The following is a 142446-nucleotide window of genomic DNA, read 5'->3' as shown; positions in this document are numbered from 1 at the left end:
AAATATAAGGGAAGTTTGTTTGAAATTTGAAAATCGACAAAACGCATAGAATAAGGTCACTTGTGTGTAATTGTGCATGTGATGGATGATTTTTAAAATAAAAATCAATAAAAATATATTACTAAAAATGAATACAAAAAAGGAAAAAGAAAAAGATAAAAGAAAAATACAGAGATCTGAGTGATCCCCTCGTGTTCCAATTCACTAATAGGCGGCAAACAACAAAAGCTAGAAAATAAAATAGAGCTAAAATTAAACCCAAGGCTAACAATGTCATTGAACACAATATCTTGGCAAAAATTAGTTGTTTAAGTCTCTCCAAAATGATTTCTATTGATTTTTTTTTTTCAATCGAGATGTATGGATCCACGGGTCTATGTGTTTATATATATCCTGTTTATAGATTAATGAAAATGTGTAGAAGCTCTATTTGCCTCTGTCATTTTGAGTCTCTTCTTTTTTGCATATGGCATCACTGCTCCCTTTGGCAACATCTACTAATTTAGAACTTAATTTGAAAGCCATATTTTGACCTAGAATTTTGGGATGCCCCTAATAACCAACAAATGGCAAGTGATTTTCATTGTGTGGATTCTATTTCAACATGAGTCAATCTACCTACGCGTCTTGCTTTTATCGCTATATTTGAAGTTACTCCACTTATTGCTTGATGTAAAACAGATAGTAGATTTGTTTTTGTCTTTTGTTAAATCTTTTTCATGGCTTGATGATAATTTGATAAGCTAATGATTTTTTTCATGTGTCAGAATACAGTTAACCAACATGTTAACTAATCGATTATGATAAATTAGATTTGATTTTGCAATTTTTTCTTCTACAGTACCTTGACATGACATGAGCGTGAAAGGAGTTCAAGAATTCAATTTCTTTTTATAAAGGCTAAAATAATTTATTTTGGCTTTTTGACCCTATATTGTAGGGTGGATCTTGAAAGATATGAAAAATCTCCCTCCAAGATATACATACAATTTTCATCAAATACAGCTTTTCATAGAATTTTATATGTATCTGTGAGATTGAGTATGAAATTATGTTTCCTCACTTGAAATTAAGGATTCCTTTCACTCCTTTTCTTGCTAGGATTGGAAATCATGTATTTTACATATCCATACGATTGATATGTATATCTTTCTTGGTATATTCAGATAATAGATAGGAGCATAAACTAAAACATTCTGGAGCTACAAAAATAATTATTAAATCGTTAGCACGGCATAAAAACATTTCTCCTAGAGTAGCTGTTAATGCGGATAACAAAAACTCTATTAGAGCCATTTTTGTACATTTAATGTACTTTACGGATAGAGGAATGCATAGAGTTGAACATAATAAAATAAGAAATTGAAAGATTTTGTTGAAATTGTTCATTTAGAAATTTCCTAAAAAGCTAATCATAAGTTCTTCTCTTTATCGAAACAATAAGACCGTTATGCTCATTACTAAACTTGTTGAAAAGATCAAATATAACTAAGGTATATTTTTTTGATCAAAAGTTATGCTCATTACTAAACTTGTTGAAAAGATCAAATATAACTAAGGTATATTTTTTTGATCAAAAGTTGAATCATGCGTTAAAAGAAGAATTAGGCCTAGAATTGGGATACATTTTGCAAAATAAAACTTCCATTGAAGAGAAGCAAATAAAAAGCTTTCATAAAGTTTCTCGTAGAATTGATAATGAAGTTTTCACTTTATACATGCCAAATTATGAATTAATAACTGTATTCAATTTCTAAAAAAATTTCAACTGTTTCAATTTTTTTTTAAATGGAATATTTACTGAATTCTCGTGAATAGAACTAAATCTTATTTCATAGTATTTATATAGGATTTTTCTTTCTTGTTCTTAAGTAAGTCTCAGAGGACTTAGTTGATCCATGATTTATGTTTTAGCTGATCGATGATTTATGTTTCGTCTTTCGTTTCCTTTTTATTTGTTTCCAGAGATATGTCGATCAATTCCAGAGATTTCCACCGATAAACCTTCCAGATTGTGAGCAGAAGCGAAGAATGAAAGCCAGAACAAAGCATGTCGAACCACTCCTAAAATCTCAGCAGATGAGTTCAAGTTCTCGCTACGGAAGTCCTTAATCGCTCTGAGTATTGCTTGATGATCTTCAGGTATGAAGACATACCCAGATATTCTTTGATCAATTGTTCCGATTTAGGCTTGATTCCATGATGAATAATTTGGTTTCTCATATTCCATATTAGACTTAGAAGAAGCAGAATACTGTGAACCCGATCCTCTTTCTTTTCTCGGAACATAGAGGAGAAAACCTTAACATCCAATCTTGGACTCCTATCTGTGTTTTTTCCTCAGTATTTATTCCCATAACACCAAACCAAACGTTCCTTATAAAATTACATGAAAAAAAAAATTGTTCAAGAGATTCTTCATTGTCACACCCAAAAGGACAAAGGGAATCTGACTTCAAATGATGTCTTCTTAAGGTTTCCCCAATTGGCAGTCAATCCTTGATTACTTTCCATCCTATAGGAATATATTTGAAAGGAAATTGCCAGCAATTCCTCCAGAAAGTTTGAACATCAGAACTATTCTGGTTTGTTGGATTTGTGATTAAGGAAAAGCCCTTTTTGGCTGTGTAGTTGCCATTAGAGGATCCATCCCAAATTACCTTATCATCTGAATTCAAGTAGGACAGAGGTGCTTTCAGGATCTCAATGCTTGCTTGAGGATTATAAAAAGTGTGAACTAATTCTTCATTCCATCTGACAGGGAACCAAGGGTTTTTGGTTCTAATTATAAGGTCAGAGACCTTAGTACGTTGATTTTCTCTGGTTCCCCTGTTTCTGTCCATAGAACGCCAAAGGTGATTGGGTATGTGATTGATCATGGATTTCGGATTCCTCTTATAAAAAAGGGAAATGAAAGAAATCGAAGGTTCCGTTGCCGGGAATCGAACCCGGGTCTCCTGGGTGAAAGCCAGACATCCTAACCGCTGGACGACAACGGAACTGTTAGATATTGCTTGACAAGAATAAAGTAATAATGAATTAATGACAGTTATATCTAGGCCTAGGCCCAATGAACCGGAAATTTGAATATTGGACTTCACGGTCCATCAGTTTCTGTGGTAATTATTAATTAACATTTACTCGGGATCGAAAACATATACAGACAGCAACCCAAAATGTTCCTCTCTTTTGACGAAAAATTCTTTTGCATTGAAAAAGACTATATAAAGATCTGAGGAAAAGTTACATTGTGAGAAGTTCTGGGAAAATATATCATTTAAATATTGTTGTGACATCCTATTATTAAACTTCGCATTGATCGCTTCGGATTCTGTACTGAAATCTCGGTTTATGTTCACTATAACTTGACTTTATTTGAGGATAAAATCAGCGAAGTAGAATTAGTTACTCACTTCTCAGAGGCTTCAATTGTTTTAACAGTACTCGAAAGCATCAGCCAATCATTACCTTTTCCAAGCGATTTCTTTTTTCCTTGGTACTATTTCTAAGTGTCTGTTTCGTTTTTCATTGATGATTTAACAAAAATTAATTTAATAAAAATTAATTATTGTAATGAAATTTATGTTTAGTTATATTTTTTTAAAAATAAGTTTGGTATATTAAAAGTTATTTAGATTTCATATAATTAAAAGCACTCTTGAATGCATTATTTTTAAAAAGGACATTGATTTTTATTATTTGTTATTTTCATTATATAAATGCAATATATTAGAAATGATAGAAAAAGACAGTAACAAATTTAAATAATATAAAATTTGATATGATAAATAATAAAAATATAAAATTTGATATACTAGTCAAAAATTATATAAGTAGTTCAATATATATTAATACTGAAAATTAACTTGATTAATTGTTCATTATATAATGTTGAAAATTTGATAGTATCCAATTATTATTATTTAAATGATAATTATATTTTTAGTGACTTCATAGTATTTTTTAAATAAAAGAATAACAAATTAAACTTGAAGTAACATTATTAAATAAATGTCTCGCACTCAAATTTACTTTCCAAAAGCTCCACTATTTTTACGTCCACCAAATCAACTTTTATCTACTTTGAATTGTGCTTTGGAGAAGTTGGTTTGGACAACTTTTTTTTTTTTAGGAGATGACAACAAAGTTTCAAAGGAATCATTATATCTCAATAAAGTCTCAGCAAATTTCAAAATACAAAGTAAGTCTTATAGGTCCTTAACTAGTTTTATGATATATTAGAAAATACTCAAATATCCTTAATAATTATAATAGAGTATTTTCAATATAAAAATTTATAACTTATTCTCTCAGATTTGAAACTTTATTTTCCTTGATTTCTTAATTTTATTTATAAACACAATATTTTAACAATGAATTTTGAAATTGTTTGCAACTTATTTTCTCATAGTTGCAACTCCCTATCCCAATTGTATTTGTGAACTCTTAACTCTAGCATTTACGAGCTTGATTGATCATGGTATATAGATGAATGGCTTTATAGTATGTGATTGAACTTGCATGTGTGAACATGGCTTGATGAATATGGTGTGAGCTTTGTGATGATATGGGTATGTGTCATGACTAGATGGATTCAACGTTGGTTATTTAAGCATGACTTGATGATGTGACTGGACATGAATTATAGGATATGACTATATGATTTAATGAGCATGAGAAAGATTATTAGATAAGTTGAGTATGTTTATGATTGTGATATGTCATGGTATATAAAATGGTGAACATGAATGTAATAGCATGAATATGTGTAGTATGATATGATAATGGTAATATGCTCCATTGATCGTGGCTATGGATATATTGCGTGAACATGAGTATGATCATCCTGATGGATGAGCATGATTATGATTGTAAACATGTTATTGCATGGATTTGCATAATTACGTGAGGGTGGGAGTTCACCCATAAGAGTAAGACGTTATGGAAATTCACGTGGTACTCACTAGCATTGAAAGGCTTTAGTGTTTTGATTCTTGATTATTGCTTTAGATCGGGCATTGCCCTAGATTGGCTGGAGTGACATCCCATGAGTTCAGAATGAGAGAATTAATGGTCTAAAAGTGAGCGTGGGGCATTGGCTGGGTTACCCTTCACAGTTGAATAATAGGGTTAATTCAATTACATGGGTTAGTCTTATATAATTTGATAGCTTATGAGTTTAGTCAAAAGTTATAAAGAAAGTAATAAGGTTGGCGCAAGATCATGCATGAATATCATCATTGGTTCACATGTTTTTGTGGTCATAAATATTTTATTGAGATACATGTTAAATAATTGTAAAATTTATAAATATGAATATATGCCTAACTTTTTTCATGCGCTTGGTTATTGAGATCATATAACCTCACTTTCATGATTTAATAATTTTTAGGTGACTCAATCTCAAGAAAAGGGGAAGCAAGCAAAGCTAGAGATATCTAGCTAAATGTAATGTCTTTAGTTATCATTAATGTGTAATTGAGTAGTATATTGTCAACATTAATGGTTAATTGCTTAGAATTTCATGTTGCTTGCGTTGTAGCCAAGTCTGTAGACTTAGGCATTGTTATTATTTATCTTGTCCTTTGTTGATGTTGAATATGGAGTTAAAATGCTGGTAGGTTATTAAGAAACGAATGTTTTAAGATTTGATTGGTAGTCTTGGGAGGTGAATCTCAAACGTTCTAAGATGGTTATTGCATGTTATGTGTATAGGCATGTTTAATTTATGTTTTTGAGCTTGTGGAAAGTGATTTGGTAGGTTAATTGCTGAGGTTTGAGATTTTAGTATACTAAGGGAAAACTAATTGTGTTTAAGGGTGGTTTTAGCTCGAAATGTCCAAATTTCTCATATAATATTGGACAGTAAAACTAGTTATTAGTTAGTTTGTTCTTTTATTTTTATGTGGGCATTTAGATTACTTTAATAAGAAGTCCAAATTAAAAGTTAGGCGTTTTGGAATTTGAAATCCAAAATTTGCCCATTCTATTGATGTTATGGCCTCTTAGCCACGGTGAAAGATGTAACACCTAACATTTCCAACCCAAAAACCTTAGCAAAATACCATAGTAATAAAATATTTAAAGTTAAAAATAATTATGATGGTATAAAAATTTTAAAAATAATTTTTAATTTAATCAATAACCATAATAAAAAGTTTGATCTTCGTTATCACAGTTATAAAAAGATTAAACTAGTTAAAAAAACTATCGTGATTATAAAAAGTTTGATCTTACTATTTAAAACTATAAAGAACACCCTATTATGGTATAAAAGATTCTCTCATGGCAGATAGAAAAGAAACTAAAATTAAATATTCAATTTCACAAAAGTCTAGGCTTATTAAAATTCATAGACATGCGTGTCACATCCCACTGTAAATATTCAAATATTTATTTTAATAAAAGTCTCAACATTAAAATTTTAGATTAAAACATTTACTCTCAATAAATTCATTATGTAATTTCTATGGCCCCATACTTTAACTAACAATACTTTTATCAGTCATCAATGAATAATAAATAATATTCAAAATTAACTCAAATGACAAATGAGTCTTACACTGAGAAATGATTGTTATGCAAATTGAAAGGGAACCTAAAATTTACTCAAGTAAAATCCCAAGCTTTCATAAGCTTCTCCTTTTCTCTATTAAGCTTACTTGAAATGTCAAAGAAAAGGGGTGAGCATTAAATTTCAATAATCTTATTACCATATATGTACAAATTAACAACTATACATAAATGGCACTGTATGCATACATATAATTTCATCATCATTATTCAATTATTAACATAACAATTTTTGAGCCATCATTCATAATATTTATATGCAACCTATGATTGTATTCAAGAGAGGTAATCCCATTTATTGTTTCATCCAACCTTACACCACTAATTAAAACCATATACTTATCTACAACTTGACACACATGTTGGACTGACCAAATCATATTTAGAGCTTGAGACATACCTGACTAAAAATACAGAGCTTAAATTTCAAACTATTACTCCCCTCCTTTAAACAAAACTTAATCAGGAGGTTTTATTAGCCCATGTTCTTCCTTTACAAACTTGGCCAAGTTAGTATTAAGAAACAAGACCTTGAAGTATCATTGTCATACATTTCTCCTTTGCAAACCCAACAAGGTAAGTATTAGGGAATGGAGTTTCAAAAAAGACCAATCATTGTGCATGAAGTAAAGGCAAACCATATGGTCATAATCAAGTATATATGTCAACATCCACATCATTAATATCATCTCTTCAGGCTGTCATTAGTGCATGGCATGCAACAATTATAGTGTACATAAAAACTTTAAAAAATATATATAACCTCATGTAATCATGGCAATAAGTCACAAGCATGCTTTAGACAAGATTAGAGTAACTCATTAAATTCTACAATGATCTCCTTTACAATTTCTTAACAATTTATCATATAATATTTATACATGTTATGCTCAATTAGACAAAATTATATAAAAGCATATTTGTATAAATCAACACAACAAATATAGATGGCATGTACAAGAAGAAACTGAGTTACTAGCTCTCCTTGAGCTTACAAAAAATCACACAGCAAATTCAAATAGTGAGAGCTCTTAACAAGAGTTTAGAAATCACATGCATATGAAAAAATTAATGCATAATTCAAAACAACTAAAAATTACCTTGAGGTTACCCTAAAATTATTCTAAGACTTTAGAGGTACCTTAGATAATCTAGATTTTTTTTAATCTATATCCCTTTTTATATACTAGTTTCTTTATATTTATAATTCTAATAAAATTTTTATTACTCTAGAGCCTTGATTATAACCTTCTATTCATCCCAAGTCATTACTTTAAGCCTCCATTCTTATTCTAAGAATTCTCAAATGCCATATAAAATTTATATATAGATATTAAACTTCTTAAAACCTTAAAACATATATAGATATATTATTATAGAGGTTATCTATCAGCAAAAATACCAAAAGAAAATGTCAACCAAAAAGGAAAAAAATACCCAAAAAATTAAATAGATCACAGCCTAAATTTTCTGCACTCAGAAATCTAAAAACTGAGAAAATGAATAAATAGAACCAAAAATTTAAAACACTTAGTTGGTGTTAGAAATCCTAAAGTCATATTTGAAATATTTTATTATAGGGCCTAAATATTTAATCTCTCTCGCACGCTGCATGTTGCCTCGACACCACATAGGAAAGAACGATGGTGAGTGAATATTTTAGAAATGATATATGCGTAGGTTTTGAACTTTTGATTATTTAATCACATGTGAAGTAATTGGTCATAGGGCTATTCAGAAATCTTTCAATCTTGTTCAACCCAGTCTAATTTAAGAAGATTTAGTTTTATCTAGTTCTATTAAAAACTAGTCCTTTAAGATTGAAAAGATTAAAAAAATAAGATTGTTCCTTCGAGTTGGATTGAATAGGACACTGGGTATTTGGATCACTTGGCTCAATATAGTCCTATTAAGTTTATTTAATATAATTATACTTAATTTACTAATTATTCATAATAATAAGTTAAAACTGTTAATAATTTAATAAGTTTGGTTCCTGACACAATTACACTAATAATTTAATAATTTAAACCACTTGGATTGTAACTGAAATATTTTTTTCTTGTTGTTAGAAATTTTTATGAATTTATTATGATTATTGTGTTTTTATTATTTTAATTGTAACATATTGATTTAAAAAAATGATAATAATAGGAATTTATATTATTTGAGATTATTCATAAATAATAATATGGTTAGAAATTTAATTATGAATTAAAAACTTAGATTTAAAATTATATAAGAAATATTTTATTAAGATATAATTTTAAGATTTAAAATAAAAAAATTATGTGTGTGTGTGAGTTAAAAAAAATGGTTGAAGTAAAAAAAAAAGAGAGGCACTGTTGAAGTCCCACATCGATTAGATGTGGGAAGGTGAGGTGCCTCCTCACATATAAAAGGAGGAGACACAGGCGAGGAGGAGCAGAAGGAAGAAAAAGAAAAGTTTATACAATTGTGAAAATTGCAACTAAAGGTCCAAAATGTAATTTAGAGAAAATTGCAAGCAATGACCCAAAGGTTTGAATAATTAAATTTAAATCTATAGTTTTTTTAATATAATTTTGGGACCCACGATCCCATTTTTATATTATTTTTCTCTCTTCCTCTCACGTTGCTCGGCATCTTCTTGCAAGGGGGATTATTTTCTTTTTCTTCGGGTATGTTCTAACTTTCCTGTTTAGATTAGTATTTAAAAATTTATTTAATTATAAAATTAATTTTATAGTTATTTTCTAAATAATATTAGCTTTCTAGTGATATGATTATTTTGTAGGATAGAGTAAATATTCTGATTAAGATTTTTCTATAGAATAGTTAATCTGATGATATGATAGATTAAAAATATAGGTTAAAGCTCTCTGGGATATAATAAATATTATAGAATATTTTTTTTAAGGTTAAAACTCATGTTTAAGAATTTTTGAATTAAAATTTAGATCTATATGGTTGAATTTATATAGAATCTGAGATGTAGGGATAAACCTATAATTATTAAATATTTATTTAAGTATGAATAGGTATTTTTAAGGTTATAAAAAGGTGATTTGAGGCTTTAGGATAATTCTAAAATTTTTAATTTATTTTTGAACGAATTTTTAGAATATAGAAGGACGAAATTGTGATACTAGAAGTGATTTGAGGCTTAAAAATAGTTTATTAGGGTACGAAAATTTTAAAAAAGAATTTGAAAAGTTAAATGAGGCATAAATCTTAAATTAGTGTTAATATGGATTATAAATCTAAGACTTTCTAACTCTTTAAATTAGAGTTATTTATTAATTTTAATGTAAAATTAATATATAGTATTATAAAATAATTATGTAGATTATATTGATAAAGATAGTGGTAAAAAAGGAATTGTGAAGGGAAACTTGTTATTCAAGACACAAGGTAACCATTATTAATGTGTTGTGATAGTTGTGTTTGTGAATGGTTATATGTTGTTTTATTGTTTAGAAAAATTATGAATTGTTAAAAATAAATACTGTATATATTTGTTTGAAATTATTGCCAAGTGGGTTAAAAAAATTTATTTTTGTTTATCATGATGAGATATTATTGTTCGGATATATTTCTATTTGGATATTTGAATGATGCATGACTTGTCAGGGTATTTTAATGTATGGTGTTGATGGAAATTTTTGTTCGGTTAATTATTACCACGTGGTAAACCCTCATTGGACCCAATGAGTGGCGTGTCACTTGGTCTAACTCACCTTTGGTCGGGTGATTTGGCGTCCGAGCATGGCGAAAGGAGGATATAAGGTGTAGTCATGCAAATTAAATACTTATTTGGTTTGTTTGAAAATATTGTTCAGTTAAATGTTTTGTGTGCCCACTTAGTAATCGCATGATTAGTTACAATCACATGTATCATTACATATTAATTTTTGGTTATTGGGACTTTTAAGTCTCATTCCCCGTGGTCAATATTTTTACAGGAGCGAGTCCGGCCGAGAAAACACTAGAGGTGTAACTATAGTGTATGAGACACCATCTTTTACGTTGCCTCTTATTTTGGATTATATAATGTATCTTGTGCCAACTTATGACATATATTCTTTGTGAAGCATGTAAACTCTAATCCTTTTTATTAAAAGTATTTATATGACCAGGAGGATTATGTCTGTCCCTCTTGATGTATGATCCGATTTGAATATCATGCCATGAGGATTATGTCTGTCACTCATGGTTTTAATTGTCTTTTTGAATATTTTAAGACTTGTGTTATGTCTTAGATGTATCATGGTAAGAAAATTTTCTACCATGATAATGGTTTTAATAATTATCAAAAAATCAGTTTGTATTTTTTAGGGTGTTACATTAATTGAGTCTATTAAGTTGAAATGAATTATAATCTCTCATGGAAGAAAAAGAAAAAAAAAGTTGAGTAAGTATTGGACTAACAAGACTAGTCTAACAGTCTTATAGATCAAATTTAATCTTGTTAATCTTTAGGTTATCACTGGATCAGATCAGACTAGGAGCTGTCTAACCCAGTTTTTTTATGAAAGAGATCAGACTTCAAATTTAGTTGAAATTCAATTCTATTCAGTCATTTGTGCAACCCTATTTGGCCATGGCCCACGTTTTTCTCCCTTCTTTTTCCCTTTTTTAATATAACTATAATGTATCTATGTATGTTAATCATTTATCCTTTCTCTTTTGTATTAATAATAATAATAATAATATTATTATTATTATTATATTAAATAAAATTAATCATTTAGTCCATGCATATAGTTTTGATCTATTTGTAACTTAATTCTTAAATTTTGATTCATTGTAGCTCATTTCTTATAATTTTAACATTATTGCAACTCAGTTTTTGAACTTTTATTCTTGCAATCCAATTTTTATAGTTTTAACCATTTAAAATATTGATCTCTGTATTTAAAAAAGTAAAATTATAAAGATTAAAAATATTTTAATATTTTAATCTAAAGATTAAAAGTATTATAAAGGGTTTAGTAATTTAAAATATTATTTATAAATTTTAATGTAATTTTAATCTTCATAATGTTATTTTTTAAAATATAGGGATCAAATTTTAAAAAGTTAAACTACAAAAAAAAAATGAGTGACAAAAGTCACCAGTAACTAGATTATAATTGAGTCAAAACTATAAAGATTGTGTTACAATAAGTTAAAATTCAAGAATTGAATTATAATTGAATGAAAACTACAATAGTCAAATAATTAATTTTGTTTTATTATTATTTTGGTCCATAATTAAATTCTTATAATTTATTTACTTTGGATAAATTTTCTCTGTTTTCTATTTTTAACTTCTAATCCTCCATAAATACTTAATAATTTTGTATACATCAAACTGTGATTTCAATGCCTCAAAGTTGTTTATAATTAATTTATTATCTAGTGATTGAAATCTATGATGATACAGAATACGCAGTTGGCTGCGGCAAACGAAGTGTTCAACTGCAATGAGTGGTCTTTATACCACGAGTTATGGTGGATGGTGGAAAATTTGCTTAATCAACCTCTTTGACTCTATTTGACTTGTTTTTAATATTCACTTCATTTCTATACTTCGTGAACTGTTTCTACCCTTATTTTATATGTTTAAAAAGGGCCTTAATTTTTTTTAATTTAATCTATTTCTGGGATCTCATTTTATACTAAGGTCGTTTAATTGAATTTTGAAGGTCTTAACAAGCCACGGTGGATCCTTATATTCTTATTCTAACTTATAGATTAATAAAATGGGTTTCAATCACTGCAATTATCTTTAAGTATATGTTATTGTGCGGATAATGTTGGAGGACATTGCATTCGGAATCGTTGCCGCCACAAGTGATGCAAGTCCCGATCATCTTGGTTATGTGGTGGAAATGGTGATGGAGGAGTTGGTACTATTTTAGTTTTTACTGTCGGAGTTGAGATATATGTTCATAAATAAAATTAAGATAAGGAGTTACAATTATGATTAGATGGAGTAGTAAATTTAAGAAAATAAGTTGTAAACAATTTCAAAATTCAATATTAAAATATTATGTTTATAAATAAAATTAGGAAAATAAGTTGAAAATCAAGATAAATGAAGTTGTAAATTTAGAAGGATAAGTTGCTGGTGACTTTTATTCTTAAATTGTATAAAAAAATGAATTGACCCATATTATAATTTTAAAGGTATTTGGGTCTTTTTAATATATTATAATATCTACTAAAGATCTGCAATAGTACTTACTTTGCATTTTGAAATTTGTTAAAATTTTATTGGGATAAAATAATTAGCATCTACCACCAGTCGAAGAATTGAAATCCTTCGCAATGACGGTATTCAACAGTTCGGACAAAATTTTAAACGCAAATAACTTTTTATCAAACCGATGGTAGGAAAGCTATAATTTTAATATTCGTTGGATAATAATTCAAGTCAAACTAAAACGGATATCGTGGCCCATTTGTTATGGGATCGTTTTCAGTACTCATTAGGGTGGTAAAATATGAATTATTCAGGTTTTAATATGTATGGGTCATTTAAAATATTTATTATATATATATATATATTTATTTATTTTTATGTTTATTAAAACAAAAGTTTATAAAAGTTATACAAAAAATTGTAATAGATTTGTTTACCATCAATTTTTTATCTAGATTTAATTTGGGGGATCCAAAGTTAATATTAAAACTTTTATAAATTAGCTATGCAAATTTACTTTGACCAGATTAGATTTAGAATTTTTAATTTATAACTTTATTAAATTTTTTAAAATGTTAGTTAAACGATTATTTTAATTTTTAATATCTTATTTATCAAAATAAAAAATATAAAACATATAAAAAATTTTAATATTAAATCTGAATTATTCAAAATATATTTGGATAATTAATATATACAAATTATAAAAATTTTAACATTAAATTATACCTTTCAAATTCAATCTAGACTATATTTGTGATAGACAAATTTATTAAAAAATATATATAATAAATCCTTTTAACTTGAAGATCTCATTAGCATGATAAACTCATTGCATTAAGAGTCTGTTTGGTTCGAGAGGAGGGAAGGAAAGAGAAGGGGAGGTGAGGGTAGAGGAGGGAAGGGAGGAGAGGGGAGCTCTTCCTCAATTTGGAGGGGAGGCTTTGGAGGGGAGGGGAGAGGAAATTTTAAAAATTTTCCCTCCCCTCCTCCTAGCCAAATGAGTTCCCCCCCAACCAAACAGGGTTTAAAGGGAAGCCAGTTTTGATGAGAATAAAATTACCTTTAAGTGATTTACTTCCATTTTTGCTTGTTGAAAGGACCGCAATTATTTTCTAATGCTCTATTGGGTATTTCACTTGTTCTTGTCCTTCTTTTCGGGTTCCTTGTTAATTTAATTATACCAGTCATTACCCTCTCCCTCTCCTTGTTAATTATAAAAAAATTAATTATTTAATTCTTATAATTTTAATTTAATTATAACTCAATTTATAAATTTTAACTCATTATAATTCAATTTTTATAATTTTAATTTAATTATAATTTAATTTTTAATTTTAACACTTACAATTCAATCCTTATGGCTTTAATTATTTAAATGTTAATCTCTATGTATTTAAAAATAAAATTATAAATATTAAAATTAAAAATATTTTAAAATTTTAATTTTTAGAATCAAATATAATAATTAAATAAATTTAGTTATTTAAAATATTAATCTTAAATTTTAATATAATTTTAATATTTATAATTTTATTTTTTAAATTATTTTTTAGATCAATCTTTTAAATAATTAAAATTATAAGAAGTGAATTGCGAGATTTAAAGCTTAAATGTTAAATTATAATAAAATTAAAATTATAAAAATTTAAAATTTTAAAATTGAATTATAATTAAATTAAAATTTAAAATATTAAATAATTATTATTTTTTGATTATAATTATAACTTCTCTTCTTCCCTTTCGTGCCTTGCGAGATAGATGGCGTCTCGAAGCTGTCCTCCTCAGGCTGACAATGACACATGTACAAGTTTCAGTATTATCCACCCTGAGCGCCGGCCTGCTCAAGTCACATCATAATAAAATGAGATAGGAATAGATACGGGAATCTTACCATGGTCCACTTGGAGCACACAAATCCAAATGGCTTGGAATAGCGCGCATTTTATGCACTCATCTTCTCTTCGGATTCTAATCGGCTAAGTCAGTCTCAAAGTCAGAGAGCACTTGAATGAAAGCCCCATTTGCTGTCTTAGAAAGAATCCAGCAATGGCGGAAAGCAAAGCCGACACAACTCGCCAGCACACTATGATTGTTTCAGAGGCCGGCGTTTCCGACGAGAAGCCTCCTAAGCCAAAGCGTGTTGCCTCGCTCGATATCTTCCGCGGTTTTACTGTCGCGGTGCTGCTTCTATCTCACATCCTTTTCATAAGTATTTACATTCTTAAATTATGGAAACGAGAACCGGGGTTGGTGGCTGAGCTGATCAGCTGAAAACCCACTATCGTTCTTTACAAAGTATAAAGCGAATAAATATCCTCCAAAATGCTAAAAAAACATCATAAGGCAGTCAAACCATCAAACCAATTGCTTAATTACGGAAAATTAACTTAATTTTCTCGTCAAGTTCCGAAGAATCATGATTTGCTGGAAAAACTGCTGTCACCTGAATTTATGTACATAAATCGACATGTCAACTGACAATTCTCATGACATTTTTAAGGTCACTCTACTTTATGAATGTATTTTCCACAAGTTTCCTCTTTGTAAACCTCATAAGTTACAAACTTGTGCTCTAACGTGTTATCAGTTATGGTAATATGTGATGTAGCTAATGATCTTGGTTGATGACGCGGGCGGCCACTGGCCTGTGATTGGTCATGCGCCATGGAATGGGTGCAACCTTGCTGATTTTGTGATGCCCTTCTTTTTGTTCATTGTGGGGATGGCCATTCCACTGGCTCTCAAGGTTAGTTTTACTGTAAATGAGAAAAAGGTATTGGCCCCGACTTTTTTTTTTTTTAAATTTTCAAGTTTCCTCTAATTCTTGTTACTTCTATTTTTATTTTTCAGAGAATACCAAATAGACTTCTTGCTGTGAGAAAAGTGATTATAAGGACACTCAAACTCCTCTTCTGGGGTCTGCTCCTACAAGGTTAGGCTTTCTTCTTTAAAGGGGAAAAAGTAACACCAATAAATATTACCTTATGAGTCGTGAACAATTTAAAGCCTTGAAGAGTCATAATTATTGATAGTTCATTTTTAATATCTAAAATTCTTAAAAACGACCATGTCTGTTGTCTGAGAGGGGATGAAGATAATGAACTATCAAATCAGTGTTTGCACGAGTTTCGTTAATTATCACTGTCTTTCAACAATTAGATGATCAAGTGGAAGTCATCCTGAATTGAAATATGATGTAGCAGTTGAAGCTGGTATTAATGATGAATTTCTCAATAGCACATATTGTGCTAGATTTTGAAGTTAACCTTGAGCTCCATGTCCGATGAAGGTGGTTTCTCGCATGCTCCGGACCATCTATCATATGGAGTTGACATGACATATATAAGGTGGTGTGGCATTCTTCAGGTGATTTTAGTCATTCTTCACTTCTTGCTATAGTTCTGAAAATCTTAGGCAAAGGAAATGAACATAACTGAAGTGAACTTGGGGATCTACGCCGTGTAGAGAATTGCCCTATCATATTTGATCCTAGCGCTGGTGGAAATATATTCAAAGAGAGAACAAGCTGAATATCAGACAACCACCCAACTTTCAATATTCAAATCATACTATTGGCACTGGTTAGTGTGATATTATGGTTTTGGATTGACTGGGAACATGATTTTCCTTTTAACATTTTATCTTCCTTTAAAATTTCAGGTTGGTCGGGGCATGCATTCTTATTGTGTACATGGCCTTACTTTATGGAATATATGTCGCCGAATGGAAATTCATTGTCCAAAACCCTGACAGCATTTATCATGGCAAAACTTTAACCGTAAGCTTTCAGCTGTCCGCTGTTGAAGTGCTGATTCTTCTAACTATAATCTTTCACATTACACTTGCCTATCATGTTTCTTAGTTAAAATCTACTCCTTCCAATCCTAAATATAAGAGCTAGTTGATAAGGCTTCAATCTCTTTTGTCCCCCATATTATTTTTATTTGTTATTTTCCAAACTATCCTTATTGATTGATTGTATATTATGGGTAGTTTCCAATATAAATGATTAAAACTAGGGTCTTTTTGGGAGACCAGCATACAATTTTATTTTATTTTTTACAAATAACTAAATTAATATCATAATATGTGTGAATTAGTTGTTAGTTGTCTAACTTCTACGTTTAGGACCAGAGGGAGTAACAAGGAATGATTTTGCGATCAAAACTTTACAAGCAAATTCGTTAATTATTTGGATATTTGTCCACAGAAATTATGTTTCATCTTATTATTAAAAGATGATATACTTGTTATATTTTGATTAGGTAATCAAACAACAAAGATTTAAGAAACTGCATATAATATTTTTTTTTCTAATCTTTAATGCCTCAGGGGCAATGTCTTTTGACTGCATTTGGTTTTCATTCCTTGCTTACTAATTGTGGTTGACTTCAGTCTTCGTTGTGGTGTGAAGGTCATGATATGTGAAGTTTATTTTTACTCTTGGGTATTTCTGAAAAGCTTATTCCTAGTAGCTTTAATGTATTTTGTAGTTGAAAGTATGCAGGAAGCAACAGGTATGGTTGAAATGCTTCTAATTTTGCCCTTTTTCCAACCATCCCCCACCTCTAATATGTTTTCTCTGTAATTTTAGGTAGTCTGTGGCGTTAGAGGAAAACTAGATCCCCCCTGCAACGCTGTGGGATATATTGACAGAAAAGTACTCGGAATTAATCACATGTACAAGCGTCCAGCTTGGAGGAGGTCTGAAGTGTGTAGCCGTTTTCACCCAGAAACTTTTTTTCTGCCATTCCTTTGTAACACTTATTTATGATCAGTATCAATTTGCCAATTTATTGATTTACTATCTTTTCTTAAAAATGCTACAGGCTTGCAATGAGAATCCCCCATATGAAGGGCCTTTCAAACAAGGTGCTCCTTCCTGGTGTTATGCTCCTTTTGAGCCAGAAGGAATTTTAAGGTCTGCATATGATCCTTATATCTTTGACGACTACACTATGCCTAGATTTGAACCAGTTCATAACTACGTTTACGCAAATGCTATCGCATATCATAAATGTAATAAAATTTGAGAAAATGGTGCATTTTCGCAAAGGAAATAATCTGAGGTCTCCCATTCTTTTTACTTCTGCTTATTATTTGAAATGTCTGGCCTCTGTTAACGAGGATGCTCTGTAATATTGGACAACTTGTTCTACTGATCCTTGAAGAAATATCATATGCAAATGCAGCTCAATTTCTGCTGTTCTGTCCACAGTTATCGGATTGCATTTTGGACACGTACTAGTACACTTGCAGGTCAAGCCTCTGGAGCACCAAAAGATCAATGCTTCATAACAAGTGATCACTGCTTGACATAAGTTTTTCTTCCTTCATTTTAGGACCATTCTTCTAGGCTGAAGCACTGGCTTCTTATGGGCTTAGCTCTCCTTATTTCTGGAGTCATTCTTCACTTTACTCATGGTGTGAGCTGTTAACTCTGTCATGCTTCAGCCTGCAGCTGATTGTGCTGATATCTAACTCATTTCTGATCACATCTCTTTTCATCTTTTCTTTCTACCGCAGCCATTCCTGTGAATAAACAGTTGTACACAACCAGTTATGTCTTTGTAACATCTGGAGCTGCAGCATTAGTTTTCTCTGCCTTCTATATTATGGTATGTGTTTCCTTTATAGAGACTGGTACTTATTCCGGTCTTTCAGATTTTGTCTTTTAGCTTGCTTCTGCTGACCCATGTGGTTCTTGTTATTGGTTTCCCACACTTGTTGGTTTGACAGAAATGTGTTAATCCGTCTGGCCAGGTCGATATTTGGGTTTTGAAATCCTTATTCTTGCCTTTCAAATGGATTGGTATGAACGCCATGCTTGTCTATGTTATGGCGGCTGAAGGAATCTTTGCGGCATTTGTTAATGGGTGGTATTATGATAATCCTCATAATACACTGGTAAATTTATCTCATCTAATTCTCTATTCACCCTGGTCCTCTTGTACTATATAATTCATTGGCTTGTCAATAAAATGGCTTCCCATATTGAAATTTTGGGTTTTATTGAAATATCAAGGTATTGATATCCATGACCTAAATTACATGCCGCTATCTTTACTTTTAAAGGTCCCGGTACCCTTGATGGACAGGTGTTGCATTAGTCTTATAGTAAACAGCAAAATTATGGATCTAGCTAGGAGATCTTCCCCTGCAACGCTCCTGGGGAAACTTGTCTAAATTACGTACCTTTGATTTACCATGTAACTGCAGATAATACGCATAAATTTATTAACTTAACTAATATCAGTACATTTTTTTGGGCCAAATATTAGTACTTTAAGTATTCCTCTAAATGTGTGACTCAATCAGTCTTCTTTATGGACGTTGTGATTTGTTCATGAGCAGATATATTGGATCCAAAAGCACGTCTTCATTAAAGTATGGCATTCTGTGAGAGTAGGCATACTGCTTTATGTTATCTTTGCAGAGATCCTATTCTGGGCTGTCGTTGCCGGCATCTTGCACCGACTGGGCGTTTATTGGAAGCTTTGAATTCTCATGGTGGTGTGATTTAATTTTTGCTCAGAATGCTGCGCTTGTGTATTCAATGGTTCCATGAATCCCTTCAGTGTAATTATTATTATTTATTCAAATAACAAAAGTTAAAATGTTTTGAGTTGGAAATGCATTTTGTACTGGTAAACATATGTACTGGCCCTTATAATTTGCTTCAATATTTAATGAAGCACTTATGGACTTACAGTTCTGCAGTGTTTATTGGAATTGGGTTCTTGTACTTTTATTCGTTAAGCCCGTTAGTCCTTCTGGTCATTAAGTCCGCTAAAATGGTTTAACATTGTTAGTGGATGCTGATGTCATTACCAAGTTGGATTAAATGTGACAAGTTGTATGGTGAGGTGGACTGAAATTGCTGCCAGATAATATTAAATAGATTGTTATTTTCCTCAAATTCTACTTTCCTCCCCTGTGCACTATGGCTGCCATTACAGCATCAAGTTGCCTGCTGTGTTTCTGAACTCAAGTTGCTGTAACAAGAAAAACAAGAAATTTTTTTTTTATGGCCGCTGCTTGTTCAGCAGGATCCTCACGTTGGAACAGCGCCTAGAAAAATTAATCAATGGGAGCAAAATTTACATTTAAAATGAATATTAATATTAATAATTCTTTAATATATAATATTTTTAATGTTTATTAAATTAAATTAAAGACAAAATTTATAATAATGGAAAAATAATAATGTCTTTATAAAACCAAACTTTTTATAGATATTGGAAAATAATACTGTTTTGAATTTTATTATTTATTAAATAAAATTTATCTACTTTCTTTTGTATAGCATAAAAAGTTTTTGAGATAAATTTTTTATTTATGCAATTAGAGAAAGTTATTTTTTTAATTATTGTTTTCACCATTCTAAAACTATTGTTATTTAGGGAGAATGGTATTAGGGGCCTCAGAAGGGGGCTGTGAGGGCCGTGATTAATTAAAGATTTATTTATACACAAGTTAATTAAGGAACCTAAATAAATAAACTTTTGATTATTCAACATCTTCACCGTTTTTTTTATCTTCTAGAGACTCTCATTGGCATTCTCCTTTTATTTAAATTTATTATATATAGATAAGCTTTTGAATTAGATAAATTTTAGGAAGAAGAGTGTAAAATTTTAAGGAGGTGTGATTTTCTCAAAGTGGAGGCAATTAAAAATTTTAGGGGGGCTAATTGAAAATTTTTTAAGGTATAATTTTTAATTTTTCCCATATCTAGTGGGGGCAAATGAGCTGATGCATGTAGGTTCATCCTTGTGTCTGAAGCCAGTAGGAGTATCCGAACGTTCTCGCTAACAGGAGAATCCACTAAGCATGAAGGAAAATGTTGTTCGATATGCTTCTCGGTTTACGAAGCAGTCTTCTTCCTCAATCACAAGCCCTAATGACAATTGCGGTGCACGGGGGAGGAAATTGGGGGTATGTTTGTTTTCTATTTTTTAAAACTATTTTTTGTTTTTAAAAATTTATTTGGATAAATGTTTTTCATTTAGTTGTTTTCAAAACTATTTTCATTTTTTATTTAATGTTTTTCTTGTTTTTAAAATATACTACATTTAATTATTAAAAATTATAGTTACTTTGACTAATTTTTATTATTAATCACCACTATTAACTACCTATAACCATCACCACTAGTTCATTTTTTAATTTTAAAACTATTTTTAAATTACATAACCAAATAAATTTTTATTTTATTTTTATTTTAAAAATAATTTTGAAACCTGTATAATAAATTTGCTTTTAAAAATTAAAAATGACAACAGAAACCAAACACGTCCTAGAGTTTGTGGAAAATGAAAATCTATTTAATATTACCTGGCTAATGACGGGAAGAACTAATTGGCTAAACAAGTGAAAGTATAAGAGCCCAATTCCATTAAACAAAATTGCAGATTTGAAGCGAACTAGAAAGGCTTGCAGACTTGTTCCCCTTTTTATTTGGCAAATTATCAACTTATATGCCTTTTTAAATGAATGCTATTTTAATGTTGGTCAAAAAAATGAATGTTATTTTAATTAATTAAACTAAAATCTGAAAACCAATCAAGAAGTACCTCCAAATTTATTAGTCATATTAGTCTTGACTGCTTCTATAACACAATTATGCCTCTTGGGAACGGATTTCTTGCAATGAAAAACCATACAATGTTTGGGAAGTGAGTAATACTTGCCTTGCATTTTATCTTATAGTTAGAAAGAGAGATGTATGATAAAGCTTATCATATGCAAAGCAACAATCATTTTATTAAAATAATTTATAAAAATTATATACATTTTAAATTTTTTTAATGAGTATGTTAATTACTGGTTTGAACAGTACAAATTTATTTTTGAATATTCCAATTTATTGTTACTTTTTAAAAAAATTTTATAAATTAACTATTCATATGTACTTTGAATAATCCAATTTTATTATAATTTTATAAATTTTATTTTAATAAATAAAATATAAAAATAAAGATAATATTCTAATTGATACTTTTCAAAAAATATTTTGTAAACAAATTATAAGTTAAAAATTTTAAATCTAAACTATTCAAAGTAAATTTAAATATTTGATTTAAAAAATAAAAAAATTAATATTAAATTTAAATTATTCACGTTAAATCTGAATTATTCACATTAGTGATAAAGCGGATTTATTAAAAAAATGTAAATTTTTATAAGTCATAGTAGACAAAAACATAATTGAGTGCTTTACATATAATAAGCCTTACTATGCGCCCCTCTCCCTCTAAACATAGAGATAAAATGTAGGGTGATGATTTCTCACTGCCAAATGCTGCACAGTTTTCCACGGCAAGAAATCCGTCCTTATGTGACTTTGGCGTGCGAATAAGCAAATTTCTCCAATCCGGAGGACAACTTAAAGATATAACGACGATATTTCTAGAGTTTATTCCCCGTACATTTACATTGTTTTTACTCAAATAAAAATATATTTTCTTGCAACAACAGAAATAATTTTTAAATCATCAGACTCAATTTCATTAAAACTGGTTTTCATCTTCAGAAAATTTGTTCATCAACTCAACAAGTTTGAAAAGCAATGCTGAATCAAAATTTTAATAATATTATTATTAATTAATAAAAAACATAATTTTAAATCTCTATACTTTACTCACATTTTGTTAGACCTAAAACACAGAAAAATAATGTAGGAATCTATAATAAATTGTGAGCAGAGTGCAGAAATTTAAAATTTTATTTTTTTCTTAATTAATTATTGAAATAGATTATCAATATGAAGATTACAGGGGTATTAACGAATGAAGAGAACCTGAATGTCTACATCTATTAATGCTACTTTCCTTCTACATCTAACAGATCTTGACTCTTGGTTTAAAATAAAAAAATGCTGAAAAGAATTTCAAATTAATATTATCAAGTGTTATTTGATGTTTACGAAAAAATCTAATTCATGCTCTTAAAAGCACCGTCAAACCCATGGAAATCTTTACCCAAGTCATCTTTCTCATTGTCTTTGTTTTCCCGCCCGAGCTCCTCTCTGCGACTTGCATAGCGCAAAAGCAATTGTGCCGCAAAAGAAGATGAATTTTTAGCATATATCTGCCATGGAATTTAAAATTCCTTGAAGTTGAGATTTGTAAATTTGTCCTTTTAAGAAAGAAGGAGAAATTTTTATATTTTATAAAAAATAATAAAATGAAAAAATATTAAAAAAGGAAAACTTCACATAAATTTATGTTTATCAACTTCAAAGGATTTAAATCTATCTTCCATGATTTTTATTATATTCAATGGTTATGATATGCAGAATATAACCACCTCGTTCTAGTAAATAAACTAATCTTTACCATCTCATAAAGTATTCGTCCAAGTGTAATGTCCCAAAATTTAATCTAAGAGTTAAATTAGTTAATTGAAAAGTTTAATTAATTAATTGATGTGATTGATATTATTTGAGGAACTCGGGTGGCCATTTGGGTCAAATGGACCCTATATGAGGTTTATGATAGGGTTTATAAAACTTTCAGATTGCCTTATGCCCAAAATATTAGGCTTAAGTGAAGTTGTTTGTTTTAAATAGTTCACCACGACGGATGCAACAATGTTTTAAATCTAAAGTTTGTAATTTGAAAAGCACAAACAAAGAGAGATTTTGAGAGAAAGGCTAGGAGAAGGACAAGTGCTTTATTGGGGTTTCATCTTGGTTGCCATTAGGTGTGGTTTGAAGCTTCTTAATCACCATATAAGCTTCATTTTTCCTTCTCTCACTCCTCCATGCATCTCTTTTCTAGTTGTTGAGTTTGGGGAATTAATGTTTGAAGCTGGGAATATTGTTCAAACACTCTAATGACTTCAATGAGGTCCAAGGAGAGTTACTCCCTCCGGCCCTTTTTATTAGTTATATTCTATAAGGTTTTCTTAGTCATTTATATAAGTCACTTTCTCTTTATTTTGATAACCTTTAATGTATAATTCCAAAATTACCTCGAACAAGTTCTAAAAAGAAGCACAATGTTTTAATTTACTAGAAAACTCTTTCCACATATCAAGTCATTATTGTTTAAATTTAGGGGCAAAGTTGGAAAGTGATTTATTTTTAAGACAATTTTACCATGCTAACTAACTCACGTTAGTTTTGATGAGTGAGTTAGAAATAACTTATAAAAAATATTGAAGAGAGTATTTAAGTTCCTTATCACTAGTTTAAGTTGTTAGAAGTATTTAATGCATTGATAAGGGGCTTAAAATTAACTTTAATGCTGAGTAATTAAATGTAAGCTAATAAGGTTAGTTAATAGTACTCGTTAAGCTTAATGAAGGTTGAATAAGCTAATAGAGGTGAGTTTTGTGTTTAGTTTTGATTAATCGTGCTTAATGAGTGATTAGGGTTTTAATTGTGATTAAGGTTAATTAATGACAATTACTCATTGACTAATTGTTGACCACTATTGTAGACTAATTGTTATTAAAGCTTGCATTTGTAGGAAGCTCCCTTGAAAATCTAAATTATACTGTTGAGGTGGTATCCCAAAAGTGAAGATAACTGGGAATTTAATTTTAATATATAATTGTGTTTGTAAGTTGTGATTTTATATATATGCTTTAATAGCGTGACTTATGTGATTGAACCATGAGTTTGATTAATTGCCTTAATAGAGTGATATCTTGAGTTGTGAGACTCGATCCTATTGTGTTGAAGTTGATATTAGAGGGAGTATGTGTCATGTGATTATATAAACATGAACCAATGAGTTTGAATTAAGTGTGATTTGAATGTATGTTCAATTTTTTTGGCCTAAAAATATGTAATGATTAATGTATGGAAATTCATGAATAATTGAATTAATTATATATGTATATGAGTATGCTCATGCATATTTACATTGAACTTGCATGATCATAAATGGATGAGAGTTCATTCAAGAGATGATAAAAGGGTATTATTGAAAATTCATATCGCATAGCCTTTACTAAATTTGCATATAGTGGTTGGTATTATTATTAAATACATGTTTTTAGTATCCTAATGACTTATGAGTATGGCATGGGTTGGACACAATACTCAGTATCATCATTTCCTGTAGAGGGTGGTGTAGGTCGAGCAATTATGACCCCACATAATTCCAAAAGGGAGAATCAATAGTCAGAGTGTGAGAACATTTGGCTAAGAAATCCCTCACAATTGAAAGGTAGGGCTAGCTTAGTTACACGAATTGATCCTATATGAATTAGTAGCCTACAAATTCGGTCAGATGATATAATAAGAGGAATAAGGTGGTTACATTTAATCATGTGGAATGCACATCTTAATGATGCATTGTGTTGTCCCTTGAAATGCTGAACTGTGGTTTTATGCTTCGCTTGCTGTTACATGCCACACTACAACATACTTTTATTAAACTGTTTGGTTACTGAGATTGAAAAATTTCACTCTCATTTACTATTACTTTTCGAAGGGATGATAATGCTAAAAGAAAAGGGAAAGCTTTAGAGGCAAGGAACTAGAGCTTGTTTTTGCAAAGTTTCTAATTACTTTACTGTGTAATTAAACACTTACCTTACCAGCATTAAGGATTTATTATATATGTTGACCATATTTCATTTGTATGTGCCTAGCATTGACTTAGACTTAATTTTTGGTAATGGCCTTCATATGTTTTATTTTTAATGGAGCTTAGCATGCAAATATTTGATTTTTGGATTGGTTAAATGTTATGGCATGATTTGTAGCTATGCATGTATGGGGACTATGCATGTGGAGTGTGAAATGTTAGTGGTTTGTTAGAGTTAGGGAAAACACTTGGTTGATGTGTTGTTTATGTGACAAATATATTCTAGCCCTAAGTGCCTAGGATCCTTGTTTGGTATCAGATTGAGATGTAGTTGAAGCTACTAGTTAGAGTAATTAATTGTTTGCAAGTGGATATTTGAATCACCTTAATAAAAAAATTTCAATTGAAAACTATGTAACTCAAAGGTTAGGTTTTCATTATTGTCAATTTTATGTTGTTATTGAGTATAAGCCATGGCAAGGTGCATTGTTGACCGTAATTGAAGGTTGTGGTAAGTGGCTTCAGTGCCACAAGCCACAGCAGATTGGTTCAGTTTTGATAAAATGACATTTTTATCTTTGTTTGACCTACGTTTAATGCTCAAGCTATTTTTTTATTTTTTTGCGATCTTCCTAACTTTGATTTGGTTTAATTTCATGATTCTCAATTTATAGTTTTCAACTTAAAATTTATTTTGGGATCCCATTTATTTAAAAATATTTTATAAAAATACTACTGGCCAAGCTTAATCCTATATTTAAATTAATTGACATTGATGGTTAGGTTTATATGTGGGTCATTACACTAGGTTTGTTAGATACATTTTATTAAAACCTGGACTAGACCTATCAGTCAAACTAGTGAATTAGTCATTTAGCCAATCCAGGTAAGTGACTAAATTGGAAACTGGTTGATCTAATTCAACCTGGCTAGCTTAGGATTAACCCAGTGTTGGGTTGGATGGGTCACACGGGTGAACTTTTTTCCCCTTTTATGTAAGACAAAATGTGATAACAACATTCTTGATAACCAGACCAAACGTAAGGAAGAGAAGAAAAATAAGAAGATAAAGAAAATTTGACATGGCGTAGAAAGCAAGTAACAAAAAGCAAAGAAAAACTTAAGGATATGCTTAATGAAAATTAACAAAACGATGTGAGTTTCCAAATACATTCCACACAAAGAAGAAAACACAAGCAACCTGAGTATAAAGGTCTCGTTTGGTACGGCTGAATAGTTTTTGATGGAATCGAAATTGAAATCAGCATTGAAATCGAAATCAGAATTAAATTTTTAAAATATATTTGGTATGTTAGAAAAAATAAATGGAATCCTTGTATTATTTTTGTTTGGTATGTAAGATAGGAAATGGAATTATACTTAAAAGACAAAAATACTCCTAAAAATTAAAATCAAAATTAAAATGTATTAATATTGTAATTTAATTTCTCATATACTATTTAATATACAAATGAAATATTATATATATGATGGATATTAAAAATAAGTAAAATCTTTTTTAAAAGAAATATTATAAATATTTAAATTATATATAAACACACACACACACACATTATAATTTATATATATAAAAATTTGAATTGTTTGAGTTGGGCATTTTGAATTGGGTATATATATATATAAATGAAAGCATGAGATGAGCATTTTCAATTGTTCACTGTGCGACTGTCTGCATGCTCAATCTTTTTTACTTAAATCAGGATTCTTGAGAATTTAAATTCATATATACCAAACATCATTATTTTATGATTTCAGCTTCAATTTCTTTTCCATGTTTGTGATTTCACCCTATCAAAAATAGCTAAAGAGTGAAAGAATACCAGAAAACAAAGAAGAGTAGAAGACAGATGAGGAACCGCAATTATGAGAAGGAATCGCAATGATGGAGAAGAACCGAGGTAATGTAGATTTTAAAAGACAATAAATTGTGATGAAGATAGATGTGAAAATCCCTGCGTTTTGATTTGCAACACGCAAGGTTAATTTTCGCCTTGAGAAGCATGAAGGAATTGCTTTGCCTGTTTATTCAAATTTAAAAAAACATGTTCCCCCCTCATTTTACTATTTTTTAACATAAATACTTTTTGAGATATAAATATTTTAAAAACATTACTATTATCTAGTTACAATATTTAACAATTTATTAGACAACTTTTAATACGTATAATAAATAATATCATTTTTCAACATCATATTAAATTTTTTAATTTATAATAATTTTTAATTTTACTAATAAAAAATTTCTTGCTTTTATATCTACTAGGAGGCCTAATATTATATAAATATATAATTATTTTCAACGTTGTTACATTTTATTATTGTTAGAATTTTTGTGTAAGATATTAAAACTTGAATATGAATGAATGTTTTAAAAATTAATGTCTCGTTGTCTGGTTATATTATATTATTTTAATAAAAATTGATCTAACCTCAGTTTTATTTTTGAGATTGAACCACTAAGTTTTGAATTAGTATTTTAATTTATTCAATGATTAATTTAATTTTCTTTTTTTTTCTAGTAAAAATTAATTTGATTTTTAGTATCTTGTTTATATATATAGAGAGAGTACATGAAAAAGATGCAAACACTCAAAGCCCCCTTAGAAAAATCAGAGGTCAGCCCATACCTGAAAAGGGTTAAAAAAAGAAGAAGAAGAAGAAGAAGAATAGAATTTATTATAAGTTATTGATTTTAATCCCCTAAAATTAATATTTGTGAAGTTTGTTTTTAATATTTTAATCATTTTATTATTTAGTATAAAGAATAAAATATTCTCCTAGAGGAAAAAAATTAGGAAAATTTATATTTAGTAGTCACGAAAGAAAATTTATTATTAAAAAATATCATAAAATTTATAAAATATTTTAAAATCTTAAATCTTTTACATTTATAGTTTGAATAAGAATATTTATAATTGAGGAATGAACATTTACCACTTGTAAGCAAATCTTGGGCATTTACAACAGTCATTTACAAATTTTGAGTATCATGTAAATAGTTGTTACACAATTATAAATATTCTTAATTAAATTGTAAAGTGCGAAACTTAAAATTTGTAAGCATTTTATAAATTTTACGTAAGATTTGATAATAAAATCTCTTCATTGGACCTGGGTGTAATTTTTCCAAAAATCTACTAAACAAAAACCAGTGACTCGCTTCTCCTCTCCGTCATTCTCGCCCTTCTCTCCTCTTATTCATCGGTCGAATCCCTTTAGTTTGATTGTACCCCGATTGCTTTTGTAGAATTGAAGTTTGGTAGTTAATGGCGACCGCCACGGTTGAGGATACCAACTTTGAAGATGATCAGTTGGCTTCCATGACAACCGACGACATCTTCAGAGCCTCTCGTCTTCTCGACAACGAGATTCGTGTCCTCAAGGCTTGACCTCCATTTCTGAGTCTATTATTTTTTACTGTAGTTTTGGCTTGTGCATTGAACTTTATCTAGCTAGTTTTGCTGCTTCGATCTAGTCAATTAGGGTTTGCTTAGGGTTGATTGTGTTGATCTCGTCTCCCGGTTTTTAGTGGAATAAAATCTGTTCCTTTCGCAGATGTTTTTATTTTGAGTATTTGTCTATTTTCTTAGAGTTTGTATTTTCTGAGAGGAGAGGATTTCTTTGCTGTCACTTTTGGTTTTTACCATTTGTAATGAAATTTGGTTTGTTTTATGGCGTTGAAGGAAGAGTTACAAAGAACTAATCTAGAATGGGAATCTTACAAGGAGAAGATAAAAGAGAATCAGGAGAAGATTAAGCTCAATAAGCAACTGCCTTACCTAGTAGGCAACATTGTGGAGGTAATTTACAGGTTTTTTTTGTTTGCTTTTGCTTCTTAAAAATTTTTAAACCGCGCTTCTGTCTTAGTTTTGTTGAATATGAATACAGATCAGTCAGGGTCATACATTTTCAACGGCTGTTTCTAAGAAATTAAAATTGATAGAGCTGTGAATGGTAGACACTAGACTAGAGAATCATAAAAAATCAATACTTTAGCCTCCTACGTTTGAGTGATGGAAAATGCATCTTCACTTGAGGATCAAGAGATTTTGAATGCAAAATAAATATCCAAAAATCCTCATAAGATTTTGCACAAGGCATATCTTCTTTAATAGGATAGAGACAAGAGCACATTGCCTTACAATATGATTCATTTCTTCCTAAAGTATTCTTAAAGTGATTTTTTAAAGTTTCCCAGCATGTCTTATATATTTACTTGTTCCCTACCATTTCTTATGTAAATCAGGACTTCAACTATTCAAGAACGAGGTTCATAATGATATCTATTGTAATGTTTATCGTTTTTAGTCCAAGCTTGAGCTGCTTGGCTGCTCTATGCACTAATATGTAGAAGGATAATGAATGCCTTACTTCCAAACTCAACATAATTTGCTGATGACAGGAGCAGTTTCTTGGTGGAGATTCAATTAGGTTTCTTGTAATATGGCACTGTCCTTTTAAATTCTAACGTGATGTGTTTCTGCTTTAGATATTGGAAATGAACCCAGAAGATGAAGCTGAAGAAGATGGTGCCAATATCGATCTTGATTCACAAAGGAAGGGAAAATGTGTTGTGCTAAAGACATCTACTCGACAGGTGACTCTGCTGATTATTTCATATTTTTTGTTGAGGAAGGATTATGTGTGTCTGTATATATATTTCAACTTCAGGGTCTTATATGATATCTTTATTGCTTCATTTTCATAGAGTTTTTTTTTTTTACCTTGGCGCACTCCCTCTGGACCTATTTATTAGTCACATTCTTGAGGGTTTTCTCAGTCTTTTGTATAAGTTACTTTTCCTTGTTTTTCGTAACTTTTGATGCACAATTTTGAAGATACCCTCTAGCAAATTCTAAAAATAAGTGCAATATTCCAAATCCCGATAAAAATTTTCCCACATATCAAATCACTCTTTTTTAAATTTAGGGGAAAAATTGGAAAATGAATTATTTTTAAGACAATCATTTTATTCTAACTAACTCACCTTGGTTTTTGTGAGTTAGTTAGAAGTGACTTAGAGGATTGGACAGAGTATTTAGGATCAGTTATGGAAAAAGAGCCCTTAATGCTTGTCAGAGCAACCTGGAACTGATCGATATTTCTTTTGGCTGCAGACAATTTTTCTACCTGTTGTTGGGCTTGTTGACCCTGATAAGCTAAAACCTGGTGATCTGGTTGGTGTTAACAAGGACAGCTATTTAATCTTGGATACCTTGCCTTCTGAGTATGATTCTCGAGTAAAGGCTATGGAAGTTGATGAGAAGCCTACTGAGGACTACAATGATATTGGTGGGTTAGAGAAGCAGGTGAGATTAATTATTGGAATGGTTTGTGAAACAGACAATTTTTTTAGTTATGGTAAAGTAATAGAAGTTCTTTGTTGTATTTGACAGATCCAAGAGTTAGTGGAAGCCATTGTTTTGCCAATGACCCACAAAGAGCGTTTCCAAAAGTTAGGAATTCGTCCACCAAAGGGAGTGCTCTTGTATGGTCCTCCTGGGACAGGGAAAACATTAATGGCCCGTGCCTGCGCAGCACAAACAAATGCCACTTTTCTGAAGCTGGCAGGCCCTCAGCTGGTCCAGGCATGACAATTCCTGACTTTTTTTTTCCCAGTTTAAATTTGTTGGTTGGGCTGATATTATGTATTTCCATTATTACTTGTTGGTTCCAGTTGTAAGTTTGGACAAGTTAGTAATTCGAATCCTCTTGATTTCAATACACCTGAGCAAGAAAGTATCATGCCAATCTCCGTTTCCTTTTTGATGATTGTAATTTGAGTTGACATTTGTCTCTTAGAGATTGTATCAAGATGGCTTCTTATATGGCCTTTACATATTTCTGATGTCAATGTTTGGATTTGTTTCCTATTTCTCCAATCCATACTTGATAGAAATCCGCATTTCTCTATCAAAAAGTACAGTGCATGGAGCTTGTATGTGCATAAGTTCCTTTAGTGTTAGTAATTATGTCTCTATGATGGGTTTGCAGTTCAAAATGGGTTATCTAATCTGGAATTTTTTTCCCCAGATGTTTATAGGAGATGGGGCAAAACTTGTCCGTGATGCCTTTCAACTGGCAAAAGAGAAGTCTCCATGCATTATATTTATAGATGAAATTGATGCCATTGGTACAAAGCGTTTTGATAGGTATAAAGAGTCAGGAATTTACATCTTTATTTTTTGGACGAACAGCAGGATTTTAGATTTACTCTTGTGTAGATTTTCCTGTTATTTTTTATGGGCTGAGAGATTTGCCATTGAATTCTTTACAGCAGCTTGGCAATTTTATGACATAATATTTTGTGCCTTACTGCAGTGAAGTAAGTGGAGATAGGGAGGTACAGCGAACAATGTTAGAATTACTCAATCAGCTTGACGGTTTTAGTAGTGATGACCGTATTAAGGTTTGTCTTTGTTTCCTCTTGTCCTGCCTTCCTCTGTATCTGATTGAGGCAATTAAAAGAACTCTAATGATATTTGCTGCTGTTGGATTAAGCCCCTTAATATTTTTATATACTTGTGTGTTGTTAGAGTTCTGAATTGTAGAATCTACTAGAAGTTGGCCGCTTAAGCCCATTTTAGTTTTCAGTTTTGATTTCCAAGCCTGAATAGCCATTTTCATTTATCTTGTAAATTGTAGGTGATAGCAGCAACAAATCGCGCAGATATCCTGGACCCTGCTCTGATGCGTTCTGGTCGATTAGATCGTAAAATTGAGTTCCCTCATCCAACTGAAGAAGCAAGGGCTCGGATTTTGCAGGTTCGATTTCTGGCAACTTTATATGCAAACTTTTATCTTGTGAAACATGTGCTGATTGGCTTCTAAGTGATATTCTTTAGATCCACTCTCGTAAGATGAATGTTCATCCAGATGTCAACTTTGAAGAATTAGCCCGATCAACAGATGATTTTAACGGAGCCCAACTAAAAGCTGTTTGTGTTGAGGCAGGCATGCTGGCTCTTCGTCGAGATGCTACAGAGGTTTGTTCTTTGTCTTTGATACAATGTAGGCAATAAAAATGATAATCTTGATTAATCATGCGATCATGACTACTAGGTACACATTGCCTTTTGATGTTTTTCATTACTTTTTCATAACTCCTTAGCTTTGAGTGAACTAGAATATTTATCGAGAAAATTGTAGCGAATTGCTTTGTAGTTTGTTGGATGTACGCAATTTTAAAGCTTGCAACCAGATGAATATGTTGTTAAACCTGTCGGTTGTAATCCACGAAGCACAATAAAGGGACAAAAAACTTTCGGTTGTGGTCTTCATGGTTATCTAAGTGTTTTCTGTCTAATTGCAGGTGAATCACGAGGATTTTAATGAAGGTATAATTCAAGTCCAAGCAAAGAAGAAAGCTAGCTTGAATTATTACGCATAAGAATGACAACCACCCCCCCCCCCCAAAAAAAAAAAGGAGAGGAAAAAACGGGACATGTGCTGCAAGCGCTCAAGCCTAAGATAACACTGACGATCAATATTTCTAGTGACGTGTGATTATGTACTGCCAACATTGTATCTTCATTAAAGAGAGACGCAATTTGTTGTCGTTTGAGTTATAAGAGTATGATACGCTTGTAATGCCAGGACTTGCGTACTGATTTAGTTGATCTGATATGTACGGGGTTTCCGCCTTGGGTGAGAGCTAATCTGCATGAGTTGCAGAACCAAATTGTTAGAGAATAGGGTAGAACCGTAGAAGACATTGTTCCCTACACGAAATTATCATCCCGAAAGAGGGATGTTCGAGTTAACTATAGTTCCTAGAAGGCGAGCTGTTGGCATGCATTGACACGTGATATAATTTTCGAAACTCTTTGCTTTAGGGAGAATGCCCTCGGCTATAGTTAGTCGATTCAAAATAAAACGAGGCTAAAAGCCTAAAACCCAGCTAGGTCATGATCCTGTAACTTGAGCAACGGCATGCTTTTATTTATTAGATGCCTTTCCAGATTAGCGAGGTCATCTAATCATCAGTCTTCAGTCTCAACTAATATTCATTCTGCTCATGCGTGCGTAAGTCTAAAATTTTAAAATGAATGATTTGTTTTACAAGGCACCTTGAATAAAACTACTAATAAATAAATAAACTACTGGCCCAAAAAAAACTACTAATGACTTGTTTTTCACAATTTTCTATAAGTGAGAAGTTACATACTTGACAGAAAATATTTTAAAAATTATACATTTGATAAAAAGTAAATTGAAAAATCATTTTTTTAAACAATATGTCAATATCAATAACTCCATTTGATGAGATGGTTAAAACTTAAAAACCTCGGTATTTAGGACTGCCCCCGCCGGGGGGGGGGGGAGAAGAATTTTGAGAAAGCCCAAAGATGTTCCAATAGATTATAGATAATCCAGTCCAAATAAAAAGGGGGAAAACTACTGACGACAATAAATATAGGTTCTCAGTCCCTCTTAACCTCTAGATGTAACTAGAGGTTCGCGGCTCAAATACAATAACTGCTGGAAGTTACCATCTAACACTTGATTTCCTTCAATCCATAGGCAAGGTAGATAAAAGTTGGATCGGTGGCACCTTCCTTGTAGTATGCAAACACGATGGTGCTGTCATCGTGCATACTCTCTCCCACAAAACTGCCACATTTGTGATTAATCAGTCAGTGTAATTAATCAAATATAATCACCAAAGGACACCGTAAAATCAGGTAGTGGACTCATGAGACGGTGAAACTTCCAATTGGAGATCACTGAGCTTCGAGAGGAGATACTTGGTTGCTCCCTCAATGTGCTTCTTAAACAACTCTTGCTTCTCCGGATCTAATTTCGGCGTCAGCGACTTAATGTATTTCTTCATGTAACTAACAAATTGCTTCTTATCAAACGCGGGTTGCTCCTGAAAAGGCAAATTTCCAATAACACACATGACACTGACTACTCCTGCCTGGCTAAACAGGATAAGAAATCTTCCTTACCTGAAGCCTGAAAGTGTCAACAATATCGACCACTTTAACAGCTTGATCATCTACACCTTCATCTTCACCGCCTTCTGCTGAAGGATTAGCGCCTATATCCACATTGATTGCCCCTTTAACAACCCACTGCCAGAAACAACATTTACTTGGTGAGCCATGTAAACCAATATCCTCGGACATAAGAAAGTTAAAGCAGGCAGCGGAACCGAGGACCCAACTTATGCAAATAAAGCTAAATAATTCCCAACCTTTCCCTCCACCTCCCACAGCATTCCATTCTCAATCTCCTTGTATGGGAATGAGTCCGAGAGAAGCTCATCACCTGAAAATTCATCACATGAGTGCAAACATCTAGAGACTATTATAGAATCAGTATTATTTACCTAATCCGTCCGGCGATAATATCCACCTGTCGAAAAAAATCATACGGCACCAACCAAGTTCTTTCATCCATCCCTTATAGTTATCACGTCACGTGGATTATATTATGTCTAAAGAAAAGGGATTCCATGAACTTTTACGAAATCAAGATATAAACGTGAAGACGAACACATGTTGAAGACTGCTTCAGGCAACGGCTTATTATTTACGCGAACATTAAATTCAGAGTAACTAGATTCCAAAGTAGAAAAACAAGTCCTGAATCAAGCAAAAAAGGCGATCGAAGATTAAAGATTTACCAGTAAGAATATCCTGATAAACAAGCATAGTTTCAAATCTCCCTGCTCTTCTTCTTCTAGTCTGTATTAGAAAACGAAGAAGCGAGCTAATATCGCGGAGAGCTTCGGGTGGGATGAGGCGGTGAGCTTTTATACAGAGGTGAGTTGGCAGGTGGACGGTGAAAACCCAGATATATAATGTATTTACTTTGATAGGCCTCGCTTTTCTCCGAATTCCATTGCTACTCAAATTCATAATGGAATATCCCCGTGGTTTTCACTTATCACTTTATTAATATTAATATTAATTAATGTTAATACTAAATCATATTTTTAAATTTTTCCGAACAAGCTATACAGGAAAGAGATGTTGAGTTATTTCTGTCGGTGAAATACAGGCAGTTATATTTGTTATTTAAGGGTGATATTCAGATTTGAGGATAATATATTCAAATATTCTTTTATATGAAATGGAACGCAATGCAGTGCCTTGAGACCCAGGCCCGATGGGGGACAATGAAATTTGGATTTGAGGATAGTATATTCAATCATTTAAATTTTTGCAATGTTTTATAATAAAAATTGTCAAAAAATCTGATGCATTTGTGGTTGGCTAATTTCGTCCCCTTGGTCATGCTAAAGAACGTCCATTGCTAGTCCATTTTTAAATATAAGAGAAATTACCCTGTATTTTTTAGTTTTTATTATAAATAAAATTATAAATTTCAAGAAATATTAATTATTTTTTTCTCAAATTATTCATCATAAATGGATAGCATCATTAAATTAGGTGAAAAAATAAATATTAATTACAAGAGCATTTCAATCCAAAGATTTTAATTTTAGATATAATGATTATAATTAATTAATTAATCTTTGTGAATTGTGTAAGGTGGTTGAAATTCTCCTATATTAAAAAACAAATGGAGAATATAAGTTGAAGAAATTTTTGATTTGGGATTCCAGGCAGAATATGCTTTAAGACATTCTTTTTAAAAATGGCAACGTAAATCAACTTGCTCTCCATTTTCTTAGCATCATTTTTTCCCACTTTTCAATTATTATTGTTGATGTCACTGCATTAAGTAAATTTGTTTTGGTCATATATTTGATGTATAATTATAATTAGGAAAGTGGATTGAAAAGAATGATAAAAAAAATTGAAAGGTTCTAGATTAGGCTTGTGCTAGTTGCCAAAATTAAGAATACAATGAAGGAATTCTTGGACACAAGGTTGACCAACTTTTTTGGGGGGAGTAACTTATAAGTTTTTTTTTTTTTATCAAAAACAATTCTATTTGAAGCACTATGAAACTTTGAATGTGAGCATCTCTTCTACAGGAGTCAAACTTTTGTTTATCGTGTTATAAAATATTAGTTTTTTTTACTGGATCCAACTTTTATTGCTATAGGATTGACCAACAGTTTGTAATTTGTTATCACATTTTATTTATCGAGAACAATAAATTATTAAAAGTATCAGAGATATTGAGTCTCAATTGATAATAAAGGATTCTCAGGCTCCTTTATCAAAATTTTATTTGAATGTAAAAGATACATAATAATTGAAATAACAAGTGTTTGATTAATACTAAAGGATTACAAAATACTAAAGATTACAAGACTAAAAATGAAAGTGAAGTTACATGTAAAAGCTATATAATGAATTTAAGAACTACAATTGTAAAAATGTCAGTATTTAAATAAGCGTTGTTGTTCCTTGTCTTGTGATGTAATCTTCCTTTTATAATGACTATGCTGTGGTGGTTGCTCTCATGAAATTTGGAACATACTTGTGAAATATCAAGGATTTGCTATGCACATTCTGTGAAATTCATCGCACGGTCTATTAGGAATGCGTTCTGTTATTTAATAGCCAGCCTATGTCTCTAACATACTCATGAATAATGGTCATATCTTTGTGAGATTCGAGGCCCGTTGAGGTTATGATTTTATATACCAACAGTCTAAACAGTGGCTCCGAGACTTAGGGGATGTAAGAACCCATGTTTATCTGACTAAGTTATTCTCTTGAGATTTGGACTGGCCCTTTTGTTTAGCTTACTTATTGTGCTTGACTCTTCAATTACTTAGCCTACTTTAAATTCTAGCCTTCTATAAGTGACGTTTTAATTTTAGCCCAAACACATTTTAACTATTTCTCAATAAAACTAATATTTTTTAAAAAGAAAGTATTAATTAATTTTTAGTTGTTGGATAGCTTTTTTTTTTTTTTTGCAATGAGCAGCCTGCAATTTGTGTTTTGTTCTAATCATTTTTCATAAAAACAAGTCATTTCTAAAAAAAAAATGATAACTAATTTTAGTTGTCGAACTTCATATATAAATTTTATAACATGGACAAATATGTTACTTCACATAAAAATATCTGACCTGTCAGAAACTAAAAAATAATCATTACATCTTAAAATATCTAATTATTTTTTGTATATTTCAAGATATTTTTTGTTGTAAACATAAATTATTTTATTGAAGTTAATTTTACTTGAAACATAATAAAAACTAAATAAAATTACTTTTATTAATAAAATTTAAATTTAAATTTATTATATTATGAAAGGCTAACTCTTTTTGTTAGATTTAACTTTCATTTCGTAGTATTTTTCGGTCATTTTCCTTCAAATGATCCAGGTAAAAAATGCTATTAAATTAAAATATTATTATTTATAAATATAAAAGAAAAATAACAATAACTGACAAAAAGCCGACCAGATCATTGCCAGCCGTAGATGAGTTCAGGTTCGACAGCGTTTACTATCTTCTTACCTAGATGATCCAACGGTAACAAATGAAGACGCCGAGATAACGCGATCAATTGAGGAAGACGGAGCAGATTTTTCCTGTTTCCAATCAGATTGCATTTCCTCACCAAAGCGATCTTCATCCTCCTCCTCGGCTGGAACAATTTAGATCTCAGCTTCAGCTGTCGACTTTCTCGTTTTCCTGGCATATTGCGTGTTTTCGGTCTACATCCCTACCGAGACGGAGGGAAGGCAAATATTAAACCGTGTTATTTCCGTTTGCAAAATTAGGGTTTTGAAGCTTCCGTTTTGTGATGGGTCTTGGAATCGATGATGATGCGGTGGTTGATGACGGCGACGGGGATGCTGGCGCTGGAGGCAAGTCCTTTGGTTCAGTGTCTTGTTCAATATGCCTCGAGGCTGTTGCCGATAATGGAGATAGATCGTGGGCCAAGCTTCAATGCGGGCACCAATTTCATCTGGGTAAGTAAATTTTTGGCGGAGCTGGGAATTATTTTATTTCACTCTCCGGATTCATGGAATTTGAGCTTGCAATACGTATGCAATGGGCTTACAATTTGTCTTTTTTTTTTTTTTTTGGTTGTTCAACAAGAATGGCATCATAGTAAAATTAAGGAACTATCACTGTGCCAATCGGAATTATTTGGACTGGAGTTGTTGAAATCTAATTTGAGTTTTTATCATGGATGGAGAGATCAGAAACAAAAATGTCAGCTAAGCATGGCAGTTGTTCGCTGTTCTGCTCAATGGCTCTCTTCCTTGTTGGATTTAGGACGCCTACATAACATTGGGCTATTGTATTTTTTTTTGGTATCTCAGGCAAGCATGACATTTGTACGACATTGTCATTCTGTTTGTTGTACATGTCATTTGATGTCATGATGGATTGTCTCTTCGTGTTAAAGCTAACTTCAGAATAGATTATAAACATCCATGTTGGGTTTCAAGGTTTGAACTTCAATCCTGGCAGCATATCATCTATGGGCATGTTAGCTGGAAATAATCTGGGTCTTGTTAGTTGTTAGACTTAGTTGCTTAGATTTTGAAATTTGAATGTTGTAATAAGTTGCTAAATTCATTTATTTTCTTCACCAACATATGCAATTGACTTCTGTTTAGATTTTAGAAGTATATACAGACTTGTGCTTATCGAACTTGACAAGATTGGGGAACATGTGTTCATGAGTAAACAGTGTGTAGGTAACCTAAGAAGAGAATTTCTGGGATAAAAAAGATTAGAAATGATATCCCATTATTGACATGAGATGTAGTCTATAACAGAGCAGCAGAAACCAAGGTACAAGATAATCTCAATCAAATACTGTAAACTATAAGGTATGACAAATGAGAAATTCCAGGGCTATTTCTAGAGCTGTAGATGGAAATAATAAAATAATGATAATTCAAACTAATTTAAAATCAAAGGAGACGATATAAAGCCTAATTCAAAATAAACTTTAGAAAACCCAACAATAAAATTAATGAATGGAATGAATTCAAGAAAACCTAGCAATAATGGTGCTGCTTGTTGATGGACTAGAGTCGGAAAAGTGCAAGAAAAGTCTAAATAAATGAAAGCCTTGGGGTTGGAGCATGTAGGCACATGTGGCTTGTGAAAGCCACCTATAGGGAGCTCTTTTGGCGTGTGTTGTGTGCAGGTGGTGCCAATAACAGAACTTTTGGGTCTGGCCATTCTTGTTGGTGTTGTCTGTTGGTTGATTTGATGGCTGGAACCTGGAACTATGGGATATGGTATGACAGACTTGAATTCTAAGTTTCCAGTGAGGTTTTTTGGTGAATTTCCAGGGATGGAAACGTGCAAGTAGCATGAGGGACTAAGCTCTAATGCCAAATTAATGTAAGCCAAATGGGGAGAACAGGGGGAGCGAGAAAGAGAGAGAATAAGGGTCTGTTTGCTATGCTGGAATGTTTTTTGATGGAATGGCAACAGAAAAGGTAATGGGAAAGAGAACAGACTAGAGAATGGAACGAGATTTTAAAAGTATGTTTGCTATGGCAGAAAAAATCAATGGAATGCTGAGATGGTTTTTGTTTGGTTTGCAAAAAAATGGTTTTTATTTGAATAATGGAATGGAAGTTTTAAAATGCAATAAGACATTACTACTTTAATCTTTCTCTCTTCCCCATTCTTCTTCCTGATGATGCTCTGCAACTTTATCATTAATCATCTATATCCCCGTTCTGCTTCTGCTTACTCATTCTTCTTTCTCACTATTTTTTCTCCATTTCACAATTTAAAAAAAATTAAAAGAAAAAAAGATCTGGTTATTGTTGCCAGGGACGCCATTGCTACCCTCTTTGCGACAAAATGAACCAATTGGGCATGGACCAATGATTCCTAATTTCCTTTTTATTAGAGAACACATGGTTTATCAAATATATTCACATAGAGAAGCTTCTTAACCAAAGTACAATCCAAAAAAAAAAAAAATGCAACCTTCCTCTTTACACCAAGATCTGACCTATGAACAATACCTTCATAACCAAAATTGAATCATTAGTGATGCATTGACTGCTCATGCTGATCTTTGCAACATTCCTGCTTGCACTATCGCTAACATTTGGTGTTCAACCAGCATCAGCCAACCAACCTCCAATAGTTCACAAATCTGATGGGTTTTGAACCTGCAATCCTTCATCGAAGCACTGCAATATAAAAGGAATCATTTCTTAGAATTAAAGAAGTGCAATATAACTGTTAGAATTTGGAAAGCATCAAAGCACTGTTATATTACAAGATCACGTGTAATTTCTTAGAATTGAATTTCTGACGTGATAATACCTGCATCATATTCTTCTGCTAATGATGATATGCTTTGAACCTTTCAGATTGCATTGGTTCAGCGTTCAATATTAAAGGGGCAATGCAATGTCCGAACTGTCGGAAGATTGAGAAAGGCCAGTGGCTTTATGCTAATGGCTCTAGGTCATATCCAGAATTAAGCATGGATGATTGGGCACATGATGAGGACCTTTATGATCTTAGCTACTCCGAAATGGTAGTGGTCTCTATCTTCTTCATCATTGGTTCTTAATAGTGTTATTGGTGCTCTTATTTTCCTGTGTTGTATTTTATTGCTTGCAAAGAAACTTCACATTATTTTTTCTTCAAGTTCCATTTCTTGGTTAATCATGCTAGTGGCATGTGTTTTCTATGTGTTGTTATGAAAATAGCATTACATATACGAATTTATTTTTCTTTTTGTGTTCTTCGTTTTGTATATTGTATTTTTTTCCCTCGATATGCCTACTCTTCCAGAAGTTGATGAAAACACTGCCTTCCTAATTGGTAGCAATGTGTCTCTCTTTAACAACTTATGTTTGTTTTGTTCTTTCTCATCTGTGTCTATAAACGCATCTCTGTTTGTCTTATAACGACCTCACCATTTTTTTTGCTATTGAAACTGAAAAAACTAATAAAAGAGACTCTCAAATGACTAAATATAAATACTGGCATGTGCCCTAGCAATGCTAATGATTGTTCATGTAATTTGAAATGGAGTACATAGAAATATTTTCTATGTAACAACAACAACAACAACAAGCCTTTATCTCACTAGGTGGGGTTGGCTACATGGATTGCAAAACGTCATTGTGCTCTATCATTTATCAAGCTTTTAGGAATATTATTAATTAAGAGATTGCGTTCAACAACTTCCAAGGGTATTCTCTTAGGCCTTCTTCTACCTCTCTTAATCGGACTCAAAGTTATATGTTCCACTCTTCTCACTGGTGCCTCCTTTGGTCTTCTTTGTACATGCCTAAACCATCTCAACCGATTTTCTACCATTTTTTCCTTAATAAGTGCCACCCTCACTTTTTCGCATACGTGCTCATTTCGAATTTTATCTTTACGTGTATGTCCGCACATCCATCGTAACATTCTCATATCTGCTACTCCAACTTTATGCTCTTGTTGTCCCGTTAGAGCCCAGCATTCACTACTATATAACATTGCCGGTCTGATAGCAGTGTGATAAAACTTTCCTTTAAGTTTATTAGGCACCTTACGGTCGTAAATAACTCCTTTAGCTTTTCTCCAATTAAACCACCCAGCTTGAATTCTATGTGAAATATCTCCACTGATTTCGCCATCATTTTGAATAATGGCTCCCAAATATCTAAACTTTTCCACTTGAGGTATAATTTGATCTCCCAATTTCACTTCCAAATTATTGTCGAATAGTCCTTTACCAAATTTACAATATAAATATTCCGTTTTACTTCTACGCAGACAAAAACCTTTCGACTCTAATGTCATCCTCCATAACTCAAGTTTGCAATTAACCTCTTCTCTTGTCTCTGCTATAAGAACTATATCATCCGCGAAGAGTATACATTTCGAAATTTTCCCTTGAACATGTTCTTTCAAAACATTTAAGATCAAGTTGAACAAATAAGGACTCAGAGATGATCCTTGATGTAGTCCAATCTTTATAGAAAAATCCTTTGTTTGACCACTAGGCGTTCTTATACTAGTTTTTACCCCCTCATACATATCTTGTATGGCTTTAATATAAGCAATCCGTACTCCCTTTTTTTCCAACGCTTTCCAAAGCACTTCTCTTGGTATATGGTCATAAGTTTTTTTCAAATCAATAAAAACCATGTATAGATCTTTATCTTTACAACGATACTTTTCCATTAATCCCCTTAGTAGATAAATCGCTTCTGTAGTTGATCTACCTTGTATAAAACCAAACTGATTCTCAGAAATATTTTCTATGTAAGACGTAAGGTAAAATAGCTCCATCTAGGAACTTCTAATTGAAATAAGAATACACTAGGTTGCACAAAGAGATTGTTTCACTTCAATTCAAAGTGCAGAAAAGGTTTTATAAGATTCAAATCAGGATTCACTTCTAGATCAGATTACATCTTGACTGCCCCTAATTTGCAAACTGATTTGAAGTTCTTTCAAAAATTGTGTTTTCGTAAAGAAAACGACAGAACGTACATATGTTCTTTTGGCACTGTCAAAAAGTTACATCATGTTTCTTTTCCTTTTCCTTTTTTGTTTAAAACATGAGTACATGATTGTCGAAATGATAGGGTTTACTTGTATGTGTGTGGAATATCTTCTACTTATCATTTTGACTTCTATTGTTTTTTTTTTGGGCAGTCTTTTGGAGTTCATTGGTGTCCGTTTGGTAGCTTGGCCCGACTTCCTCCATCTTTTGAGTAGCCTAATATCATGCCATAATATGATCGTAAACAAATATCTATTAAGTTTGTAGACTAAGATCTGTGTTTGAGATTTATTTATTTATTTATTTTTTTTTTGGGTAGTTGCCAGGGCTGCCTTTTTCTTTAGTATGATTTTGAATCGTGATTTTGAAGCCAGTAGCATTGATAGAAATAGAAAAGGCGTTTCCTTAGAAGCTACATAAAGTATTGCTGTCTTGAGATTTTAATGGAGAAAAAAGTTTAACTTAAACTCTCTTCCTTTCAAAGACCCCTAAATTACACGGCTCATTGATATGGAAGAATCAGTTCTGGTTATATTTGGCAGTGTTTTATAGTAGTTTTGCAATTATTAGATTTAGATATACATTCTATGATGATGTATGAAAAATAAGATGACCTTTTGCATTGTCCAGTTGTTTTTTCTATCTGTGTTTATTGCTTTCAATTTACAGATACTCTACGTTGCCTGCCTTCGAAAGAAAAAAAAAAAAAAAAGCCCCGGGGGGGGGGGGGAATTTAAAATACAGAACTAGAATCCATGTTTCTAGGGGATTATTAGCTACTTGTCAAGTCTCTTTAATATTGTGCTCCTTTTTCCAGGGAAGGGGAATTTTCATCATCTGCATGTAAGATCCTTTTTCCTCTGTATCGGCATCTCCTTTTAGTTGTAGTTGAAGCTTGCATTTGACTGAATATGCTATCTTGACTGGAATGGTGGGATGCAGATCATGATATAGTGGGACAACATGCCATATTCGCCGAACATACAGCATCTGCTAGTCATCCCTGTCCATATATTGCGTACATTGGACCAATACATCCGTCTTCGTCCAACTCTGCAGGAACGGTTTCAGATGCTTCTTCTAGCTTTACCAACCCCTGGAATGGCCCATCTTTGCCCAATGACATGCCAGCTTCCTACACTTTTCCTGCTGTGGATCTCCATTATCACAGTTGGGAACACCATTCATCGCCTTTCTCTACAGCCAGCAGTGGTCCGGGTACTGCTGATCAGCCATCCATATCACCTGCCAGTCAAAGGCCAGCCAGGGGTGGTTTGGATACTCCAAGATCAGGATCTTTTATGCATCCTTTTCTTGTTGGGCACAGGTACCTCATTCGTGATTAGAAATAAAAGATATGCTCAAATGTGACTTGATATGCTCATGTTCAGTTTTGTAGCCTCTCGTAAGTAATTGGTACACGCACAAAACAAATTCTGGGCCCATAGACATCTGATGCGTGTAAATTTCTGCAGTTCTGCTGCTAGAGCTGGGAGCTCAGCTGCTGCTTCGTCAATGATCCCCCCTTATCCAGGAAGCAATGCTCGGGCACGTGACAGGGTCCAGGCTCTTCAGGCGTACTATCAACAGCACCAACCTGGTAATTCAGTCATGCGGACGCCTATTGCCTCGGGAACCCGACGATCTAGCAGTCATAGAGGATCAGCACAGCTAGGACCGGTGGCCTCATCACCAGACCAAGGAGGCGGCTTCTTTCTCGTTCCCCCAGGTTCAACAGGACGCAGTTTTCAAGAAGAAAACCATCTACCAAGTCGCTTCCGTGCATGGGAAAGAGATCCCTTGACTTCCTTGTCGTCAAACCATGTTGATAGAGAGTCCGGTTGGGCAGCGTACCACAGCCTCATGGCGGGTCAGACCCAAGTGTGAGATCATTAGGATTTCGATTAAGACACGGGTCAGAGCGAATGCCTTCGCAAAATCGGTGACATGCGTATTTCCCTGCGAAGAAAACTTCCACTACGAGGGAATATCAAAATTTTATGTATGCTTGAGAAATGTTTAAGTAATGCTTTGGCCTTCAGGTCTGTCATGTCATGGCAGACTACAAACTCCGGGTGGCCCTGGAATTCACCTGGCTGACAGGTGGCAGTGTGATTGAGGGACATTATCTTGCTCTAGTTTCGTCTCCTCCAGGGGCATAAAATAAGATGATGTCTTGTTGGAGAAATCAGGCGTTGGGACGGCACGTTACGTCAAGTGGACGAGGCAGCTGTCGCTGGTAATGACTGACGTTCGTGCTAATGCTCTTTGTATTGAGAATTCAAATACTGGATCTTTGCATATCGTGGTGAGGGTGATTGTTGGCAGTTGTGCAAGAGCTGGCCCAGTGCATGGAAATTGCACGAGAGCTTGATTTCGCTTGCATGATGATGTTCGAATTCTAAGCTTGGTTAAGAGAATTTAATCCTCGGATATTTTGGTGTGACGTACAGTCCATGACAAATAAGACTTACCGTGATTATCATACCTGGGAATCTTATTATAATGATTATTCAATTAAAATGGGTAAGTAACAGTTATAACGGAGGAGAGCTCGAGTGTGATTAGAATCTTTAGGAAAATGCTCCTTTGCTGAAGCTGCACTTAAGTCTCTACTTTCTCTTTGGTCCCGCATCTTCTATCAATGCCTTAAAATTTAATTCCGGACTTCATTTTGACAACCTTTTATTTCTTAAAAAAAAAAATACAAACTTTCTTGTGGTGATGATTTTATTTTTTATATAATAGTAGAAAAAATATCTAAATAATTTGTCTTGGCATTATAACTTAATTTTTTTCTTATGAATTTTATTGTAATATTAAATCATAAAAAGCATTCGTTTTGACATTATACTTTATTCAGATGTGTTGTTTAATGATAATTCATAATCTTAAAAAAATGAATTTTATTGCCATATTTCATCGTCAGTGGAACAATAATAAAAATAAATTCAGACGCGTGCCTTTATTGTAATATTTAATCATAAAAAGCATTCATTTGATATTATTGAAAATTTAGTGATAAAGAATCAAATTATACCAAAATACTTTTCATTGTCTCAGGAGACGGTGGCATAATATGACAATTGCACAAGAAACAAACCACGTTCTTAAATTTTTTTCGGAACAAGATATTTTCATGCCATAAATAAAGGAATGACATGTTGAGTTATTTTTGTCGGTGAAATATAAACAGTTATTTTTTCATGGGTGATATTTAGATTTGAGGATAATATATTCAAATATTCTTTTATATGGAATGCAATGTTTTTTTTTTTTAATACAAGGCCACGGGAAACTCGTGCCGGAGAAGAGTACAAATTAAATTCCAAGTGGGATCTGCATCCCAGCAGCAGATGATTAAAAATGATGAGGTCTAAATTATCTTGAGAGGTTTGGTGAGTAAGAAAGTTGACGTAACTATTCACTTTCCTAAACGTGTGGTTGAAAGTAATGATTCAATCTCTCATGACAAATTCTTTGATTTTATTGATAGTTTTAGAGAGAGGATGATTGTCAGAAAGATTATGCTAAATGAGTGAAAGGGCTTTCATAGAGTCAAAATATATGTTGATATTAGAAACCTACATATTCCAACAAAGCTGAAGTCCTTCAAGGATGGCTAAAAGTTCAACTGTGGTGGTGGAGTGATAGCTAAGGTATTCAGAGAAATCCTTGATCTAGTTACCTTTGTCATCACGCATGATTCTGTCATAGGATGCAGCTCCATTGGAACTGATAGCTCCATCAACATTAAGGCGAATCCAACCTGGATCAGGAGGTCTCCAACGTGCTTTAAATCTTTTTCCATCACGGTTAAAAATGTTAAATTTTGATTGAAGTCTCATGTCATTAACAACTTGCTGGGTACTAGAGAAGATAATATCAATGTCCTAAATAGTATCCTTAGAAAAAATCTTTTTTCAGCGTGTCTTCCAGATAGCTTCTGTTAAGGGATCCTTCTTGTAATTAGGTTTCCCACCTTGACTTTCACATTCCAAGACATCCAGTCCTCTACAGAAAGGGAGAAGAAGGTATTAAGTTTTGAAAGTTTCACAAGTTTAATCCAAATATTGTGAGCTTCAATGCAATCTCTCAAAATGTGAATAAAAGAGTTTGGAGAGTTACAACCAAAGGTGTAGATGCGTTGAGAATGGGCATTCCATTCGATATAATTGGAGTTGAATAGGATTCTATCCCAAGTAGCTTTCTGTAGGAAGTACTTAATTTTTTTCATTAGTAGGCCACTTCTAAATCTTAGACCAAATGTTGTCATTAGTTTAATCCTTTTGAGAGACCATGGCTTTGTAAGCAGATTTGATAGAGAAATTTTCATCTGAAAAAGGTCTCCAAACAAGTACATCACCACCACCACTAGGATTAGGTGGTTAAACCAGCGCAATTTGTCTTATCACCTCAGGATAGAGATGACAATTTAGAAGGTTAAAATTCCATCCTCCTGTGGGGTTGTGAAGATCATAAACTCTTTCATGGAGTGCTTAGCACTAGGAAAAGCATACTTAACAAGAGGTTTTGAAAGAGGGGACCACTTACTGTATCAAAATGAAATTTGGTCACCCTTACCAACTTTCCAACCAACGTGCACCATGAATTGATCCCAAACTTTACATATGCTATTCCAAGTGAATGAGGAGAAGCTAGGTTTATACACCATAAGAGTAGTGGCATTAAGACATTTATATTTGTCACGGAGGATCCTGACCCAAAGGTGATTAGGTTGAGTGATGAGACCCCAGTAAAGTTTTATGATAAAAGCAATATTTTGAAATTTAAGCTTTTTGATGCCAAGACTCTCATTAGATATCTTTAGGGTAACACAATTCCAAGAAAGAGGATGGGTTTTTTGTGTCCGTCATAAGAGTCCCAAAGAAAATTTCTAGAGTTTCTCTCAAGTTCAACCAAGACATTATTACGCAACAGCATGGTCTGCATAAATGGCCGAAAGGATAGAATTAATAAGGATGGCTTTGCCAGCAATGTTGCGGAAACGACTTCTCCAATTAAAAAGGTGAGAGAACGCTTTGTCAAGTAAAGGGGCAAAGGTAAGCTTGGATGTCCTTTCATGGATAAGAGGGATACCAAGGTATTTGCCAAGGTTTCCCGTGAAGGGAGTGCCTAATTCAGAACTGATCTAAGTAGCTCTATTGATATTAACATTTCTAGAACAATAGAGCTTCGACTTCTCGATGTTAACTTTTTGGTCCGAAGCATCACAAAAGTTAGAGAGGCATTGGTTGATAATCATGGCTTGGTTAATGGAAGCCTCTGTAAAGAAGAACAAATTACCAGCAAAAAATAAATGAGAAATAGAAGGCCTATTAGTAGTAAGTCTAATTGGCTTTTACTCATTTTTATCACTGAGAATGTAGTGATTAAGACGTTCAATACAAAGGATAAATAAATAAGAAAAAAGAGGGTCTCCTTGTCTAATATCACGAGAGGAAGTAAATTCTTCTGTAGGTTCGCCATTCCAAAGAACTCTCATATATGAAGTAGAAATGGTGACTTTGATTAATTTCCTAAGATGGTTATTCAGCTCAATGGAATAGAGTGTCATTGATGAAATCCAATGAAAGTCTATCAAAGACTTTTTCAAGATTAACCTTAAGATTTGTGAAACCTTTATTCCTGATTTTGTTCCTCATGGAGTGAATAATTTCTTGAGCAATAATGATATTATTATTGCTTTGCTGACCATGGATGAAATTGCATTGGGAATCTCCAATAAGATTGTTAGTATACTGACGTAAGCGATTGGAGAGGATCTTGGTGATAATTTTATGGGGAATGCAATGTTTCGAGACATACTAACAAGAAATAATGATACTCAAGGCGGGCAGCCTTAAACCTCTTCAAAATTTTATTTATAAATTTTATTATTGTTGTTAGTTTTATCTTAATCATTGATATTATTAATCTTAATTATATATTTATGTTAAAAATTATTGTCAACCCATATCAACGTTAATATTTACATATTACTGTCATATATAAGATGGAACGAGAGAACTTTGCTAACAACAATTCTCATTTCTGAGTCGAATTAAATTTGCTTTTTATTAAAAATTATTATATTACAAAACTTTAATAGTATATGATTTTGTAGTTCAAAAGGTTAGAAAAATGACATAAAATATATGATTTTTTTTTAAAGGAGCCATTACTATGCATAGGTTTAGTTAATAATTCTGCTTTATGCCTCAAAACTTCTTCATACGTCCCTGATTTGAAGATAATATATTCAAATACTTAAATTTTTGCAATGTTGTAAATAAAAGTTCTCCCAAAATCTGATGCATTCGTGATGGGCTAATTTCGTCCCCTCGAGAGACGATGGAGAAACGACGTAGTGGATGATTATTACAAGTCGAAGCTGTTTCTGGTTTGGAATCCGGTGGTTGAGAGATTCTTTTCAAAGATGGCTTGCTGTGGAATACCCATATAATTAAGAACATGAATAAAGTGAATGAATCCCTGCACATAGGGCTGGCCACCTTAAGCACAAATCCTTCATTGAAACAAAGTGTTGTTTACATTATAGCATCATTTAATTGTTCTTTCAGCGTAGCAAAAGAAAAATCTTACTCCAGCCACCAAAATCCAGCACCGCCATGCATCTAAGCTGCTCAATCTTCTCTTGTATTCTGCTGATAAAATGTACTCTTGTTTTGTCCCCTTATTTAATTTCTTCATCGATTGTTCACTCAAGACCTTGGTCGCAAGTCACAACTCGGTATCGGGTTGCTACGAGCATGGCGTTTTTGTACTGTCGCTATTCCTCATGCGCATCTGTAACCAGTGGAGGATGATAATGAGGAACAAAATGAACAATTGTCCCGCGAGTTTCATCTCTATGTCCATGCATAGCTTGAAGTTCATAAAAAATGACACGCTATTTATAACATCATGAATATGAATATTAAGATTCATCTCCGACTTTTGATACGACACGTGATCTCATCGTTTTACAACGGAAAGCAAGGGGGGCTTGGTCGCGACCAAAGAGGCTATCGTTGTTCACACCAGCTCACAATTTCAATAATCCATTCTCTGTTCATAATAATTGTCGTTCTGCCAACTGATACCCTCTTCGATGATCAATCCAATAATTGTCATAAAACGATGCCGTTACTTTTTAATGTGTCCCTGGGACGAAATTTGGAATTTTTTTTAATGAAATTAGGTAATTACTATGTTTTTCCATTTTATCTTTTTTTTATTTATTGTCACTTGGATTTATAAACAATGATTTATTACTGTCATTAATTACCAAAAAAGGTAAAATTAAAACTTATAATTCTTTTATAATTTCAAAATTGCAACTAATATTTTTTAATAAACATGAAATTTATTGATTCCATTTATCTTATATTAAAGAATAGAGCAAGGTTATTAAACTCGCAAGTTTAAGTAAACTTGTAATAGAAAAGTAAACTCACATACTAAATTTGTAAGAGTTTACCTTTAGTAACAAATAATAATTTAAAATATAATTGCATTTTAATTTAAATATATTAAAAATATAAATTATTAAAATTAAATCCATCTACATTGATAAAGTATCATATACAAAATATAAAAATTTTTAAATAGGGTAACTTATTTTAGGTATTTTGTTTTCTTTTTTATTAATATTAGTTTTTCCATTTTAAGTTTTTTTTCATTGAATCAAGTTCTATAATTTTTATAAACTGAATTTTTTATAGTATATACTTAACTCACTTGACTAAAAAAAATTAATGAGCTTAACAAGTTTAATCAAACTTATATTTAATATGAGTTTATGAATTATTTAACATAATTTTATAAGTTAGAAATATAAAAAACATAAACTCAAAGGTAAAATTACGAGTTAAATGAAATTGATATCTAATTCAAGTTTATGAATAAGTTGATACCACTTTATAAGTTAAAAATTAGTTTCTATTCTTATTTTTTGTTTTTAAAAACTGTTTTGTAATATATTTTTAAAATTTATTTTCAAAACAAAATAACATGAAAAGTTTTTTGATTATGTTAATTAAAAAATAATTTTAAAATTAAAAATGAACTGATAATGATGAATATAAACAGATAATAGTGGTAATTAATAATAAAAATTGATCAAGATAATTATATTTTTCAATAATCAAATGTAGTATATTTTAAAAATAAAAAAAAGATAAAATAAAAAACAACTTGCAATTGCTTCTATTTTTTATTTTTAAAAATAAAAAATAAAAACAGTTTTATAAACAATTAAATGAAAAATACGCATCTAAACAAATTTTAAATTTTTTCTGTTTTTAAAAACAAAAAATAATTTTTAAAAATTTAACAACTATGGAAAAAAGTATTTGTTTCTTTATTTTTTCCTGAATATAATACCTATAAATAATTACCGAACTCGGGAGACCGTCTTAAATTCCGTACATATATATAAGCATCATCGTCTAATGTTTTCAAATAGTACGTCTGTTTAAAAAACATTTGTTCAAAATTTATCATTTTGTGTCATATAATTCTTGATATAATTGTTCAGGTGAAAAATATTCTCAATAAATATAAAAAACTTAATGAATATATAATCTTTTTTTTTTTGCCAACGCAATAAATATAGATCTAAAAAAACTCTAATCATCTCAATAAATGTAGAATCCATGATTAATTTTTTAATTTTATGGCAATTTATTTGTTGCATTAAAATTTTAACGAAGAACGTGTTTAAAACGTGAGCTTTCATTTAGTGGAAAAAATAGGATTTGGAACGCTATTAAATTGTACAGGTAAAAAAAAAAATTAATTGAATTGAATGAAAATATTATTATTTTTTAAAGATATAAAAGAAAAATAACAATAATGAGAACGCGTGAAACGCTGACAAAGAATGCCAACCAGATCAATGCCAGCCGTAGATGAGTTCGGTTGAACAGCGTTTTTTATCTTCTTACCCAGATACTGCGTGATCGAACGGTAAGAAATGAAAACGCCGAGATAAATTTGATAGAGCCGGAGCGGATTTTTCATTCTTCCAATCATATCACATATCCCCCCACCCAGAACGATTTTCGTCCTCCTCCTCCAACCCTGCAACAATTTAGATCCCAGCTTCAACTATCCACTTTCTCGTTTTTCTGGCATATTTACGTGTTGGCGGTTGACATCCTTACCGAGACGGAGAAAAGGCATATGTTAAACCGTGTTATCCTGTTTGCAAAATTAGGGTTTTGAGACTTCCGTTTTGTCATGGGTTTTGGAATCGATGACGATGTTGTGGTTGATGACGGTGACGGGGATGCCGGCGCTGGAGGCAAGTCCTTTGGTTCAGTGTCTTGTTCAATCTGCCTCGAGGTTGTTGCCGATAATGGAGATAGATCGTGGGCCAAGCTTCAATGCGGGCATCAATTTCATCTGGGTAAGTGAATTTATGATGGAGTTGGGAATTATTTTATTTCACTTTGTTTGGATTCATGGAATTTGAGCCGTCAATAAGTATGCAATAGGATTAGGAATTGTCTTTTTTACTTGTTCAATAAGAATGGCATCATAGGACAAATGGGGAACTATCAATGTGCCAATCGGAAATATTTGGACTGGAGTTTTTGAAATCTAGTTTCAGTTTTTATCATGGATGAAGGGATAAAAAATAAAAATATCAGCTAAGCATGACAGTTGTTGTTTGCTGATATGCTCACTGGCCCTTGTTGGATTTAGGATTTCTCATTAAATAAAAAGGCCTACATGACATTTGTTTTTTTTTTTAATTTTTGGTACCTCTTAGCCAAGCATAACATTTGTATGACATTGTTATGCTATTTGTTGTACATGTCACTTGATGTCATGATGGATTGTCTCTTCATGTCAAAGTCAACTTTAGAATGGATTATACACATCCATGTCGGATTTCAAGGTTTAAACTTCAATGCTGTCAGCATGAATTCATATATGGGCATGTTATTTGGAAATAATCTGGGTCTTGTTAGATTGAGTCGATCAGATTTTAAAATTTAAATGTTGAACTGAGTTTCTAAATTCATTTATTTTCTTCACCCAACATATGCAATTGACTTCTGTTTCTAAATTCATTTATTATCCAACTTGACAAGATTGGGGAACAAGTGGTCATGAGTAAACAGTGAGTAGGAAACCTAAGGAGAATTTCTGGGATAAAAAAGATTAGGAATGATGTCCCATTATTGACATGAGATATAGTCCATAATAGAGCAGCAGAAAACAAAGTGCAAGATGCATGTTTTTCCCACTAGACCTAAGAATTATTAGTATTTTGTTGTGCGGACATTAAATAAAGAACTCAGAAAATCAATGGATCCATGATTCTATTTTTTAAAAATTGGCCCTTCTCATTCTCTATCGGTGATGGATTTCAAGTGCTGTGCCTGATAGTTCTTATGAGAATTATATTCGATGTCAAAGTGATGTTGATGTTGGGGAGAAGGGAAAAGAGGGGGAGGGAGAAGGAGAAGTAGAGAAATTGGGGAAGAGTGCGACAACAAAATACTCTCAATAAAATTCAATAAACAATAAGGCATGACAAGTGAGAAATTCTAGGGCTATTTGTGGCGCCTTAAATGGAAATAATAGAATAATAGTAATTCAAACTAATTTAAAATCAAAAGAGACGAGATAAAGCCTAATTCAAAATTAGCTTAAGAAAACCCAACAATAAAATAATTACCAATGCATGAAATGAATTCAAGAAAACCTAGCAATGATGGTGCTGCTTGTTGAATGGACTGGAGTCAGAAAAGTGCAAGAAAATTCTAAATAAAATGAAAGTCTGGGTGTTGGAGCATGTAGGCACTTGTGGTGTGTGAAAGCCACCTATAAGGAGCTCTTTTGGCATGTTGTGTGCAGGTGGTGCCAACAGCAGAACTTTTGGTTCTGGCAAAGTTTGAGGCAGCATTCTTGGTGGAGTTGGCTGTTGGTTGATTTGATGGCTGGGAAGGGAACTATGGCATATGGTCTGACAGACTTGAATTCTAATATTAAGTGAGCCAAATGGGGAGAAGAGGGGGAGGGGGGAGAGAGAATAAGGCTTGTTTAGTATGCTTGAATGTTTATTGATGGAATGGCAATAGGAAAGGTAATGGGAAAGAGAGCAGAAAAGAGAATGGAACAAGGTTTTAAATTATGCTTGCTGTGGCAGAAAAAATTAATGGAATGCTGAGATGGTTTTTGTTTGGTATGCAAAAAGAATGGTTTTTGTCTGAATAATGGAATGGAGGTTTTAAAATGCAGAAAGACATTACTATGCCAGTTTTATCTTTCTCTCTTCCCTCTTCTTCTTCCTGATGATGCTCTGCAACATTGTCATTAATCATCTACATCCCTATTCTGCTTCTGCTCAGTCATTCTTCTTTCCCACAATTTTTTCTCGATTTAATGATTTCATAATTTCAAAAAACAAAAAACAAAAAAATTAAAAGAAAAAAGATCTGGTTATTATTGCCAGGGACGCCATGTGATAAAATGAACCAGTTGGGCATAGACCAATGATTCCTTATTTCCTTTTATAAGAAAACTTATGGCTTATCAAATTTGGTCACGTAGAGAAGCTTCTCAAAATTAAAATCCAAAAGAAATGCAACGTTCCTCTTTGCACCAAAATCTGACCCATCAACAAGGCCTTCATGACCCAAAATCTGAATCATTTGTGATGCCTTGACTTTTTTGCTGATCTTCGCAACATTCCTGCTTGCACTATCACTAACGTTCAGTGTTCAACCACTGTCAGCCAACCAACCTCTAATGGTTCACGAATCTGACGGGTTTTGAACTTGCAATCCTTCATCTAAGCACTGCAATATAACTGTTAGAAAGCATCAAAGAACTGATATATAACGAGATTGCGTGTAATTTCTTATAATTGAATTTCTGACATGATAATAATACCTGCATCATATTCTTATGCTAATGATGATATGCTCTGAACCTTTCAGATTGCATTGGTTCAGCGTTCAATATTAAAGGGGCAATGCAATGTCCGAATTGTCGGAAGATTGAGAAAGGCCAGTGGCTTTATGCTAATGGCTCTCGGTCATTTCCAGAATTAAGCATGGATGATTGGGCACATGATGAGGACCTTTATGATCTTAGCTACTCTGAAATGGTAGTAGTCTCTATCTTCTTCATCATTGATTCTTATTAGTGTTATTGGTACTATTTTTTTCCCTTGTTGTATTTTATGCTTGCAAAAGAAACTTCACCAACATTATTTTTTCTTCAAGTTCCATTTCTTGGTGAATCATGCTGATGGCATTTGTTTTCCATGTGCTGTTATGAAAATAGCATTACATATATGATTTTTTTTTTCTCTGTGTTTTTTCATTTTGTGTATTTTAATTTTTCTCTCCATGTGCCTACTCTTCCAGAATTGATAAAAACACTGCCTTTCTAATTGTTGGCTAATGTTTCTCTCTTAAACAACCTATATGCGTTCTTTCTCATCTCTGTCCATTAACTTCGTTTGTCTTGTAACGACCTCACTAGTACAGATTATGCTGCTGATTTGTAAAATAATTTTAAATTCTTTCAAAAAATTTGTATTTTTGTAAAGAAAATGACAGAACGTACATATGTTCTCTTGGCACTGTCAAAAAGTTACACCATGTTTCTTTTCCGTTTTTTGTTTTGTCTTCTTAAACATGAGTACATGATTGTTGAAATGATAATGTTTACTTGTATGTGTGTGGACTATCTTCTACTTATCATTTTGACTTATATTGATTTTTTATCATTTTGACTTATATTGATTTTTTTTTTTTTTTTTGCAGTCTTTGGGATTTCATTGGTGTCCGTTTGGTAGCCTAGCCCGACTTCCTCCATCTTTTGAGTAAGCCTAGTATCATGTCATAATATGATCACAAACAAATATGTATTAAGTTTGTAGACTAAAAAATTGTAGACTAAGATCTGTGTCTTTGAATTCTTTTTTTTTTGGGTAGTTGCCCGGGCCTCCTTTTTCTTAAGTATGATTTTGAATCGTGATTTTGAAGCTAGCATCATTGATGGAAATATATGAGGCAGTTCTTTTGAAGCTGCATAAAGTATTGCTGTCTTGAGATTTTAATTGGGAAAAAAGTTTTAACTTAAACTCTCCACCTTTCAAGGATGCCTAAATTACACAGCTCCCTGATATGGAAGAATCAGTTCTGGTTATATTTGGCAGTGTTTTATGGTAGCTTTGCGATAATTAGATTTAGATATGCATTCTATGATGTTGTATAAAAATCAAGATGACCTTTTGCATTGTCCAATTTTTTTTTTTTTCTGGGTTTATTGCTTTCAGTTTTATGGATATCCTTCCTTGTGTTCCTTTAAAAAGGGTGGGGAGGGGGGATAAAATACAGCACTAAAATCCTTGTTTCTAGGAAATGATTAGCTGCTTTTCAACTCTCTTTAATATTGTGATCGTTTTTCCAGGGAAGGGGAATTTTCATCATCTGCATGTAAGATCCTTTTTCCTGTGTATCGGCATCTCCTTTTAGTTGTAGTTGTAGCTTGCATTTGACTGAATATGCTATCTTGACTGGAATGGTGGGATGCAGATCATGATATAGGGGGACAACATGCCATATTCGCCGAACATACAGCATCTGCTAGTCATCCCTGTCCATTTATTGCGTACATTGGACCAATACATCCGTCTTCGTCCAACTCTGCAGGAACGGTTTCAGATGCTTCTTCTAGCTTTACCAACCCCTGGAATGGCCCATCTTTGCCCAATGACATGCCAGCTTCCTACACTTTTCCTGCTGTGGATCTCCATTATCACAGTTGGGAACACCATTCATCGCCTTTCTCTACAGCCAGCAGTGGTCCGGGTACTGCTGATCAGCCATCCATATCGCCTGCCAGTCAAAGGCCAGCCAGGGGTGGTTTGGATACTCCAAGATCAGGATCTTTTATGCATCCTTTTCTTGTTGGGCACAGGTACCTCATTCGTGATTAGAAATAAAAGATATGCTCAAATGTGACTTGATATGCTCATGTTCAGTTTTGTAGCCTCTCGTAAGTAATTGGTACACGCACAAAACAAATTCTGGGCCCATAGACATCTGATGCGTGTAAATTTCTGCAGTTCCGCTGCTGCTTCGTCAATGATCCCCCCTTATCCAGGAAGCAATGCTCGGGCACGTGACAGGGTCCAAGCTCTTCAGGCGTACTATCAACAGCACCAACCTAGTAATTCAGTCATGCGGACGCCTATTGCCTCGGGAACCCGAAGATCTAGCAGTCATAGAGGATCAGCACAGCTAGGACCGGTGGCCTCATCACCAGACCAAGGAGGCGGCTTCTTTCTCGTTCCTTCAACAGGACGCAGTTTTCAAGAAGAAAACCATCTACCAAGTCGCTTCCGTGCATGGGAAAGAGATCCCTTGACTTCCTTGTCGTCAAACCATGTTGATAGAGAGTCCGGTTGGGTAGCGTACCACCAGCCTCATGGCGGGTCAGACCCAAGTGTGAGATCATTAGGATTTCGATTAAGACACGGGTCAGAGCGAGTGCCTTCGCAAAATCGGTGACATGCGTGTTGCCCTGCGAAGAAAACTTTCACTGCTAGGGAATATCAAAATTTTATATATGCTTGAGAAATGTTTTAAGTGATGATTCGGCCTTGCAGACTACAGACTCTGGGTGGCCTGGAATTCACCTGGCTGACAGGTGGCAGTGTGATTGAGGGACATTAACTTGCTTTGGTTTCTTATCCTCCGGGGGGATAAAATAAGATGATATCTTATTGGAGAAATCAGGCGTTGAGATGACACGTTACGTCAACTGGAGGAGGGCAGCTGCCGCTGGACTGTAATGACTGACGTTCGTGCTAATGCTCGTTGTATTGAGAATTCAAGTACTGGGTCTTTGCATCTCGTGGTGAGGCTGATTGTTGAGATTTGTGCAAGAACTGGTCCACCGTATGGAAATTGCATGACAGCTCGATTTCGCTTGCATGATGATGTTCGAGTTCTGAGCTTGGTTAAAAGAATTTATTCCTCGGATTTAGTGTGAAATATGATCGAGGATAAACAGTTCTTATCGTGATCATGATACCATGGAATCTTGTGAAAATGGTTATTCATTTAAAATGGGTAAGTAACCGTTGTAACGGAAGAGAGCTTGAACATAATTAAAATTAGAATGTCTAGGAAAAGGTCGTTCTTTGAAACTGCTCTCTACTCTAGCTTTGGGCCCCACGTCTTTCATCATTGCCTTTAAATTTAATTCGGGACTTCATTTTAGCCACTTTTTTATTTGAAAAAAAGAATTGCAATCTTTCTGGTTATTATGATTTTATTTTTATTGTAACTGTAGAAAAAATTGTCTAAACAACTCATTTTATTATAACTAGTTCAAAAATGATTCATAATCTTAAGAAAAAAAAAAGTAATTTTGATTGCCAAATGTCATCGCCAGCGGAACAATAATAAAATAAATTCAGACGTGTGCCTTTGTTGTAATATTAAATCATAAAGCATTCATTTGAGAAATTTAGCAAGAAGGAAACAAATTATACCACAAAATTTATCCTTGTCTCAGGAAATGGTGGCATAATATGACATCATGCCAAAAACTGACTAAGAAATGCTGGATTGACCATTAAGACTAACCAAAGAACACCAGGCACATGGGCACATGACAAACTAGTTAGCGAGAACCAAGAAGAGATTATTATAACCATACAGATAATTTAGTTCTGGTTCATAATGTACCATCTGCCCCTTTTATTCATAACTCAGCCAACACCATTAGGAGCTACATACGAACCTTGCACGTCCTAAAATGCCAGCAAAAAAAAGCACTCATCTCTCAATAGCGATATGCAGAGTCAACAGAGCTGCCGCGGTCAGGCCTCACCTGCCAATCAATCATCCAGAACGTCAAGGAACACAAAATACTACTTTCGAGATAAGAAATTCATAATCAACTCCAGAAATGACCTTTAAGAATAATGAACATACCGAAGGTGAACGGGATCGCAACAAGCTTTTATGGCGAGGACTGTAACTTCTATAAGGTGAAGGCTGCTTAGTGCACAAAGAACAGTACCGTACAATTATGTTATGGAATGAATCCATGTTCATATAAAATACCGTTTGTATTCAAACCCTCTTTTGGCTGGCGTGTTCCATTATCCTATTATCTACTTAGTTCTTCTATGGCAAACAAAATGCAGAGGGCAAAGATTAAGCAAATGTGAAGAGAAAATTAGACAACCACGTATTTTCGTTCCTTTTGTCCCCACCTTTAAATAATCTCAGGTACTGCAAGTTGGATAATACTTACAGATGAATTTGGAGATCTGGATCTTGAGTGGGATCTGCAAATTTATGAAGAAACAACCCAATCAAATATCCATAATGATCCATCAAAATGCTTGACTCACAAGCCCAATATCAGTTTCACACCAAAGTTGCCACAAGCCGACAACCCAAAGGAAGAAACAAATCTACCACAAGTCTAACGCAGCTGCCAAGTGGAAAATTAATAGGACTCAGTATCTCATTCGAAGTCTGAATTAAATCTATTCCTGGCTGCGTAGGATTCTTGGACAAGCTGCGGGGATGCTAAATCCAAGACATTACATCATCACAAAGTAAAATCCTAAAGGAAGTGTCCAGTTCAGCTCCAGAACTTAGAGCATATGTTATATTGAAGTAGTTTCGGGAATGTAATATTTCAGATAAGCAATAGTCAGTGCCAATTCCGCTTAGCTCAGGATAATCCAGCTTTTAGATTCCAACTCACCCATATACAGCCATCCGGTCTACAACATCAGCAGACCATGAATAACATCAATAAATCTTGTTATCAATTGTCAGAGCATTAAGTTGTTCCACAGGCGCTCATCAATAAAACTGTGTTACCTCAATCACTAAGCTGCAGGCATTTGAGCACCACATGCCATCAAGATCCTAACAGGCAGTCCAGAGGTTATGCAAAATGCCACATTTAGATAACAAAAGTCAACCTAGGGAACATTATACAATTAGCGGCAAACCAGATGAACCAGTTTACAATTCCCTCTCCACCTTCCAAAATATGAAGAATTATGCTGACAAGTATATGGAGCAGCATAAGGTTTTATGAGAACAGAGTGAATGTTGTAATAAAGTTTTTCGTATCATGCTGGAAAATCAATTTTATACTCCACTAACGCACAAACGAAATGAGAGGCCCAGTCAACTACAACTGACCAAAAAAGGTATGTAATGAATATAAAGGTGAAGGCAAATATTGAAGCACAGTCAATCTCGAAAAAGAATCCGTACGTAATATAATATAGACCGATAAAGCAGAGTTAAAGGTCTTTTCTGATAACTAAAATCATGGAAAAACATTCCTATGCTTATAACACGCGAAGATACTTAGCTATTCCAGTCGAGGTTAAAAATCATGGAAGACCCAGCTGGCAGGAATCCTAATGAATCAGGGAAAATTTGCCAAGGATTGAGAAATTTTATGGAAGTCGGACTATCTATACATGTATGATTTGCACAAGAAATCGGCTAACTCCTCTAATTTCGCATCATAACTAAACAAAAGTGAAGGGGAAACTTATCAAAGAGCTCAAACTGCAGTTCTGCCTATCAAAACACTGATAAAATTTAATTAAAAATACAGTCAAGAAAGATAACAGATTTGGCGCCAAGGGATTTTATAATAAGAACACCCATCATGTAAATGTATAATCACCTTAGAAACTTAAATTAGAAAAACAAGTGCACAGAAAAGGAGGCAGAGAAGAAACTTGCCTTGAAAGAGATATTGAACGTCTTGAAAGTTTTACCTTTGGTGACAAACTGCAACATATGAAGGCCAATTGATTCTTCAATTCGTAATTACAACAGACACAATCACACAAAATCATACTTAAACAGCGCAGCAAATTAACCTTCTGCTGCTGCCTCTATAGCAGTGATCCCGACTCAAACTGCGGCTTCGACTTCGTGACCTATAAGGACTGCGGCTATAGCTTCGAGAATAGCTTCTCCTTGAATCACGGCTGAGACTCCTAGAATAACTCCGTCGATCATATTCCCTCACCTAGATCAATAACCAACCAGAGAAACAAATGATTAAACATACAATCACACAAGTAGGAACCAGAATGAAGCTAAAATGCAAATCATTAAATACCCGTATGTATGCACGAGAAAATGCATTTCGGAATTCTGAGTCATCAAGTTTCCTGATCTGTGAAAGAAGGCAATACAAATATTACCGGTAAGTATAGATGGTGGTCATCTTAAAAATCCAGCTCAAGGGGACCAAGCAATTAAAAGATGAGACCAAAATACTCACAGCATACTTCATATCATCATAGTTAGTATAATCCACGATCCCAGTCATGCCTACATAAGCATTGAATTTAACAGAAAAAATCATGCTTTGAAAAGTTCAACAAAAAAATTATAGAATATTTCTGTGAGTTGCAGAGAATAAAATACAAGTATGTTCTCCAAAAATTACAGTGCCCTACAATAAAGTCATCTACCTACAGCCTTATATCATTAACTTATTCAAAATTAACAAAAAGTAGAACTTTCAGAAAGACACTTCACTTAGGATATATTTATTCTTTTGCTTGCTTCGCTGCTTCAGCATCAAGCAAATTCCATCCAAATATATATCTCAACTCTCAACCATTTCTCACCAAGTCCAGAATGTGATAAGGCACGTTAGGTTTTATTCTACTTACCACCACGCTCACGAAAGACTTCAGAGAAGCATACATCACCAGCTTTGCGCATGTGATCCTAGTCATTGAACACTCAGAATCAGTGTAGATTACACATTAATTATCATCCAACTCTATGACGTCGCAATAAATATCATCAACCTCTTCCATGCAATTAATGTGATACGGTCAGACAATCTTAAGAAGAATGAACCATCCATACCTTCAGGTCTTGCCATGAAGCTGATGGGGGTAATCCAGTGACCAGAACTGCAAATTGAACAAAATAAATAACGCATCAAAAGCATTTTTCACCGTTGGAAATAAATCGACAATAAAAATGAAAATAAAATTAAACTAATATATAGAACTGCAAAAGCTTATATCAAGTAAAAATTCATACCACGATAGTCTGAACGCTTAGAAACGGCACGGCTACTACCACCACTGCTATAACTACTATAATGGTCAACCGATGATGAATATCCCCGCCCGCCATGTGCAAATTCAACCTATGAGTGGCGGAGAAACAGGCGTTCAAAAGGACGTTAGATACTGTGACAAAAACCAGAAAAAGTAGAAAGTGATAAAAGTAATTGTACTAACACGCAATCGGAAACCATCAAATTTATAACCATCTCGATAGCGAATAGCATCTTCAGCATCACGACGATTCTCAAACTGCGAAATATCATGTTCAAAACAGAAAAGATGGAAAGAAAAAAGTGAGAAATGTGAGAGAAATATCCCATGTCCTTATATCATAAAATCTGGGAAATACCTTCACAAAAGCATAACCAGGAGGTCTCGGAGGGATTTTCAAATCAATGTCAACAATAGGACCATACTGAGATCAGGAAGTGAAGACAGAAGTTAGTGAACGGATACAATGCAAATCTAGATCTACAACCATAATCGAAAGAACCAAAAAAAAAAAAATTATACCAACAAGAAAACATACTAACGAATAATTATATACTTTTTTTCCAGCCTTATGGCATGGCTTATAAGCTAAGGTGACATTTTATGTGCATGGAACGAACGTTTTTTTTTTTTTTTAAATGAAAAATATATAGCAAGGCATCTTTGGGAAAAGTATGTCAGCTAGAAGTACACTGTATAAAGCAATAGTTCAAGATTATAAGTTTCAGCAAAGATCAAAATAATAAATTATAAATATTTGTACCTTGTAGAAAAGATCCTCAACTTCTCTCAATCGAATATCACCAGGAAGATTTCCAACATAAATAGTGCGACTTGACAGGCTACTCATTTTTTTTTCCCTGAAAAACAATTAAAATCATAAAATTGCATATTTCCACCCCAAACTAAGTATAATTAACAAAGAAGTTTGTCTATATAGATTCTTATGATAGTTAGATGATTATCAAAACCTCCCCACTCGCAAAAGAAAGAAGAATCCGTGACTATTTCAAAATGTGTATATGATTTCAACAAACAGACAAAAGAAAATATACCAAATAGGAGAGTACTGGAGGGCGAGATGGTTAGCAAGGGAGCGCATACCTGACCAGAAAATTTGAGATGCAGAATCGGGCTGGGTAAGGATTGATCAGATAGGTGCGGGTGTTGGTAATTGGTGCTTCAGAAGTGAAATAGGAGAGATTAGAGAATCCGGGAGCTCGTTAACTTGGAGGAGTTGGTTTTCTGCATGGGCGCTTCTGGAAGCTGGAGAACAAGGGAAAGCTCATCTGCCAGTTATAAATTGAGACGTTTGTCAAGGTTCCAATGACGTGGTTACACGTACACGCTCTTCCAGTGAGATCAAGTGTGGGCCGTCCAAACATTCCCCGGTCCAATACTGTTGCCCGCATTTACTCAAAAGAACAGTATTCTCGGCCCAAAAGCGAAACTCTACAGACTTCTTAGGATTATTACCTTCCATGCAAATATTATTATTTTGTTTTTTTTACCAGCTAATATTATTATTTTTGCTAGTAAATCTATTTTTTATGTATAAGAGGAAAAAATAAAAACTAAAATATTATCCTCAAAAAAAGAGATATTATCCTCGAGCACTTTGTACAAGCTAAAATGACGCTGTCTAAAAGAACATAGCCAAAGTATGGATTAAGATTATAATTTCCATTTTCTTTTTAATTGGAATTGATTTTTTATCTTCTATATCATTTTTTTATGAATATTAGAAGATTTTTTTATGTCCATATCTTTAGATTTTTCAATATCCTTCACTTATCATAATATCTTTAAGTTATTATTATTTTATATATTTAATTTAATTTAATTGATATATTTGTGTTTATAAATATAAGGTATCTCAATTATATTTAACACACCCAAATAAGAAAGATCTTAATTCTCTCATACTCTTATTCTTTCCTTATAATTTTATCTCCTCTCCTCCTCTCAATCTCTATTTTCATAACATGTTATTAGCACGACTTATAATTACTGTATTAGAGATTAATGTTCATGTCAATGAACATCTCTAATAGAAATGGAGGTATGATTAGTTGAATATTAAGCAAATCTTTATCTTTTGTGAACTTTTGTTATTTTATATGTTATTTATTTTTGTTGAATTATTTTCATCCTCCCTCAATTAATTATTGTGTGCATCCAGAAGTATAAGGCATGATTTAATTTTAGAACAATGAATTATGAGGTTATCAACACATAACATATGGTGGTATTTGAAATTATTCACATTTAATATAGAGTGAATCTTGAATTTATTCATATACAAAATATAACATAGATCCCGAATATGTTCACATACAATATAAGGTGGATTTCAAGATTATTTGTAAAGTAAATCCTAAGTTATTTGCATTCAAAATACCTATTGGATCCTAAAATTATTCATATAAAATATAAATATTCATAGAAGATATATATTCAATTATTTTTTTTATCTATTTGTTTGTTTATTCTACATTCAATTACTTATTTTTAATTCATTGTTTATATATATAACTTGTTTGGCTACATAAATAATTTTTAGAAAAGTGAATGTTGAAGTCATGCACAAATAACAAAAAATAAATTCTAAAGTTATCCATATAAAATATAAAATGAATCTTAAAGTTATTCATATAAAATATAAAGTACATAGTAAAAATTATGTACACATAATAAAATATAGATTTTTGTGGATATTGAAGCTATTCATATGAAATATAAAATAGGTTCAAAATTTACCTATATTTAAATTATTTATTATTTTATTTAAATTATTTTATAATTGATAATATTAACTATTCTACATGTGGACTTGTTTACTTCATTTTTTTTAGTCATATCTCAATTTTCTATTTTTAGTAATATAATAATATGTAGTTACCAATGTTAATCATATGTAGGGTTAAGGGTCATTTTTATTTCTAAACTGTATACAAAAGTTTACAAATGATCATAAATTTAACTAAAGGTCAATTTTATCCTTCAACCTTAGAATTTTTATTTCTCCATACCCCTAGCTTTAATTATCCATTATTGAGGTCCACATGAATTTTTTAAATATTTTTAATAATAAAATATAATAATGGGACTTACTTTATATCTTTCTTACCTCACCTCACTCCTCTCTCCTTCTCCCCTCTCTCCTCGTGTCCCTTTCCTTCCCCTCTCTCTCTCTCCCCCTTCCCTACTCTCTCTCTTTATAACTTATCCAAGTAAACAGCCCAAGATGGTCGTAAATGGTGTAATGTAGAACTTATCAAAGATGACTCAACTACTACCTCTATAATTTGATAAAAAGAGAAGAGAATGTTTAGAGAAGGGTGCCATGGCGAAGAGCCATTCTTAATGGTAAGAGGTCTAAAGGATGTATGTAATATCCCCCTCACTAAACACAATCACACAAACAAAGGTAATCATAGGTTAAGCTCCTTTTTAGATTACCAAGTTTAAATTTTATAAAAATGGGATCTCAAGTTTTTATAAATCAATTTCACTAAAACATCACTTAATAAATCTCACATCAGAGTAAAATAATATTTCAAAAGCATGAGATACCTCAGAGGAATGAAAAAATTTAGAAACATTTGAAAAACATTAAGTCATGAAAAACAAGGCAGTGCGTCGCAGCATGTACACAAGCACCATGATCTGCGGTGTGTTGCATGCATCAAACGGCAATTTTGTTGTCATTTGATAGCAACCTGAGGCAACTTCTGACATGCCTCATTTTCCCATCTAATATCCAAATGAGGTAATTTAAGTGTCTACAAAAAGATCTTTTCCTAACCTAGCCAATGACATAAGTTTTACTTTTAAATTATGTCACACAAAGAAGATGAATACTCAAACACATTTTTAAATTATTTTCACAACTAAAAGGTGTCTAAAACCCTATAAATATGTCAAAAACCATTCCTAACACCCAAACCATTATCAATGGACCTAAGACTACCTGTACAATACACTGCACACACATAATTCTAATCATATCAAATTTTCACTCATCAACCCTTTTAATACCAAAAATAGAGGAGGAGCTCTTAGCATTGCATTTACTCATAAATATTCATAGACATGGTCAAATTAAATTTTTCACACTTATACCAATATTTTGACCCTATAAATACTTTAACATGTTATATACAACATTTCAATGCCCAAAATACATATCTAATTCATTAACAATAGTATAAATAAAATGCATCATAATTGGCAATATATTATCTATTACACAAAACAAATCTAGGTAAAGGGTTTATAGTAAGAATCACAGGTTCCTAAGCCTCTAGAGCTTTTGTTTTCCGCACCAAAGCTAGAGCATGTAAAATATTGAAGGAGATGGGTGAGTCTAGTTACTCAATAATCAAGGTACACATATCCTATGTAGTTATATATCAATTGATTTAAACACATAAAAGGGAGTAGATTACTCAAAATATGAGATTATACATAATACAAGTTGTAATTTTACAATAGACTCATTTTTATATCTCTCATTTCAAAACACCGAGTACATTACTACAATACACTCAAACATATGACAATGACCTAACTCATCAACTCAATGCACAATGTCACAACACAGACAATAATGCGATAATGGCATATTCACTTTTATGACTTACCATAAACTTAACAGCCATATGACAAGTCGAATATATATATACATATATGCATGATCAATTCCTCTTTATACCCTCCTTATTTCCTTCGGCTAAAATTGTGGGTTATAAGCAAAATCAAGGTTTCGTTCATGTGACTGGACTACTTAAGCTCACCAATTGTGAGGTATGACCTAGCCAAATATCACAATACTCACTCTCAGACCACGACTTCCCTCAGTCTCGAATATCTAGAGTGTCATATACCCTAAGCCAATATCCTCAACAAACAGTAGGACAAGCTTGGCTTTCGTGCACTGAAAGGCAGCCATAAATACCATATAAATTTTATCTACTCCATTCTCTAGACGAGCTCCCATCAAATCATCATATTATGTTTGCATTTACTCATTTCACAATTTAATCTACTTAACATCACACGTTGGGCTTATGGTATCATGCCACCCAAGTGAGTATCAACATCATCACAATCATTATCCACTTCAATTCTTAATTTCATAAAATGCTTTAATTTCTCATTTAGCCACATATATAGTACTCACATGTCAATACAACCATATGATCATCACATCTCATGTCACACGCTTCTCATTTCAATTACATGTCATAATTTGCAAATTATTTTAAGTTTCATCTCCACATTTAAATCAAGTTAAGGATTACTACACTACCATATGGTTTACGGCATGCTTTCATATTTACAAATTCAATTGTGCATGCAAATAAACTCATTTTACATTATAATATAATTTACAAACAACTATCTAAGATAGGTTTTCCTCGATTATCTCAAACCTTTAAGAGGTTAAAGGTTTACCCCTTAATGACTTGCTTCCAAGCTTGCTTTCCCAAGCCAAATATGGTGCCCGGATGATTACTATATAATTAATCAAGTCCAAATTCATCAATATTGTTAAACACATGCTCCTGACTCTAATTTTCCAATTTCCAAAACACTTAAAGCCTTCATTTCTAACAATTAGGCTTGCCCATTAAGTATTTTAACTCTCTATCAATCCTCAACTAACCATTAAACTCTTCTTAAGTCATTAATGTCAACCAATAACCCTAAACATTCAAAATCAATGCCTTAATTTTGAACATTAATAAAGCTTACCAACCAAAAACTTATAAAATAATCAATACTAGATTTAGACACCCTAAATAACTCTCATTAATTCCATTTAAGTTAAAAGGTATAGATTCATAACTCATATGGACCAAAAATCATCTCCCATTAATAAACCCTAACCAAAAGCTTGAGAACATAAGTTTGAAAGGGAAAGAATAAGCTAGGAGGCTTACCCTTGGGGTTTAGTAGCTTAAAAAGACCTCCAATCCTTTTAAGAATGAAGCTCTAGTAGATCTCTCTTCGTCTTCTTCATTTCCTTTATCTCTTCTCTCTATTTTTCATATTAGTTCGCATCTTATTTTTGCAAAAAGTGTACCATACACTATGGCACCTATATCACACACCGCGGTATATGATGTAAAGAGGGATCTTTATATTCTAATTGGCTTATGCATAGCAGCATGTCGTGCACACACCGCAGCATGTGGCACAGAGCTATTTCTCCTTATTTTTCTCACTTTTTCATGGCTGGGTGACTTGACTTCACTCCGGACTCAATCCTAAGGCTAAACTCACAATCCAAAACATTAATTAGCTCTCTGTAACTAATTTACTTAATTACCCTGATTTTGTAACATCCTCAAATTTTAATCTGGTTATTTAAACCTGATTAGATTGATTAAGTTTATTAGAAAGGTGTGTGGCTAGAGAGGTCTAACGGGCATGTTTAATTTTATTTTCAACCTTAAATATGGATTCGAAGGAAGTCGAGTCACCTAGGAATGAAAAAAGGGAGAAAATTTGAAAGGGATGGTTCTATGCCACACGTCGGGGCTTGTGAATTTGGCCACCCCAACACATGTGTGTCAATACACTTAGAGAGATGCTCTCTGTGCCATACACTATAGTGTATTGTACATTCACTGTGATGCATGGCCATTTTTTTGCAAAATAAGAATGCAAACTGATGCAATAAAAGAGGGAAAAGAAAGAGAGGCAACGAGATATAGAAAGAGTAGTGTTAGGGCTTGCGAAAATTAACCTTTGAGAGTACTTTAGAGCTAGAAAATATTTAAAGTAAAGTTTATAAACTTAAATCTTCCTACCTTCTTTCATTTTCTTAGTGTTAGAAGTTAGGGTTTAGTTGATAATGGTGATTTTCAATCCATATAGGCTATAAATCCGAACCATCAACATAAATAGAGTTAATAAAATTTGATGAAGCTAATAAAACCTAGTATTTATGGTTTTGTGCTATCCAGAGTTGGGGAACATTTAATATCCAAAAATTCTCTATGAATATGTTATTTGGAATAATGTAGCTTTATTAATGGCTACTAAAGAGTTCAATGATGTTGATGAGGGCTAGAGAAAGTCAAGAAACCTTTTAGGTATTTTTATATGAGTGAAAACTGAATCTTGAGAGTGAAAAAATGTTGAGTTAGTAGTCGAAATTATCCAAAAATTAAATATTGATTAATTAATTTGTGACTCGTTATAGAGTGACAATCTTTCACACCATTCAAGCTTCTTAGAAGCTTTGGAAGTGAGTGTTTGAGGGTTGAAACTTTTGACGTTTCAAAAGTTTGAGGTAACTAGAGAAATTCTACCTTGTGCTTTTTGTGTGTTAATTAGTTTATGGTTTGACATTTGATAATTGAATTATATAAATTTGAATGAAATTCAAGTGTGGCATAAAATTTGTTAAAATTCGTTATGATGATTTTTGTAAAAGTTCAATGATATGTTATATGCAAAATCCTTTGAAACATGATTAATGGATTTCTTGTAATATGATTTTATGAAGTTCAATAATTATGTACTAAGTAGAGTTTCATGAATGTGAGATAGAAGGAATTTAATGAAATTGCAAATGAGATGTTCAATGGATTTGTAATTGAGGAGTCTAATGAAATTGGTAAAGTAGAGTTCAACGATTGATTGTGTATTATGTGATTGAACAAGAAATTGTATATGCAACGCACAAGAAATTAGAACAATCCAATCACATAAACCATAAACCAGTTCTCAGAACCAAGGAAATTGATACCAAGTTGAAACGTTCTCACTCCACTAAACACAATTAACAAATAAAACTCATGGTAACCTAAGGATTAACTCAAAAAGTGATTACCAAAATTTAATCAAAAATAAGGGATCCTAAGTTTTCTAAATAGAAACAAGTTAAAATCGATTAAAATCTTTTATATCAGAGTAAAAATAAGCTTTAGAAGCATGGGATACCTCAGAGGAGTGAAAGAAGTTGAAAATGGTTGAAAAACAAAACATGTGATGTGATTTAGAGCCATGCACTGCAGCTTATGCACGCTATGTCGTGATGTGTTATTCTCTATGTCACGCGCAGTGGCTCAGGCGCCATGCGCCGCGGCATGTTGCACGAAATTTCACTAGTTCTGCTATCATTTGACAGCAAAATTGAGAAAATTTTCGACTCGCCCCGATTCTTCGTCCGATGTTTGAATGACGTGATCTAGATGTCTACGAAAAGTTTTTTATATGAAATAGCTAATGGCATAAGTTTCACTTCCAAAATAAGTCACACTAGAAAGTTGGGCACTCAAACACATTTTAACCACTTTTCAACACTTTTACATAAAATGTGTGTCCAAAACCCTCAACAAGTGCCAAAAGTTTTTCCTAACACCTGAACCATGTCTAATCTAGGACTACTACTACAACATATTACAAGCACCGAAATATCAATATAACCAAAATTCACTCTTCAATCCCATTTTACCAAAATAAAGGGGGAGGTAATTTGCCATTGCATTTAACTCAAATCATTCAAAACATGCTTAAATTTTTATTTTTACACTTGTACTAGTATTTTAACCCTATAAAAATATATATATCAACATGCATAAAGGCTAAGGGCCTAAAATACAATTCTAACATTTTCAACAACCAAAATACTTCAAGTGAGGTAATATGCATCCTAAAATTGGCAAATGATATGCTATTACACAATTAAATCTAAACTAAAGGCATACAGTAGAAATATGCTAATTTTCTGCCTCTCTAGTCTTCCCCCTTTCAACACCAGAGCTAGAACTTGAAAAGTATTAAATAAGAGGGGTAAGTCTAACCACTCAGTAACCAAGGTTAAACCTACTCTAAGCAGTTATATATCAATTATAAAACAAATACATGTATAAGGAGATCAAATTTATAAAGCATGTCCACATATATCACATTTTATCACTTATCACTCTATAGCTTCTTTACTCACATAACTAGGTATATTGTCACTATATTCTCAGCTATGTGACATGACCCATACTATTATGACATGCCATTACTTAGCATGTGTGACACATCATATATTTACTTAGGTAATGATCAACTACCCTTATATCCTCCTTATTTTCTCAGACCGAAATCATGGGCTATAACATTAATTAGAGCTCTATCCGTGTGACTGGACTATCCAAGCCTACCAATTGTGAGGTGTGACCCAATCAAAGATCACAAAACTCACTCTTAGACCACGACTTTTTTCATTCTCAAATCCTTGAGGTATCTCCTACCTAGGCTATCCTTCTCATTGAACCAGTGGAAATAGCTAGGTTCTAGTCCCTCGACAAACTATGAGACAATCTCTAGACAAATAGTGGGACAAGGTTATAGCCCTCGTGCACCGAAGGGTAGCCTAAATACCATATAAATTTTCTCTACTCTCAATTTTTAGACGAACTCCTACCACTGATCATGCCATAATTATTACTCACTTGAGTTTACTTTTTCGCTTTCATATACTCACTTTTACAACAACCACGTTGGGCTCACAACCTTACACTACCTAAGTGTGTATTCTTATAATTTTCTCACATACATTTCATCACTAACACATAAATATCTCTACTCATCATTGTATTCTTTTTTTTTCAAAACATACGCATTCTCATAGTAAAATCCTCTTAACTTTGCATTTTGCATTTCAAGCTAAAATAGCATTGTGCTCAATCAAATTTTCATACACTCATTGAAAACTAATATATAGGTTTACAAAAAAAAAAATCAATCTCATGCATGTAACATTCACCATTCGCATTCAACAATCAATTAACATACAACTATTTAAAGTAGAGTTTCCCCCGGTTACCTCAAACTTTTAAAAGGTCAAAGATTTATCCCTCAATCAACTAGCTTTCAAGCTTGAAATTCTAATCAAATAGGTGTCCAAGAGCCAAAACTAAAATCAACCAAGTTGAATTCCATCAACATAACAAACTCAACAACTTGAACCCTCAATCTCTACTCTCAAATTGTCCAACCTTCACTCTATAAGAGGTGGAGCTTGAGTATTGGATTTAATAGTTATCTTTAGCCCTCAATAGCATTAATGAGCCATTAAATTTCTATTAATGGCATCACAAACTTTCAGTTACCCATAATAAATGGGATTTTCAAACATTAATGGTGCCCAGCAACCCAATATATCAAAACTCATTATACTTAAGTTTAGATACTCTAATCTATCCCCATTAACTCTGTTTGAGTCAACTAATTCAGACTCATAACTTATATGGACCGAAATCCTGCTTCTACTATCAAACCTTAACCATAAATTCATAAAAATGGAAGAAATTGGGAGATTAATGAGTATGATACTTATCTTAAGTATTTGTAGCTTTCAAAATACTCTTAAAGTCATCCTCAAGTAAATCCTAATAAAGCTTTGGCACTTCTTCTTTCTCTCTTTTCTCTTCTCTCTATTTCTGTCTCATTTCGCGTCTGATAAACTACAAAAAAAATGACCATGCGCCACGACGGATGCACAACACGTCACGGCGGATGGTACAAAGAGGTCCTCTCTCTCTCTTAGAGATGGCTGTGCGTTGTGCCTAATAATCTAAGTGCCACGGCATATGGCACAGCAACTTCAACTCTTCCTTTTCTTCTCCTTTCGATGCTCAGGTGATTCGCCTCGATACCGAACTGACAACTAGGGCTGAAATACCACCAAATATAATTATTAGACCTCTCTAATCACATACCATTTCAATTTACTTGATTACCCTAATTAGGTTAAATTAATCAGGGAATTAAAACTCAGGATGTTACAATGTTGATTTTATTTTATTTTGTTCCTTTAAAAATCTGTTCCTTCATTCACTTTAGGGTTTTCTAGATAAATCTTGGCTTTGATGTATAAATCTTTTGTTGCAAAGACTTTTGATTTGAACTTTTTCTAAAAGTATTGTTCTCTGAGGTTTTCTCCTGTTCGTTTCTTGTATTAAATCTTCTTCCACTAGATTTTACAAATAAGGGTGTCTATGGTTAAGCCACATTTCAGGTTTAACTACACATAATTACTCAAACTAGCATCAAAATTGTTCATGCAAGGTTAGTCACAATCACCTATGCTCATAGGAGATCAGTTTCGTTACTCATCATGTGATAAACACCATGGTGCTTATCACATGATGAGTAATCTGGATCGTTCAGATTTTTAATCTGAATGGTCCAAGTTTTTATATTTTATTTTTATATTTTATTTTATATTTGATAAATAAAAATTATAAATTTTAATAAATTTACTCTATCATCAATCTGGATAATACTGATTTAATCTGAATGATAAATTTAATATTAAATATTTTTATAAATTAATTATTTAAATGTACTCTACATAGTCTATATTTAAAAATTTTAAATCATAATTTTTTAATTTTTTTAAAAATCCAATTTGAAGATTATCTTTATGTTTATTTTTTAATATTATATTCACTAAAATAAAAAAATTTTAAAATAATTTTAGTTTAAATTCAGACATTTCAAAATATATCTAGATAGTCAATTTATAAAAATATTTAATATTAAATTTATCATTCAGATTAAATCTACAATTGTCCCGATTGATGATAAAATAGACTTATTAAAATTTAAAATTTTTATTTTATTAAATATAAAATAAAATATATAAATAAATAATGAAACCCGGCCCTTAAGCTTGTATCCACATTAATGCAATTTTCTCTTCGATCTAGTATCTACATGGTAATGGGAAGAGTCAAATATATACCTTTTGCTCTTTTATGCGATGCTTGCTGCTGTAGGGATAAATATTTTAAGCAGACAGGAGCCGTCAGTCGTATATTGTTTTTTTTTTTCAAAATATATATATATATATATATATTGTATTCGATAGATTGTCATACAAGATGTCCCCCAAATATAAAATTCTATTATTTTATATCTCATCTCATGTTACATGAAAAAAATCTCAAACATCTCACGTTGCACGTACTTCTAATAAGTACTAAATATATTATTTGATATTTAATTTCCAATTGTCATATGAAACAAATATGATCATCCCGAAGATAATCGAGATACCGCCGAATGTTAGGTATCAAACAATTCCATGGTAAAGAATTTTGAACTATTTGGAAACATTGCTGTCAAGTGTGGAGACTGGTCTTTCTGGCTTCTGGTTTCTCTCGACTTGTTCCTTTGGTCATTCTCCGGGAAAGGAATGATCAGAATATATCATATGCTTACGGTCACCATGTTGATTATATCAGCACATGCATGTTTATAGATGGAATCCGAGGCACGTAGTTTTTATGCGTTTTGTTGGGTATGAAAATCACAATTTTTTAGAGACTCAAAATTGGGGGAAGATCATGTTAATATAGCTACATAAAATTAGAGGGATTGGAATATAGCAGGTGATTGAAAAAAAGAATTTCATTCTTTTATTAGTTATGCTGCAAAACTGGTAATTAATTTACCCTCAGAAAATATCTATCCGCGCGTGCTGGACAGGTTTCCATGAGAAATTGTATCCCCGTTTTCTGGGTTGTGAGTGCTTGTGACTGTGCATGGGGTTATTTTCTTTCAACATGCAGGATCTATTGTAAAACTTTATTTAACCTTTTCACCCAAGGAATAATTGACCTGGTATATGGAAATTTTTTGGAGGTGCATGAATTTGAGAGTAGTAGTTTTTCAACGTCAAAGTGGATCGATTCAAGCCGCCTCATTTACATTGGCTAGCAAGCACTATGGTGGCATTAAAGTGATTGTCACAGAGGATAGGGGGCTGGATACAGAATATCCTAGAAACGAGTAATTCATCAGATGATGGAACCAGTTTGTAACGCTATGGCTTAGAAATTATGGTACGAAACAAACATTTGACAAATGGTTATGAAAGTTGTTTTGAAGCAAGAAGTAAGTAGGAGTGATTGGATTTGAGAGTCGCCCAAAATCCAAACAAAATTCTAGAAAAGTCATCCAGAATGTGATTTCCACCATCTGAAGTCTGACGTTCGTCGTCTAGCTCCTCTCGTCTCTCACACTGAGTAATCCTGGCCGCCTACATTCGCCTCGCGCCTTTATTGAAAGAAATAAGAGAGACTGAAGATAGAAAGAAGGACAAGAAAGAAAGCGATTAGTTATATTGTGGTGAGGTGAGGTGACCTGCTTGATTGTCTCGTTCCCCAAGGAGGTCCTTCAACTGAAAGGGACTGGAGATAATCATGGAGCTCCGTTCCACCCCAATTCTATTTGATTTTATATGGCTTCAATAAATGAATCATGCGATCGGACATTGGTGCAATGGTTGAGCCCTCAAAGCCTCCTGAAAACCAAGTGTCAGTGGCACCAGGTTCGTATCCTTCTCCGCCCAAGATTCATCAACGGCCACGACAGAATTATCATCAGTACCCAAGATAACCGAGTATTTCTATTTGGTTCCTCATTCCGTTCCCATCAGCGCTGCGTATTTTATTTGTTTTCCCGTTTTGTCTCCATTTTCTAAGACACCGTGCATATATTGTCAATTTGACTCAGTTTCCGTTATTTTTAGACCCCACTTTCTGCCCTTCCATTAATATATCAATCTAAAAATTAATTTATTCAATATAACTCATTTTATATACATTTTTATTCTATTTAAAACCCAAATCATACAACTGCTTGCTCTCTTCTCAAATAATTTCAATATTTTTGTAATACGCACTGAATCCGATGGTGGCATAGAACTTAAAAGAGAGAAGACTCATTTAGGAAAATGCTCAAATTCAATTCTTTGATGATGAAGTACAAGGAATGAGGCTTTATTTATACTAATTCCTAAGGCCAAAATTTCAAACAATAACATTAAACTAAATAGGATTTTATACAATTTATAAAGGTAATGAGAATTCATGATGAGTTATGTAATTAAAGAAAGAGTTATTAAAATTCATGGAGAGGCATGTAATTGAATTTTTGAAATTTCATCAGATTTTTTCGTTTTGATAAAAAGTCCTTTTAAATTTTAGATTATTTATAAAGAACCCATTAGATTTTTAAATTTAGCAAAAAAAATTCATGCTCAACTTATTTAAATACTATTTTTTTTTCTTTTGATTAAGAAGAAATTATTGTTAAATTTTGAAGACTTGAAAATTCAAAATTTTCGACCAAAAAAAAAAAGAAAATTCAAAATTGCAATACAAGCGTCAAATTAAGAAGCATGGTTCAGGCGTGTAATAATGATAAAATCGAAGGGCTTATGCATCTGATTGGGAATAAAGTACGGGCATTGTATAGAGGCCACCAACAAAAAAAAAAAGGGCATGGTGGAAATAATGACTTGTTATTGCGTGATTTTCCCAGGCCCACACGAACAAGTAATGTCACGTGTCACCCCTCATCCTGGAATCTCCTAGTCCGCGGGGCCCATGTGTAAGCCAGAACCTTATCCCCTCAGCTTTCGCCTCGCCTTTCGTCCGTCTTCGCTGCTCGGCAAGGGGCTCATCCATGAAAATAAATCTGAGCCATTCAAATTCAATCGGATGGCCCATATTTTTTAATTTTAATTTATATTTATATTTATTAAAATAAAAATTTATAATTTTTTATAAATAGATTCATCATCAATTTAAATAATATTAATTTAATTTAAATAATTAAATTTAATATTATAATTTTTTAAATTGACTATTTACATGTATTTTGGATAATTCATATTTGATATCAAATGTTTATTTTAAAGTTTAAATTTAAAATTTTTATTTTTTATTTTAATGAATACAATATTCAAAAAATAAAATATATAATATTTTAATTATAAATTTTAAAAAATATTTTTAAAAAAATTATAAATTAAAAATTTTAAATTTAAACTATACAAAATACAACTGTGAAGTCAATGTATAATAATATAAAAAATTAATATTAAATTAAATATTATAAATTAAATATAAACTAGATTAATTAAAAAATTATTTACTAAAATTTGTTTATAATTTTTATAAATTTTTATTTTTAAAAATATTAAATTATTTATTTAAATTTAGATGATGTAGATTGCATCAGATAAGCACTACAGTGCGTTGTGCTCATCATGGTTCCCTTTCGCCTCCGATCCGATCGCCACGTTGTATATCCCTACTTTGATTCCTATCGACGGTTCCCGTCTCTCCTCATCCACATGACTTGTTCGATCTTTAATTCCTCCGCCCTCCATAAATTCCCCTCGCATGCATGCCACATCTCCAATCCAGATCCAAGTTCTGACACTGATCACTCGCGTGGTCTCTTCTCTTGGCTAGATCTGCTATACTATTCAACACCATGGGCCTTCTCGATCAATTGTGGGATGATACCGTCGCCGGCCCTCGGCCGGAGAACGGTCTCGGAAAGCTCCGAAAGCACAAGACCTTCAGTTTCCGAGCTGGATCCGGCAAGGGTATGCTAAAGCTTTTTCCTATCTTCAGCCGCCTCTGGATATTTTGACACATAATTTATACGAATCAATGACATCTGAATTTGAATCATGAATCACCGACGGAATCTTTCTTATACGTAACACCCCATATGCTTTTTAATTGCAGATCAAGTTGTGTCCAGGTCATTTTTACCGTCAAGAGCACTTTGTTAGCTCACTATAATTTTTGAAATGACCTATTGATCTAAATATTATAGAAGATTGGGAGATTGAGATCATAAACATCTCAGCAATCGTTCAAAGTTATATATATTTATATATGTATGTATGTATATGGAGCTCCTAACACCCGAAAAGGTCCTCAATATTTCTGTTTTCTTATAACTTCAGAAAAATTCTAACGAAAGGATCTGCCTTGTAATCAGAATCATACGACGAGGAATCGGTGGAGGAGGCGTTAAGAGTGACGCGTCGCATCATGATCGTAAAACCTCCAGGGTACCAGAGTGGATCGCCTCCAATTTCACCTGCTGATTCTACTCCACCGGTGTCTCCATCTTCGGGTAACGTCGCTATTTCCTGATTCTAATTCTAATTATGACTAAGATGTGTTATTAGACCTTGGATTAGCGGACGCCCATTGCCCAAGATTAATTATTCTCGTGTGAGGACAGTCTGGTCATTTTGAGACACCGTCCGTCTTGAGTGGATGATGATGGAACATGCATGTTAGGTGCATGAGGATGGTTACTTTTGTCTGTATTCCAGTCACTCGACGTGAAATGGACGTGTACAATGTGGTTATTCACGTACATATACGCATCTATTAATCAGAGTCAACTAGGGTAACTTCATACTTGTCTGAGGTTAATATTATATAAAATAACCAAATGCCTGCGGTATAGGGGTAAATCTGTACATATATATGACTCATCGTTACTCAAGCTTGCGAGTGAATCCATTCCAATTAAACGTAGCTTTCCAGTGTGAATCACGATGTCGGTACTGTTGGAACTTGGAAAAACCACATGCGTTTTCTGTTACAATTGCAAGTAGCACCGAATATAGAGGAAGCTAGATAACAAGATATGTGTTAAGCACATAGAATAAAGAAGTCTGTGTGTACTCTGTGTGTGTTTGTGTGTGTGTGTGTGTTTTGATGAATATATTTCTTTTATGTTAATTTATTAGGAGCAAAAGAGTCCTTCCGGTTTCGTAGAAGGTCGACATCAGATGCATACGAGAAGCCGAGCCAGAACAGATCATCAGGCACTTCTTCTCCTTTCGATGTCTGATACATTACGTACTGAGTCTCTTTCGTAGTTTTGTACCATCTTCTCTTTCGGTGCATATATATATATATATATATATGAATGCAAAAAATGTGCGTGGGTGCATGGGGGTGTATGTAATTAAGGGCATGATTGTATGTATGATCCAAATCTTTGTACATATAGATCCTCTTCAATGTTTCTCTCCGTTTTTCTTCTCCCTTTTCTGTAAGTTTTGTGGCTTGAATAAAAACCCACTTCTTCCTGTTTCTGTGGACCCTACTCTATTGTCAATGGTCTATATATGATAATGGGGAGCAAGAGAGAGTGGCTGAGCACGGACATGTTGAGAATTATTTGTCCTCGAGGAATGCTTCTGGGCCACTTGAAAAAGATTACAAAACAATGAAAGCATAATTAATGATTCTTAATTATTCAGTAAGTATACTTCGATGACCGGAATTCAGAACTCGTGCTTTAGTGGAGTGGCCACAAACGATTGCATTGTCTCCATGCATCTTGTTTTGTGAGGAAATTGATCTCGTTATACTTTCTCTCAAAATTCTCTCTTTATTATAAATATGATTTATATTTAAGTACAAAATTATCCCCTAACGTTAAAAAAAAAAAAACAAAAATTAACGACCCCAACTGGCTAGCTCCTGAAAACAGAGTATATGTTTTTGGTGCAGTGTAAAAAGGTGATTTTTTTAGCGCAACAATCCTCGATGCTATATCTTTACAGCCACATCGCTCGCAATTCAAACTCAGGAACGAGGGCCGGGTTCGAAGAGTTACTTGCTTACACTCGTTTTTATAAAAACTTGAGCTTAAAAAAATAATATGTTTATATAAAAATTGAGCTTTAAAATTCAATCTTAATAGGTTTTAAAAAATAAACTCAAGCTCAAGTGGTCCTTTGAACTCCTTAAAAAATAAAATATTTTTAATTTTTTAATTGAATTCAAATTTTAAAATATATATTTATATTTTAAAATTAAAATTTTTATGACTTATTTTTAATTTTTAAACATTATAATTTATATTTCTGAAGAAATATAAAATATTATAATTAAAAATTTTAATTTTAAAAAAAATAAAAACTAGTTTATAAGCTGACCCAGAACCATTTGAATAAGGGTTCAGTTTCAAAAAGTATCAGCTCGCCCGTGTCCCGACTTCACTTGTGAATTCGAGTTGGGCGGATTCCAGATGAAAATAATAAAGCATACAGTCAAGGTTTCTTTTGCATCTTCTTACTAATTGCTGATCAAATCTTAATTCGTCGGATCCCATTGTTTTGGCCGTTTCAGCCAGACGAGGTGCCACCTCATTACTAACTCCTCACTGTGTTGTGTTACAAAAGCCGGACTGGACCGATACATGCAAATGCCAAAAATGTATGTGCACTGAACAGTAATACACACGATTACTCTGTCTCTTCCTTTTCTTTTACGCGCTGAAACAGGCAGTTGCATCTCTCTCTCTCTCTCTCTCTCTCTCTCTCTCTCTCAAAATGGGCGAGGCAATTGCAGTTTACCAATGTCTTAAAATTCTAGCTCGTTTGCTTACTAGAAAGAAATAAAATATAGTGAATTAAAAAAATAATAAAAAATTAATAGGTTAACAGAGAGGAATAATTTAACTTATAAGATTAAAAATCATAATATATGAAATTTTTAAAAAATATTATAATTTTTATATTTATATTATATATTAATGAATTTTAACGTACTTATTATAAAAAGAATAGTAATTTAATTTATTTTTATCTTAATTTTTTTAATCCATTTTATTCCTTAATTTTCACATGACATCCCAACTTCCCCCAGATAGGAGTAATTGCAGCTTTCATATGGTTCTCAGCTCTCGGAGATGACACAAATAGTTTTCAAACCGTCTTCAGGTCTGTGAACTGGAGAAAGCAATCGAGAAATTCAGGATGCCGCACCGCCAGAGTTGAATATTGCACTGTACAGAAGTTAACCAAGTCCTTCTTTTTGTATTTTATTAACTAAATAAATACAACTATGGTGCAGCGATGCTGGTAAATGATAAGCGCCCCGCCCCACCAACCCCGAGGACTCCACCTGCATGAACGGACCACCATACCAATAGTAGGACTGCCGAGCAGTCATTAAATTAAATGACATTGAACTTCGACTTGTCTGCAAACATGACATCTCTTTTTGCACTCACAATATCACACTCTAATTTGCCCATAAAAACCCCTAAATCTATATGTGTATAAACTGTAACGCAAATATCTCTGTTCCTGCACACAAAAGAATGCCTGGGTGGTTCGGTTTGTCAAAGTCTTAAGAGCCATCACATAATTGGCAACCTTCGACTCATAAATGTTGAAGGCTCTCCTTTCCCAAAACTCATCAAATTGGAAGATGTTTCTACTTCACACAAGTTGAGTTTGCTGCGTTTCTGCTTGAACCCGAAAGCTTTGGCCCAATGACTACACCTTTCTAGGGGGCTGTTGAAAAAGACACAATTAGATACTGATTCACCAAAAACAAAAAATGTAAAATCATATACAAATTCAATCATTAAAACTGCTGATTGATTATGATATACATGCCTTCTTAAGATTCAATTTTGAGCCACTTCCGGATGCTCTAGCCGCGGGTTTCAGTATCTCGAAGGAACATACTAGAGATTCATCAACGCTCAACAATGCACCGGCATTATCAAACTCCCCGCCGTAGTTTGGAGCAGAAAAAATTGTAACTAAACTTCGTTTAGCAAAAAACTCATATCCATCCTCCACCACCTACAATAAAGATTTGTAGAGTAAAATGAGACCTTAATCAACAGAAGATCCGTATGCACAAGGAAAGTCGGCACATAAAAAATAAAATAAACGATGACATTAGAAATTCTTAGAGCCTGATTGTTTTCTATTTTTAAAAAATTATTTTTTTGTTTTTGTAAAGAGAAAAATTTAAAAATTTATTTGGATAAAAGTTTTTAATTTGTTTTTAAAACTGTTTTCATTTTCTGTTTTTAAAAACAAAAAAAAATAGCAACTACTTCAAGTTATTTTTGTTTTATTTTTCTTACTTTTAAAATATACTACATTTAATTATTAAAAATTATAATTACCTTGACTAATTTTTATTATTAATTACCATCATTAATTGCTTATAATTATCACTATTAATCCATTTTTTTAATTCTACAATTATTTTTTAATTGACATAGCCCAACGAAGTCTCATTTTTATTTTGTTTTGAAAAACAATTTTGAAAAATGCATTACAATACAGTTTTTAAAAACAATAATGAGAATAGAAATCAAATGTGTCCTTGAAGTCTGAATTTCAACTATTTATTTTCGCTTAACATGAGGGTTGATAAACTAATCACAATGGATGTCACTGAGATGAGCATAACTCTACAAAACATGTCAGGCAGCTTCATGAAGCCAGTGATTTTGGTAGGCTGAATAAACAGTTATTTCTGGAGAGGTCAGAATGCACAAAGGCTAGGAACGTAAGCATGAAAGCATGGAGAGTGTTGAACTTCGTTCATTAAAAAAAAAAAAAAGGATAAACTACCTTCAAAACAAGAACAAATGTAAATAATAGCGTAGTGTTCCTCGTTGAGTTCGCTCGTTAGAATAAAGGGAGTGTACCTGATGACCGCGGCAAATGAGGTCAAGGTCATTCTTATCCAAAAAGTCTCTGACAGCATCAGGCCCGAAAGTACATGACACACCCCGGTCACTTTCTGCCCAGCCCTCAATAGTGGGATCAGGATCAGACCAAAGCAGATCACAGAGGAATCCACTATCAGGAATTTCAGTAGGTCTTGTAATCTGCTTTATCTGATCCAAAGTATGCAATTCTGGAGAGAGACCGCCGTGCATGCAAAGTATTTTGCTATCAATAAGTGCAGCTACCGGCAAACAGTTAAAGCAGTCAGTAAATATCTTCCACAACCTAACATTGAACCTCCTTTTACATTCATCATAGAACCCATATATCCGGTTTATCTTAGCATCTTCATGGTTTCCTCTCAGGAGATGAATTTTGTCGGGATACCTTATTTTGTAGGCCAAAAGTAAACATATTGTCTCCAAGCTTTGCTTCCCTCTGTCAACGTAGTCACCCAGAAACAAGTAGTTTGCAGCAGGAGGATAACCGCCATACTCAAATAGCCTCAGTAAGTCTTGGTACTGTCCATGTATATCACCTGCAAGAGATGAATTCCTATTTTAGAATTCAGGAACAAGGAAAGAAGGTGAGAAGGATATTGAAATGCTTCCACTGCAGATTTTCCGCATCATATTGCAATTTCATCACGTAATCAAATCAATGAGCCATAAAGTCGTATAAGATTCCTTCTATTTAAGTAGGATAACAGGAGGTTTTTCAAGAAATGTACAATTTTTTTTTTCTTTTTTTTTTAAAGTTCATGAATCGTAAAGATGACCCTAGCAATACATAATCCAACTGAACTAGCATACAATTAAAACCTGAAATTCGAAGGGCTAGTTCCAAGTAAACATTTCTCTATTTCTTACTGCATTCTTCATTGATATACACTGGCATGTTAACATGGTGTTCTTGTGGCAAATTGATAAAAATTCTAAAAAGAAAAAATTTCAATTTCTCAACCCCCCTTCGCCGCTTTGTTTTTATTTATTCATTTATTTATTTTGTGGGGGGGGGGTCCATCATGTTCTGAATATGAACTGTTCATCCTCACCTGGTTAAAAGCAAAATTGATTTTTGTTCGCAATTGGAGAACCTAATTTTGTTCAGGCAAAGTAATTGAACGGCCCAACTTCCCCATGATTCAACTACGTTAACACGGACCCAAGTCTTAAGATGGCGATGGATCAAATCTATTTTAAGAAATTCTGAAACAGAGCTGAAAAAAAAAGAAATATGTCTATTTGATGAGCACGAGGAAGGGAAACGATTTGTTCGATCGGCCAGAATTTAGAACCATCGCATGATTAATTACAGCGCCGTAAACAGGATCGGCAATTGTAGTTAGAGGAAGAGGGGTGAAGAAACTAACCACAGATGCGGATTGGAGCACGGAGGTCGAGGAGATTAGGCTGGGAGAGGAAGATCTGGCGAGCGTTGACGCAGAGTAGACGGATCTCCGACTCAGAAAGCTGGACCTGCTTTCCGCCTTTACCTTCGAGCAGCCTACGAATAACATCGTCGAGGACGCCCTCGTCCATCATTCCCTCCATGGTCATCATCATCATCTTATCGGGGAAGGAAGGAAACAAGGTCTTCTGGGCGGACAAATATTGAAGCCAGAGTTGCGAAGGGAAGAAGACAAATAAAGCAAACAGAAACGTAGGGGCGATATTGGATAGAGGGACAAGTGCGCGTGTTGATACCAGATTTCAGGGTAGATGTTGAGGATTGTAAATCTGGTAGCTTTCTGGAGCGCCTTTTTTTTTTTTTTTTTTTTTGTAATTTTGTGAGAATGGCTGCAACTGCCAAGTAGACTCATGATAATAGGATTGATCCGGTTGAAACCTTCAAAGGCGGGCAGGGGACCAGTGGCGCCTGCTAGCTGGAGATGGTCCACGTGGAAGGAGGTGGTTGGTAGGGTCAAAATTGCGTTTGACGCGAGGATTACGAAACTTTCGAGTTTGGGCTTGCGGGAGGCCAGATCCAGATGAATGAACAATTCGGTTTTAGATTTGATTTTTGGGTACTCAGAAAAATATTTACATAATGCTTACCGACAAAATCTTCGTACCAGTAAAAAGAATTTGATCGAATAATCTGAGATTGAGACGCCACACTGGCACGTCACGGCGTTAGCTTTTCTTCATTTCTTCATTTTTTTTTTTACTTCTCATCTCAATTATTAAATTTATTTTTAAATAATTGAGATTTGATATTTTATAAAATTATTATTATAAAATATTAAATTTTAATCATTTAAAAATAGATTTAATAGTTAAGATAAAAAGTAAAGAGGAAATGGAGAGAAAAGGAAATGAAGAGTAGCCAATTCTGATACGCTACAAGTGCAATTACTAGATAAATTTTGTTTAATCAGAGGGGCAAGTATTAAAGATATGAAATTACAAATAGAATTAAAGAGAAAAGCTGACAAGGCATTTTGATGAATTGTTTGTGGAAGAGAGGGGACCGGTTGAGAAAAGCGCGTCTGTTGAAAAGGTCTAGCTCCAATTCTGGCTCCCCATCGTGACTCCTTGGCCCACCTCCCACCTATCCGTTCCATGTCATGGCGTCGCTTTTACTGTTGTTTTGGCCCACTCTTCTCTCCATTACTCCAAAAAAAAGAAGTAGCGGCAAACAATATACAGAGCAAGACAGGGGAAACCTCGATCAATAACCTTCAGCTCCTGGAGAAAAGGTGAAACAATAATTCCCCTCGACCTTGTGCGGAAATCTAACAAGGCAGTCAGTCTCCGAAATATTACCCCGTAAACATGACCTGAATAAATTTGCCAGACTCTATAACGATGCAATCTAACATCCTTGACCGTAGCTCTAAATTCTAAAGGGATACTTTCGCTTTTGACAGACGTCATAATATGTTCTGCCCAAAAAAAAAAAACAACAACAACAAAGGTTTGTATGTTAAGGTAATTTAAATTTAATTCAAATAAGTTCAACCTGAATTAAGTCTCACTAAATAAGCTTAGTCTATCCAAAGTATCAGCTTTGGTGCCAGCCCATTTAACTTTTTCTTCTTTTCTTTTTGATTTTTTTTAAATTATATATAAACAATGCATGTGAAAATTACATACAGCCTATTCACATTGTAGCATGATTATCTATATTAATAAAACACAAATATCAAAATACATCACAATAAAGATATAATTATGGATAAATTGGCCTACTGGCTAAAAAAAAATATTGTACCCAAAAAATATAGACCACTTTTTTGAAAAGTTAGGAGTGTAGTCAATTCACATTAATATATAAGAGATTTATTAAATATGAATTCAGTTGAGTTGGGTTTAACTCATTATTGTATAGGTTGAGAAAATCTTAACTCAACCTAGACAATGAGAATTAATGGATTAAATAAGCCAATTGGGGGCAATAGTTTGGCCCAAATCTAAACAAGCTTGAAAGATTTTAGCATTAGGTTTGAAATTTTATAATATTTTATTTACTCTTGTTTTATTTAGGAAGTTTGGATAAATCCAAAGAAATTCGAGCTAAGCCCTCAACCCAAAATGGGCTTAATCCAAATATCTAAATTTTTTTTATTATTGATAAAATAATATAAATATAAAATGGAAGTATAACATATAAATTTTTTAAAAAATAAAAGTGACATTATGCCAAAGATAAAAAAATAAAATAATATTTAAAAATTCAGGTATTTGAGGTAGCCTGAAAGCCTGAGAGGTTATAGTCGGGTTGGCCACAGATACTTTTTTATATGTTAGGACATTTTAAACTCAATCCAAATAAATTCAACTCAAATTGAGCTCGGCCTATCCCAATTATCATATTTAGGGCCAATCTATTTAACTTATTCTTGCTTTCTTTTTGAATTTTTTCTAAAAAATTGTACATAAACAATACATGTTAATATCACATACAACCTAAAGTTCACATTATAGCATGATTATCTATGTCAATAAAACACAATTATCATGAAATAATTATCAAAATACATCACAATCAATATATAACTATGGATGAATTGGTCCACTAGCCCAAAAAAAAAACATCTTATGCCCAAAAAATATAGACCAAATTTTTAAAAATTTAAAAGTATGGCTAATTGACATTAATATATAAGGGGCTTATCATTAAAAATTTATAAATGTTTGTCATTGATATACAATGGTATGTCATTAACAATTATAATAAACTGATCCCAATACAAAATATAATAAATATTGAATTATTTGCTTAATTTTATTATATAACATAGGTTATATCTGTAAAAGCTCTCATAATTAACCTTCATAAGTTACAATATACCTACCATAATTCCAAAATAAACTTGAATTTTGTTATGCCCGTCAAAGTTCACAAGTTCAAAATGAAAAGTGTGTTAAGAGTATGAATGATATTCGAACACAAGGGAAAAGAAGAAGCTGGATGCAATTTAGTAATTTGGGCTGAGTTTTTTTTTTTTTTTTTTCTTTGTTTTTGATTAAGTGGTGTTGTGAAGTTTGGCCTTTCTTCTTTCATATTGTAATTTTTAAAAATATGGGTTAAGCAAGCCAAACCATAATCCATGACCCATTCAATTCAAGGCTTAAATGGTATGAGTTAAAAACTCATTTTTTTTATTTGGGTCAAGTTTTTTGGCAAGCCAGTTGATCTATTTAAAAGGTTACACAGGCTAACTTAGAACTAGTAATTTAGGCCAAGCCTAAATTCGTTCGAAAAGTTTAGGCCAAGCTCAAAATTTTTTTATTTTTTGGGCCTATTTGAGCTGCCAGAATAAGCCCAAGGGAATTCTGGCTTGGCTCGAATAGCCAAATAAAAAAATAATTTTTTTAAAATATATAAAATATGATAAATATTAATTAATTTTTAAGTTTATTATCATTTTATAACAGGATACTATATATTTGAGTATATTAATATAGTTATTTTAAAAAAATTAAAAAAAGCTATATTTTCATATTTTTATTATTTTTAATTAATAAAATATCTCAAAATAATATTTAAAGTATATTTTAATATTAATTTTTATATTTTAAGACCCAAATTTTTAAAAAAATTTAAGTCCTATACATCATTTGAGTATAAAAAATAATTTTATATTTTTTATAAAATAAGATAATTAATTTTAAAGTAAAAATAAAATTAAAAATAGTTTTAAAAATAAAATTTGGGCATGTATGAATGCTCAACTCTACTAATAAATAAACATAATAAATAAAATAATATTCTTAAATAATTTCTTAGTTATTGTTCATGTTAGACTTGGTTAAAAATTAAGAATAAATTAGAATAAAAATTTTTTATATGTAAGGGTTAAACAATATAAAAAGTTAAAGAAAAATGATTAATATTTTACTCATAATTAAATAATTTTATTTTATATAATATAATGATGGCTATTTTTCTTATATTCATAAAAATAAAAAGTATAATTTACCTAAAAATTATTAAAAACTATGAACTAATCGAGATAATAATTTTAAGTCAGTAGCTTAACTGTGATTGAATTAAGATTAACTTAATTATAATTAAAATATATAAAATATTTATATATGACTATGATAAGAACAATATTTAAATAATTAATACGTTAATTTACAAGTAAAGGAAACATTCATAAATAAATTAGACATAATATAACAAAACAATAACAGAGCTACTTAAATATAAAGTTAATAAGTTATTATTTTATTTTATTTTTTAAATTTAAAATAATATTTTATGCTTAATAAAATTATTTAAAAATTAAAATTATTTAAAAAAAGATTTTTAAAAAGTTTTGAATATTCGGACCAGCTCGAATAAGCTCAGAACCTAGAGGTGTTAAGGTTGGGCTTGGCTGTATGGGCTTTTAAAAAAAAAAAAGACACTTCAAGCCCAATTCGAATAATTTCAACTCGAATTGAGGCCGACTCAAAAAAGCTCATCCTGCACGAATTACTAGCTCTAAGGCCAACTTGTATAACTCAACCTATATGCCCAACTCTACATTTGGTCACAGCCCTTGGTAATCAAATTTAATTGTGTCGATACAATCGTAGTGGACTTTGTGTTATTACTACAAAGAGGAGTGGGAAAGATGGAACAGAAAGGAATGTAATAGAGTATGTTTAAGAGCATAAAATGAAATGAGAATGAATGGTCATTAATGGAGTGAAATGGAGAGAAGTGGGATAGAGCAGAATGGAATAGAACATTTTATAGTTTGAGAGTTTCATTAGAGAAATCAATGATTTTATTTAATGATTATTTTAGAATAATTATAAAATTAACATGTTTGAAGCAGATATAATTATACTCTTCAATTTCAAGGCGAGAATAAGTAAAATAGTGGAGGTAAAAAGAATGGGTTAATTTTGTAATAATCTTATTTATATCGTGACATTCTATCTTTAATCCCCCAAATTGAAAAGTTATAAAAAAATAAGTTTAAGATAGCTAAGGATAACTTGAAAGATTATTTCAAACCATGAAACCATTTCACTCTTTTTTAAAAATTCTTCTAAATAACAGTATAATTATTTCTAGCTATCCCCTCCATTCCATTATGTCTCAAAAATAAACTTCCAAACACTACCTTAGATTACTCCCATAGTCTAGATAAATATGGAAATATTTGATTAAGGGAGCCAACGCAAAAAAGCATGTATAATTATTGGTTCTTATAATTTCATCAAGTTTTATTTTTAGTCTTGATATTTTCTTCCGTGTTTTTAATATTTATAGCTTTAAAAAGATTGATTAGCCTTTGTCTTTTATGTTCCTATAGTTTCAGTTTTTTTCATTATTTTCAGTTTATTTAAGAACTAAAAACAATGAAAAAAAACCTAAGGGACTAAAAATAAAACTCGATGAAACTATAGGGACAAAAGATTATGAGCTTGTTTGAAAATCTGTTTTGAGAATATTTTTCTATTCTCTAAAATAAGAGAATAAAAAAATTTATTCGGTAATGTGTTTTTAAAAAGTATTTTAGAGAATAAAAAAATAAAATATTGTTATGAAAAATAAAAAAATAAAAAAAACTTTTAAGTGTTATGGATTATTGTTCTGAAAAATAAAGGAGAATGAAAAAAATACATATTTTTATTATTTTTTATTCTCATAATATATTCTACAAAATATCAATTCTCAAAATAATAAAATAAAAACAATTTCAAATAACCCATATGTTCTCCTTAAAAAAAATTCTCAATAGACCATGAAATAACTGGATTCCGCACTTTAAGCAGCTTCCAGTTTATACTTTAAGTTCAATTGAGAGGAGTAGAGAATATCTCACACAAGATATTGGGTATATATATTTTTATACTAAACAATAAACGTGGGATGATTTGTACCGTGCAAATTAATTTACATTGTAGGCAGGCCCTTTTGGCACTGCAAACACTGAAATACAAATGAGGTTTGGCTCAGAATTCGTATTCAGTTGTTTAATAATTTAATCAAATCAAATAATATATAAAATTTTTACTCCTAAAACTATAACATGGAGGTGGATTCCATATTTTGCATCGAGTTAAGAAACATTTAGGTAAATTAGGTGCATCATATCATTTATAGTCTGTTTAAAACAACATGATATTTATATGACATTAAATATAAATTGATTCTGATATTAATGATAATAGAGAGAGAAAAAATAAAAAATTAAATATAAATTATGTTATAAAAATAAAATCAATTTAAAAAAATGTTACACAAGATTTTATTTAGATTAATTGAAGTATTTTAATTCAACAGACCATAAATGATATGGAATACTTAATCTACTTAAGTATTTCTTGTACCGAAGCTGCCACACCAAATTTAGAATTATTATATTATATATATACATAAAATATAGAATGTAGAACTTTACAAATTAGTAATGCATGATTGATATTTTTATATTATATAAAAATAAGATAAAAGTTATATTATATTACATTCTTCTTAAAGGGAAGTCTAAATTGATTTTGTATATCCATGTCAAGATTTTTTAAAATAAAAGGGGACGAAATATGATTTTTTTTTTTTTAAATATGACCACGATATATATAATTAGACCAGTCGTCATGTGCGATCCACATCCAAAAAGAAAGATCCGGCCCATGATCGGCCTTAAAAAATAGTCGAAGCCCCAAATTTCCTTCTGAGCGTGAGCGTGAAGGGCCGAGGGACGTCGTCGGCTCGGCAACAATGGTTCGTTCTCCCGCACCCTAGCTTTCTGAGTGCTCGTCTTTCTCCTGTATGTGCCTGCCGTGAATATATTTTTCTTTTTTTCTATTTGTGCACAGGGGATCGATCTTAAAGCCGGCGGGAAGAGCAAGAAGACCAAAAGAACGGCACCCAAGTCCAGTGATATCAACCTCAAGCTCCTTGTTAAGGTTCATATCATACTCCTTATCGTTTGTATATTTTCATTTGCTCACGGAAACCATTAGTAAATTTCTTCCTGGCATAAGCAGTTGGCTCACGGTTTGATGCTTGTATTGCTGTATACTCTTCCGATGATGATAAATGTGAACCCAGCTCATTATGAGACATTCACCATTTGAAAGTCTGGGAATAGTTTTATCCACATTTATCTGAGCCTGAAGCACCTTTCTCTCTCGACAACAACTTTCGTTTTCGTTTCTTATTTACTTAGTAAGTAACAAATTTCGACCAACCATGCTAGAAACGCACTGCCATCTGTTCAAATGAAACCTTGCTAATCTTTGCAGGAGGCGTAGAAATGCATTCTATAAATCAAAATGTGAAGATGTAACAATTTTAATTCGAATCAGGGCAATCTGGTTAAATAATTTGCAGCGCTATGGTTGGGAAATCTAAATTCTTTTTCGTTAATTTGCCTTATATACTGCTCGACTCAACCATTAATGACATCAGCGTTAAATATAGGGCAGCTTCTTTCCCTTCTTGTAAGCTTTGTTTTGATTCAGTTTTATATTGAGTTTTATTGTGATGATGCCAATTTTATGCTTGCCTAGGAGAAAAGGTTCCCGATGATGTTTAAAAACCATGCTAATGCTGATAACATATGATTGATCATACTAATTTGTATCGCTGAGGGAGCCATTAATTCATCTCATTATTATGCTTCAATTCTCAATTTTAAATTTTGTAAAAAATTGGGTGTTAATTTACAGTAATGTCACGAAGAATTTCTTCGAGTAAAATTTTTTCTCTTCTGTCTGTAGCTACTCGTATGTGAAAGTGCTGTTGAAAATCCTTATATACCTTGAAATAGTCTGATTAGATGTTACATGATCAGCTTTATCGCTTTCTAGAGCGGAGAACTGAAAGCAGTTTCAATGCTGTCATACTCAAGCGTCTTTTCATGAGCAAAGTCAACAAGGCTCCCCTTTCTTTGTCGAGATTGATAAAGTTCATGAAGGGGAAGGTTTGTTCTTCTATATCTGAGTTTCGGTAATCTTTAAGATTGGTGTTTGACTATTTTTGTGTCCATTAACGCGCTTCTGAAATCTCTGTGTGTAGGCAGATAAGATGCAGTTTTGGTGGGGACTATGACTGATGATGTGCGAGTTTATGAAGCTCCCCCTTTGAAAGTTGCTGCACTCCGGTTTACAGAGACAGCACGTGCAAGGATAGAGAGAAGGCTGGCGGCGAGTGCTTGACTTTTGATCAGCTGGCTCTTGGGTCTTCTCTGGGACAGAACACGGTAGGTGTGTGGTGTGTGATGTGTATGGGATTGCTGAGGAAATAGTCTTTTGAACTGTTAACATTTTATTTTTAACTCCTTGAAATAGGTCCTTCTTAGAGGCCCCAAGAATTCTGGTGAGGCTGTGAAGCATTTTGGTCCTGCTCCTGGTGTGCCACACAGCCACAGCAAGCCTTATGTGCGATCAAAGGGAAGGAAGTTTGAGCGTGCTAGCGGAAGGAGGAACAGTAAAGGATTTAGGGTTTAAGTGCAAGTTCGATACACTAGCCCCATTTTTTTCCAGCTGTTTTAATACTTCGAGAACAAAATTTTTTTGCCAGAGCTGAAGACAATTCATAGTATTCATGTTTGGATATACTTTTATGCCTTGATATTTCTATTTTCTTTTTGCCAATTCAATAGATGTTTTTGCTGTGTTTGGGAAGGTTGCCCTTTAACTCGCCCCTAATGCAATATTGATGGTCATAGTTTTATGATTACGATAATGTGAAATCTGCTTCGAACCTCTCTTCTCCGTTTTTAGGTGGTGACAAGTGCTTTTCGAATACAGCCGAAATGATTTGATTGTGGGTGCATTGGTTGAGCACCAACCCCGGTTTACTTACTTGTATATATTTTTTTAAAAAGGACTCCCAAGTATAAAGCTATCAAATAATAACTTGTTTATCTTATAGGTAAAGTATAACGTTATATCGCCCGCGTCTTTGTTTGAGAGAAGATGTGCTACCGTTGTTATAGGTAAACGTTAAAAATTGAAATGATCGTATTAAGTGTGAAAACCCATAAATATCCACGTGGAAAGAAAGAAGCAAATACAATGTTACCATGAAACTAGCATATAGATTAGAATTGGAATGGGGATGAAACTCGAGGTTTGGACTGGGGAGCAGAACTAAAGAGAAGAGGCTATTTGACATTTGAGTGAGGGAAAAAACAAGTAGGTACAGCATTAATTAAATGTCGTGTAGTGTACGTAGGGCAAGAGTCAGTACGTACACATCAAAAAATGAAGAAAGAAAAGGAAAAAGGTAAAGAAACTAAAGAAGCACCTAGAGATTAATTAGTGAGCACCCTCCTAAAGAATAATGAAATGAACAGCAGTTCATTGAGAGGAGATCTTCTGAGGACTAAATGGAGGGGAGGACATTGTGGTGGGATTGTAAGGAATCCTGGTTTCCCTGATCCAGTAATCAGACTTGAAGTACCTTAAGGGTGTGAAATCTAGAGCATGTTGTGCCGTGAGATTCTTGATGCCGTTCCACTTGACTCGATGGCTTTTTTTGGCACCAGGCCCCGTGTTATTGAACTCGCCATACCAGCATGTCTTGTAGGATGTGGAGTTAGCGTCCCACTTGAGAAACCCTTCCGGATCAATCAAGTCATCTATGAAGGTTTCCATTATGATGGTCCTTGAGAAGTTCTTCCATGGGCGTGCTAAGTACGCCTTGTTCTCAAACCTCACTTTATAGAACTTGGGGTCCGACACTATGGACCCTCCCTGGATCACCAGCGCTGACGGTTGATGCCTCTCCTTCCTCCCTTGCGCCGTCACTATGCATTGCTGGTTCTCATTTGGCTTTCTCACCACGAACGTGCAATTTTGCATCACAACGGCGGCGTCCCCGAAGATGAAGTCTATGGTGCCGGTGATAACGCAGTCCCTATAGAATTGACGCATGGTGTGAGCATACAGCGTGTCCTGGTACCCATCCAATTGGCACCTGTAGAATATGGAAAAGTCGGCTTGAACCCTCAATGCCACCGCCTGGTGTCCGTCAGGACCGGCCGAGTTCTCGAACCCCATGTTGATGGCGATGAAGTGGTCCCCTTCTATCGACACCGTGCAGGTGTTGTAGGTGCCGATGCCATCAGCGAAGTTCTTATTGCCGGTGATGCGGGTCTTGTTGCCACCATCCCCCACGAACACCACGTACGTCATGTCCTTCTCCACCTCCACGTACTCTTTGTACACCCCTTCCTTGATGTAGATCACGAACGGCTTCTTGTTCTTCTTCGGCACGTGCTTCAACGCATCTTTGATTTTCTTGTATTTCCCACTCCCGTCTTGAGCTACTACCACGTCGGGCTTCAGCTTGCTTTTATGGTCGCTCGTCAGTAGTCTCCGGGCAGCAGGATTTTCATCAACCCACACGGGGAACTCGAAGTCACCATCGGGTCTCGCGCCGTCCTCGTTTGCACCCACCTCGCCGTGATGATCTTCGTTACCATCCTCCTGATCATTAAGCAGACGCCTTCCTTGTTTTGTGATGTGCAGATTGGACAAAGCTTCGGCCATGTCGTTGACGATGGCGAGGCCATTGCTGCTCATGTGCATGGAGGCAGTGAGTGCCTGCTTCATCTTCTGACCGGCGTTGCTCTTGGCATCCTCGAACCCTTCTATGCATGTTTCTTGGTAAGTGATAGCCCCGCTCAGCCACACTTTGAGGTTCATGAGAATCTTGTCCAGGTTGTAGAAATCAAAGGTCTCAAAGGTGTTGAGCGATTTCTTAAACTCGCCGATGGAAAGTTCCATGAGATGCTTGCAGGTCTGGAGGGCCTCTTGGGCCCGGGGATCCTTCTCTGCCTCGTGCAAGGTATCGGACTCTCGGAGGCTCTTCTCAATCTTCTTGATGGTGACGTTGAAGGCCTTCATGATGAGGTCTTTGGGGTCCGTGGAGTTGCCAGCCTCAGCCTCTAGGCTCTCTTCACATTCTCTCTTATAGTCGGTGGGGGCGCACAGGCTCTGCACTGCTTTTACTTTGTTAGACACGGTCTTGTCTGAAGCCTTGTCTTCCTCGTCAGAATCTGTCTGCTTCCACGTCACGCCAACCGTCACGGCCACCACCATGCCCACCAGTAAGATGGAAGAGATGCCGATGATGGCTATTCTCCTTTTGTTCTGTCCATCCCCGGACATTTTCGATGTATTAAGCAGCTCCTCCCAGCAGGTTTAAAGGCCACCTTCCTATAAAAATATAACAATAATAATCATGATTAGACATCAAAGAAGTATTATCTGAAAATTAACACTTGTTTAAATGGTGCGTACTATCTAGCCAGGAAAATGAGAAAAGGAGCCGCCCAAGCTGTGGAGGCGGTGGTACGTAATCGTCTGAGAACACCCTCTAAAGTGCTGGGTTTTGAGGTTTCCTCGGCTCCAAACTAGGACATATTTATAAAGCAAACAAGGGTTGAAATTTGAGTTTGGATATGGGAGGTGCGAAAATGCTGGGGGACGGATGAAAATTAAAGGCAGTGATCAGTTTCTAATCATGAATATAAGATGGAATGCTTTACCTTATTTGACGGCTATTCATCGTGTCTGTTGTCGCCACTTGTGTGTATCTCGGCTCATGCACACCACCCCATCAGGTGATATTTAGTTTCTGCCTTTCCTTTTTAAAACAACGACGCATAGATATTCAGCCCCTCAAGTTTATTTATTCAAGGGCAAGTGTCTGTGTTTTGGTTAATCAATGTAATTGAACTAAGCATCCAATGGGAGTCCGGGGTAGATGTTCCAATCCTAGAGTCTTGAAACCCTTTGAAAGCTAGCGCTTCGCATGGCCACGTGATTCATGTTTGATTAATTATTTGCTCCCGCTCTATTGTTTATGAAAACAAATCGTAAAGCTTCTATATGCTGTTGGCAGAAGATAAACCTCTTGCTCGTGATTGCTTTCATAATAAAGAAAACCAGACAAGTCAACCTAACAGTTTTTATCCAAACACATACAACACGTCTTTGCTCTGTGCTTCTAATATGTATATAGACATAGACATACATACATATATACATTGTGGTTATACAAGACAAGAACTATAGCATGTTTCTTCATGGCTAAAATGTTGTTTAGAAAATCCATAGATATAATTGAAGGGTGGCGAGCCGTGTGTAGTCTCGGAAGAGGATCAACGCTCGACAAAGTGTAGTTGACTAGTTTCCAACTAAAATTGTGCTGAGTTCTAAGTCAAGTGTAATTTTTAGCATCAGTTTCGTGCAAATTCTGGCTTGTTTTTGACTGGGAAATGAAGGTACTTAGATCTTATTACGAAAAACCAAAGTGCACGGAGTTTGCATTTTTGTCTTTTGATATAGAAAGAGGGAACTAGGCCCTGAACATCAAATAACTTGATACTTGAAGGGTATTGACATCCCATATTACTATAAATTCAAAATTCAACAGAGCCTCCAAGTGCCCTGAGGCACAACCTAGAAAAGCACATTTTGAACAAAGGCAATCCTTGGTAAGACGGTCAGCAACACGATTAACCTCTCTTGGGATATGTTTGAACTTTAAGTGCTAATTTCTCTCGAGAGCTTCTAATCTTTGTCAAAACTGAACTACCAGATTTTCCCCTATTCTTAAAATCATGAATCATGTCAGAATTTGCTTAATTTTAGCCCGATATGTACCAAACCCTATGGGCTATCGTTGGCGACTTTCTTTGCTCTATCATCAATCAAATCGCATCTTTCAGGGCCTTCCTCTACATCCCCCACCCTCAAACTCTTTCGAGATTCTATTTTTAAAAAAAGTTATATATATATATATATATAAAATAAATATGACATTGAATTACAAAAATCACATAGTCATCGAATTTTATTATAAAATTTGAATAAAATTTCAACCTAGACTTTTTTTAATATTGACATCACATCTCAAGCCACTCAAAAATAATATAAAAAGAGGGCCGATAATTCTAGAGAATCAAAGCACCATTGACTATACTAAATAGAATAATATGATCATCCTCCACTCCAATGATGTAATTATTGGACGTGGCATATATTGGCAATAAGGAGTAGGCACCAAGAATGGTAGTACTTAATTGGTCAAGCCAGCGGTGAACCTAATACCCGTGGCGGGCAACCATGAATCGCCATGAAGGAAGTGCTGAACGGTGAAATAGTTGGCGGTGGCGGCATCTTTAATAATGTGAAAACCAGGCCAGTTGGCCCTTCTGGCAAGCGACGAACCAGGTCCATAGTTCTTATACTCCCCGTACCACAGGGTGCCGAGGGCAAAGTTGCCAGCCCACTCGAGCCACCCTCTAGGTTGCACGAGCCCACTCATGTACGTGTTCATGTACACCGTCCTGGAGTACTGCTTCCACGGCCTACCTAAATAGGTGGGTTGAGTGGCGAGAATGAAGCTGTCTTGTATTATGAACCCAGTGCTTTGGTGTGGGCTTTTTCTGCCCTGAGCCGTTATCGTGACCTTCTGCAATGGGATTGGCACTCTTGTGTATAACTTGCAGTTTTGCAGCACCGCGGCTCCGTTGCCGAATATGAAGTCTATGGTGCCATAGATTTCGCACTCACGATAGAATTGCCTGAGGGAGTGCGCATACAACGTGTCTTGGTGACCTTCTATACTACACCTGTAGAACGCTGATTGGTCCGAGTCCACCCGCAGAGCCACTGCCTGATGATTTTCTGGCCCTGCCGTGTTTCGAAATGTCATGTCCCTTGCTATAAATCCCTTCCCCGATACAGCTGCCAATTTCAACATTATCGGCCAATCAGAAATTAAATCACGTACGGGACAAGTCAATAGGTTGTATATAATTACTTACCAACGGTGGCAGTTCGAAAGGTGGTCCATCCTTGCATGAAATTGCGGTTTCCTGTGACGATGGTCTTGCCGATGCCTTCTCCTACGAACATGATGTTGGTCTTCTTCCTCTTCATATCCACGTTCTCTTTATAAATGCCCTTTTTCACGTAAATAATATACCTCCGGTTGCTCTGGCTTGGAGCCGCATCAACAGCTTCTGCAATGGAACGGTAATGGCCGCTCCCATCCAGCGCCACCACAGCGTCGGCATGCACCCCTTGTGGCCTAGATTTCAGCAACTCTTGATCACCCTCTGTCATCCACTTTGGAAATTGCTCCGAGCTCTGATCACTCGCCAGCCTAGTTTTATTAGCCGGAGGCCTGAAGGGTAAGCTATGCAATTGGGTGTACAGAGCCAAAACGTTACTTATTAGCTGCGTGACTTGTGTCAAGCTTCCACTGATGTAACCCTGAAGACGCCTGTCGGTGCCTTCGAAGCCCTCGAGACAGGTGTCTTGGTTGCCGAGCGCTGCACTCAGCCAGGCTTGAAGGTCGGCATCATAGTCAACGGTTTTATCGCCTACATGAATTCTCCTCATCTCGCCTAGCGACCAGGCCAGCTCCGACACAGAGAAATCAAGGAGTTCCTTGCAATCTTCGATGGCTACTTGCTCGCGGTAGCTGATGGAGAAAGTGCTGAACTTGGAGATCTTGTCAATGGCACCCATGGCTTCGTTGAGAGTGGCTCGGAGTGCGGCAGTTACAACTGAAGACGGGGTTGGAGGCCCATGCTTGACAATGTCGTTTTGGATATTGGCGAGGCACGTGTTGTGGTCTTCAACGTCCATGCAGACCTGGGCAATCATGGCATGCAAGTCTAGCTGGTTTCTGGTGTCTGAGGGGATTTCGTCTAAGAAAGCATCAATTTTCATGAGGGAAGGTAAAAGGATGAGAATGAAAAGGAAATAATGAAGGGGCTGGGCCATGCTGGAGATGTGGCAGAAAGGCAGTGATCATATGTTCAAGGGAAGGCCTTTCCATGAGACTTTTATACACGAGGGAAGAATATGGGATTGTTTGCCGCCAAAGCAAGTTATGGTCTTTTCTTCTGGGTTTAACATTCCAGCACGTCCCTTTGGCCTTTTCACAGCCTCAAGTTATTCTAATGCTTTCCTTTTGCGGAGGGCATGCTCTGATTCTGCTCTGCCCCGGTTATGCACTCTCCTCTCCTCACTGTCCATATCAATCTCTCTCTGCTTGCTAGCTGCTCTCGATTGGCTTCGAAACCCATTCCACGTCCAGGAATTCACCAACATTAAACTATTTCTAGTTACTAGTTTAACTCCGTTAACGGTAATTTCTTGTCCTTCACAGATTTTTTTAAGGGCATCGGACACGTTATTTTGTAAAGCAAAATATTGGGGACAATATTGCCGCCAAGCGCATTTCATGCACGAGTTGGAGACAAGCAGAATATTGAACTTCTTGGAATCACAGGTGGTCCAATCCAACGACAGACAGCGTATTAAAAATGTATTTGCAAATTTAATATATATATATATATATATATACATATATTATTCCAAAAAGCTGCATGTCAGGATAAAGGTTCCTCATGGTTAAATATTCTGCTCTTTTGCGATCGGTAAATATATACACCAAAGCTTCTCACAAGAACACACATTATCACTTATCAGTGACTTGAGCGAACGCATGCCAGGCCACATGTTTGGCATTGACCTTTGGCACGGGTTAAGAATGTCCAGAGAACAAATTCAATAAGTATATATATTATATTCTCTCCGACTTATCGTTTAGGAGGCCAACACGATGCCGTTGGAAACTTAGAATTTAATAGCGTGAATCTGACAGAAACTTCACTTATACCTACCTTCCATGGACATCCTAGCTATGTACGAAAATTAGAGCCACAATATGAAGTCGTGGTCTAATTCACGTAATTTTAATCCTAAGAGGCCAAATGAGCATCCACAGGCAGTGGAGCAAATATGAATTCTGCTAAATAAAATATAGAGAATTCATATTTGCTCCCCTGCCTGAGTATGCCCAATCAGCCCTTACCTAATTACTACGTACTTTTTTCGTTTGGCATCTTTTCTCCAGTCTCTGTAAATACTCCGCATTTTTTTTTTTATATGCTTACCATTTGCAGTTTTACAAACTTTATTCCCAATTTTGATTTTAAAATCTTTTTTATTTTGTCTCTCATGTTGCAAATATATCTAATATAATTCTCTTTTTCCGTTAGTAAGTTGACGTGCAATTTACTAACAAGAGAATTATTTAAATTAGATGCATCATAAAACATGACAGACCAAAATAAATGATAAAAAATGTTTGTGAAAGGTCAGCTCGAATAAACCTGATAATAAGCTTAGGTCCAAAATAAACCATTTAAGTCCACTGAATTCATCATCAGGCCCATTTCTACTGGGGTTTAAAATTTCCAATATTGATAGACTCTCATGGGCTAGATGTCCAGACAAAGAAGAAGGAGAGAAAGAAAGAAAGAAAAAGCACTGTGTAGTCTCCTAGCGAGGGGCTATGCGTGTTTGCAGCATTTGAAGGCAAATAGCAAGGTCACGAGCTTTAGGTGAATTTGGTATACATAAACTCTTCCGTGAGGAATGTGCTGTCCTCCACCTATCGCGGCCATGCTAATGAGCCTTCAATATTATAATATCTCCAACCACGCATTTTATATTGGATTTTATAAAAAATCATGCATCTATACGTTAATTTACAACCATGATACTACGAGGAGGAGCAGTCATACTAACGTACCTTCGTATGCCCAGATAATCAATGCAACGAACGTGGTGGCTATGGTTCGTGCAATGCTCTGGAATAATTGTGTGATAATAACAATATACTGCTCTATTTGCAATATTCGTGAATTTAGTGCTCTGTTAGTGGTTCTATATATATGCACACTGAGATGAGATACGGTCCGATCATATTGATATTATGACGACATTTGTTCTTTTGAGCATGTATACCATGTCAACATGAGGCCTCCACATGACCACATCTTTGTTCCTGGGGAATCCCCTCCCACGATTTGTATTGATTTCTTAATTTTGTTCAAAAATCGATGACCTTTATTCGATCATTTTGCTGATTTTATGTTACTAACTCAGCCGTGTTAACTTTGAAATTGTTGTGTTTTAACGGCACAATGAAGAACGTATACAGTACAGAGGGGATAAAATGATGCGCTGGCACAAACGTGGATCAGAAATCCACAATTACGTTACGCATGCATCTGGGACTCATGAAGAAAATATTCTTATCCTCAATCTCAGTTTCACATAAACAAGAGAGATAAATTGAAAACCACGTGTGTGTGAGAGAGGGAGAGACAGCTTTCTCCCCATTTTATTTCGGGATCTTGGTTTAATTTCTCTATTCTGTTTTGCTCTGTTCTTTGCCTTTGTTTTCAACGAAGAGCATGCAAAGAACAGGAACGAGAGAGTTTGGTGAAATGGTTGAGGCGTTTGGTATAAATTCTTCAATCATAATAGCTGAGCTTAATATCTTCACCCCCTTATGGCTAGTCCCACTGAAGAATTCTCCCAACTTTATCTCCATCCATCCATCCTCTCTTTTGTATGGAATCTCAACCCTTTCTTCTTCATTTTGTCTCTTGTCCTTGTAAAACAAACTCTCTATCTTCTGCGTCTTCTCGTTTGTGCCAAAGTTAAGTGAATAATTTAGAAAATGAAGAAAGGCTTTATTAGATAGCTACTGATAGGCCTGATATCTTGTATTTATAATAAAATAAGATACATGATGATTAGTTATTAATCAGTTACAACAATATAACTGAACACGTGTTTCTGCAACTGAAATTAACTAATGACACATGCACTATCTCACATGGCCCCTCAAGCGAAGGGGTGTTGGAAGAATCCCAAGCTTGCTTCAAAGAGACCAAAACCTGGTATGTAACAGAGGTTTTGTCATACAGTCAACTAACTGATCATGAGAAGGAACATATCCAATAATCACTCGACCAGGTAATACAAGATCCTAAATAAAGTGAGCATTTAGCTCTATATGTTTTGTTCTGGCATGAAAGACAGGGTTGCTTGCCAAGGCCTGAGCACTGACATTATCACACTAGATTCGAGGAGTTCGATACATTGGAAATTCAACTTCTTGAAGTAAAGATTGAAGCCACATTAATTCTGATGCCAGATCAATTAAGGCACAATATTCAAACTCTGTGATGGAGCGAGAGACAACTTCCTGCTTATGAGAATACTAAGAAATTAAATAATTGCCAAAGAAGACACAATAGCCACGAATAGAATGCCTATCATCAGGACAAGAAGCCTAATCTACATCTAAATACTTAGTGAAGTGAAGATCATTTGAATTTTTAATGTGAATACCTAGAATTGCAATGCCTTTGAGATATTGAAAACACATTTGACAGCTTCCAATAAATGGTAGTAGGTTTACAAAGAAACTGACTTAGTTTATTAACTGCATATGAGATGTTAGGCCTAATATAAGTCACATATTGCAACGCACCAATTATACTTCGATAATAAGAAGGATGCTGAAGAGGATCACCATCAAAGGCTGATAAAGTTTGACCAATAGCCATAGGTATGGGACAAGGTGTACAATCAAGCATACCATGCTTCTTTAGGATATCAACAATGTACTTAGTTTGACATAAATGAAGACCAACATAATCATGTTTGGCCTCAATTCCAAGAAAATAATAAAGATCACCCATAAAGCAAACATACAATTGAGTTTTGCTATAAAAGTTTTAATTTTGGTAGGATGATTTCCAGTTACTATAATATCATCTACATAAACAAGGACAAGAATATAGTCATGTTGTTTGAACTAAAATAGAGAAGTATCACACTTTGCATTTTTAAAGCCCCATTGAAGCAATGTAGTTTGTAACTTGTCAAACCACACACTTGGTATCATGAGCCTCTCGATTTTTTCTCAATGGCTACCTCTTTGATCTTGAGTACCAACTCTTCTCCCTCCACCTCATCCTTTCCTAATCTTCCCTCTCTTTCTTCCATATCCTCTTCTACTTCCTTTAGTGTCTCTCAGTCTTCTTCGATTAAGCTAGATTGCCACAACTATTTGCACTGGAGCTCATTGATTTTTTCTCTACTTTGAGGCCAAATCTAGATGGTTTCGTGACAGGTCTCAAGACCGGTCCTACCAAATGGTTAGCTGATGATGAATTAATGATCAATCCATAATATAAAGAGTGGATTGCTACAGATCAAATGATTTTTGGTTGGCTTCTCTCTTTCATGACACCAAAAGTTAGTAGTCAGTTGGTTCATTGTCGCACTTCGTGTGATCTCTAGATCACAGTCAGGGACCTAATCGGTGTAGACAACAGATCTAAAGTTTTAATGCATAAAGCAAAGCTTCAATGCATTTGAAAAAAATACTCTTAGCATGATTGAGTGTCTTGCGTGAGTTAAGAATTTAGTAGATCAATTAAGCCTTACTGGCGCTCTTGTTCCTGATGAGGAGTTAATTACGATCACTTTATGTGGTCTTGATATGGAATATAATTCGATTGTGTGTATGTTGATGGGCAAACATGATCTTACATGGCTTTCTCTTCAGTATGAGTTGTTAACTTTTGAGTGCCATTTTGAAATGTATAAAAATATGTCGTCTCTTTCTATTTCTAATCCATCTACTAGTATTGCCAAGTCAGATAGGTCTAACAATCGCGATTGTGGTAATCCAAACAATCGAGGAGGTGGCGGCAAATCTAATCATGGCCGCTAATGTTATAGTCAAGGCTAATGACCAATATGTCAAGTATGTGGGAAAACTAGTCATATTGCTTCTGATTGCTATTTCAGATTTGATCGCAATGTTCGTCTTCACAATACAACAATGATCAAAGTTGTCGAAGCTTCCAGTACTCTGCTTCTCCTTTACAACCTGTTACATATATTGCTACAACTCAAACTATTAGGGATCTTGCTTAGCTTATGGATAGTGGAGCCACAGATCATGTTGTTCATGATCCTCGTTTGATGCAGGATCAAGTTGTGTTAGATAGTAAGCATTTTTTTAACTAGTTATAATGGCTCTTGACTTCTTATTCTATGCTTTGGATCTTCTTCATTAGCATGTGCTACCTCTCATCGGTCATTTCATCTATCTAACATGCTTTATGTCCATAGTTCTCAGTATAACTTGCTGAATATTACCAAGTTAACTATTGATAATCTTGTTTCTGTCGAATTTAATCATACTAGTTGTTATGTTAAGGACCGAATGACTAAGAAAGTCCTGTGACAAGGAATACTTAAGGGAAGCTCTTATGTAATGGTCAAGCTCAAAGAAGCACATCTAGCTGCAATGATTGCATGTTCTTAGTCCACCTCAAATACTCAATTTCAACTTTAGCACCAACATCTTAGCCATCCCTCATTCTCAGTTTTTCATAAGATTTTGTCTTCTTGTAATATGAATATCAATAAAGATGCTTCCTCTTTTTGTGACGCATGCCAATATGGCAAGTCTTACTTATTGCCTTTTGACCGGTCTAATTCATGTGCTTCTACTGTACTTGATCTTTTACATACTGATATATGGGACCCTGTGCTTGTTTCTAGTAGCTCTGATATCAAGTGAAGAATTTAGAAAATGAAGAAAGGCTTAATCAGATAGTTACTGATAGGCTTGATATCTTGTATTTATAATAAAATAAGATACAGGATGATTAGCTATCAATTAGTTACGACAATATAACTGAACAAGTGTTGCTACAACTAAAATACAACATATACAAATAATTAACTAATGGCACGTGTACTATCTCACAGGTTATGTCCCCTTCCGCTCTTCACTCTGTTTCGCACTTGAACACTCATTTTGGACACTGCAGAATCAAGCCCGTGTGTACTCCTAATAGCTTCATTATCATGTATACTTCGTACCACGTGCTTGCTGATACATTCCTTGTTCTGATTTTACCTTACATTTCCAACCAGCTCACTGTTCTAAGTATTACTACCATCAAAAATCTGCAAAATTTAACCTTTCATCAGAAATTACGTATCTGTTGCAATTAACATCACCTCAGATTTAAAGTTACCTTGATTCAGGCACTGGTATCCAGCTCCATGATAGAGGGTTGTCGCTCTAGCTTATGGATAGCTCCCTTGCGGACAGAATGTAAGATTTCCTATCAAACAACTTATCCAATATGAAACTCAACATTAAGAAGATAATGACACCAGGTTGAAAATTTATGAGTGGTGAAAATGTGGAGGGGGAAATACAGCGTCATACCTTGTTACCACCATCAATAAGAAGTGGACGAGAGAGCATATAGAAGAGGTCCTTCTTGGAAGAGAAGTAGAGGGGAATGAGGGCTCTGGACACTATGTCATGGTAATCGGAGGGCAAGAAGCTCTACCAAATAATGTCAGAATCAAAAGCAGATTGGAAGATGGAAGAGATGATGAAGCATCTAGAAGCTTCTGCAGGAGACGTGTTTGACAAAGTATCAGCAATGCTGTCTTCCAACAATGCAGTCATAGCGGAACAAGCTACAATTTTCTAGCATAGAAATTTATATTTATAAAACAGAGATTTGTTCCAGATGAGCATGAAGCTAAAGGACAAAAATTGAAAATAAGATATTCATATTTTTGTTGCATGAGTAATTGAATACGCAATATGGGTAATGCAATGCTTATTATACAGGGATTAATGCAGGGATAACTAGATGAGGATCCATCCAATAGCGACATGCATGCAATAAGAAGATGAAGAAGACTATTCTAGAAGGACTGGCCAGGTCTAGCTGTCACCTGCTTGGGGATTGGCTGCATTTGATGAAAGCTAGCGCTGAGGAATAATTTCAATTACTTTACCACAAGGCTACGTCCAATTAGTATGGCATTGGCTCTTAATGGACTCAGGACGATGCTGCATTCTTAGTCCTCACTCAATTTCTGTGATCCACTTTTTATTCAGTTTTTTAATTAGTATTTTATCTTTGAAAATATAAAATGTATATTTTTGGATATTTTATAAAATGTATATTTTGTTATTCTACTTATGTATACTTTACAATTAAGTTAGATTAATTTTCCGAATGATGTACAGGAATATTTTAATATTTGAAAAAATACAAATAAAATAAAAATATTGAAAATTTTAAAAATAATTTATTTATTTTTATAAGGTAATTTATTTAAATATACTTATAATTTAGTATCTTATGTAAATTAAAATTTAAATAAAATTTATTATATTTTAAAAATTATTTTATTCATGCATATTAAATATATAAATAATAACTTATTTTTTTATTAGAATGTGTTGTCCTATGAATGCCTACGCCTAACTGCTCTTTACACTTGTGTTTAAAATCATTTTAAAAATAAAAAAGCTTTTTTTTTGTTGCACACATAGCTCATATTATAAGATTAAATAAAAAAATAGTTCATCATTTCTTAAATTTTAAAAATAGCTTTTTTAATATTTAGTTGATATGTAATTTATAAAACTGTCATTTTAAAATTATAACACTTTGCTTTTTGTAAATGTCAGAATAGATTCAATCTGCGAGAAATCAGGTATACGAGAGGGGCAAATACAAGTTGCAATCACAACAAAAGAAGCAAATAAATCAAACTCAAAGACGGAAGAAAGCAAAGTAATGTGAATGAGCCACAATCATGATAGTGAAGGATAAATGTGAGGCGAGAGACATTAACGATACTCAACAAAATGAAGCACACCGGTGGGGAAACAGAACTATAAAATTTTTTACAGATTGTGTTTGATCTATTTTGGGTAAATGGTTATATTTTTCCATGTTACTGATATATAATGCTACATCATTGATATATGATTATAGGTCAATGATAAATAAGTTTATGTTTGATTATCTGGTTATGTTGATCTGCAAGAGTACATCAGTCTAATATATTATTGTAACGAAAGCAATATAATCATTTATTTAAAATAGATCAAACTAGGTTCGTAAAAAATTTTAGACACTTTTACTTATTACAGAAAACCAAATACTTAAAATAATAAAATAAAAAATTATGAACAATAAGAGAATAATATGCGTTTTCTGTTAGTAATTCAAACAAATTTCATAATCAATGACAATAAATAATAGATTATAAACAAATGATTTATTGATTTAGTGAAGATATTACCCAAAAAAATGAAGATGATGAAAATTCAATAATAAATAATATTCTTCAACTTCTATAAAAATAAAAACACACACACACACAGAGAGAGAGAGAGAGAGAGAGAGAGGGAGGGAGGGAGGGAGGGAGGGAGGGAGGGAGGGAGAGGGAGGGAGAGGGAAGCATTAGCATATGAGACTTTCCTCCTATGTGATGAAAGAACAATTGTGACAACACAATTCAATCAATTAAAGATTAGTTACATGAAATATATTATATTTTAATAATATATTTATTTTGAGAATAAGAAAGGAAAATCATATTTAATTGATTTTATAAATAAGTCATATTTCAAGATATTTAAAAATATCATTTATAATTTATGAGAACTGTATTTTTTAAAGACCATTGATCTAATTTACTCAAAAATAAACATTTTATTAAGTTTTATTCTTCGCAATTAATTAAAAAAAAATTCCATAATAAATATTCCTGGATCCATCAATTACTGTCTATGCAAATCAAAATTTAATCATCAATTTTTATTTTGCAACGTGTTACCTTTATGAATATTACAAATTAAAAAAATATTATTATTTTTTCAAATTTCTTACTTCCTGCAGATTAAAATATAAATATTTTATTCTCTTTTAGAATTCTTTGCTAGGCATCACCTACGAGAAGTGAGACATGTTTTCCGTTCAAAAATATTAAAATATTTTTAATTAAATTTTATTTTTTAATAAAATAATTATTATTTTTAAATTAATAACATTTTTTTATATTTACTTTTATTTAATAAAGTGTTTTACTCTAAAATAAATATAAAGTAATTTATTTATTAAGGATACTTAAAAAAAATACAATGATCACATCTTAAAATATTAAAAATTCATTATATTTTTAACATCTAACCTCTCAAAAAATGCCTTATATCTTTTAATGAAAGAAGTATTATTTTATAATTAATTATTAACTTTGTATTTTATTTTATAATTTATTATCTTACATATATACATACACACCCATTCAAGTAACAAAATATAGATCTCACATCCGTTATTTTTATTATTTTAAAACAACAAATGACATCTTCGTATTGTACATAAAAATATGGATGTTATATTTATCATATTTTTTATTAGGAATCTTATACGTTTTTCATTTGGCCCCACATGTATTTTGTGTAAATATTTTAAAAATAATTAAATAAAACACCATTTTACTATTCATATAACGGTAGATAAACAGTAAAATGATGATATATAGTAAGATAAGATGATATCATGAAAATAAAGTCATGAAATTTTATTATAGTGGTAGTTTAGTTGAGAAAATTTTAGGATGCAAAGAATATAAAAATGTACTTTTTTATTACAAAAAATTTACGTGACTTGAGTGTTCTAGGATTTACTTAAGTTAAGATAAGTCTTTAAATTTAAAAAATTATTTATAAATTTTTTATTAATAAGATCCTCACATTGAAGCAATGTTGAAATAGGATTTAATTTATGATCTTTGTGAATTATAAATTAAATTTTTATTAAAAGGACTAACTTTTATTAGTAAAAATATACAGTTTATTACAGTCTTTAAACCATGAAATGAATGCATTTGTTATTACATTAGAATCTTGACCTTTCGTTTTTAACGTAGAGTCAAATCTTCAACATACCGCTGCTCTTGCTCATGAAAGGTGCCACTGCCACCGACTTGAAGGTAGGAGGCCACGAGTATATATGTCAGGGGTTGTGGGCCCACGCCCAAACATGAGTGTTGCCTGCACCAGTCGTTTGAGATTGTTCAACTGCATGCAGGTGAGCGTGGGACCCTTCTGGCTTTCTCTTCTCTTCCCATTTTCTTCCTTCCCTGGCTACTCATCTTCTCTTCTCTAGCCCTCTGCCGACTACTCACACATCCACCTATATTTTTAAATTATTATTTTGAATTTCCTCAATGTATAAATTTACTTAAATCTAAAAATACCGAAACTCTTGGCCGTTGCATTGTCCAGACTCTATTTCCATGGCAGCTTTTTATATCTTTACGGGCTAAGCTGCGAAAGGGCGTGGAAAGTTGAGATATTTTGTATTAGTTTGTGATATCAGGCAGATGGAGCGGGCAGGTATTGTTTATATTGTGGAAATAAAACATGCGTGTCGGCGTCCCTGGAGGACCGCAGAGCCAAACGAACCCCAACTCATGGATTTCCGCCATACTTAACCATCTTCTCTTTACTTCGGTTTCTCCTCCTCTTCCTTTACTATGTTTTCCCTCCTCTTCTCTTTTTTCTCAACCAAGATTCTTTTATTATGGGTGCTTCCTTCCCTCATGTATCTCTTCAATTCCATCCCAATCTGTAAGTCCCAAAAATTTGCTGATTTATGGACTCTGATTCAGATATCTGAATTTTGTCGATGAAGCAAAAACCTGTCCATGAGTGGACTCCTGTGAATTTGTGATCTACCACCGAACTGATTGAAGCCGTTTCTTCACTTTTTTTTTTTTTAATTCCCCTTCGTCATTTGTATGAATGGCGCATTTTACTTTCCTCTTGATAGAAAGTTCTAAATGCATTGCTGGAATTCCTTGTAAGAATGAATACCCTAAAAAACTTAAATTTTTAACTTTTAAAAATCTGATTCTGATCAGTGAGTAAGGTATTTCCGTTTATCCTTGATCCTGGCTCTTAGGTAAGTGTTTTTTTTTTTTTAAAAAAAAATAGAATCGGATAAATATACCATTCTCTCAAGAATTTCTTTATCGAATACTTTTCATTATTTTCATCCCTCCCAGGCTCCGTACGGAATTGTGGCATCATGATTCTTAATTTTCATTGTACAGGTTCTATGGCATGAAGTGCGAGCTCATATAAACGGAAGAAGTACGAGAAGCATCCCGTTTTGGGACTCAGATTGGAAAATTGATGGAGCATCTATCCTCGCTGTTCAATGGACTGGTAAGGTTGATAGCAGCAAAGAAAGGAAGAAGTTCGGGGAAATGTTGTGGCAAAGAAGCAGCGGAAGCCATGGCAAAAGCAGCTAAAAGAAGGGACCTGATACTGTGTTCCTCTGGTACTGTAAAAGTGGATGGTTCAAACAACTTTGCCTCTGTTTTCTCCAGAAGAGGCCAGAAAGGAACCAACCAGGATTGCTGCTTAGTGTGGGAGGTATGCACATAAAACATGGCGAAAATTCCCCTGTATATTTCTTGCATAAACGTTTAGATCTCTGATATTAAGGGTTGATGCTAACGTAGGAATTTGGATGTCAAGAGGACTTGATGTTTTGCGGGATATTTGATGGTCATGGGCAGTGGGGTCACTTTGTGGCCAAGAGAGTGAGAGAGGCAATGCCACCATCTTTGCTTTGTAATTGGCAGGAGACACTTGCCCAAACTTCTCTGCTGGATCCTCATATTGACATCGATATGGAGGCTGAGAAAAAGCGACACATATCTGATATATGGAAGCATTCCTATTTGAAGACTTGTGTTGCCATTGACCGCGAACTGAAGCAGCATCGCAAGATCAATTCCTTCTACAGCGGAACCACTGCCCTGTCCATTGTTAAACAAGTACTTAATGATGCCCCCCCCCTCCGTGTTAAACGCTATTCACTGGAATGTAATTTTAAACTTCGGAATGGTCCTGTTATTATAAGCTTCCACGGGTTTGTAAATTGTGCTCCACATGTCGTTAAATCCTTTGCTAGAAATTGTTGGCTTAATAAAATCTGCAAACCACTAGAAATGCACCACATGACAGATTAATTAGTTTGAGGGACTTGTCAAAGAGCAGTAGATCTGGTTTGAAAGTTGAAGGAGATTCTTGCAAAGAATCCAAAGTTGATGGAGGATATTCGATTTTTTCGAGTTATTAGTTCAAAGAGGTTCCATTGCTTTAAAGCATTCAGTATCCATAAACATAAACACGTTTGGGTGATTTCTGAATCTTAATTGTCTTAAGCCTTCGCTGATCTGTGGGCAGGGTGGACTCCTAGTGATAGCAAATGTTGGGGACTCTCGTGCTGTGCTAGCCACGACATCAGAAGATGGAAGCTTGGTAGCAGTTCAGCTCACAGTTGATTTCAAGCCCAGTTTACCTCGTCAGTGTCTCACTCTTTCTCTATTCCATCTCCAACATTGCGCTGATATTCTAAACACCCCTTGAAAATATTGCGTGCAGAGGAAGCAGAGCGAATAACACGGTGTCAGGGGCGTGTGTTCTGCTTGGAGGACGAGCCAGGGGTTCACAGGGTGTGGCTGCCACACGAAGAATCACCGGGACTAGCCATGTCTAGAGCATTCGGCGACCACTGTGTCAAGGAGTACGGTCTGATTTCTGTGCCCGAGGTCACACACAGGAATCCAACCATCAGAGATCAATTCGTGGTGTTAGCAACCGATGGGGTATTAATTTCTTTCTTAGTCCATCAACGTGCTTTGTGAATTCCAATCACCCAGCACCGAGACATGAAAAATGGAATGTTTGGTTATGTGGAACAGGTGTGGGACGTAATATCCAATGAAGAAGCAGTAAATATTGTGAGCTCAACAGCAGACAGAGCCAATTCTGCTAAACGTTTGGTGGAGTGTGCAGTGCATGCATGGAAACGCAAGAGGCGAGGCATTGCCATGGATGACATTTCAGCTATCTGTCTCTTTTTTCACTCATCCCCTTAATCTCTCTGATCAGACTCGGGTAGAGGGGTAAGTTCTAGTGCTAGTTGCAGCTGTTCCGTGTAATACAGATAAGGTAAATTAACTAGCAAGTTCTTGAACTTTTATTAGCATCGGGATTACTCGCTGCAATGATCAAGAAAAACGATGGAAATTGACAGAATTTGCAGGGAAAGCAAATGAAGAATGGCACTGAGTATTGGCGTGAGTGAGTGAGGTTTTTTGATTTTGATGGCTCCATGTGTGGTGGATTCTTTTTTTCTTTTTTTTTTTTGGGACCTGCTTTTTTAACCTGGATGTGTGGTGGAATTGGAGGGAAGACTGTCGACAACGTGGAAGGGCGTTACTATTAGTCAAATTTGGGCATGTGAATGTGTTCATGGCGATTTGAAATTTTGACGTGGATGTTGACTAAAGAGGGGCCTTTTTGATTGGATTTTATCTTTAGACCGCAAGTTTTAATTGTAGGTCGGATTGGTACTCCGATATTTGGACACGCGGCGAGCTTTAAAGGTGTTTGTCTACATTCCCCCCACCCCCCCCCCAAAAAAAAAAAAAAACCGACAATCACAGCGAGCGGAGCATGTTCTGAATAAGTGCGTCGTAATAATAATAGTAATAATAATTGAGAGTGGAAAATGATGTCGTTTGTTTTGGTCCATTGGATATACAGTAAACAATACTCCTTACATCCAAAAAATATTTAATTACAGCGCACGGACAAAAAATTGAAGTTGAATGAAAGTTATATTATATTACTCTTTTTATTTAAAAATATAAAATATTTTTAATTAAATTTTACTCCTCAATAAAATAATTACTTACTTTTCAACTAACACTATCTTTTTACATTACTCCTATTAAATACCTTACAATAAATATAAAGTTATTATCAATAGGAACACTTTTGAAAAAAAAAATAATAATTACACCTCAAAATATTAAAAGTATCTTACATTTTTAAATAGTTAATTTCCTAAAAATTTTTTTACATTTTTGAATGGAGGGAGTATATTATTAAAAATGTAAATGTACTTCAATAAAAGTTCTTTAATTTTATTTATAAATAACTTTCAATTTCACCAAAATAAAGAAAATATTAAAATTTATTGATTCTGTCTATAAATTAAATAAATTATTAATTTTATCCCTATTAAATATGTATACTTTAATAATATATTTTTTCACCGATATTTAATGGAAGGTAAAAAAATTTACAATAAAAATTTAATAATGTAACATATAAATATGACAAAAAAAATAGGAGAATGACAGAGAAATTTGAAAAAGATCAATCAATTTAAGTTAGGTCTCAAGTATCAAATTTTAAGTATTTACAACTTAATCTCTTAATTTTGCAATTTTGTTATGACAAATTTGCAATTCGTATTTTAAATTTTAATAAGAAAAATAATTTTTTTTGCAACTATATTAAAATTTAAAAAATAAGTTATAAATTTATTATAATGAAAATACAAAATTAAGAGATGGATTAGCAAATTTTTAAAATTTGATATTTGAGATCTAACTTGAATTAATTTATCCTTTTAAGATCTTTTTGTCATCCTCCCAAATTTTTTTCTCTCTATTCTATAAATAGGATGAGAAAGTATATTAAATTATTAAAAATGTAAAACATCTGCATTACTTTTCAAATACAACCCTATTAACAGTCAAAATTACATTAATTATTATAAATTAATTAGTTATGATATTTAATTGCACATGAATGTAGAAAAAATTAAATTCTTTAAATATTATTTATGATAAATTACATGAAGAAAATAATCATTTTTATTATATTTTAGTCAATAATATAATCAAAATAGTTATTACTTATAATAATTTCAGAAGGCAAATTTATTATTTTATCAAAAATTAAAATGTCAGTCTCTAAAAACTAAATAATAATTATTATATTTTTAAGTATTTAATTGTAATTTTCATATTTTAGAATAATTTTTTAATCATCTTCCCCATACGATATTTTACAAAACATAACTTACATTTAAAACGGGGGGAACAGGGTTGATAAGCTTTTTGCAAGTAGGCTTATGTTTTGACCAAAAAAAATAGTTTAGGAGTTTATCCCAAACCTCTGCCATTGTCATTCAAGTGACGTGTCGCCTATCCCAATAAGCTACTTTCTCTCATATTAAGTAGGATAAATGTGCAATTTTATGTATGAACTATTTTTAAAAAAATATTCAACAGTCTATATTATCAGGTATTACGAAATAAATTATCACTTATATAAAAATGGAGAAGTTAGTACCTTCCATTAATTTGCTCCTAATTGCTATTTAAAGAGAGAGAATAATGTTGGTTCTGCAAACTCTCCATCCTTTATCTGAAAAGTTAGTACATTTCATCAATTTGCTCCTAATTGCTATTTAAAGAGGGATGTTGGTTCTGCAAACTCTCCATCCTTCATCTCCCTCGAGCTTGATCCACAGTTTTCAATATTTTCAAGTTATTCATTCTAAGAAATGGAATGATGTGGGCATCGAAGATAGATGCATAATAGTTCTGGGAAGTCAATAGTGGTGCCAGCACACTAAAATGCCACTTGATATCATCTAGGAGTTGTAGGTGCAAAAAAGTTATTCAATCAGAGCCTTCTCCATCAACGGTTACTATGGGTGATGGGAAAACTCCCACCACAATTCAAGTGCATTAGAAATGTTCAATCATTTTTCATCAAAACATTGAAACAAAAAAATAAGAAACAATAAAGCTTACATCAAAATGTCGATAAAGGGAAAACAAAAGAGAGATATCACAAATCAAGTCAAACAAACTCAATAAAATATGAGAAAATAGATAACTTGGAGAGCTTTCTCAATGAACTCTTGAACATAGTTTTTGCCAAGACCTCACAAATAGTAGAAATAGGCTTAGTCTTACTCATGACAACTAGTCAGATTTGTCGGACAATTCTACGGGACTGCTCAGGAACTTATTAAACTCATCATAAGATAGACCTTAACGATATTGCGGCAACGCCATTCATGGTAGCCAAAGCGGCCATATGTACTGATGATTTGGATTGAGCTTGTTCACTACAAGTAAGGAGAGGTCCTTTTGTTCTTCTTGGCATAGAGGCCCCGATCCTCCAAATAAAACTAAACAATACTAAGATCCTTAATGCTTCCTCCAAGCTTCTCTTTTATGCCACTCTCCTTGTCATCTCATCCTAATCTTCTTCTTCACCTTCAACTATCTTCCTCTTTCGGACAATCCTCCCCACCATTTTCACACCCACAACCTCTCTTTTATAGTGAAATTTGAGTGGTACTTGCAATCTTCCTTTGAAATGATGAGATCTAGAGTAGATGAGATTGGGAGAGAGGGAGAAGGTATAGTGAAATTTGAGTGGACCTTACAAAAAAGTTAAAGTCCGTTTGGTCAAATTTAATGGTAGGTGTTGAGCACTTCGTTTTAAATATTTAATTTATTTTGCACCATTTAATAATATAGGCTACTCAATACTTTTTTAAAAATAATTTATAACTAAATTTATATTTAACCTATTAAATATACACTATTTTTAACAATCTAATCAAAACTAAAGAAAATGTCAATAAGTATTAAATATACTAAAAATACAATGAATTTTCAAACTCACTCCTGCTTGGTGAAAAACGATGAATAAAAAATCTTGAAAAATTGTAAACAGAGAGGTGATGTTGACGCTTGCTAATCAATGCTTCATTTTTTTAATAAAACAATGCTTCGTGTTTCTAAACACGTAACTAATATATATAACTATCTGTTTGTTCTAAAAACTAATTAAAAAGTGATTAACACAGTCGCCGTGAAAGTAGTTTATTTCATGCGGTAATAGATTAGGCCAGTTTTTAAGTTTTTTTAAAATAAATAAATCATTTATTTTCTTAAAAAATATTTTATAAAATTTTATTATGTTTTTTTAATTTTTTTAAAATAATTAAGATTTTAAAAATTATATTTTTTATTATTCCAAAATCTAGTAAGATAAAATATTATAAAAATACAAAAGTATACAAAGACATTATAAAATATTAAAATAACTAAATGATAAATTATTTTGTATAAGCATAGTACATAAATATGCAAAAATATCATAAAATTTAAAAACAATTAACCAATAATAACTTTTTATTATGGCAACCAAATGTATAATAATATCTGTTTTTTTTTATAAAATAATTATAAGGCTAGGACTCATTTATTTAAGATTAAAAAATAAAAAATTTTTTATACAAAAACTTTAAACACTCAAATCTTAAATCTATTTTTTTAAAAAAAAATTATAAATTATTTAAAAATTACTTAGTCTTTTTTTGAGTAATTAGATACTAAAGATTGATCCCAAATTGCAGCTTTCTCGATTGGTGTCAACTGCCACATACTCCCTCCATTAAAAAATATAAGATATTTTTTGAGGAGTTGGATGTTAAAATATGTAAGATATTTTTAGTTTTTTAAGGTATAATTCTTGCCTTTTTTTCAAAAGTGTCTCTATTAATAATGATTTTATTTTATTATAGAGTGTTTAATAGGAATAAATATGAAAAGATAGAGTTAGTTGAAAAGTAAATAACTATTTTATTGAAAGATGAGATTCGATTAAAAATGTTTTATATTTTTAAACGGAAAGAGCAAATCATATCCTCCTCACCCAAGATATTTACACTTAATAATAATTAATTTTGTTTGAAAAATATTTATACTTATTCCTATAAAAAAGGCAAAAAGACACACACAACACCATCAACCAATAATGCTGATGACCTCCTTGATTATAGCATTAAAAAGTATTATTTTTAGAAATAAGAATATAAAGAGTTTTTGTATTTATTTGTTCTCAATTTTTTTTTTGTTTTTGGGTTTTCAGACAAGAAAGACAAGAACATTTGAAAGGAATTGTTCTTGACGTCAATTTACATACCTTGCCTCACTTATCCGTAATCACAAATTTCACCTTGACATTTCTGCCTAAAAAGGGAATTCACTGTCCGAAAAGTCTTTTTGAAGTTACTGGGCCCATTAAGGGGCCTAAATGCCCAAGTTGCTAGGCCTCAGCGTCTCACTTGCATGGGGTGGGATCAGGAAATATTAGGGTTTACTACCAAGTTGGGCCCTTATCAAACCGAAGCGGCACGGTTAGTTTTAACAGTGTTTGGGCTGCGACACAAGGTTCGTCTGCATTCCCTCCTTCTGCTGACAATGAATTCAGTGGCAGCGAGACTTGCAAAGCATCAGAGAGCCTCTGCTCCGACGTCCTCTTTTCATGGTTCTCTTTCTTTACCATTGCTTTCCTTTCGTTCGAATTCTTTTCTTTTTTTTCTCTTTGCTTTTCTATAAACTTTGTCTTGGTTTATTTCATGTATATTCTCAGCTAAGCATTTGCGTTTTGGACGATGTATATCGTTGATTGGTCAAGCACTTCTATTTTTTATTTCCCGAGTTAGGATGATGCTGTGCTTGGTTGACACACTCCCCAATGCTACCCATAGAGCTTAATTTTGTGGTTTGGTTAGATCAATGCCTAGTGTACTTTTTTTTTTTGACCAAAAATGCCAAGCGTACCATGGACTCAGCTTAAGATACTGATGGAATGTCGACAACTAAACAGAAAAAATCAACCCTAAACAGAATGATTAAAGTTCATGGCCAATGGATTCATGTATCATACATGACACTAGATTTATAAGTTTTAAAGAGTACAAATAAAATATTTATTTTAGTATTCTTAAAATAAAATATATTGCTTTCTCCTCTATTTTAAGAGTCACAAAATACAAACATATATTTTACTTTTAAATTTTTATTTTCATTCATTTAATCATTAATTGACAGTTGTTGGACTAAAGTATCATTATATATATACTGTTTTAAATTTTTATTCATATTTTAAATTTAGTAGTTATACAAACTGATTTATTAAGTATTTTTTTAAAAATTTAAATGCATACTCTCTCTTTTAAAAAATTTAAAATAGTTTTAACCGAATTTCACCTCTCAGTAAAGTAATTATTTATTTTAAACAATCTTTTCATATTTATCCTTATTTAATATGATGTTTTACTGTAGAATAATATAAATTACTCTCTTTATTTTTATATATAAGAGAAAAAAATTGTATCACATAATTTAAAAAAGTTAGTTAACCATAATAATTATATCTTAAAATAAAAAAATAAACTAAAATACCCTATATTAAGAAAAAAAGTAATGATTATATCTTTAAACACTAAAAATTTCTTATATTTTTAAGCATTCAAATTCTTAAAAAATATTTTTTATTTTCAATGAAAGGAGTAAATTTGCTTAAATAATTTCAAACACGTATGTAAAAAAAATTAATGAAATAGATAAATTAGTCAATATAATTTATATTTACGTTCAATTAAATTTTATAATTTTGTTAAAAAATTTTAAATGATTGTCATATTTAATTGTTTAAAGTTTCTTTTTTGGCAAAAAAAATTGTTTAAAGTTCTTTAAATTATAAAGCGAGATGATAGACAAATATTATAGTGGTAAATTAATAATTTAAAAATTTTCAATATAAATACAAATAATAAATTAAATATTTTATAATATTTAACATAATATTCCTAACAATGTTAAAAATGAGACTATAGTGTAAGTTTTAAAAGCAAAAAAGAAGTATTGTAATGAATCATACTACAATTTATGTCATGATATTATTTATAAATCATAATTATAATGGTTGTAAATCAAGCAAATAGTATAATCCATGTTATAATAGTACCATTTATCAATTGTATGAATGAGAATATTATATCACTTAATAAAGTATTACAAGTAATACAATGATTATTAATTAAAGATAATTAGATGTGTAGTGTAAGATGAATTCATTAACATTATATAATTAACTTGATGCCCATAATTTTTTTTTTTGCTCAAACTTGAAGCATATAACTACATCAATGCTTTTCATATATTTTCAAATCATAGTCCACTTTTACATATAAATAATAGAATAATAGATTTTATACCTTATGCATTTGAAAAATATGAATAAAAACTTGATTTATATATTCTCACACAAATTATTTTATAATTTGTTAACATGTGTTAATAATAAATATATAGTAAATTATTTGTACCCATGTCATATTATTATCCCCATATAAATTTTATTGCATATCTAATACCTATTATTTTTACTAAGAATCTTATATCTATTTTTAATTTTTACTATGGATCCTACATGATCTTTTAAAATATAAAAATTTTATTATTTTTTACACTTTGTTTAAAATTTTAATATTTACAAATGTAGGTTCCACATCTACATTTTTCAATGAAAGATCCCATATCCACTTTTTTTCCATTAGTCCTGCAACTATATATATACATATATGTACATTATTTTGTTTAACAAATTCATCAATTGACTAATGTTTTTTAAAAATTAAAAAATTTAAATTAATTATTAATTTAAATTTATTAATTAAATTATAGGTTCCACACTCATTTTTTTTATAGGTCATACTATTAGTAATTTTTTTATATATCTAACACTTATTATTTTTATTTAAAATATTATATTCATCGTCAATTTTTATTAATCCTACATGATCTTTTAAAATATAAAAATCTTGTTATTTTTGATAACTTATCTAATTTTTTGAAATTTACAAATGTTGGTCCTACACTCACTTTTTTTATTATGGGTCCCAAAACTATATATTTTTTTAAACAAAATCGTTCATCAACTAAATTAAAAAAAAAAAAAAAAGACACAGAAAACATCGTTCAAAGCATTGTAGATCCACAATATTTTGACATACTTTGCAATATATATTGATGATTGATTCAGCATTCACCATCATGCCAACAAAATGTAGCTCCTGTGAAACTAATTTCATAAGTATACACTGAAAGGAAAGCTACAAAACATAAATCAAACCACCGCGACCTGGGATTTATAAATACCCAGTCTCAAAGACTTCCTTGGCCTTCAATGTTGTAATCCTTGTTTGATTCATAACAAACGGAAAGTTCAGCTGCTCTCAACCTTTGTTCCTTCAGGGAAAATTCGGCTTACAAGGAGCGGAGAAAGCTTGAGTAAAATTAAGGCAACTCAAATTTCGCACAACTGCATCAAAAATAAAATTTTAATATGTTGTTCATAAGAAATGAACAATTGCCACGCATTGGAAGTCCACTTGAGTTAATTTGGAATGTTGCGGGGAAGACTTGATGAAAATCAGGTGAAGAAGTAAAAGTAGTGCTGAATTTTACTGCCCGGCAACAAACCGGGTGCTGCATTTATAGAATCACTGTGACTCTGAATACAAGCAAGTTTTTACAATTTCAATCGACTTGCAAATTAAAGTTTAATTAACAGATCATTCTCTAGCATAAAGGTGTCTTATTTTGGATTCGTTACAACTGTGTGGATCTTTTTGTGGATCACTTGCTGACACAGGTGGTCGAGCATTGATTTTTGGGCGGCTTACAAACCGGACAAATGGCTGAATATAATTCCTTTCATTAAAATTCAATCATCTAATGTCACGTTTTTACCTTTCCCATTAAATCTGCTACTCTTTTTATTTAAAAATATTAAATATTTTTAATTGAATCTTACCTCTTAATAAAGTGATTGCCTACTTTCAAATTAATTCTATCTTTTTAAATTTATCTATATTAAATACCCTACAATAAATATAAAGTCATTATCAATAAGGGTGCTTTTAAAAAAAAAAATAATTACACCTTGAAAGACTACAAATGCCTTATATTTTTTAACATTAAACTTTTTAAAAAATATCTTATATTTTTAAATGAAGAGAGTATAAATTAAGTGAATATCTTGAGTATTGAATAATTTACTTTGAAACTTTTCAGTCTAGTTTTAGCGACAGTGTAAAGGAGTGAATTGAAGACATATAAACTATGGGAAGTTGTGTGATATCATTGACAAGAATGTAATGATAGTGGTTGGCCTCGATTATGCATTAATAAAAGGTTTGAGTAACGTGGAATGTCCACTACTATAAGCTAACATTTGGATTGACAAATTTTAATTTGGAGTTTAAATTTAAAACTTACCATGTTAAATCTCATATTTAAAATTTTAAATTTTTTTGTTCAGGCAGCTTACAAAATTTTTCATTAAAAAAGCGAGATGAATTGAGATTTAAAATAAAATTAAAAAATTAGAAATGTTGAGTTATTTCTATTTTTAATTGATAAGAAATGATAAAAAATACGCAAATTATAAAAGTAATAATAATAAAAACGTAAAGAGAACAAGATATTTGAAGTTATTAAAATTTTAAATGATTATAGTGTATTAGTAATTTAAAATTATAAATGAATTTTTGTTTATAATTTAAAATAGATTTAGATTTGAATCAAATTCAAATTTATAAAGTTTTATTTATAAAAAAAAGAATTTGATTCAATTCCAAATCCAAATCCTCACTAATCCAAATATACCATAATGTTATGTTTGAATGAATATGGATTTGGATTTGAGCCAAATCCATTATTTGAGTAATTAAAAATGTATAGATTTAGATTTGACCAAAATTCAAGCCCAAATTTTAACTTAATTCCTTTGTAATTTTAAAATCCTTTTAAATTCCTATTATTTTAAATTTTCATGGAAGCTTCTTTCTTTGTATTCGTTCATTGACTTTGCCACATTCTCAACTTTGACATTATTGGTTCCAGTAGATTTCACTAGGACCGGATTGTCAACATTGATTGGGACTGGACTGCCAGCATCAATAGGGACCAAACATAAGGTGATGACCATGATAGGAATGCTAGTGTCAACCTGAATTGGACCATTAGCGTCAACCAGGATGAAGTGGACTGCCGAAATCAATTGTGATCAGATGGCCAACTTTGACTGAAATAAGATAGATAACATCGACTAGGACCACATCGTCAATGTTGATAGGGATTAGACAACCTACTTTGACTGAGATCAACCAACTGGCTTTGATCGGGCCTAGCCCTCCAGGGGCCTCCTAGTCTAGACCTCTGGCGCCAACCAGGACTAAACTGCCACATTGGGTTTAGGATTTAATGGCCAACATTGACAAGGATAAGATGGATGACACCGATCGAGATTAGACCTCTGACACCAACCAAGATTGGATTGCCAAAGCCTACTAGAACTGGATGGCCAACTTTAATCGAGATCGAATAGTTGGCTTTGATTGAGATTGGATGCTAATGCTAACCCAAACTTGACCACCTACAATGATTAGGACCACCCTCTTATGCCACTTTGTGCCTGTTTACTGTCATTGTCATTCGATACCAATCTAGTGTCGTAATCTAGTGTCAGTCCGCTACTATCTTTTGATGTTGGACCATTGCATCTAACCAATGTCAGTTCATCACCATTGTCTGGGATTGATTTTTGATCACCATTTTCGATTCATTTGCCTTTGTTTTCTAGCACCAAACGGTATTGTTAATAGGGAATGGTATCATCATCAATGTCTAATCCATAGCCCTTAGACTTCTATAATAGGATAATCTGAGTCAATTGAGATTAGGCTGCCACCTTTGATCTTGAATAGACTGTCAACTTTCACTAGGACTAGATCATTGATGTCATTCTAGTTGCCTTTAAACTTAAATATATAATTTAGAATTTAAAATTTTATTTAAGATCCAAACAAAAAATTTTAATATTATAATTTGAAAATTTTCATATCATCCAAACAAAGATTTTGAAATCTATAAATTTTAAATGTAAGATTTCAAATATGCCATTTCAAATTTAAATTTTTAATATAAATTCACCCATTCAAATGCAACGTAAATGAATTTATGTGAATGCCAAAATAATGTTTAATTAAGGGTTTGAGAAGGCCCATCGCCCACTTTAGAAAATCCACGTGCTTCTCCATTACTTGATGATCATTCCCATCACGATATTGAAAAGCTTAACAACTAAACCAGACCAACTAAGGAGGAAAGTGGCATTCCATAGTGGGGCAGCTGGGATGCTGTATCTTTCTAAAATAATCTAACGTGATTTTAGTTTAACATTTTTCAAGTTCTAAATCAAAGTTAGTTCTAGCCACAGGAATCGTGTGATTTTTTATATCTTCAAAGGTAAGAGCGACTTGGTCTAGTTAGCAAATTACTATTTCCTCAAGTAGGCTAAATCAGGAATCATGTGCTATTTGACATCATATATATTTCATCAACTGGAGCAATAGTAGACACTTGACTATTCAAGATTTTCATGTCTTCGTATATCTTGTTTTAAATTGTAAATGTTCAGATATGGTGGTGTAAAAGTACAGGTGTACTAACCAGAGAATAAGTCAAAACCTGGGAATGACTTTCAAGTTCTTGGTGGTCTAAGAAACAAGTTGAAGACATCCCACAGGATAACCTCTTCATTTTTAGGTACAAGCTAACTTAAAGTGAGTAGCTTTTTGGTGTATAAAAGGGGCAAGCTCATGCAATTCTCAATGCGAAACCGATAATCTCACTCTTTCCATCCCCTTGAACATGAAGATGGTTCTCATTTTAATAATTCTACTCGGTCTGCTAAACAATGCCTCAGCACTCATGAGTGCTTGTCCTGACTGTGGTGGCCTTCAAGTTCCATACCCACTGAGCACTAATGAGGAGTGTGGAGATTCTAGGTATAGAGTATACTGCAACAATGGAAGTCTAGAGTTCTTATCAGCCACGGGGGTTTACTATAAGATTCTGAGAATTGACCCAAGTGCTTGTAAGCTGGTGATTAAGCCACCGGTAATTCTGAAGGACACGTGTTGCACTTCTGATCTGCGTGAAGGGGGTCTATTGCTTGATGAGAAGTTGCCATTTAATATTTCCACTCAAAACGTTGTGATGCTGTTTAACTGCTCTGATAACATACTCCAGTCTCCTCTGAATTGTTCCTTGAACAGCATCTGTAGGGAGTTTGAGCAGAAGGTGAAGGAGGGAAGAGGATGCATGGATACACTTTGCTGTCATTACTTGAAAGATTCAGCCATGACGTCTCATAGAATTAGAGTCAGGCTTGGAGGCTGCACTGCTTACACTTCTGTGGTGGATTCTGAGCCTCATGACTCTGTTGCTTCCTGGAATTATGGCATTGAGCTTCAGTGGCTGCCTCCTAATTAACTGGCCTCCATCCTGACTTACTGTTTGTCAAAACTGTTGTTTCTTTGTTTCATTCCCATGCATGTTCCTTGGCTTTATTTTAGTCTTGGTTTTCTTATAGTTGGTGTTTGAATAAACATAAACTTTCTAGTACTTATTGTACCAGCAGTGCAACGGCTAATGTTGGAAGAATCGAATACTAAACATGGTCAAAAGGATGCCGACCTTTCTGAGTCTTTCCTATTTTTATTGCTACATTTCTTCATTCCAAATGCAGCAAAAGAGCACTGGGGAGAGCAGTAGTGGGGTGGTGATCAATATTAACAACTTGTGGGCAAATTCTTGAAATTTGCCTCATCTTTGCATGTATAAAAAGGATGAGATCCTTCACGGGTTCGGGTTTGTTTTGGTTATAAACGTACGTAAGATCTCAATATATTGTCTTCTAAATTTACAAATTACTTGGTCAGATACTATATATTATTCATCTTTTAGAACAAATTGATAGTCTTATATATTAGTCATTTTGCATAAAAAGGGTGGAGCGTTAATTATTTATTGCAACGATGATCCTCGATTACAATTTAGAAAAACTTTTTTTTTTTAAAAAATGCATGCTTTTAAATGGTGATAAATTTTAAACGTTATTTTGTTTTAATGATTTAACTACTCCTTGGGAATGTTATAAGATAGTTAGAAGTGCTAAACTGTATTAGAGTTTAACAAGGGATCATTCTCCAGTATAAGAATCTTATTCTGGGATCGAAGCCACTGAGTATGAGTCTTTTGACGCATCGCACACTGATGGGTGGGGGAACGCATATGGATTGAACAATTTATTTTGAAACTTTTGAAGTCGAGTTTCTATTTGAAGTTGGTGCAATGGAATGTACGGGAGATATAAACTATGTTGAGTTGCGTAATTAATCTTATGGAGAAATATCTTTCGTCCAAAAAAAAAAAAAACTCATGGACAAATATGTAATGATAAATGTCGGACTTGATTATGCACTAATTAACAAAGCTTTGAATAATTGGGTTAGCCACTACCGTGAGTGAATTAATGCGAATGTCAAGGTAATGTTTAATTAAAGCTTTGCAAAGCCCCATCACCCATTTTAGAAACTCTAGATAGTCCTTCCCATTAAGATATTAACAAGCTTAATTAACAGACGACCACTTGTGCAAAGCAGATTAGCAGAGCAAGCAAGGAGCAAGGTGGCACTCCATAATGGGGCTGATATGTTGTATATCTTTTTAAAATAATATAGAGCTATACAGTTTAATCATTGCTTAAAGTCTAAATCAAAGGTAGTATTTTAGCCACATGTAATGGATACAGATTTTAATGGGATGCAAGGTTGTCAAGCTTAGAGTTTAAGTAAGCTCATATCATAAACTTGGAATTACTTCTATTAATTATTAGTCATTAAAAGTCTGTAATTAAATCATTTAAATACAAAATATAATCATAATTTGATTTAAATATATTTTAAATACAGGGTTAAAATATAAGTATACTTGCGATGTTGTTTTTTCAAGGTGCATTTGGTATCTTGAAGTATTTAAAGGCACAATTTTTAAAAGTGACATTTTTTAAAATCATACAAAACCATCTTGCCATGATTGAGGCAACACTTTGACTATTAATTAAGCATTTGGACTGTCAATCTCATATCTCATTTGCAATGTTAGATCTTGTTCTTCCTCATCCCACCTCACACCACACGTCCTTTCTTCTTCATCATCTCATCTTGAATGGCAACCAACCTCCTCATCCCCCTCCTCTCTCGATCTCTCTCCATCTCAAGCAAGAGAACGACAACTTGCAGACCCTTGAGATTTTCTAGGAATGGGGGTTTCTTGCTTGAGCTTGTGATGATGCAGTAAGTGGGTTTCCTCCACATCTTCATCGTACCATTGATGGAACTTAGTGACCATTGAGTTAACTACATCCTCGTGGGCATAAATCGATTGCTTTCTTGGGTTTCGATTTTAATTTCATATTCTTGGGTCCCCGCAATATAACAATATAATTCTTAGGTTTTAGATTGTTTTCTTAGATTTTTGACTTTGACTTTGACTTTAATTTTGACTTTCTTTTTCGAGTAAGGGTCCCTTCTTCAATTTCTTCAAGTAATGGTTTTATTGTTAATTGGAATTAACATTAGAACAGTGCTACTCTCTTGATTGGATCAATACAAAATCTTATTGTGCTTGTCGAGACAGTGCTCTCTCTCTCTCTCTTCATATTTTTTTGCGAAGTAGAAAGCATTTGGCGGTCTTTTTTTTTTGGCATTAGTTTCAGTCTCTTGCTTCTTCAAATGCCATTACAAGAAGGAGAAGGTACTGGTCCTTGCTCGTTCTACTACTCCGTCTCTGCTTCTCTTCTATTTGACTAGATTTGATCTAATGTCTTCAAGTGCTCCGCCTCTACTTCTTGTGGGTTTCATTGTTGATTGGGATTAAATTGCTCATTTTTTAGTCTTTAGATATCATCTAAACATTTAGAAGTAGGATTTGGATGTTCGTGAATGATGGGAGAGATGACGACGATCCAGTTCTTGTTTCTAACTAGTTGAGCTTTGAGTGCTTGTTTGGATGTTTTTTTTCTTGACTAGAAAGTTATGGAATCTCTCTAATTTATGCTTCTCTAGGTCCTTTTTTATGTATTTCCAGAATTATTTTCCCTTTTTAAAGATCTACATCATATTGAGCTTATCTACTCTTATCTGATTCTCCATTTATTTGTTGTTTATTTACTGTGTAAGTTTAGGAAATTATGCTAAAATTCAAAGATATCAGAGGTGCAAACACTATTGAGTTCTCATGCTTCGATTGGCATGATGGAGAAAGGAGAAGATCTGAAATAGCAAGTGATGTGGCAACCAAATATGAGATTGATGGTCAAAACATTTTACTTAATGGTCCAAGTGCTTTACTTAATGGTCAAAGTAACTCCTTAGTCATGGCAGGACATATTTGTACAATTTCAAAAAACGTCAAGATAAAATTGTATCTTTAAATACTTTAGGATATCAAGCGCACCTTAAAAAAAACATCAAGGGTATATTTATACTTTTACCCTTAAATATAAGGCGTTGGAATTAAAATTCATCCACATTTATAGATTATCATACTTAATATAGGAAATTCAAAATAGGGCAACTTATTATTTGTATTTTTTTGGGTTAAAATTAGTTTTAACTTTTTTTAGTTTTATTTTTCTTTAACTGAGTCTCACCACTTTTATAAATCAAGTTCTACATACTATATACTAAACTCGCTTGACTCAATAAAATATCAATGAGTTTTGTTAGTTTGATTGAGTTTGTATTTAGTTCAAGTTTATAAGCTAGTTGATATAATTAATTTTATAGTTCAAAATATAAAAATGAAAAACTTGAGAAGTTAACTTACGAGTTTGACAACAATAATGGGATGGGTCAGGAATTAGGTCAAGGCTTTTTGATGGAGGAGGAGAGGAACACAAGTTAATATTATGCATGTGAGAATGCTTAAAACTTTGCTCTTCTTCCAGTGACATTCTTCCTCTTTATGCTCTGATATTGTTCCCTACTTCCTTCTGCACTTCTTATTTTTTGTATTTCCCTTCACTTTTATGAATTGAGACTGGAGCTGGAGTGGTTTTTATCTTAACAATCTCTTGGCATCTGATGGATCGTGACACAGCCTTAAGACCTCAACATTTGTCCACTAAAGATTCAGTGAATGTGCTTTAGATTACTTGATCTAGTTGCAAAATACTATTTCCTGAAGCAGGCTAAATCAGTAATCATGTGTTATTTGATTTCATATTTCATCAATTGAATATACAAGACACAAGACACTTGACTATTCAAGATTTTCGTATATTGTTTTATTTAAACTATATCATGTACGAGACATTAAAAATTAATAGAAGTTAAATATTAAATAAACACTTATTGAAATATTTGTAAATATTATGCTAAGATGTATTTTAACATACTTGAATTGTTTAGACTAAAAAAAAAAATACATATCTTCAAAATTAAAAGGACATAGAATAATGATGAACTTTGAAAACTTTGATTATATTATAAATATAGATAAACATAACATGGTTGATGAGTTCTTTACTTCTCGTATTTATAACTTACTGACTGAGACATGACGCTATCATTAATCACAACATATTGTTTACATGTGTACAAGATTATAATTACATCGCATTTAAATTTCTTCATTCGAAATGCTAACAGAGCGCACTAAAGAGAGGATTGGAGGGATAGCGAATCTAAACAATTTGTTGGGGGCAAATTCATAATTTTTGCCTCATCCATTTATAAAGTAAAAGACTAAAATTATACACAAAGTATTGATGCATATGACCAAACTTTACCAGGTCTTGTCTTTGTCTTAATAGGGCTAGACTGTTTTTTCGATGAACTTGCAGTGTCTTCCCTCATTGATGGCAAAGGAAGCAATGACGAGATCACACTCCTGTTTACATTTATAATATTTAACAACTGAGATGGGAAAAGTGTCAGTCTATGCAGCAGCACTAATGAAAAAAATTCAACAATGATTCACGAGAAGGATTACCTGGTTTTAGGGTTCTTTATCGGTATCGGTTGAGTTAATTTCTTTGCTTTAGGCCCTCATGCATTGGAAATGCCGGTTGCTTTTGACACATCAACCAGACAATTCAAGTCTGATTCTGAAGAATCGCTCGTTACAACCACTAGCTCATCGCAATCATCTGTTCCGGTCAACTCATTCAGGTTCTTTTGTAAATCATCATATTCCTGCCTATCCTCTATTGCAATGTGGCTTCAGTGGAATGCTGCAGGCATAATTTTGAAGGTTCGAACGTTTGAGAAAATGGTCTGCTTTCTGCTTCCCATTGTCCCACGAGGTTATCACCACTGCTTAAGCTGTCTTGCCTCTTCAACATGAGGCTATCATAGCAATCCCCACAAATTGATACCTTATCTTCCTCCTTCCAGTTCACCCTATGACCACCAACAACAATCGGCCATGCATTTAAATTCATATTCATTTATTGGAGATCGAGGCTTCGTCTTTTTAGCTTTGGTGTAGTCTTCTTCTGGCCCTATAATCATCCCACATATCAACAAATTTTTGGCTTTGAAAATTTTCAGAATAGTAACATGTTTTCATTTCAAATATCATTGGACTAAATATTGCTGATGGAACTAGGACCAATGTATGGCTCACCTCCAGGCTACATGAATCATCTCTTGGTTTCGTACGACCTCCTGACATCCAACTTGCCTATTTAGGAAAAGGCCTATGAGATCTGGGTCTTGGTATTTGAGAACGTCGAAATTGTTCTGCTTCTCTCTCCTTTCTCGACAAGGCTGCCGTTAGACCAGCAATCTAACAAACAAGGCGGTGAAAGCACTTAAAAAAATGGCTCATTAAACTATTTAAAGTATAAAGTAGAGGGAACTTCGCAACAACATGCTCTTTGAGCTCTCTCACATCAGTGTTGTCTTTGTTACCACGCAAAGCTTCGAGTCTAACGGAGGAGAAACGTTCGGCAAATTTCAGCGTGCTAATGGTTTCTTCAAGAGCTTCAGGCTCTGGACTCACGTGAACAAATACGAGTATCTTAGCTTGTCCTCCTGACATATACAGAAAGAACATCCTTCAATAACAGAAGAGCCAGCACAAAACTAGGTAAAGAAATAGGAGAAAATTGATACAGGAATCCTACCAAGAGAATGTTGAAGAAGTTGAGTAAGTTTACTGTTCCTGTAGGGAACATATGAATTCTTTTGGGACAGAGAAGAAATAACATCTCCAAGGGCAGAAAGTGACTTCTTGATATGCTGAGCCTCCTTAAGCCTGTCTCCTGTGGCCTCAGACTTGTCAACTCTCGCTCCCTGCAAGGTCTACCAAGTGCATACACCCCCGAACTATACTTCCTGATGTTACTTCTCTTCCTTCGACATAAACTATCATGCAGCTGCAAATACAATTGAAATTTTTCATGCGCTTATCATCACATTACAAATCACATATTCTTACTTTCATACCATGTTTGTCGTACTTGTGAGAACGACTACCCTGATCGTTCGTGCCTGTAGCACCGACAGCTCGATTCTTTTGTCCCGTGTGCATCAAATATATGACATCCGAGGTCGACGAAACAGGAATGAGGTTTGCATCTGGCACGTTAATGCCATTTTGACTGCTTTTGCGAATTTCTAATGTGTCTGTTTGTTAAGGATACATAAAAGTTGAAAAAAATGGCATCCACATAGACCAATTTGTCAAAGGGAAAAAAGAAGTCGTTGAGGTGCCTAGCTGTCACTATTTTATTATAGTATTACTAGGTGTCAATATCATCATTGAGATTCACGAAGGAACGATTTCGATAGAAACCTAATTTGTTTAGAAATAAGAATTATTTTTCCTCAAACAAGGGGAGGGTAGAGAAGGATATCTCGTGTTAGCACCATCAATGGCTAGCAAGTCCCTGACTTGATCATTGTAAATCTCAAGCATCTGAACAACGATCTCATAGCGAAATGTGTCACTCCTCTGCCCCGAGAGAAGAAAAAGATCTCTGAGGGCTCTGTAGTTAACACCCATGTTTTCCTCCTTTTGGGCGTGTGGTCCAGACTGCATGCATCAATACACGGTAACTAAGAGGCCAAGAAAACATAAGAGGGAAAAGCTTAAGAATATTGATATGAAATTCATCTCACGCTCTCACCATAGTATATGTCTTTCCTGATCCTGTCCGGCCATACGCGAATATGCAGACATTGCAGCCATCAAGCACCGAAAGGATAAGTGGTTGTGTGTCAGAGAAAACCTCCTCTGCAATACGAAACACCGTTAATAACAAAACATACTGATTGGAAATAGTTTAGTGAAAATGCAAACGAAGACGAACCGTGTGTCGCAGAAGGACCAAACATTCTGTTAAAGCTAAATATTTTCTTCCCTTTCTTCGGAGGCGTCGTAATGACTGAGACGCTTCCTTCTTCTATTTTACTAACTGTGCTAATTTGTTTTGACTGCCCACCTAACAAGGGCCGAACTCGGCAGTAAACCGTAATACTTCCTGATCACATGCAAAAAGTTTACACATTCAATGCTTTTGAGAATCTGGAAAGCTAGGCCGAGTTCAATAATATGATAACACTTGGTTTTACCTTTCAAATCCTGCAAATGATTGTTGATCTTGCGGTTTTCTTCAACAACGCTATATATGCTGAAGCAGCAGAAGCTAGGCCTTGAAGGTGCTTACCTATAATTAAGGATAGCTATCAATTAGATAGATAAATGATTGTCCTCTGTCAAGGGATTTTGGCAGCATACGTACTTATATTGGCGAGATCCTGTTGCTAACGTTCCTTTAAAGAGTGCATTCCTTTTTTCGTATGATGGATGATTTTTTTCAATTCCTAAACATTTGACAGCATCAAATTTGTCATTTTCTGGACAATGTCGTGTCTTCATCAAATTGTAGGAAAATCAGGGAGCATCTTACCTGGATCTCTCTATATTGTTGTTCCACCAACCCTTGTTGCTTCAAAAGCTGTTGCCTGCTTGATGCCTTATTATTAAATTTGAACTTTTCAGCATCACATTCTTCTCGTTCAAGCCTCACATCTTCCATGTCTTCCATCTTAAATAATATGGCAGAACAAAAAGTTCACGCGGTTCAAATCTAAGAACCAAGATATTTACATTGTAAACTGACTAAATTTTCTATAATTGGAATCCAACTTTCACCTTTTCGTCTTTAGAAGCATCTTTCTGGGTGGAATCCTCTGTTTCAGATGCTTCCTTATCTCCTGAACCTATTTTCACCTGCAAGTTTTCAAATTCTTGTCAGAAGAACCACAGTTTCGAATGATCACGTAGAAAAAGAGGTTCAAATTGCAGAAACCGCTTCCTGTTGGGTTGCCATGCGTCGTTCCAACTGCTCCGTGAATTTGCTAAGCAGAGACTCCACCATCTGTTATATAACCAAAAATCAATAAGTAAAAAAATAGACAAATCAAGTAAAACAAATCAATCCTTTCAGTGAATTAAGGCATTGGGGTGGAGAAGTGGAGTGCATGTAAAAGCAAACAAGAACCCTTACAATGGGAATTTCTTCTGACTTCTTGTCAGATAAATGCTCGCGAAGTAATGAATTCAAGTAGTGAAGGGAACCCTGCAGATATCAAGCCAATAATAATCATACACGGATCGTCATGCTTATTTCTATTTTAGAAAAAAAGAAAAGAGTAAATGATCATGGACGATGAATTTCACAAACCCCTTCATTATGATCACGCCAAGGATCACTGCATACAGAAATGTCAGTGGCGCTTGACGTCGAAACGGTCCGTGAAAAAGAATTGATGGATGGTTCCAAGTTTTTGCGCAGAAATGGTTTGACAGAGGTAGGTGGCCTTGCGTTTCCACCGTATCTCCATGATCCATGCTTGTCTCCCTCTATCCATTCGCTGTATGACTTCAATGCAAAAACACAGTTCACTATCCTCCCACAATTCCCTCCCTGCTATGATTTAATAATAACAATAAGAAAAATGCACAAGCACTGGTTTCAATCTAATGATTTCATCACGCTACGGAAGATAACTTGCGTTTGTTTAGGTGTCAAGTGTGAAAGTGTGCATATACACTCACTCACTCACCTCTTCGAAAGCAGAAGCCTCGAAGGTGGGAAGCCCCATCTCCCGCACAGCCACCAGAAAATTCGTTAAATTCTCAAGGTACTGATGCGCGGACAGTGCTGCCCCCTCCGGCATTGCATCAGAATTGCCGGCATCTTGAACTACCTAGCAATAATGAATGAATGGCACTGTTACTCTGGTGAATAGACCCTGAGAACCAGAGTGTACGGATGATAATTAAGTTGATATATGATGATGACTTGAAGACCTTGGGGACGGCTTCGGGTTGAAGTCTGTTAACCACGTTGCAAAGAATGATCCCACTGCGCAGTCCAATCCCGAATTCATCATTCGACGGCTCAGCTGCCAAGTCCTTCCCTCCTACTTCTCCCATCTTTCGCAGCCACCCATCTGCGTCGTACCTTCTAAATGCTGCCATCCACAAATTAAACAAACATATTTTTAATTTTGAAATTGAATACACACACAGCACACTAGAGAAATCAGATATTCATTCTGCAGGTTCAATAGGGATCGAATTAATGCATACAAGCTTCTTCAGCCTTCACGTCGTTCAGTCGGGTCCTATCCAGTTGAAGAAGAACGACGTCTGCCGCCCCATATACAACAGTGTGTCGCCTCGCTATTTCTGCCGCCATTGAGGAGTCTCGAGAATTCAGGCTTGTGAAAAAGCTAATAAATCAATGCACTCTGGGCTTTTTCCCTCTGATTCCGTCTCCCTGAATAATGACGTCTAATTAAACTTGAAAAGCGACACACCGAAGCTGATTCCGAGACTATCGCACTGTCGGGCTTAACGGTTTGTGTTAACCTTCCCACTTGATCTGTTTATCGGGAACGAATAGTTAATCTAGTTACTTTCATTTGATTCAGAATCTGAAAGTCTATTGGATAATATCTGACGAGTTACTAGAATGATAATTAATAACAAAATATCTACTAGAAAAACTGCTTCTGATTTCATGGAGTGATGCATCTTGAAGGATGTTAATGCTAAATAGCAAATTGTGGTAAACTACGTACATTCCATATTTCGCGGTATTGTTTTCACAATTTTCCTTTTCAGACGCAATATGGTACTGAAAGCCAGTCACTGCTACTATTACTGCCACCCTTCTCTAAAATCCGTTACATCCTCTAATAATGTGTTAACAATAATAATAAAAATAATTTAGTGATTTTGATGATACTTTATTGATCCCACACTTTAGCACCTTTTTCTCCCATCTAAAGATTGAACATTAATGACCATTAACTAATTGATATATATATATATATATATATATTATAATGGCACATAAAACTGAACTTTCACATAAAAGAATATCATATGAAAGATTATGTAGCCCATTACACAGATTGAAAAGAAAAACTGCGCAATGCATATAAATAAACCAATGCCAAGAGGGGGAAAAAATATATATATATGTGTGTGTGTGTGTGTGTGTGTGTGTGGACAAGCGCCATCCTTTACGCATCGTTATGTTTACATCAATTAGCCTCACTTACAGGCATCCAGCTCCGCGCACATGAGCTAGAATTGAGTTTGTGTACATCTTCTACTTCACCCATTTGCTTTAATTTAATCAATTAATTAATTCACATGTTCTTCAATCTCACACCCCCTAATTAATTAAATGAGTTTATCTGCCATCATTACTCTAATTTAACCAGTACAGTGAACTGAGAATAGCAGCAAAAAAAAAACTGTTAATTAAATCGGTGCATATTACATAATATATACTATGGGTCACGTGTTACGTGCGCGCGCGCACGATGTTATTGGATCTCCCTGATTAAGTAATAACCAGCCTTGCAGTGACAAAAGTACTAACCCAGTGCCAGTACAAGAACAACAACCTAACCAGCATAAAGTACATTTAAAACGTGACTAATTGCAGCTTTTGATGGGGAGAGGCCCTGTGTGTTGGGCAAAATGGCTATCATGGTTTATGAATGATTAGATGGCATATGTCTTTCTCCAGAACAAGCATATGCACGGTGGAGCCTTATTTCCAAATTGGGCTAGTTAATATCTACATTTGCATCATCTTCACTTCCCCGCAATATCGGCTTTTGAACATTTGCGTTTAAAAAAGAAAGTGGCTTATGCCTTTCAATTAATCATATAATCTTATCTCCCCTCTTTTTTATAACTTGATAAGCCCATGATTCGACTCGGCGATCAACTTTACAAAAACGGAGCTTTTAGCAAAAAGTAGTGCATAAGCTGCACACGGTAAAGGCGCACGCATAATTACATCAATGCCTTTACACCTAATCCAGAAATCATTCTGGTGATACACTCAGTCTAAACGAAATAAGTAAATAGACTGGTACTCATGCGAGTTAATGGTGAAATCTTAATCGTGTCAATGATAGCCTTTAGTTTGAAGCCACAAAAGTGTGGATCGATCGGTTTATTGGTAGGGAGTAGGAATGAAAATGAGGCTTTTCGTGGGAGTCACTGTTTCTACCAAACAATATGGCCTTCCGATTCATTCTTGACGCTGCTCATACCAAACCCAATCATCTAACTGAATCGAATATTTATATTAATAAAGCAAGTGCCATTTTTTCTTCGTTCAGCTAATAAATCGCATCGCCTATTTCCTCTATCTATCTCTGTGCATGTGTGTTATCTAACCCTACCAAAAACCGACAAATTAATCCCAAGTTTGAGGAATGGTTTTGCACAAGAAGATTTTGGAGTGGATGGGTGGTATAAAGGCAGCTGCAGGGTCCATTATATTAACCGAATGGTCTTTTAATTTGGGAAAGAAGCTGGTCCAGGTCCAAAAAACGTTCAGCGTATATGTGTAGGTGACCCACAGTTTTCAAAGTAAAAGGGAATGCAATGGCATGGGGTCTCAAAGTGAATGATGGAGAATTCATACACTATTGGTGCTCCAAGGCACCCGAGTCTGGTTAGGGGACAAAAGGCCCCTCCAAGTTCCTTTCTTATGCTATGTGGGGCAAGTGGAAATGCATACGAGATTCAATCTTATTTATTTATCATGAGGTCATTACTCCTTTCTTAAAAAATTAAGGGTGTATATTATATCTTTCTTTCCTTCCATTTACTGTGACCACACCATTTTATGTATGGGTGATCAAAATATCATTATCTCTTTTCTCAATAGACTAATATATTAGAATGTACAGTACATTTACTTATCTAGTTAGGATCCTCTCTAAATTTCTTTGATGTGGATATGACAGCTTCTTTAACTAATCCGTGATACCACTGTCTCTGACCAAGCAAACTTGTATTTGGCTGTGATATTATTTTGTCAATGAACTATTACACTCTCGTAGGACGCAGTTCTTCAATGTGAATGAAAAGGGATAGAGCGCCTATAAACTCGCCAGTACCACATTAGCCCAAACAATCATTTTCCTGAAATCCCCAAAATACAATTCCTCCTCTCGTAGGTTTGCGCTATTACGGAAAATGATAGCTGGTTTTTTTTTTTTTAATTCCCCTGATACGATTGACAAATCACGGGATGTGTAATTATTTCCTTGTTATCTGAATGCTTAAACAGATCCACGATAGGAATGAAATTCCTCGATGGCGCTACTTCCTTATTTGGTAGCAATGACTTCAATACCTCATTGAAGTTTTGATTAAACGGGATGCAGCCGGGTTCGATAACCCTGTGATTTTTATTTTTAATTATATAATCTGAATCTGAATATATACAAGCATATATATGCGCTTATGTCCTTCATTGGGGTTCTAATATAATCAAATTTGTTTATTTGTTTTTGTGCGAGAACAGACGGTAAGGGGAGGAAACGTCAGCAGCAATCGCGGTTTCAAAAGGGGGGGGGGTGGTCGGTAGAAGGAAAGGTGTTTGGATGCTTCAGAAATGAAGATTGTGTGGTTAAGATGAAGGTAGAGATGTATCTCATTGTTCGGAGGAGAGTTTTTGATAGTTTAATAGAGGAGGATGAGGAAATTGAAGTGGTGAAAATTTCACTAGGTCGAAGCCAAAAAATGGCATCCATGGACGGCAGAAAAATGGAAGCGAATCTTCATGAAAGAGGAGTAGGACTACACATACGCAACAAAGAGAAGAGGAAGATGGAGAAGTACGTTATTTGTTCAGAGTGCCACCAAGGTGGAGATAACGGCCTGGTGTTACATTGTGAACTCGGTGATTCACCAGCCCACACATATTGCGTTGCTCTGGGACGGGAAGAATCTGAAGGTAATTGGTATTGCGGTGGATGTACACCAGTTGCTTTGGGATCTTCATGTCCCAAGTTCAAGAACGTGTTGCTGGTTGACATATGCCAGAGTCTACCTGGTAGAGCATCACCTGTTGCACACGTTCGAGAAATCATAGAACTTCACTTGATGTGTTCACCTTTTAGTCAAGGATTTGGTAACCTTTCATCTAGATTTTCGAGCAGATGTGTTGAGGGAACTTCTCCAGTATCCGGCGGTGGACCACCAACTTTATCGGAGAGACGCTGGACACACCATCAAATTCAGCAACTACTTCAAAACCGTAGAATTAATTCTACGACTAGCAGAAGAAACAGTATTTTAGCCACCAATTCAATCAGTAACTTCCATAGTTTACAAATTGATCCAAGCAGGGAAAGAGCCACTCAACGTTCAGGGATGCAAGATGTGGGAACATCATATCATATCACACATGCTTTGAGGAGAGACAAGGCGACAATATTTATCCACGCATGCAGGGTGGGGACCCTTTGGCAATGAGAGTAAGCAATGCCAGGAGGTCGGTGGTTCAAGATTCAACATCAAGCAACAGACCTGTGACTAGGAAGGGCATTGCGGCCTAAACTGTTTGACGATTCAGGTCATGGTCCTTTCAAGGACATTGTTAGGAGTTCTACACACACCATATTAGCTGCTTGCGGGCTTGAGCACAGAAGGAGCGAGATTTGCTCCGCACCTCCACCGTCCATCTATCCGCACGTTGAACTAACGAATGGTGGACGAACGAGTCTGATTAAAAGAAGCTGCTCATCTGGCTATAATTATTTTGTTGGGGATGTGGTGAAGAGGATCATGGGTACATGAATTCCCCGAAGGTTACGTTTAGGACTTCAGGCATTATTGCAGTGTCTAAAAGCACGTCGTTTTTCGTTTGGTGTCGAGAACAGTATATCATACAAGCGGTAATGCATGTAGAAATATGAGCCACTAACCTATGAAGATTGCCTATATATTAGTTCCCTGTAAGCCGCAAGTCTACATACGTCACTCTCGTTTTCAAAAACTGGTTATTGCATTAGAGCGAATTGCTTCTTGTGACTTGAAAGAAAACAGAGGGGAAAATATGCATCAGCGCCGCGGAATTGAAGGAACAATTTCTTTTTTTCTTTTTGGCCAAAGGAACAATTCTTTTCCATTGAAGCTTTATGACCTAATATTAAAGGATCACAGGGACCAGAATACTTCAGTTCACATACAGCATAAATTACACTCGTAACCTTATTCCATTCTCATCAAATACTTCGACAACGTCACTAGACAAACCATAAGTTGCAGGTAAGCCATCTGTGTTTTAAAGTGCGTTGATGCAGCAGCCATCATGATGAACTTCATAAATTGTCATCAAATATGGTGGACAGCAACAGCCCATGAACAAATTCACATCTTTTCGCCCTCTCTTCCTTATCCTTGACTGATAGGGGAGACGTCTCTACATTTCTGAAACAGCAATACCAGACATTTTAGATACTAACAGAGACTGAGATAACCTTGCAAGATGCCACGTCACATGATAGGTATTAACTAGAGAAAAATACAATTTTTGAAATTCCTTTTGGATACATCACTTCTGAAATTTGGATTAGTTAAAACTGTCACTTATATTTTTATCATCATAATAGATTTTTCCTGTCCCACTATATTGCACCTGAGCATTTTGCAAAAGGATAAACTTACATACTTAATTTTATATACTTAAGGTACTTGTTTCCAATTAAATTAAGACATATTTATTATTTATAAATTATTTATTCTACAATAAATTCTTATTAATGTTATTAACACAATAAATTACACTTGTTTTGATTTAATCAGATGCAAGTACATTAAGTATATAAGGCTAAGCACCTAAGTCTTGCCCTTTTGCAAATCCAGATCCCTCACATTTGAGATCTTAATTTAGACTGCCTTAGAGGCAAACAATTACTTGCTATATTTAAGATTATATATGTTTCTCCAAACATAAGGATAAAGCATGCATGTTTACTGCAACTGGAAGCCACTCATGTATCGCAGAAGTTATAATTGAAATATTTTTTCCAAAAAAAAAAAAAGCAAGTATTCTACAATCTCCCATAATGTTAATACTCTAGATTCATCTACTAAACATCAATATAAATTTATAAGCTTCATAAGTACCTAGCAGGGGCCTGGCACCATCTTTACCATACCCATGCTTCATAGCTTTAAAGTTCAAACATTAAATATAAGCTGGGCATTTGGTGTTGCCAGAAAGGAATATTAGCATGCAAACAAGCAGAATTGCAAGAAAAGGAGATGCAATTGAAAACTCTATAGACATACCGTTTTGAAACAGTTTCATTTGAGATTTTCTTGGTTGACCTTGATTCAGTAGGAAAGTGGGTCTGAGCACAGGCCAATTCATCAGCTACAGGCAATATAAACGATGACAGCAATGGATCGGCAGCTGCATTAGAAGAGGACACTGTACATGAGGACCCACCAAAAAGGGATTGTAAATTTCCTTCTCGCAGCTCCTTCCTCAATAGCGATAGAGTTGAATAAGATCCACCTTTACGTGATTTCCTCTTGCGCTGCATGTGGTCTCTAGTTAAGGTATTCAATGCATTATAGATCAACACCCTGGTCTTGATAAAGATGCATGGAATGCAAAAAGGACATTACTCCCAGACATGCCAAGAACAAAAAAAGCTATTGAAATATTCTGAAATCAGTGTTGTAACATTTTTTTTAATAGCAACAGGGTTAAAGTGTGTGCTTATAATTAAGGCTACTGCCATTAAGCATTTATTCATTACTAATTATTAGTGTGTGACTGGGTTTAGCATAAATTAAAACATAAATCCATTTAGAAAACCATAAACCTTACTATCAAGTAAAGAGGTTCCTTCCAAACTAATTTGTGATATCTTTCCATAACCCGAATGAAAGAATAATTTTCAGTTAAACAGCACAGAAATATAAAAGTACTCAAATAACTTGAAGTCTTGAACCTTCTGCAACATGTCCCACAATGCAATAAAACCTTAATAAATGCTCAAAAAATGAACTTGCAACAAAATGAACAAAAAAGTGTTAAAGAAAACTGAACAGTCGGCACACAAAACTTAAAAGAAAAGGATATCTTGAATATGCTTCCATGCTGTAGCGTTATGTGTGCAACCATATCAAACCCCACCCTCAATGCACAAACCGGACATACCTGCAAATGGAAACACTCCAATCACCAAAAGTCACAAATGATTTTCCCACTACGCTGGGAAGGAATGTATAACGTTTTTTCCAATTGAAAAATCATTAGCTCAGCTTAAACTTAACTTTGTAAGATTCAGAAAAGATAGAATCTTTAACTTCCAAGTCCTTAAATCAACATTCCCAAGCATACATCACTAATCCCTGACTCTCATGAGGAAAAAAGCAGAGAAGCAAAATTCATATCATATTACTAGTCATGATGATAAAAATAATCATGTGCATGAGTTGCTCCATAATTCCACAACTTGTTTAAACATGATCCATAGCTGACTCTGAAAATAGCAAGAGTCATTTAGTATCTATGACTCCCAACTAGATTAATTGCATTATTGCATCCTGGTTTTTATTAGAAATAATCATCACATAAAAAATCATGACATTCAGACATGAATATGACAAGAGTCTTAAATAATGCTGGATAGATAAAGAATCATCCAATCATCATACTATTAGAACAAAAGTGGTTGACAACTTGACATAAATCACTACAAAAAGCCTAACTTCTCAGATTTGCAAAAATAAGTCTTTGAAGTGATTTTAAAAAAAAAAAATCTACACGGGCATTGCAGTTTTGTTCGAACTTCAACTAGATGTTTGCATTAAAGAACATACCCACTTGACCTAAAATTAAGCTCCCAGAATACTAATCGCATGGATAAACTAAAATTCATCAAAGCCTAAATTGTTACGAGGTATCCATTAGATGCCTGAGACAGATATGATGAAATCATACATGTACTAACTGAGCAATGTGTAGGCAATAAACACTATGAACACCATCAGTTGCTTTGTAGTAAAAAGTAGAGTGCCTGGTGAAATTAGTCATACCCCACTTTTAGCCTCCATGGGATGCTCTTCATCGATGTGGCAGCATAATCCAACAATATCAAAATATTCAGAACAAAATGGGCAAAGAAACTCCTCCCTTATATCATCATCTCCATCATTTTCGTCAAAACCCATGAACATATCTACAGTAGCAGACTCTCACGTCAACAAAGCAATAAAAGAAATAGATGGTTAATAAGCACCAGAAAATGAAAATAATATAAGGGGGGTATGAGAGAGAAGGGAAAAGAGAATTTTGAAGCTTCAACAAGAGCCCGCCTTCAGTATTCCCGCGCCAATTTAAGGTTTCATGGATGAGTTATAATAACTGGCTTAGTTGAGTAAGATCATAGGATTAACCCACTTGTCTTTACTATTATAACTAATACTAGGCAATGAGAAATCGAATAGCAGTTTAATTTCTTCTGTTAACATTTCTAGCTGCAACAGTTATGCTTCTGATAGGAAAGAATTTCAATTTAACTTTAAACTTCTATCCCTTTATTTTTGCATCCTGATGAGAACATTCTCAAATCCCTTTCGCCCCTCCCAAAAGAATAGAAAATAACTAGGCCAACGTCTCTCAAGCAAGCTCCAGCTTTCTTATTTTTGACTCGTATGCGCATAACCTAAGGACAACGAAGGCTGTCCCATCGTAATAAATAGAAAAGCAAAATTGAATTTCCTAGAACATAAATCGAAGACAATTTCGTAAGAAATTAAAGAAGCCAGGACAGCGGAAAGGTGAATTGAAGAACCTGATCGGGATTGAAGAGCAGACTGGTAACGCTTAGAGGCAGATGAGAGACGAGCAGCCCAGGAAGAATCAGCATCCATGGCTCTTGTTTAATATTTAAGAAGCGACACTGCCCTGTCGATCAGAGTGAGAAGGAAGAAAAAAATTAGCGAACCCAAGAGATAATGATGGGAACACAGGGGTTCTGGAGGCTTCGTGAGGTTGAGGAAGTGAGCGAGTGAGGAGGAGGAGGAGAATGTCGAGGAAATGAGGTGCTTCTCCGGAATTTCACCGAACGAAGACGGCAAAGAGGAAAACATCCAACTAATATATATATTATATATATTCCTGGTCACTCTTGCTTTTATTTTTGCGCTGCTCGTAATTTTTAACTAACTATTCCACGGTTGATTCTATTTCAGTGTAAGAATCCGACACATTTCAGCTTGTCCATCTCTCAATTGATGTGTCTAATAATACCATAATAATAAATAATAAAATATTCTGAGAATAAAATAGAAAGAGTGTTATTAAATATTACTTTCGAATTCTAAAAACACTCGTAATGTAATAAAACAATTCGAAAAATATACAATAAAATGGATAGAGTATTAACTAACACCCAGAAAAATTAACTAATTTTAAGGCAAGTTTGTTTTGGATATAGTAAAAATTATATGTTTTTAAATAAAAATATAAATAATTTATATTACTTCAACACTAATTTTTATTACCTCCATCTCAATTTATAAAATACTTTTAAATAAAATTATGAATATTAATAAAACTTATTAAATATATTTTACAACTTTATTTTTTAAAAATAAAAATATTAACTTTTAAAAATATTTTTAATTTAATACTCTATTTATTAAAAAAATATTAAATAAAAATAATATATGAAAAGAGTGATATTAAAAAAATATTAATAAAATTTTAATTTTTATTAAATTATCTTATATTTTTTGACAATGAATCTCCTTAAAAAAAATTTATAACTTGAGGGAGAGAGAGTATTTTATGTTTATTTATACTTCTTTTGTTTATGCATACTTCTCATGTACCTAAGAGTAAGAAACATGTTTTGGCCCAAAAAAAAGGAAGAGAGTGAGAAACGTGGGAGTCCCTTTTATTATGGTTTTGGACTTCGGTCAATGAATCATCCAAGTCCAGCTCTGAACCCAAACCCGGGGACACAGGGTACAACGCCTACCCGCTCCGTTTTCCCTTTTTTTTTGGAGGGGGGGGGGGGAAGTTTGGGAGCCAACATGACTCGTTAGTTGGGGGGGGGGGGGAATTTTCAGACGTTGTATTATGAGTTTAACACTTTAACTAGTTTCGACGTCGGAC

The 142446-nt window shown here is 33.6% G+C and overlaps 14 protein-coding genes, 3 non-coding genes and 3 pseudogenes across 35 annotated transcripts; 11 read left to right on the top strand and 9 right to left on the bottom strand.

Annotated features, from left to right (window-relative positions):
* Positions 1-2927: 2927 nt before the first annotated feature.
* Positions 2928-2999, bottom strand: TRNAE-UUC (transfer RNA glutamic acid (anticodon UUC)). The gene has a single exon. It is a non-coding gene; the product is annotated as a tRNA-Glu (tRNA).
* Positions 3000-14643: 11644 nt separating this feature from the next.
* On the top strand, positions 14644-19477 carry LOC129306343 (uncharacterized). Of its 4 annotated transcripts, none has more exons than XM_054946889.1 (13): positions 14644-14923; positions 15354-15491; positions 15596-15677; positions 16035-16111; positions 16211-16326; positions 16406-16523; positions 17340-17456; positions 17575-17666; positions 17938-18004; positions 18088-18169; positions 18272-18363; positions 18485-18652; positions 19182-19477. In XM_054946889.1, the coding sequence occupies exons 1-13, from the start codon at positions 14792-14794 to the stop codon at positions 19311-19313; spliced, it is 1413 nt and encodes a 470-aa protein (XP_054802864.1). In that variant the 5' UTR covers positions 14644-14791; the 3' UTR covers positions 19314-19477. The 4 variants fall into 4 exon arrangements, with proteins under 4 accessions (XP_054802864.1, XP_054802863.1, XP_054802865.1 ...); XM_054946888.1 differs by having other exon boundaries at positions 14648-14923; positions 19100-19477; XM_054946890.1 differs by having other exon boundaries at positions 14650-14923; positions 18509-18652; positions 19100-19477.
* An 8965-nt stretch (positions 19478-28442) lies between these two features.
* LOC129306166 (26S proteasome regulatory subunit 6A homolog) lies at positions 28443-32954 on the top strand. Its single transcript, XM_054946581.1, has 10 exons — positions 28443-28694; positions 28995-29111; positions 29801-29908; positions 30429-30620; positions 30708-30899; positions 31345-31463; positions 31633-31720; positions 31957-32076; positions 32157-32297; positions 32624-32954. The coding sequence occupies exons 1-10, from the start codon at positions 28578-28580 to the stop codon at positions 32699-32701; spliced, it is 1272 nt and encodes a 423-aa protein (XP_054802556.1). The 5' UTR covers positions 28443-28577; the 3' UTR covers positions 32702-32954.
* Positions 32955-33641: 687 nt separating this feature from the next.
* Positions 33642-35099, bottom strand: LOC129306167 (translationally-controlled tumor protein homolog). The gene is made up of 5 exons (XM_054946582.1): positions 34943-35099; positions 34511-34584; positions 34263-34388; positions 34026-34183; positions 33642-33924 (listed from the first exon to the last, which is right to left on the bottom strand). Exons 1-5 carry the CDS (start codon positions 34968-34970, stop codon positions 33807-33809), a joined length of 504 nt encoding a protein of 167 aa, XP_054802557.1. The 5' UTR covers positions 34971-35099; the 3' UTR covers positions 33642-33806.
* A 2602-nt stretch (positions 35100-37701) lies between these two features.
* On the top strand, positions 37702-45181 carry LOC129305795 (E3 ubiquitin-protein ligase RFI2). Its single transcript, XM_054945892.1, is given in 7 exon segments — positions 37702-38165; positions 40554-40723; positions 42847-42905; positions 43512-43537; positions 43637-44021; positions 44170-44561; positions 44564-45181. Coding segments are annotated over 7 exon segments (1278 nt in total). The 5' UTR covers positions 37702-37996; the 3' UTR covers positions 44641-45181.
* A 6504-nt stretch (positions 45182-51685) lies between these two features.
* On the top strand, positions 51686-57988 carry LOC129305793 (E3 ubiquitin-protein ligase RFI2-like). The gene is made up of 6 exons (XM_054945889.1): positions 51686-52109; positions 54655-54824; positions 55489-55547; positions 56138-56163; positions 56263-56647; positions 56796-57988. Exons 1-6 carry the CDS (start codon positions 51941-51943, stop codon positions 57238-57240), a joined length of 1254 nt encoding a protein of 417 aa, XP_054801864.1. The 5' UTR covers positions 51686-51940; the 3' UTR covers positions 57241-57988.
* Positions 57989-58360: 372 nt separating this feature from the next.
* LOC129305794 (serine/arginine-rich splicing factor SR30-like) lies at positions 58361-63091 on the bottom strand. 13 transcript variants are annotated; one of them, XR_008592043.1, is made up of 16 exons: positions 62922-63091; positions 62581-62677; positions 62176-62241; positions 62001-62075; positions 61798-61906; positions 61618-61664; positions 61416-61473; positions 61019-61068; positions 60854-60910; positions 60609-60760; positions 60469-60516; positions 59581-59628; positions 59462-59480; positions 59000-59033; positions 58675-58737; positions 58553-58570 (listed from the first exon to the last, which is right to left on the bottom strand). XR_008592043.1 is itself a non-coding variant. In XM_054945890.1 (14 exons), exons 2-14 carry the CDS (start codon positions 62665-62667, stop codon positions 58523-58525), a joined length of 894 nt encoding a protein of 297 aa, XP_054801865.1. In that variant the 5' UTR covers positions 62668-62677; positions 62922-63090; the 3' UTR covers positions 58361-58522. The 13 variants fall into 13 exon arrangements, 1 of the variants encoding a protein (XP_054801865.1); XR_008592046.1 differs by having other exon boundaries at positions 58361-58570; positions 58675-59033; positions 59581-59684; XR_008592042.1 differs by having other exon boundaries at positions 58361-58570; positions 58675-59033.
* Positions 63092-77000: 13909 nt separating this feature from the next.
* Positions 77001-78757, top strand: LOC129306444 (dormancy-associated protein homolog 3-like). Its single transcript, XM_054947058.1, has 3 exons — positions 77001-77238; positions 77643-77780; positions 78409-78757. Exons 1-3 carry the CDS (start codon positions 77124-77126, stop codon positions 78510-78512), a joined length of 357 nt encoding a protein of 118 aa, XP_054803033.1. The 5' UTR covers positions 77001-77123; the 3' UTR covers positions 78513-78757.
* A 1713-nt stretch (positions 78758-80470) lies between these two features.
* On the bottom strand, positions 80471-83935 carry LOC129305765 (serine/threonine-protein phosphatase PP1). Its single transcript, XM_054945826.1, has 4 exons — positions 83528-83935; positions 82134-82693; positions 81079-81270; positions 80471-80973 (listed from the first exon to the last, which is right to left on the bottom strand). The coding sequence occupies exons 1-4, from the start codon at positions 83721-83723 to the stop codon at positions 80956-80958; spliced, it is 966 nt and encodes a 321-aa protein (XP_054801801.1). The 5' UTR covers positions 83724-83935; the 3' UTR covers positions 80471-80955.
* A 6339-nt stretch (positions 83936-90274) lies between these two features.
* LOC129305766 (60S ribosomal protein L18-2-like) lies at positions 90275-92298 on the top strand (annotated as a pseudogene).
* LOC129307516 (small nucleolar RNA snoR69Y) lies at positions 90633-90728 on the top strand. Its single transcript, XR_008592409.1, has one exon. It is a non-coding gene; the product is annotated as a small nucleolar RNA snoR69Y (small nucleolar RNA).
* LOC129307519 (small nucleolar RNA snoR53Y) lies at positions 91130-91208 on the top strand. Its single transcript, XR_008592411.1, has one exon. It is a non-coding gene; the product is annotated as a small nucleolar RNA snoR53Y (small nucleolar RNA).
* A 408-nt stretch (positions 92299-92706) lies between the features above and the next one.
* On the bottom strand, positions 92707-94949 carry LOC129305764 (putative pectinesterase/pectinesterase inhibitor 28). The gene is made up of 2 exons (XM_054945825.1): positions 94863-94949; positions 92707-94778 (listed from the first exon to the last, which is right to left on the bottom strand). The coding sequence occupies exon 2, from the start codon at positions 94728-94730 to the stop codon at positions 92916-92918; it is 1815 nt and encodes a 604-aa protein (XP_054801800.1). The 5' UTR covers positions 94731-94778; positions 94863-94949; the 3' UTR covers positions 92707-92915.
* A 1440-nt stretch (positions 94950-96389) lies between these two features.
* LOC129305031 (putative pectinesterase/pectinesterase inhibitor 22) lies at positions 96390-99621 on the bottom strand. Its single transcript, XM_054944932.1, has 2 exons — positions 97397-99621; positions 96390-97316 (listed from the first exon to the last, which is right to left on the bottom strand). Exons 1-2 carry the CDS (start codon positions 98361-98363, stop codon positions 96646-96648), a joined length of 1638 nt encoding a protein of 545 aa, XP_054800907.1. The 5' UTR covers positions 98364-99621; the 3' UTR covers positions 96390-96645.
* A 1182-nt stretch (positions 99622-100803) lies between these two features.
* LOC129305661 (F-box protein PP2-B15-like) lies at positions 100804-104955 on the bottom strand (annotated as a pseudogene).
* A 3488-nt stretch (positions 104956-108443) lies between these two features.
* On the top strand, positions 108444-111747 carry LOC129304803 (probable protein phosphatase 2C 34). 3 transcript variants are annotated; one of them, XM_054944604.1, is made up of 6 exons: positions 108444-108930; positions 109416-109740; positions 109830-110147; positions 110560-110677; positions 110758-110981; positions 111078-111747. In XM_054944604.1, the coding sequence occupies exons 2-6, from the start codon at positions 109498-109500 to the stop codon at positions 111252-111254; spliced, it is 1080 nt and encodes a 359-aa protein (XP_054800579.1). In that variant the 5' UTR covers positions 108444-108930; positions 109416-109497; the 3' UTR covers positions 111255-111747. The 3 variants fall into 3 exon arrangements, with proteins under 3 accessions (XP_054800579.1, XP_054800578.1, XP_054800577.1); XM_054944603.1 differs by having other exon boundaries at positions 108444-109264; XM_054944602.1 differs by having other exon boundaries at positions 108445-108696.
* Positions 111748-122571: 10824 nt separating this feature from the next.
* Positions 122572-123634, top strand: LOC129304645 (wall-associated receptor kinase-like 20). The gene has a single exon (XM_054944367.1). The coding sequence runs from the start codon at positions 122766-122768 to the stop codon at positions 123387-123389; it is 624 nt and encodes a 207-aa protein (XP_054800342.1). The 5' UTR covers positions 122572-122765; the 3' UTR covers positions 123390-123634.
* Positions 123635-127514: 3880 nt separating this feature from the next.
* On the bottom strand, positions 127515-132998 carry LOC129305798 (kinesin-like protein KIN-14I; annotated as a pseudogene).
* Positions 132999-135343: 2345 nt separating this feature from the next.
* On the top strand, positions 135344-137242 carry LOC129305796 (uncharacterized). Of its 2 annotated transcripts, XM_054945894.1 has the most exons (3): positions 135344-135471; positions 135589-135689; positions 135826-137242. In XM_054945894.1, the coding sequence occupies exons 2-3, from the start codon at positions 135680-135682 to the stop codon at positions 136776-136778; spliced, it is 963 nt and encodes a 320-aa protein (XP_054801869.1). In that variant the 5' UTR covers positions 135344-135471; positions 135589-135679; the 3' UTR covers positions 136779-137242. The 2 variants fall into 2 exon arrangements, with proteins under 2 accessions (XP_054801869.1, XP_054801868.1); XM_054945893.1 differs by having other exon boundaries at positions 135371-135689.
* A 138-nt stretch (positions 137243-137380) lies between these two features.
* Positions 137381-141410, bottom strand: LOC129305797 (protein DEHYDRATION-INDUCED 19 homolog 3-like). The gene is made up of 5 exons (XM_054945896.1): positions 141119-141410; positions 140361-140503; positions 139402-139479; positions 138600-138856; positions 137381-137735 (listed from the first exon to the last, which is right to left on the bottom strand). The coding sequence occupies exons 1-5, from the start codon at positions 141195-141197 to the stop codon at positions 137627-137629; spliced, it is 666 nt and encodes a 221-aa protein (XP_054801871.1). The 5' UTR covers positions 141198-141410; the 3' UTR covers positions 137381-137626.
* Between the last annotated feature and the right edge of the window lie 1036 nt (positions 141411-142446).

The sequence above is a fragment of the Prosopis cineraria genome, unplaced genomic scaffold (assembly GCF_029017545.1).
Source record: "Prosopis cineraria cultivar Desert tree isolate PC_DT_omini unplaced genomic scaffold, ASM2901754v1 PC3, whole genome shotgun sequence".
In the NCBI taxonomy this organism is placed as follows: Eukaryota; Viridiplantae; Streptophyta; class Magnoliopsida; order Fabales; family Fabaceae; genus Prosopis; species Prosopis cineraria.
This window is presented reverse-complemented; position numbering and strand designations above follow the sequence as displayed.

Excerpts from the sequence above, each read along its gene's own strand:
- LOC129305031 (XM_054944932.1), bottom strand. The coding sequence starts at position 98,363 with ATGGCCCAGCCCCTTCATTATTTCCTTTTCATTCTCATCCTTTTACCT. Across the intron at positions 97,317-97,396 it reads CTTTCGAACTGCCACCGTTG|CTGTATCGGGGAAGGGATTT; the intron begins GTAAGTAATTAT and ends TGAAATTGGCAG.
- LOC129305765 (XM_054945826.1), bottom strand. The coding sequence starts at position 83,723 with ATGATGATGATGACCATGGAGGGAATGATGGACGAGGGCGTCCTCGAC. Across the intron at positions 82,694-83,527 it reads TGCTCCAATCCGCATCTGTG|GTGATATACATGGACAGTAC; the intron begins GTTAGTTTCTTC and ends CATCTCTTGCAG. Across the intron at positions 81,271-82,133 it reads TCATTTGCCGCGGTCATCAG|GTGGTGGAGGATGGATATGA; the intron begins GTACACTCCCTT and ends TCTTTATTGTAG.
- LOC129305794 (XM_054945890.1), bottom strand. The coding sequence starts at position 62,667 with ATGAGTAGCCTGTCAAGTCGCACTATTTATGTTGGAAATCTTCCTGGT. Across the intron at positions 62,242-62,580 it reads TTGAGGATCTTTTCTACAAG|TATGGTCCTATTGTTGACAT; the intron begins GTACAAATATTT and ends TCCTGATCTCAG. Across the intron at positions 62,076-62,175 it reads CTGGTTATGCTTTTGTGAAG|TTTGAGAATCGTCGTGATGC; the intron begins GTATTTCCCAGA and ends GATATTTCGCAG.
- LOC129306343 (XM_054946888.1), top strand. The coding sequence starts at position 14,792 with ATGGCGGAAAGCAAAGCCGACACAACTCGCCAGCACACTATGATTGTT. Across the intron at positions 14,924-15,353 it reads TCCGCGGTTTTACTGTCGCG|CTAATGATCTTGGTTGATGA; the intron begins GTGCTGCTTCTA and ends TATGTGATGTAG. Across the intron at positions 15,492-15,595 it reads CCATTCCACTGGCTCTCAAG|AGAATACCAAATAGACTTCT; the intron begins GTTAGTTTTACT and ends TTTATTTTTCAG.
- LOC129305797 (XM_054945896.1), bottom strand. The coding sequence starts at position 141,197 with ATGGATGCTGATTCTTCCTGGGCTGCTCGTCTCTCATCTGCCTCTAAG. Across the intron at positions 140,504-141,118 it reads TGCTCTTCAATCCCGATCAG|ATATGTTCATGGGTTTTGAC; the intron begins GTTCTTCAATTC and ends CTGCTACTGTAG. Across the intron at positions 138,857-139,401 it reads AGCATGGAAGCATATTCAAG|ATGCAGCGCAAGAGGAAATC; the intron begins ATATCCTTTTCT and ends ACTAGAGACCAC.
- LOC129305793 (XM_054945889.1), top strand. The coding sequence starts at position 51,941 with ATGGGTTTTGGAATCGATGACGATGTTGTGGTTGATGACGGTGACGGG. Across the intron at positions 54,825-55,488 it reads ATCTTAGCTACTCTGAAATG|TCTTTGGGATTTCATTGGTG; the intron begins GTAGTAGTCTCT and ends TTTTTTTTGCAG. Across the intron at positions 56,164-56,262 it reads GGAATTTTCATCATCTGCAT|ATCATGATATAGGGGGACAA; the intron begins GTAAGATCCTTT and ends GGTGGGATGCAG.
- LOC129306166 (XM_054946581.1), top strand. The coding sequence starts at position 28,578 with ATGGCGACCGCCACGGTTGAGGATACCAACTTTGAAGATGATCAGTTG. Across the intron at positions 28,695-28,994 it reads ACGAGATTCGTGTCCTCAAG|GAAGAGTTACAAAGAACTAA; the intron begins GCTTGACCTCCA and ends ATGGCGTTGAAG. Across the intron at positions 32,077-32,156 it reads CAAGGGCTCGGATTTTGCAG|ATCCACTCTCGTAAGATGAA; the intron begins GTTCGATTTCTG and ends GATATTCTTTAG.
- LOC129304645 (XM_054944367.1), top strand. The coding sequence starts at position 122,766 with ATGAAGATGGTTCTCATTTTAATAATTCTACTCGGTCTGCTAAACAAT.
- LOC129305764 (XM_054945825.1), bottom strand. The coding sequence starts at position 94,730 with ATGTCCGGGGATGGACAGAACAAAAGGAGAATAGCCATCATCGGCATC.
- LOC129306167 (XM_054946582.1), bottom strand. The coding sequence starts at position 34,970 with ATGCTTGTTTATCAGGATATTCTTACTG. Across the intron at positions 34,389-34,510 it reads TGTGGGAGGTGGAGGGAAAG|TGGGTTGTTAAAGGGGCAAT; the intron begins GTTGGGAATTAT and ends TGTTTCTGGCAG. Across the intron at positions 33,925-34,025 it reads AAGCTCAGTGATCTCCAATT|TTTTGTGGGAGAGAGTATGC; the intron begins GGAAGTTTCACC and ends CAAATGTGGCAG.
- LOC129304803 (XM_054944604.1), top strand. The coding sequence starts at position 109,498 with ATGGAGCATCTATCCTCGCTGTTCAATGGACTGGTAAGGTTGATAGCA. Across the intron at positions 109,741-109,829 it reads ATTGCTGCTTAGTGTGGGAG|GAATTTGGATGTCAAGAGGA; the intron begins GTATGCACATAA and ends ATGCTAACGTAG. Across the intron at positions 110,678-110,757 it reads TTTCAAGCCCAGTTTACCTC|AGGAAGCAGAGCGAATAACA; the intron begins GTCAGTGTCTCA and ends TATTGCGTGCAG.
- LOC129306444 (XM_054947058.1), top strand. The coding sequence starts at position 77,124 with ATGGGCCTTCTCGATCAATTGTGGGATGATACCGTCGCCGGCCCTCGG. Across the intron at positions 77,239-77,642 it reads CCGAGCTGGATCCGGCAAGG|AATCATACGACGAGGAATCG; the intron begins GTATGCTAAAGC and ends CCTTGTAATCAG. Across the intron at positions 77,781-78,408 it reads ACCGGTGTCTCCATCTTCGG|GAGCAAAAGAGTCCTTCCGG; the intron begins GTAACGTCGCTA and ends TTAATTTATTAG.